Source organism: Heteronotia binoei, chromosome 15 (assembly GCF_032191835.1).
Source record: "Heteronotia binoei isolate CCM8104 ecotype False Entrance Well chromosome 15, APGP_CSIRO_Hbin_v1, whole genome shotgun sequence".
NCBI lineage: Eukaryota > Metazoa > Chordata > Lepidosauria > Squamata > Gekkonidae > Heteronotia > Heteronotia binoei.
In genome coordinates, this window is record NC_083237.1 from 25,812,053 (window position 1) to 25,955,358 (window position 143,306).

Sequence of the window (143,306 nt, forward strand, 5' to 3'; positions counted from 1 at the left end):
TGATTCCTGTAGTATTTCATTGTAGAAGTGGTCCTGTTGGGTTGATGTGAATATAGAATAACAGCTTTGTCCATTACCTCCAAACTGACTAATTTAATGTATTTTGCAGTCTTGTTTTAGAAGCTCCAGGAAGAGGAATCAACAAATTCTTACAGAAAAGAATCCAACCCACAATGTGAAATACCGGCCAGGATCACTCTGAGTTTCCTACACACATAAAGCTTTGGACTCATCATGTCACATTTCAAGCCTATCAGCTTGATTCTTCATGTGCTGCTGACAGTCTCGATGTGGTCCCATTGGGGTGTTGATTCTTTTGGGCTCAGTCACTGTATACTTTCCCCCAACAAACCAGGCCTCGCTGTCTGTACTTCCCAGGCTATTTCCAACCTGAATTATGTCATAGCTCATCTGCCTAACTCCACTCAGTGGCTCAGTGCTTCCCACAACAATGTAAACAACGTGACCTCTAAGGCCTTTTCTCATCTTCCTCACTTGTTGGAACTTCTTCTGGACAATAACCACATATCGAGCATTCAGCCAAATGCCTTTCAAGGTCTGGAGGACTTGGAGTTGCTTGATTTGAGTTGGAACCACTTGGCTTATGTGGGGCCTTCCATGCTGGCTGGTCTGAGGAACCTCCGCCAACTTCACTTGGGTCACAACAAAATAGCCTCATTGCACCCCAGGGCCTTTGTGTTCCAGATGGCCCTCCAAGGGCTTCACCTTTCCAACAACAATTTTTCTGTTTTCCAGGAGGTAGCAACCGCTGTGAAAGGCTTAGCCAACCTTACCTTCCTGAATCTAGATTTCAATCAGATCTCCGCCCCATGTATAGGTCCCATTTGGATTGTTCTGCCTGTCCTGAGAAATCTCAGCTTAAACAGCAATGGTATTTCAAAGCTGGACTTGTCCAATTGCTCCCTGCCTAGCTTGCAGCAACTGAACCTGACCCATAATGATATGCTGGAAGTGAAGTCTGCATCCTTCCATGCCACCCCTGTTTTGCTGGAGTTGTCCTTAGACATGAACCCCTTTTCCATTTCCCATCTTATCAATCTGCCTCTTCCTAACCTTACCATGCTGCACTTGTCCAGTATGAATCAGTCATTAAACCACACCCTGGCTGCAGCCTGTGCTGTCTTCCGGGGCCTCCCATCTCTGACCTTTTTGGACATCAAGCATTCCAAGCTTGCAGCTTCTCATTTGAGCCAGCTGGGTTCCTGCACTAACCTCACTTGGCTGGATCTGTCCACCACAAACTTCAAGCGCTTGCAACGTGGGACCTTTGATACCTTTCCGAACTTGGAGTTCCTCTCCTTGGACAAGTGCAAATTGCTGACCATCCATGCTAGTGCCTGGGGGAAGCAGAGGCGGCTACATACTCTGATCCTGAGAAGAAATTCTATCTCCCAGCTGGAAAATGCTGTCTTCAGCCCTTTGATGAGTTTGAGCTACCTGGATCTGTCCAAGAACCGCTTGACCAATCTTCAGAAGCAGTCTTTTTTTGGAATGGCAGCATTGCGGAAGCTCATCCTTCAGGGCTGCCAGATCACAGCTGTGACCCGTGACACTTTCTTTTATGCTCGCAAAATGGAGTTCTTGGACTTAAGAGATAACAGCATTAAACTGCTCAAGTATTTTGCCTTTGTGTTCCTCAACCACTTGCAGACGCTTCTGCTTTCGGGAAACAGAATCCTCACTATTCAAAGACATGCCTTTAAGGGACTCACCTCTCTCAGGAGTCTCTCTCTGGATCATAATTACCTTTATAAGCTGCCTGTGGCAACTTTTGCTTACCTTAAAAAGCTAGAAATATTGGACCTCAGTTACAACTACCTCTTCACTTACAACAAATATGATTATCCAAGCCCTTTTCTGGGTCTCTATGCCCTTCACACACTGAATCTCAGTTCTCAGATGCCTAGACTGCCCATCTGTCCTCCGGACAAACTCTTCCAAGGTCTTCAGAACCTCCAGCACCTGTCCTTGAGAGACAACCCCAGTGCCTTGTTCCTTAACCTCTCCTTTGTCAACCTGACTAGCCTAGAATCCCTGGATCTCTCTGCCATCTATCCAGGTAGGGATGGCTTTTGGAGACCTCGTCCAAACCTTTTCCAAGGTCTGAAGAATCTGCATCAACTCCAGATAGAAGACAGCTCTATCAGGGACTTGCCTGAACAATTATTTTCTGATTTGGAATCCCTGGAGCAGCTCTCCTTGGACAAAAACGACATGAGGAACATCAGTAAAAAGCTGCTTGGTGGACTCACTTCGCTGAAGTATCTGGATGCTTCTGGAAACCCTCTAATTTGCTCATGTGAGAATGTGTGGTTCCATAACTGGTCTATGTCTGAGCCTAATACTCAGGTGGCCTTACTGGGCTCCTATCATTGCTTCAGTCCTGGCTTGAACAACCGTCTCTTTGTCCAGCAAGACTTGTCCTTCTGCTTTGAGACTTGGGAAATGTATTTCTTTGCTGTGACCACAACAGTCATTCTTTCGCTTCTGCTTAGTACTTTGGTCAATGCTAAGTTTGGTTGGACCCTCAGGCATGCTTATTATTTGCTGATGAGCTGGGGCCACAGGAAGTTCCATCAGAAAGGACAAGACTATCAGTACGACGCCTACATATCCTGTTGTGGGCAGGACTATGAGTGGGTGGTGAAGAACCTTCTAGTAAAGCTGGAAGAGGAGGGGGAGCCTAGCTTCCGGCTGTGTTTTGGGCCTAGAGATTTTGCCCCTGGAGAGTATTTTATGAACAATGTTCAGAATGGGATAAGCCAAAGTCGCAAAACTTTGTGCCTGGTGAGCAAAAGGTACCTGGAAAATGAATGGTGCTCGTTGGAAATCCAGCTCGCTTGTTCTAAGATCTACTACCATGGGCAGGACCCGCTGGTTGTGATCTTTCTTGAGGACATTCCAAACTACAGGTAAATGGGGATTTCTGATCTGTGAGGGGTGAGAATTGAATATGGGATGGGGATGGTTGATGTGGTAGGACATGTAGTAGGAAAGCTGGTGGGAGACTAGAGTGGCCCCTGGAGATCTCTAGCAATTACAATAGATCTTCTGACAACCAAGATCAATTCCTCTGGAGAAAATGGCTGCTTTGGAGGGTGGACTCTATGGCATTATACCCTGTTCACATCCCTCTCCTCCTCAAACCTCACCCTTTCCAGGCTCCACCCGCAAAATCTTCAGGTATTCCCAACCCAGAGTTGGGGGAGAGATCCTGCCTGAACAAGTTCTGCACAGCCTTGTGTGTTTGTATGTGTGTGGTGAGTGTGTGGTAAGTACACTGGAGAGTAAAAAAATCTCTATCCTGTTTGCCTTCCCTTCTAGGCTGACTCCATATCATCGCCTGAGGAAACTAATCAAGCAAAAGAGCTACATCAGTTGGCCTGAAAATCCAGAGGCTGAGAATGTGTTCTGGGTCAAACTCCGAGAGGCCCTGGAGGACCCCAGAGAACAACAACAAGAAGAACTCATGCAATTCAAAGTGATTGAGTAGTGGATGGCATGAAGGGAAACCACCCATACTGATGTTCCTTGACTACAGGCAATGGCCTAATTTAGTATAAAGTAAATACAATGTAAATATGATGAGAGTGTAAATATGGTTAAGAGTGCTGGACTCTAATCTGGAGAAACAGGGTTTGATTCCCTCCTCCTTCACATGAAGCCTGCTGGGTGACCTTGGGCCAGTCACAGTTCTCTTAGAACTCTCAGCCCCACCTGAGAGTTGTGGGGAGAGGAAGTGCAGAGAGAAAAGCGCAGTATAAAAGCCAACTCTTCTTTTAAAGCAGGAGTGGGGAACCTCCATCTTGAGGACCATACATGGCCCTCAAGGCACTTGGTGTGGCCCTCGGAGATTGCTGGGTGGAACTGAGCCATGTAGCAGCCTCTCTGGGGCCTGGCTGGCCAGCGAGGATCGTGGGGCCCAGCCGCGCTGTGCAGCAGCCTCCCCAGGGCCAGGCAGGGATCACAGTGCCCAGATGTACTGTGCAGCAGCTCCCCTGGGGCCTGGCTGGCTGGCCAGAATTGCTGCGGGGCCTGGAAAAGTTACTGTCACAGTTCAGTTTTGCACTTGATTATCCCAGATGGTGTGGCCTAATATGCTAATGACCTAATATGTGACCTAATATGCTAATATTAGGGGGTGTGGTTTAATATGCTACTGAGTTCCTGGACCTATGCATTTGCCTAGGGCGGCAGGCCAGGGGTGTGTGTGTGTGTGCCAGATTAGGCTCTCCCCACATAACTTCAAATAGAAAAACAATTATTTGCATTAATTTTGCTGGCCTGAATCATTCTCCCTCGGTGGAGCACTGTTTTTTAAGTTGATAATTTTTTATGGCCCACGAATGATGCTATAAATATCCATATGGCCCTTGGCAGAAAAAAGGTTCCCCACCCCTGTTCTAAACTATTACTACTTTTAGCCACCACTGGCTTTTCAATTCCAGATGCTGGGATATTATTCAAATGGTGGTTTGTGTAAGGGCTGGACTTTTCCCTCCCCTGGGGGAATGCAGTGGAGCAAAGTTCTGGAATCTCTTCATGGAAACAAAACTCTCCAAAAATGTTTAAAAGTTCATGAGGGGCACCTACGTGTTTCTCCTTCATTCACTTCTTGAGAGTTCCAGCACTTTTTTTCCAGAAAAAAAGCCCTGTGTAAGGGCATATTAGACAGTGACTGGTGGACACATTTTGTACGGTGACAAAAGCAAAAAATAAAAAACTTTGAATTTAGTGACCTGGTTCTGAATCCTATGACCAAAGAATTCACCAAGAACTAAAATGTTATGGTTTTGTTTGTTAAAATGTTACATATACATATACTAAAATGTTATGGTTTTGTGTGTATACACACACAAACACACATATATACATACCAAACCATAACATTTTAGTATATGTAACATTTTAGTATTGGAATACCAAATACTAGTTTTGGAATATATATATTCCAATGATGAATATATTCTTAAAAGGTTTGAAAGTTTATTGGTAAAATCCTGGAACTTGATTGACTTTGTGGAAAAGTTTTATTTTACCTGTTTTACTTACAGTTTTTCAAAAGAAGGAATAACTCTACACTTCGTTACTTCTTGTGTGAATATGATTACAGATCAACTTCAAGTATAGGCTAATGGGATTTGAACATGCTGGGGTCATAGTGGACAGCTCAATGAAAGCATCAACTCGGCATGCTGTAGTGTGTAGAGCCAGTTTGGTGTATTGGTTAGGTGCACGGACTCTGGGAGACCTGGGTTTGATTCCCCACTCCTCCACTTGCACCTGCTGGAATGGCCTTGGGTCAGCCATAGCTATCGCAGGAGTTGTCCTTGAAAGGGCAGCTGCTGTGAGAGCCCTCAGCCCCACCCACCTCACAGGATGTGGGGGGAGAAGATATAGGAGATTGTAAGCCTCTCCGAGACTCTGGGATTTAGAGGATAGGCAGGTTATAAATCTGCAGCCTTCTTCTTCTAGTAGTGAAAATTGGCAAACTCTATGTAAGGGATTATTAGGAGAGGGATATTGTAACGCCCTTGTGTAGATCTATCGTATCATAGATCTATTGGGAGTACTGTGTACATTTGGAGTATGGTCACCATATCTCAAAAAAGCATTGCACTGCAGAGGTGGAAAAAGTACAGAGGAGGGCAACCAGATTAGGGGGAAGGAGCAGCTTCCCTATGAGGAAAGGCTGAAGAGTTGGGGACTTTCCAGTTTAGAAAAAAAATGACTAAGGAGGGCATGATAGAAGTTTGTAAAATTATGCAAGTGGTAGAGAGAGTTGACAATTTTTTGTAGAACTTGAGGGCATCCAATGAAGCTGATGGGCAACAGGTTCAGGACAGACAAAAGGAAATATTATTTTACACTAAGAGTGATTAAAATGTGGAATTTGCTGCCAGAGGATGCAGTAATGGCCACAGGAATAAATGGCTTGAAAAGGGGATTTCCTTCATGGAGGAAAAGTCTATATCAATGGCTGCTAGCCGTGGTGACTGAGGGGAACCTCCACATTCAGAGGCACTAATCCTCTGAATCCCAGAACCAGGAGGCTACATCAGGGGAAAATCTCGGCCTCTCTGCCCTGTTGTTGGCCACCCGGAGGAACCGGCTGGCCACTGTCTGAGACAGGATGCTGGATCAAATGGACCACTGATCTGATCCAGCAGGGCTCTTCTTATGTTCTTATTCGTATACAGTGGTGGGATTCAAATAAATTAACAACAGGTTCTATGTCCTAATGACTATTTTAACTATACCAAAAGATATACTGAAAGGTAGTTTAATAATTCACGCATTAAATACTGCAATAAGAACAGTAAAAGAGGTAAAGACAACTAAACTGTTGTTAATTTATTTGAATCCCACCACTGCATAAGACCACCCACTAAATTCATTTATAGGTGAGATATGAACCTGGAGCTTTGTGGTTTGTGGCTGAGCCACTAAACTATACCAGCACTGCAGGTTAGGGAGCGCTCTGAAGGATTGTGTAGAAGAGCTCTTTAAAAGCTGCACCCTGCCACAAAGATTCCAGTTGTATATCGTTACAGTTGGATCAGTATTTTTCACTCAATGGATTGGAAGCCACATGTGGCTCTTTGGCATGGTTTTCTGAGTACTGTTCCCCAGTGCAGGACCTGGCCCATGTTTCAGGAAAGTAGACCAAAGACTTTGCCTAATGGGGCTTGTGGCTGATAGCTGGTTCTCACTTTGAAATAGCCACCAGTGGAACAGGTAAGCTGCAATCCTCCTTAAAGTGCAGTCCTCCTGCCAGGGATGGAAATAAATATGGCTCTTTTGGTTGATGGCAATCGTAGATGTTGCTCTCCATGAACTACTCAATGAGTAGCCTGGTCTCGCTGCCCTATGGAGCCCGCCGTTTCCTCCAGCCTCACCTTCATCGGGGCGCAGAAAGCAAAGGCGACCCCTTCCTCCTCCTCCTCCTGCTGCTCAGCGGTGAAGGGGGAGGCGGCGGTTAACAGCAGGCGCCCGACCAACAAACGGTTCTATAGAACTGATGGCACATTAGGTAACGGTTCCATAGAACTGGTGCGAACCTGCTGAATCCCACCACTGTTATATATTGTTTTCTAGAAGAGTAGCAAACTTAATCTTTAGCAGCACAATGGCAAAACACGTCCCATTTAGGAAGCTACGTGATTTATTTTGCATGGAAAAATATCCTTCAGATATATAAAGTGGACTAGTACAAGGAATTGTCAGGCCTTTATTGGGGCAGAAATGAATTTGTGGAGATGTTTAAAATAAAAATCTGACCAATTGAATTTGCTCATAAAGCTTCATAAGTCTTCTGGTTAGGTTGGGGTCTGCAGCTCACAATGAAGCACATGCCCAGCATGCAGAAAGCCCCAGATTCCCAGATATCTCCAGGCCTACCTGATAATATCCTAATAATATCACACCAGTATTGTAGGCAGTATTGACTTCTGACTGGGTATTCAAACTAAGTACCAAGCCCCCAATTCCACCTATTTAGGGCTGGCAGTGATGGTATTTCCTTGATCTGGATGGCTGAGGAAAGTTGGATCTTGTCAGACCCTGGAAGCTAAACAGGGTCAGCCCTGGCTAGTACTTGTGGTTAGAGACCACCAAGCAGGGCTTTTTTTGTAGCAGGAACTCCTTTGCACATTAGGTCACACACCCCTGATGTAGCCAATCCTCCTGGAGTTTACAGTAGACCCTGTACTAAGAGCCCTTTAAGCTCTTGGAGGATTGGCTGCATCAGGGGGTGTGGCCTGATATGCAAAGGAGTTCCTGGTACAACAAAAGCCCTGCCACCAAGGAATTCCAAAGTTGCTACAAAGAAGCAGGCAATGGCAAATCAACTCTGTCTCTTGCCTTGAAAACCCACCATAAGACCACTGTGACTTAATGGCATTTTCTACCACTGCTGGTGGTCCTACAGCAGTGCAACCCAATGCTGGTTTAGTAGTGGGCAACACCAACACAAATCTGCTACACTGGTGTATCTTTGTGGTCTATCTGCGGAAGGGGACATAGGAGCAGTCATATCCCTGCCTGATGGATGTACATTGAGGATAAAATTGCTTTCTAATTCAATTGTTTACAACTTTATTAGTCTTAAAGGTCCTACTGGACTTGAATACTGGTCTTTGTAACAGATGTTTTGTGTTCATGGTCATGATAAGCTAGATTTGATGGTTTTGCAGTATTTATTCACTATTTCTGATCATGAGCCAGTTGTGTGAAAAGGTGGGTTTATCTACCTATATGCTCACATATGCCCAATACACATTTCTCTTGTGTTGCCTTAACCCAGCTCCACAGATTCAAACTCTACCTGTGAACAATCCACATCATTCTCATCGGGAGAGAAACTCATGAATTAGTTCAAAGCACATACTTAGCTCCTCTATCTATGACTGGTAATTTAATTCCCCTGAGTGGAGTTTTAAGCTTTTCTAGATTCTTATCTGCCAGGGGCAGCAGCGGGAAGAGGAGTTGTAGGTAGACCAGCTATGGAGTGGGAGGATGGGCAGGGATGAAGGAAGGAGCTTGGCCCTGACACCTTAAGCCCATTAATTTCTTGGTTGCCAGGGGAGACCGATGCTCCTCTCTACATCACCAGCGGATTTGGCAAATTGGACAGGAAGGAGAGGCAGGAAAAGCACAAATCCTATGTGCCCGTAATGCCAAGGCGCATGCTGGCAGCTTGGTTCTGCTGGCAGGTGCCGATAGCAGAGAGAAAGAAAGGCTCCACTTGCTGAGGTAGCATGACAGGCTCTTGGGGGAAGACCAGACATATTTTCTGGCTCTGCTGACTCAATGTGACTTCAGGAGACTGCCCTTCATAAGCTCTAACTGGAGTATCTTCTACCTTCCCATCAAAGGCCACAGGAACTCCTCTCTTATAGAGATCTTTGAACTGGATTTTGGTGGCACATAAGAGATTCTTGGGTTTTTGCTGGTTTCTGAGCGGATCTTTGTGATCAATGCTGCATCTGCATCTGTTTTGCAGAAGGAATCTTACTCTCTAGACAAGTGGAATTGCCCCTGTTCTTCAAGGCCATTATCTGCAGCTCCCTCTCGCCCATCCGTCAGAGACAGCTGTGGAAATGGTCTTGCAGTGGGCATTGCTCTGTCTCCTCTGCTCCCCACTGGTGTTGGCATCTGACTATGGTCTACCTAAATTTATCTGCAGCCCTATGCCGCTGGATATGGAACACGGTTGCCAGTCGGCCAGTCAGCAGCGACAAGGAGCTAACAACGCTGCCAATGGGCACTGGGTGGGGACCCTAGAGGAAGCCAAGGAAACAATCCTACACCTGCGGGAGACGGTGGTGCACCAAAAGGAGATGATCCTGGACCAAAGGGAGATGGTGAGAGAGTTGACAGCCAAACTCAGCCGCTGTGAAGCTCATTCGAGGAGGCACATTGGAGAACACCACGGCCTTCACCATGAAGAGAACCACAGTCATGGCCATCACGAGGGCGGGCACCGAATCCACCATGAGGGCGGGCATCGAACCCATCATGAGAGTGGGCATCCTCATGGTCACAGGGGGCATCACGAGGATGGGCATCCGGGTCATCGTGAGAATCCTCATCAGGGGCATCATGAGGAGGGACATCAGAGTCACCATGAGGATGCTCACAGGTTACACCATGAAGATGTCCACCGAGATCTCCACAAAGGCATCCATTCCCGGGAGAATGACTACCACCATTTTGGACAACATCATGAACACCAGTTAGGACACAACACTCATGATGCCTTTCGTAAGGGGGCTGCAGCTGCCAACACCATGGAGGATCCACCCAAGGAACCTGCTACTGGGGTGCACCAGATGGAAAGGATGCTGGAATCCCTCAAGGAGAGATTGGAGCATTTACAGGTACCAAGCCTTGTGCATCGGTCACCTCCCCCTTGAGAAAAATATCCCTTATATTTCCTGGTGCATTTATTTATTCTCCTTTTATCCACCTATCTATTCCACCTCCAGTGATTTACCCTCTGTCGAGCCTTACACTATTCCCCATACCCATCTTCCATCGCTTCCTTCCTCCTTTCCCATCCCTTCTCTATTCATTTACCTTTCCAAAAACTCATCTGTCTGTCATTCTTTTATTTCCTTATACTTATCACATTATATGTGTTATTCTTCATATAATCTTCCATCTTTCCCCAATGCTTCTTGTCAACTGAAATCATCTCAATCAATGTTATGCATCCTACCATCTACTGACCTATTATCTTACCTATCATACAAAACCAGTATAAACTCTGCTTTCCTAATGTTGCTTGAAACCTGACCTGGATGACCCAGGTTAGCTCCATCTTATCAGTTCTCAGCAGCTAAGCATATTGGCCCTGGTTAGTACTTAGATGGGAGATCACTAAAGAAGACCAGGGTTGCTACACAGAGGCAGGCAATGGCAGACCGCCTCTGTTAATTCTTAGATTGAAAACCTTATGGGGGTTGTCATAGATCTGTGGCAACTTAACACTTTCCACCACCCATGTTGTTCCCCCACCAGCTTCCCTCCACCCCCACAGACCCACCTTCTCTGGCATCAAGTTTATCTTCTACTTCTTCACATCTGCACAAAGATATATTTGCATTCCTAAGTAAACTTTTATCCCAGAATCCCCGAGTAATGATTCTGAGATCACATCTGCAATTTAAAACCTCTCACCATCAAACCACCAGAATGAGAAAAATCATGAGATTGATAACCTCTAGAAATGAAATATCTTAGATCTCATTACTTCATGACCCCTGTTTAGTTAAATTCAGGTGGGTAGCTGTGTTGGTCTGAAGCAACATAAAAATTGAGTACAGTGGCACCTTTAAGACCAACAAAGTTTGTTCAAGGTATAAGCTTTCATGTGCATGCACACTTCTTCAGATACTGTATTCTCATCCAGAAGGGCTATATGTCCTCTTTATTTTATTGTATTTCTTCTTTGGAATAGTAGATTGAATTGCAATGAATAACAGAATGCAATGTAATTTGGAATGGTAGACCAGAATGTATTTGTTTGGTCTGGTGACAGAGGAGATGCAACACTGCACAGCCAGTCACCCCACCTTAAAGAAAAGGATAGTTATCTCCATGCTTGAGAGAAGACGGATGGAGTGTAGCAACAGTGTCTCAGTTAATTACCCTCAGCATTAAGAAGGGTACATTTACACATCAATCTCCAATTCTGATATATCTGCTTCCCTGTGTTTCCCCCCTCTCGGAATTAAATCCAAACAAATGGTGACTATATAAACTAAGCTTGCTAATTCCTGTTTGGTCCTTGCATTTGTTAAACATCATCATTGGGTGCTTTCACAGCAACTGCTTGCAAGTAGATTTGCCATTCTCACACAGTAAAAATCCAGTTGCAAAGCATGTTATCTATTGTGTGTGCACGCACCCATTATGTTGTATGCTAACTTGCTGCCTTTATGTATGGACTGGTATCCTCCATTTCACTGTAACTAAAGAAGTGTGCCTGTACGTGAAAACTTATACCTTGAATAACTTTGTTGGTCTTAAAAGTACCACTGGATTTAAATTTTGTCTTGTTTAAATAAATGCCCACCCATTTGCTCTTCCACCTCTTTTTCTATCTGTCTGTTGTGAGTCCATTCACCCGTCTCCATCTGTCTATCAAACATAAACATGAAATCACAGTTCTAAATCTGTCCTAACTTCAGTTTTTACATTTAGGAAAGACTTCTGAACAGTTCTGTCTTAAACCTTACAGTGTAATTCCTCTGCCCCTTGTACCAGTATTTGAAGTGCTGGGGATGAAACTGCCTGGTGCCTTCTTTGTGTTCTAAATAGGCAAAGATTGCAACTGATCTCATTTTAATCTTCTTTCCTCCAGGCTAAACATACACAGCTTCCTTAACCTTTCCTCATGTGACACACTTTCTAAATCTTTGGGTCATCTCTTATTTACTTGCCATATATTCATCACATACTTCTTTCTTTCTTCCAACTTTATTAATATTATCAAATAGACAATTTTGAGGCAGGTGAAATGGAACAGCCATGGTTGCTCATGGGTGATGCACTAATATCTCTAATAAACAAGTTCTGGATTTCTCCCTCCCCCCAGTGTCTCAAAACCTGCAATACCTGCTTGAGGCAAAACAGGCCCTAAGAAATGAGTGTGAACACCATGGGCAGGTATGACCTCTCTCACTACCTTCCACATCACACCCTTAGAAACCATGGTTTGTCTTCAGCCATACGTTGACACACAGAAGGAGAAAATAAAGAAGAGAGGGAGACAGAAGGAGGAAAATAAAGAGAGGGAGAAGGCATTTGTGAGCAGCTCAGAAAGAAAAGGGAGCAGGTTCTATCTACCAAACTATTACAAAACTCTGACCAACTATTTCACTGCATTTGTACCTGGGATTAGAAGTACATTTCTTGACAAGGAGAGAAGGAAGGTGTTATGTATGTGAAGGTGACTTTCTTAATCATGCTTTCTCTTCTTTCTTGAAAAGGTCATAGTAGTCCTCAAGATGGAGGCTGTTCTGTATTAGGAGTATAAGGGTTTAATGAGGACAGGTTTTTCCTAGGTCCAAAAAATTCTCCTGAGGACCTGGTTGTGTGTAAATAGCATGATCAGTACTACTGATCACTAATGTATTTAATAATCTGAAGGTCGAGAGTTTCTGTTATTGTACTTACTTTCTTTACATAAATTATAGTCTGCCTTTCTCAATAAGACTCAAGGTGGATTATACAGAGTGAGTCAATACAATTGACAGGATGGGATACTCAGGATTAGGATTGTAGAACGGAACCAATCAGAAACCTAAAAACAGAACTGAAGCAAAAAATGATACAAAAACTACATCTTAGGATCCTAGTTTCAGTGAGCTGAACACAGTAGCATAGACCACCATTCCTAATAATTTATCAAAGTAATATTGTGAATAATTTCACACAGGGCAACTCTGTTGCCTTTCACTTGTCTCATTTTTTCTTATGGATCCTCCAGTCTTCCAGCTTTACCATCTCTGTCTTTGTGAGAAGGAGAGAAGGATGGATGAGCTTGCAAAAAGAAATAAATTGACTTACAAATCCATCCATCCATCCATCCAGGTACCCATTTGCAGCATTTCAAGAGATACTGGAAGATGGCCATAGCCAATGCTCCCTCTAAACTGTGGAGTATTGTGAGCAAAAATTCTACTTCCTGAGCTACTGGCATCAAAGTTGTGAGCTGCTGCATAAATTAGCTTGCTCTGGGGCCATTTTTCCTGAGCTAAGACAAAAATGTGTGAGTCAAAGGCTAAAAAACTGTGAGCTAGCTCACACTAACTCAGCTTAGAGGGAACACTGGCCACAGCTAAGGCTGCCAATTCTGGCTTGGGAAATTCCTGAAGATTTAGGGCTAAACATACACAGCTTCCTTAACCTTTCCTCATGTGACACACTTTCTAAAAGAAATAAATTGACTTACAAATCCATCCATCGAGGTACCCATCTCCAGCAGGGAGGGCAGAGGGAGAACAGAGATTAGAAGATGAAGGAACTCAGCAGGGGTGTGACACCATACAGTCCGCCCTCTAAAGCTGTCATTTCCTTCGGGGAAACTGATCTATATTATGTGAACAAAGCAGGAGTCAAGTGACACCTTTAAATTTTATTTAAGACCAACACAGCTACTCGCTTGGATCTATATTATGTGGAAATCAGTTGTAGTTGGGGGAGAATTCCAGGCCTCTGGTGGAAGCTGGCAACACTAGGCCCAGCCCTCTTGTGATGATCTGAAGCCACTTAAGGTGACAGAGCATTGTAGGCTCTTATAATAAAACCATGAAGTGGATCTTACCTTGGCACTGTTTCTGTCACTGTATACTCAAGCTTTTCACCACAAACTATCCTACCTACCTGTTATGACCTGCCCTTCTCTTTCTCCCCCTTTACCTTTGTAGCCTTCCCCCATTCTTCTGTTAATTCCCTGTAGGAATCACCTCCAAGAATTCCCTGTAGAAGACTATCTCCTTTTCAGGCCCCCCCCCCTTTTGTCATATATGTACACTGTGTCCCACATTCTTCTCTCTGGGACCACTTTTGGGAAACATCCCCTACCTTCAACTAGGGTGGCCCAGAATAGCCTCATCTTGTCAGATCTTGAAAGCTAAACAGGGCTGGCCCTGGTTACTCGGATGGGAGACCACCAAGGAACAGTCCACAGAGGCAGGCACTAAATAAGCTGGCTGCAATGTGACAGCACTTTCAGGACACTGGCCAGTCAGTCATAGAGAAACTGAGGCGCTGAACTGAGGTTCCTTGGTTGTCTGTTAGGAGTATGGGTAATGGGTTGCCAAACCTCCAGGTAGGAATTGGAGATCTCCCACTTTTACAACTGATCTCCAGCTGGCAGAGATCAGTTCCCTTGGAGAAAATGGCTGCTTTGAAGGGTGGACACTATGGCATCATACCCTGCTGAATGATCTCCCCTCCCCTCCCCAAACCCCACCCTCTCCTGGATCCACCCCCAAAGTCTCTGGGTATTTTCCAACACAGACCTGGCAACTGACACATGGCAAGACCCATAATGTCATGTGCCCTCCCAATGGGGTTGCCAGCTCCGGGTCTGGAAAAACCTGGAGATTTGGTGTGTGTGTATGGGGGGGGGGAGCCTGAGAACAACAGGGTTTAGGAAGACAGGAATTTCAAAGGATATAATGGCATAGCATCCACTGTCCAAAGTGGCCTTTTTCTCCAGGTGAACTGATCTCTTTTGTCTGGAGATCAGTTGTAATTCCAGGAGCTCTCAGTCACCACTAAGAGGTTGACCTCCCTAGTATGGAGTTTAGTTTGCTAACAGGGCTGACCCAAGATGTTTTCAAGTCCCAGGTTTAGGCCTATAAACAAAGTTTTATGTTGGGAGTGCTGGAGGGCATCTCAGAGTATTCTAAGAGAAGAGGGAGAATCAATACAGGACGGGTTGCTTAATATGCTTAATAGCTTTTAATTGCAGGATCTATTCATCTACATTTTCTTCCTTTCTTTCCTCTAAGGAGTTTAGGGTGGTGTACATATTTCTCCTCCTCTAGTTTAACTTCACAACAATCTTCTGAAGTAGACCTAAGGGAAATGACTGGGCCAAAGCCACCCAGGATAGTTGCCAACTTTCCTGACTCTTTGGGGGTGGAGCCAGGAGCAAGGGTGTGACAAGCATGATTCAACTCCAAAAGGAATTCTGGCAATTACATTTAAAGGGACTGCATGCCTTTCCTTAATTTGAAAATAATGAAGGATAGGGGCACCTTCTTTTGGGTCTCATAGAACTGGACCCCCTAGTCTAATCTTTTTGAAACTTGGGAGGTGTTTTGAGGAGAGGCACCAGATGCTATGCTGAGAATTTGATGCCTCTACCTCTAATAACAGTCCCCCCCAGAGCCCCAGATACCCACAGATCAATTCTCCATATCCTATGGGAATCGGTTTCCATAGGGTATAATGGAGTGCCCAGCAGACATTTCCCTCCCCCACCCCACTTTCTGATAATCCTAAAGCGGGGGAAGGGTCTTCAGACTGGAGGATCCCCTGCCCTCAACTGGGGATTGCCAACTCTACTTTCTGGTGGGGGTTGGAGACCTATCAGAATTATAACTGATCTCCAGACCACAAAGTTCAGTTCTCCAGGAGAAAATGGCAGCTTCAGAGAGTGGACTCTAAGGCATTGCATTTTGCTGAAGTCCCTTCACTCCCCAGATCCTGTCCTCAGCAGGATTCATCCCCAAATATCCAGGAATTTTCTAGCCAGGAGCTGGCATCTCTCATTCTAGGGCATCCCTGTTGAGTTCTTCATCAAACTCCATCCTCCCCACTCCACTCTCAATTTCTCAGTCCTTAATGAGCTTTGTGACTGAGTGGGTTTATTGATAACATGAAATTTGATTTTGTAAAATTTAAACATAATTGCCTAGCAATTGACACTATTTTATATGGTCCACTGTCTCTGTGTACATGGAACAGGCCTGGTTTTCTGGTAACTCTCTGTAGTAAATATCTGCCACTGTTTTTAATTTTTTTGGACACCTCATTAAAAGTCTGGGGGTGCAAATTGCTCTCCTAGTTAAAACTTGCAGTGGAGAGCAGATACTATCAACTGTGTTGTGTGTAGCCTACCATTTCACACCCTGTAACAATTGAAATAAATATCTTGAACAACCGATGACATATTTGTAAGACAATAGCATGTTTCTGGATTTTTACCATGAGGAACCATCATATTTCAGTTTTTACATCAGTGAAATGTGGGTGATTGCAAACAAAATGGATACAGACATGTAGAGGTGGCTTAGAGCCTTCAGACCATCGAAGGTAGTAACAGATCCACAAAGAGACTAGAGATGTCTTTCTTTTTAGGGTTGCCAGCCTCCAGGTGGGGCCTGGAGATCTCCCACCTTTACAATTGATCTCCAGCTGACAGAGATCAGCTTCCCTGGAGAAAATGGCTGCTTTGAAGGGTGGACTGTACCATGCCGAGGCCCCTCCCCTCCCCAACCCTGCCCTCTTCCAGATCCACCCCCCCCCCAAAAAAAAATTCTAAAAGTATTTTCCAACACAGACCTGGCAACCCCATTCTTTTTCTTTTTAAATTAAAGCTGAAAATTCAGGGAAGGGACCTGGAGTTTCTGAGAGGGGGACTGGGCTTGACATACATCAACCCCATTTGCAGCTACAACTTTGCCTTTGTCATGTAGGGCTGGCAACTCCTGAGTTGGGAACTTCCTGGAGATTTGTAGGTGGAGCCTGGGGAAGGTGGGGTTTGGGGAGGAGAGAGGCATCAATGGTGTATCCTGCCATAGAGTCTACCCTTGAAAGCAGCCATTTTCTCTTAGGGAACTGATACCTCTATTCTGGAGATCAGTTGCAATTCTGGGAGATTTCCAGGTTCCAGCTGGACACTGGCAACCCTATTGATTGCACCACACTTTCTGACAGATGTGTCCCAGGATACTCTGTACCATTTCAAGAGGTGGTTGCACCTTTTGGATTCCCTTTAGCATTCATGGTTCCCCTAAAAATACTGATTGGGTTGTTGAGTCAGCCTGGTGAAGCAGACGAAGAATCAGGATGGAATCAAGAGTACTGAGTAGGGTTGCCAGCCTCCAAGTGGAGCCTAGAGATCTCCCACTTTTACAGATCAGCTCCTCTGGAGAAAATGACTGCTTTGAAGGGTGGGCTGAGAACTCTATGACATTGTACCACGCTGAAGCCCCTCCCCTCCCTAAACCCTGCCGTCTCCTGGCTCCACCCCCAAAGTCTCCAGGTATTGTTCAACACAGACCTTTCAACCCTAATACTGTGGGAACTAGACTGGTGGCAGTGCTGAGTGGGGAAGGACTAGGGCTGCCAACTCTGGGTTGGAAATTCTTGGAGATTTGGGGATGCATCCTAAGGAGGGATTTCAGTGGGGCATAATGCCTCAGACTTCACACTCCGAAGCAGCCATTTTCTCCAGGGGAACTGATTTCTATAATCTAGAGATTTCACACCGTGCAGTAGTTGAGATAAATATTTTGAATGACTGATGGAATACTTGTAGGATAATTACATGTTTCTATAATCTCTATAATCTAGAGCAGGGGTGGGGAGCAGTGGCTTTCCAGATGCTTTTTGCCTACAACTCCCATCAGCCCCAGCCAGCATGGCCAATGGCTGGGGCTGATGGGAGTTGTAGGCAAAAAAACATCTGGAGAGCCACTGTTCCCCACCCCTGATCTAGAGATCAGTTATAAACAGTTATAATTTTAAAAGATATCCAGAATGGAGGCTGGCAACCCTAGGAATGAATGAATCTTGCCTGGGTGAAGGGAGAGATATGAAAACATTAGGTTTTAATGGTGGTATATCATGGGGAGTTGTGGATTTGATGATGTTCCCTTATATTACTGGTTGGATTGCCAGTTTCCAATTGGAAAATACCTGGAGATTTGGGATCCTGAAGATGGCAGGGTTTGGGGAGAGGAGAGGAGGGACTTCAGCATGGTGTGGTGGTTAACAGTGACATACTGAGTCCACTGGACTCTAATCTGGAGAACTCGGTTTGATTTCCTCTTCCTCTTGAAACGCTTGGGACTCTTTAGCTTGGAGAAACGTGGACTGCGGGGTGACATGATAGAGGTTTACAAGATAATGCATGGGATGGAGAAAGTAGAGAAAGAAGTACTTTTCTCCCTTTCTCACAATACAAGAACTCGTGGGCATTCGATGAAATTGCTGAGCAGACAGGTTAAAACGGATAAAAGGAAGTACTTCTTCACCCAAAGGGTGATTAACATGTGGAATTCACTGCCACAGGAGGTGGTGGCGGCCACAAGTATAGCCACCTTCAAGAGGGGTTTAGATAAAAATATGGAGCACAGGTCCATCAGTGGCTATTAGCCACAGTGTGTGTGTATATATAAATTTTTTTGCCACTGTGTGATACAGAGTGTTGGACTGGATGGGCCGTTGGCCTGATCCAACATGGCTTCTCTTATGTTCTTATGTTCCACATGAAGTCAGCTTGGGCCAGTTCTCTCAGAGCTCTCTCAGCATCACTTACCTTAAAGGTGCCCATTGTGGAGAGAGGAAGGGAGAGGAAGGTGAGACTCCTTCGAGTAGTGAAAAGCAGGGTATAAAACACTTCTTAAATTTTATATAAACAATACAAACATTGAGATAGGTAAGATAAGATAGAAATACTACAGTTTTTCATTTATACATAAACAGTCATATTTTGGTCAACAAAAGCATAAAATCAATAAGTGAGAGAAACCATCATTTATAATAATCAATATTGTCTAATAAATTGTAACTTTAGCTTTACTTTTGACTTTGTGTGTGTTCCTGTTGGCTGCAGCTCCTTATGGCCGGTCAGAGACCAGATTAGGTCTCTGCTTTTGTTCCAACAAAGTTTTGAACTGTTTTGGATACTGGGGTGCTGTGGAGTTATTACAGGAATAAATATGGAGGGCCCAGGGATTCAAACATCCAGATTTTGTTTTGATTCTGTTGTTCCCCCAAAGAGCTGAGTTTCTCATTTTTCTTCTGTGTGCTCAGTTTTTGTTTTTATTTTTAACAGAACCGGGGACGGGGTAGAGCTGCCGGCATCGGCGTGGGTGGGAATGGAGATTACAAGAGCACCTGAGGTGTTAACTTAAGTGAGGTGGCTAAAAATACGTAGAGTATTCTTTCCCCTGGCTTTCCCCCTTCTTAAGGTGTAATGAAGAATTATACATCCAGGCTAACAGCAAACTGGAGGTGAAGGGTCAGTACAGAAATCAGTTCCAGGAGTGGTGGGAAGGAAGAATAAGGAGAAAATTGGCTACATGAAAATGGCCAGAATGAGGTGGTCTTAACCAATGGGCAACAGGGCCAGCTGCCCTGGGCTCCACACTGGTGGAAGTATGGCCATCCATCTGAGGCTCAGGCTGCAGGCTTCTGGTAGCTGCAGAGACTTCTGCCTGCTTCATACGTGGTGAGGGTCGCCCCTTGTTTGGACGTGTTGACCAAGGGGCAGAAACAACAGGGAGCCTAGTGAAGTAAACAATGATTCCAGGGCCCCACCCTGGATTTTTAGCCCAGGCCCCCAGAATCACTAAGAACAACCCTGAAAAGAGGGCTTGGAAGGAGAGAGTTTGAGGCATAGGACCCCACAAAAAGTAGATGGAAGAGGCATATAAATCACTGCTAACATCACCATTGGTCCTGCCCTCTGCAGCACAATCGGAACAGTTCTCTTTTCTCCACATCCCTACGTGATGCTCTCCAGAAAAAGATAAGCATATTGGAACATCAGATCCACGCCAAATCAAACTCTTCTGATCACCATGAACATGGTGCATCAACAGCAGCAGGACTAAGGCGTGCACTCATCTCCCATGGGACTGGCGCTGAGAAAGGTGAGCTGTCCTCACTGGAAGTTGACGGGGTTGTCATGAGGGAGCTTAGTCATGGGCCAATGAGGTTCAGGGCAAGGGATGGATGGAAGGAGACAAAATTAAGTGTATGTAGATGTAGACAGAGACCTGACCAGAATAGCCTAGGACAACCTGATCTCGGAAGCTGAAGGAATTCACGACACAGGGTTGAGGTCCACGCACCAGTCTCTGTCTGTCTGACCGTGGTTGCTTTATTTTATATGCTATTCTTTACACAATCATTTACTAAAAGCATGCAGAACAAGGAGACAGATGTTTACCTTAGTTCTACCCCAAATGTGGATTCCAGGAAGGAGGTGAAGTCTTGCATAAGGGCAAAGTACACAAAGACTTAAGATTGCCTTCTAAGTCTATAGATGAATTTCAGACCAAGGTCGATGTGCCAAACCTTTGACCTTTCCTTCATCCCACTCTTTTCTGTTTTTTAAAGGGCATTAGCAAATTTGTTAAAACATTCTGACTCCTCACCATCACTCTCTGTAATTTATTGTATTAAAGGGGTATACTGTTCCAGTTGTTTCACTAATACAAATGCATGATTGGCTTGCAAGGTATATTCTTCTCTTGACGGTTTAGATATTCTTGTAAACAAGACACATAAGAAAGGCAAGCATTGTACAAAGCAACACACCGTTACAGCTAATGTTTATGTTTATGTTTATTTATGATTTATATCCCGCCCTTCCCACCAAGGTGGCTCAGGGTGGCTCACAACACATGAAGTCTAACATTACAATATTAAGTTTTAGGCATTTTACACAGTTAAAAACATTAAAACATTAAAAGCATTAAAACATCAGAAGTCTATTAGAACAACACTTAATTTTCTATGCCGGTTAGCTGTAGGCCAGCCGGAAGAGGGTTGTCTTACAGGCCCTGCGGAATTGAACAAGGTCCCACAGGGCCCTCACCTCCTCCGGCAGCTGGTTCCACCAGGAAGTTGCCATTACAGAGAAAGCCCTATCCCTGGTAGATTTCAGGCGGGCTTCCCTTGGCCCAGGGATAACAAGAAGATTTTGGGTTCCTGATCTCAGCATTCTCTGGGGAACATGTGGGGAGAGACGGTCCCTCAGGTAGGCAGGTCCTAATCCTACCATTCCCAAGCCCCACTGACACAAAGTGCCCAACCACCCTGTAGGCAGCCAGGACCATAGTGCTTCCCACCAGGATGGTAGAATGTCCTTATGAATGGAAGCAGCCAACTGCCATAGGTTATTGAGCTGATGGTTTATTCTTTGAGAATTGTCAATGATATTGAAGCAGCACATATTTTACAATGATTCACATCCTTGGTGGTGGAGGAGGAGCAGATAGTCTATGGCTGCGCAGTTGTCTAAAACAGCATGCTGCAACTCCATCTGTTCTGCATTCAAAGCGTCCAAGGCGATGGAGGTAGAATTAATAGTTTTTGCTAAGCTGCAAGCAATTTCACTTAATGTTCTGTGATTAATAACAGCTAAGGCTGGCACCCCAATGAGTGAAGCAGCAAGGGACACATATTCAGCTTGAGATAATAATGCCATATCAGAAGAATCACAGGTAGAGTCTAAGGGAACAGTTTCTCTGCTAATGCGTGAGGCAGAGGGTTCCGTAAGCCAGGATCTTTGAGGCAACACCACAGCAAGGCGACTTAAACAACATACAGAAAGAGATATATTAGCAGGAATATAACTAAAACAGCGATGGCCGCAAGAGGAAAAACCACCCAAACAGCAATTTGGGTGCAATTTACCATCTGTACACAAGTAAGATTTTCATGGTTAGTCACATATGGGGTATATAGAGTTAAGGCATCCGCTGGAAGCTTATAGGTGGGAATGCCAGTTGGGTAAAGTTGCATACGAGATCTGGGATTCATTCAAAAATTTACCAAGAGTTCCTGGAGCCTTGCAAATGGGAATGAGACAGGTCCCTAATAACATACGTAAATCAGTGTGTTGTGTCAAACAAAAATGTGAAACGTTGTTAATGTTAGCTAAGCGTTCCAAAAGGAAGCCCGCCTGAAATCTACCAGGGATAGGGCTTTCTCTGTAACGGCCCCTTTCTGTTGGAACCAGCTGCCTGAAGAGGTGAGGGCCCTGTGGGACCTTGGCCAGTTCCGCAGGGCCTGTAAGACAGCCCTCTTCCGGCTGGCTTATAATTAACTGGTATTGGAAACTGAGTGTAGTTTTAATAGACGACTGTTATATGTTTTATTTTACTGTTTTAATTGTGTAAGATGTTTTAAATTCAATAATTTTATGTTAGATTTTATGTGCTGTGAGCCGCCCTGAGCCACTTCGGTGGGAAGGGCGGAATATAAATTGAAATAAACTTGAAACTTGAAAACTTCCCAAATATTAAAACTGAAGACGATCTCCAAAACCAGTTGCCTTGACAGGAGACAAAATACATAAACACAAACAACAAAGAATAGTCATGGAGTGCACTGTGAGCTGTGCAAATACAGCAGCCACCAAGTTCTCCAGGGATGGCTCACCCAGCTTCTTCCAACATTTATTGAGCTTGATTAGTTAGACGCTTCACATCCCCCCATGTGACATCACAAACCGTCTGGGTGTATGGGCATCGCACCATCTCCCGTGTGAGGCTGAGATTGAAATAGGGAATCAGATTTGGGAGACCCTGATGCAACGCCATCTTTAGCTGGGTGAACCCAACGTGCCAGAACCCACAAAGGACCTGCAAGAGAGAACACAGCAGCATGCCTGCGCCCCCAGGTAATAAGAGGCACAGGTCCCAGCCAAGTGTGATCAGGCAGGGCTCGATAAAACACCAACGGCTGGGGGAGTAATGGTCGAGCACGGAAATGTCGATCATAGGGTGACGCCAAACCTGAAAGAGAAGAAGTTCCCAAGCCTGGGATTGAAGAAAAATTTAATTGATTAAAAGTAAATTTTGTTTTTCCAAAAGCGTTTTAAAAGAGCGATTGGCTCGCTCCACAATTGCTTGACCTGTAGAATTATAAGGAATACCATGACTGAGACTGATGTCCCATTGTATACAAAATTCTTGGAAACCAGCAGAACAGTAGGCAGGACCATTGTCTGTCTTGAGTCTTTGAGGTTTACCCAGGACAGTGATGGCAGCAATTAAATGAGCAATAACATGAGTAGCAGACTCCCCTCTTTGAGGAGTGGCCCATGAGACACCTGAATAGGTGTCTACAGACACATGAACAAACTTCCAAGGGTCCAATGAGGGAACATGTGTGACATCCATTTGCCACAGTTCATTAGGCCCCAAACCCCTAGGGTTCACCCCACCTTCGGAGATGTGGGAAAATCCTGCACAATGTGGGCAAGCAGAAACAATAGCTTGGGCTTGCGAAAGGGGAATGTCAAAGGCTTTAGCATTCTGCCTTTGGCATTCTGATGGAAAAACTGATGACTAGATACTGGGTCAGAAAAAAAGGGAATGCACAGCCTGATCAGCAAGCTGATTATCCTCAGCCAGAACTCCAGGCAGGGAGCTACGGCTGCAGATGTGAGCAATAAAGAACTCATGCGTGCGTTGCTCCAAAAGTATTTGCAATGTGAGAAATAATGCCATCAAATTAGAATCAATGCAAGGGGCAAGATAGGCACCTGGTAAATTATTTACCAGGCGACAAACATAATGTGAGTCAGAGATGAGATTAAGAGGTTGATTAGAGAAGGAATGAAAGGCTAATATTACAGTCAGCAATCTCAGCACGCTGCGAAGCTTTGTGAATCCTTTTGGTAAACAATGGCTCCCCGGGTGCAGCCGCCATCAAAAGACACTGTAACAGCAGATTGCAAGGGGATCAAAGACTGCATTGGCTTGAGAAACATAGGAACATACTGCACTAAAGACAGTCGAGAATCTTTTAGAAGGTGATACCAAATTTCTCCAACAAAATAAGCCAAAGCAATTTGGAAGGGCAGGGACATGTGTATTAATTGGTCAAATTCTGCCTTTGGGAAAGGCATAGTGATTGACAGCAGATCACTGCCAATTCATTCCAAAGATCTTTCTCGGGCTTGGGCACACAGGTCCACAATTGCTTGTGGATACGGGAGGATATTTCTATGAGACCCATGAGAGAGATAAAGCCATTCAAACAAAAACACTTGAGGCGCTTCAAGGGTGGCCAAAACACCAGTAGGGGTCTGAGGCGTCTCTTTTACTCCTGTCTCTTTTAATCCTTTTGTTTATCAAAAGGATTAAAAGAGACAAGCCTTTGATGTTAGAGGGCAAGCAATCCACACACTGCTGCCCTAAGACATGGTTAATGTCTTGTAAGGCCTGATGCCCTGATGGAGGCACCACAACCACATCACTTGGATGTTGAGCGGTGGTTAACAATGAAAATAATGGGCTCAACAGGCTAGTGGGTAACGCATGGCAAGAAATTAAAAACTGCAAGGTTAAAAATAGCAGCCAACAAATTAAGGTCAATTTGAGAAGTGATACATGCACCAGAGGTTGATGAATCAAATTAAATGCATATAACGTGTCAACTATTAAGTTGAAAGGCCTTTGTAAATAGAGCTGAAAGGCCATTGTTATAGCAGCGATTTCAGCCTGCTGTGCTGAGCACTGTTGCAAAGTAAAGTGAGTCTTTTACACTCCCCCCCCCCCAGCAAACTGGGTACTCATTTGACCAACCTAGGAAGGATGGAAGGCTGAATCAACCTTGAGGCAGCTACCTGAATCCAGCTTCCGCAGGGATCAAACTCAGGCCGTGAGCAGAGCTCAAGACTGCAATACTGCAGCTTTAACACTCTGCACCATGGGACTCTCTGAATCCAAATTAGCATTTTCCTTAGCCAATTTCATAATCAATTCTCCTGCTGTGTCAAGATTATCAACCTGTCTTCTGATTGCTGCCTGAAGACAGTTGATAAAGTCTAAATAGGGCTCTTGTGGCTTTTGACAGACAGTCGCAAAACTATGGGCTGGTCTCCCTTCTGTAGGTACTTTGGCAAAGGCCTGTAAAGCACATTTAGATATTATAGCAAGGGCTGCAACAGGGAGCACAGCTTGTGCTTCAATAGTACTGCACTGTCCAGATCCATATAGTTGTTCAGCAGTATAAGCTCCATTGAAACCATGCCCTTGAACATCAGCCAAATTACAATATTCACTGTCCCATACTACATACTGTCCAGGAGTTAACATCATCCTCATATTTTTCCAATCTTGAGGAATCACAGTGTATCTATTAGATTCCTTCTAAAAGACTTTGCACATCGGTTTCCCCTATGCCTGTGTCTCTGATAGCTTTTTGAATTTCACTCAAAACAGAGTGGGGCAATGCAGTATAGTTAACAACCTGTTGCCCATCCTCATTCTGTGCATATGTTACTGGGCATGCCGATAAAAGGTCAGCCAACCCTTCCTCTGTCAAATGTACAGGGCAATTAGACAACATTTCCGCCAATTCTGGAACATCTTCCAATTTAGCCTGACCAAGTTCCTTCTCCAAAACTTCACGGACCATTCGTCCCGGGGCGTTAGATGGTGGGCCCATGGGTGGAGCCGTTGGTGGAGGCGGGAAAAGGAGAGGTAGGAGGCCCAAGTTGGACCCCAGTGTATTTTTGGGGACAATCTTTAGAGAGCTGGCTTGTGTTAGAAACAGGCATAAATTTCTCTACTGTATACCGACATTGACGCCAGGCCTGAAGAAGTTCGACAGAAGCTCGGGGCTCTGTATGAAAGGTCTTCCCTATCTTCTCTCAGTCCCGAAGTTTAAGAGAACCTTCCTCTAGGTAGCAGGGGCACTGATTACTGATCTCTTGTAACAGAGTCTTAAGTTGGCAGCTCTTCCAAATATTTGCTCTGGGTTTGTGAGAGCTGTCTTCCCATACTCACCAATGAAGGGGTAGTTGAGAACGACGGAGTGTACTCAAGGGGCCTATGCCAGGCATTGATGAGAGGGGTCCCTGCTCGGGCTGCCACTTGAAGGAATTCATGACACAGGGTTGAGGTCCACGCACCAGTCTCTGTCTGTCTGACTGTGGTTGCTTTATTTTATATGCTATTCTTTACACAATCATTTACTAAAAGCATGCAGAACAAGGAGACAGATGTTTACCTTAGCTCTACCCCAAATGTGGATTCTGGGAAGGAGGTGAAGTCTTGCATAAGGGCAAAGTACACAAAGACTTAAGATTGCCTTCTAAGTCTATAGATGAATTTCAGACCAAGGTTGGTGTGCCAAACCTTTGACCTTTCCTTCAGGAAGCTAAGCAGGGTTGGCCCTGGCTAGTATTTGGATGGGAGCTCACCAAAGAATACCAGGGTTGTGACACGGAGGCAGGCAATGGCAAACCACCTATGAACTTCTCTTGCCTTGAAAACCCAATAGGATTGCCTTAAGTCAACTGTGACTTGACAGGGGGAAAAAAGATGTAGACAGAGGATTTAAATAGGTAGTCCCAATGGTTGGAAGGGGTGTGAGACAAGAAGTCTAGGTATGGTGTACTCTGATAGAGAAAAGGGCAGCATGTAGACAAAAAAAATGTCATTAAAAGCAAATGAGTGGATGGGTGGGTACGTGTATATTCATAGGTAGATGGAAATGTTAGGGAGATCGTGAGATGACTGAAGAGAAGGTAACTGCATTAGTGAGCGCTTAAGTGGTCTGAATTGTGAAAAGAGATGGACAGAAGAATGGAGGGAAAGAGTGCTAGGTCAGTGGATTACTGGAGAGCTAGGTCAATGGAGGAGAGAGAAATGAGAAACACTGGGGTGGATGGAGGAAAGCTGAGCTGATTGGATAAACAGCAGCACATGACTGCATGGGGGATTGGTAGAAACCTCCACAGTAGTATGAATACAGATGAATGGAGATGGGTAGTTGGATGCCAGGGTCTGTGGGGGTGGATAGATGACTCACAGGTAGTTTGCTTGAGGTGGTTACCCAAATGGGCTGGTGCTTGGAGGGGTTACCCAAATGGGCCGGTTGTCTGGTGTGCCAGCTGGGATTACAGAAGAGTGTCTGCCAGCAAATGGCTGAGCAAACCTCTTTCCACCCCATGTCTCTTTGTTGGCAGTTCAATACCACATCTCTGATCCCTTCCATCCCTCAGGGCACAAAGTGGAGAAACGATCAGAAGATTTCCGTGTGGGTTTTCCTCTTCGCACCAATTATATGTATGCCAAGGTGAAACGCACCCTCCATCATGAGATCTTTGCTTTCTCCATCTGCCTCTGGCTCAAATCCAGCTCAGCGCCAGGGATGGGCACCCCATTCTCATACTCTGTGCCAGGTCAGGCCAATGAAGTGGTGCTAATTGAATGGGGCAATAATCCCATGGAACTGCTCATCAATGACAAGGTACTCGCGGCTGGTGTTGTGTAGCGTTAGAAATAATCCAGAAATGTTTGATCCTGAATGATGGGGAGATATAGGTAAAGAATGACCTTCATGTTCATATTTCTGCACCTTGGGTGACAGTTTTTGATTTGTAACTAGAAGTGTCTAATCCTTATGATCATTTGGGTAAAATCTGAAGTGGGACAGAACTTGCTCTATACATTGTTTTTGGGATATAGCCAGGGGGAACATGGCAGAACAGAGTTCAGGAACCTCTTTGTGGAAACAAAATTCTCAAAAATGTTTAGTAGTTTGTGTGGTTTTTTTCTTCATTTCCCTCTTGAGAGTTCTGGCACCTGTTTTTCCAGAAAAAAAGCCTTGGGTATAGTAATATCAGTCAAGAGGGACATGGGGTCAAAAGATCACAAACAAGGATGCTGTGTAAGAGATCTTTCTCCAAAATCTTTTAGTTCTACAGTAAAAATATTATTGGACATACGTTCTGCCTCACATTCAATTATGGTTTTGGATTAAATTTTTCAGTTTAGGGGAAACAGTTGACTAGAGGAAACATAGCATACAGGGTAGAGGTTAGGAAACCTTTTTCTCTTTCTCCTCCACATATAGTGTTAGAACTTGGGTGCACCTGGTAAAGTTGGTGTGTAGATTCCAGACAACAAAAGAAAGTACCTCTTCACTAAATGAATGATAAAAGTGTGGGATTGACTGCTAGTGAATTTATTGATGGCCACAAGTGAAGATGGCTTTAAAATAAGTGATTGATATGGATGGGTCTATTAAGGGTTACTAGGCATGGTGATTAAAGAGAACCACCACATACAGAAGTTACAAACCTCTGAATACCAGTCCTGGTGGGCAACATCAGCGGAAAGCCTGGGCCTCTATACTTAGCATGATCTCTTCTGTCAGTGGCTTATCAGGGTTCCAGGCTGTTCCATTTGCTACCTGGACAACCAGAGGAAAAGGCACATAGTCTCCAGCAGGTGGCCAAGATCATTGTTTGGGGGGCTACAATGAGAGGGCTTCTAGTGTCCTGGCCCCACTAGTGGACCTCTTGATGGCATCTGGGGTTGTTTGGCCACTGTGTGACAGAGTGTTGGACTGGATGGGCCATTGGCCTGATCCAACATGGCTTCTCTTATGTTCTGTGCTGGAGAAGACCCTCAATGTAGGTATTGGAGCACAAGAGGCAGGGAGCTGCCCAGAACCAGTACAAACTAAGTTAAAGAGCTGCAGGACCAGCAAAAGCTAATAACCAGACTCCTTCCTGTAGCCAGAGTTTGGTCCTGCATCCTGCAAAGACCTTCAGAGTTGCACTGTCTTCCTGCATGAGTCTGGAGTGCAGGCTGCCTTGTGCTTCCAGGCATGGACTCTTTGATCTTGTTTAGGGCAGGAGCCCAGTGGAGGAGCCTCTGCCTTGCATGCTGAAGGTCCCAGGTTCAATCTCTAGCGTCTCCAGTTAAAACAGGGGTGGGGAACCTTTTTTCTGCCAAGGGCCATATGGATATTTATAACATAATTCGTGGGCCATAAAAATTATCAACTTAAAAAACAGTGCTCCACGGAGGGAGAACGATTCAGGCCGGCAAAATTAATGCAAATAATTGTTTTGCTATTTGAAGTCATGTGGGGACTGACACACACACACCCGGCCCACTGCCCTAGGCAACTGCATAGGTCCAGGGCTTTTTTGTAGAAAAAGCCCAGCAGGAACTCAGTAGCATATTAGATCACATCCCCTAATATTAGCATATTAGGTCACACACTCATTAGCATATTAGGCCACACCATCTGGGATAATCAAGTGCAAACTGAACTGTGACAGTAACTTTTCCAGGCCCTGCAGCAATTCTGGCTGGCCGGCCAGGCCCCAGGGAGGCTGCTGCACAGTACATCTGGGCCCTGTGATCCCTGCCTGGCCCTGGGGAGGCTGCTGCACAGCGCGGCTGGGCCCCACGATCCTCGCTGGCCAGCCAGGCCCTAGAGAGGCTGCCACATGGCTCGGTTCGGCCCAGCAATCCTTGAGGGCCACACCAAGTGGCCCACACCTTGGGACAGAGGTCCCCACCCCTGAGTTAAAAGGATAAGTGATGTGAAAGACTTCTGAGATCCTGGAGAACCAGTGCCAGTCTGAGTAGACAAGACTGGCCTTGATGGACCAAGGGTCTGATTCAGGCATGTATATGTTCATGTGCATTTGTAAAGGGGTTCTTGTACCACTGGTACTTGATACAGAAAGCAGGGGGCCCTTTTTCTGGAGGTTGTGGGGCACAAGGGGCCTCAGGAATAGTGGGGACCATCCAAGTTTGGTCAGCTCTTAAGGAACCTCCCCCTTCTTCCAAGGAGTCTTCCTCTCAAATCAAGGCTGAGCCAGGACATACCCTTATGTAGGCAGCAGTCTTTCTCAGCACTCACCTTCAGAGAACTTCAACTGGCGATGTCAAGGACAGCTTGAGACCTTCCATGTGCAAAGTTTGTCATAAATCTGTCAGAATCTACTGAAATCTGTTGGTCACTGGATTACAATGCCTGCTCTAAATAGATTTGAAAGCAACTAACTGTAACATTGGGAAATTTTTCCTGATTCTGACCTCTCTTGTCTTTATTGTGATACCATCCCGGGACACTGTAAACATTTTTTTTTAAAGTCATCTTGTCCTCAAGAGTTATTGATTTCATAGTATTCGGCTTGGTTTTTATTGTGAGTTTCATATGCTGTAACCTGCCCTGAGCCCACTTGTGGGAAGGGGGGAATAGAAATAACAACAATAGTACCACATTCCCCATGGGACAGTCTTTCAAATTTAGCCTGTTGATCCTTGCTGCTTGCTTCACAGGCTGCCACGTTACCCCTGTCCATTAATGATGCCAAGTGGCACCACATTTGTGTGACCTGGTCAACCCGAGATGGCATTTGGGAAACCTACCAAGATGGGGTCCGGAGAGGAAGTGGAGAGAATCTGGCTCCGTGGCATCCTGTGAAGTCTGGAGGTGTTTTTGTACTCGGCCAGGAGCAGGTAAATGCCCCTCCCATACTGAGTTCTCTCGCACCCTGCAGAAGGCCATGAAGTAGGGCTGCCAACCTCCATGTAGGTTCATAGTCTTTTAAAGTGCAAATGTCTTCTCAAACACTCCATAGAGTAGGAAAAAAGTGTTTGTGCCAGTCCTTTTCCTGTTGAAAAAAGTGCTTATAGATTTTTTGTTTCAAGTTGCATTTATGTCAATTTTACCAGAAATCTACAAGCACATTATTTACTAAAAAAGGACTGGCAAATGCACTTTCTTCTTACTCTACAGAGCATTTGAGAAGACATTTGCACTTTGAAAGACTATGAATGTTTTGGGTTTTACATTTTGTACTTAAAATTGGTTATTGAATATTTACTGTGTGAAGTGAACTTGTGACTGAATTTGTAACAATAATGGCCTAGTTCATTCACGGTATTTTTCTTGGCTTCAACCTATTCTGTGAATCTCTCTATTTTTGTAACCTCCATGTAGGGCCTGGAGATAACCTGGAATTACAACTGATCTCCAGATTACAGAGATCAGTTCCCCTGGAGGAAATGACCACTTAGGAGGGTGGCTCTGGGTATACCATAGTTTAGGAGAAACTGAAGTCCTAGAGTGACATCACCTCCCTGTTGAGCTCCCTCCCTTCCATAAATTCCTCCAGCCCGAAATCTCCAAGAATTTTCCAATCTGGAGCTGACAACTCTACTACGAACTGCTTTTCTAAATTCACCCTCTTTCCCTTTCCTTCTTCCCCAGGACACTCTTGGGGGTCGCTTTGATGCCACTCAAGCTTTTATTGGGGAGATCTCCGATTTCAACATGTGGGGCCACATCTTGACAGCAGGCGAGGTTTACAAGATGGCGACCTGCACTAGCGACATTGGTGGCGATCTCATCAATTGGACCGAAGCTTCGGTGGAGCTTCATGGAGGAGTGGTCAAGCTACCTTTCAATGCCTGCCATTGATAAGCCACAACAGAACAGAGACTGCTGGGTTGCTTGGGAAGAGAGAGAAATTTAGTGGTGTAAGGCTAAGGGTGGGGTTGGGAATGAGAAACTCTGGATTTTAGGGGTGGGTGGGGTGGGGTGGGGAGCCATCTGATGGTTTAAACAAGGAGAAAAAACTCAGAACGAAACTTCCTGGGTTTCTTGGGGAAAGAGATAGAGCTGGTTTCAATCCACCTTGGATCTCGAGGAGCAGCACAGGCTAGAATCATGTCTTGCAGCAAAGTCTTAGCATGTAGGAAGGTTTGGATTTACAAGGGGGCCTGCTCAAAAGAACCATTTTCTTAAAAATTAGTAAGGAAACCTCGGGAGCATTGGTGTCACTTCTGTGGAGCTGAGAGATTCCTGCAAGAGGGAAGATCCTCAGATGTTATTTAGGGTGGCTGCGTTTTTGAAATAGGAGCTTTTATTTCAATGTAAGTGGCAATTGGAAATTATGTTCCTTGTAGTGGAGAAGTATGCATCCACCAGGTGGGACTGTTTAGGTCCTGAGACTTGAGAGAATTGTTTCATTGAGGAGATGGTGGGAAGAATGGGATCAGCCAACCTTTGGCAAATCGAGTCGCACAACCGTTGTCCATCTAGGAAGGAGTCGGCCCCTAAATTTGACTAGCAGTCTCCTTTACTTTGCCCTTGTGGAATACGCTGGGCAGGAAGTGGAGGGAGAGTTGGGTATGTCTTTCTGACTATTTCTTTTTGTTTTGACCAATGCTCCTCTGAGGAAATGAATCAACACCTACCTTACTTGAACTATTTGGATACTCCCTCCTCAGTTGACAAGATTTTCTACAAACCTATACAGTTGTTGGTGAACTCATACCTTACACCATCTGCTTCCCTCCCTCTTTCATCCCAAATGCATTGTTTGGTCCCATACATCTTCATCATTGAGGGCAAATTGCAGTTTGGTGTAAAACTCTCAGCCCTTTGAAGGCCTGTCCTCAACATTAGTGGAAGCGGTTTCTGTTGATTTTAATTTCTCCCTTCCACTGATTAGAAATCACTTCTAACTGGGATGTGAGGAGGGATCTAGAGGAGTGTTTTGCTTTCTTCATCATATAATATACACACACATATGTAATATATACACACATACACACATATAACGTGTGCCTCTGCATTGATGCATCTTGCTTGGTAGATTCCCATGGCCACTTTTTCTGGTGTTTCATGCAACCCCTAGTTCCATCTTGTCAGTGGTGAGTTTGTGTGCCCTAGACCTTACTTTCACAGGTACTAGGAAGCCCTAATTTAGCCAACCTGTAGTTGTGAGTGGCTTCCATATATGGATTGGACAATCTGGACAAGATCTGCTTAGATCTTCCTGGATGTGTGCTGAACCCAGAACAATTCATGTAACTGTAGAAGGGTGCTGAAATATGGACTGATAGCACATGGTCAAAGTCTGGAGGCACAACAAAACTGTATGATAACTTCATCTCACAACAAAGACCTGGTTTTTCAATGTATGCGAACATTTTACTGTGCCAATAACTGGTTCTCCGACTCTTGTATGGTGATGTGCTAAATTGTTTGCATCCATTGAAAAAAAGTGGGTGTTGTGTGCATGGTACATACCTCTTCCTTGCAATGTGCCTGCATGTTTCAGGATGGTTATTTTTTTGGTAGGGCAGGGCTGGATTCTGATATGGCACAGCAAAGGGAATGTCTGAATGCTACGGTCCTCAGGCAACCGAGCCCACACTAGCTCAACCCATTGACTGACTGGGCTGACTTTGCATCAGGTGCCCCATAATATAGGATTACAAATCATGATATCTAGGTAGAATCTGGCCACCTATCCCAAGCCAGCCCCACTTCCGTACATGCAAATTCAGCAGAGACAGCATGGGTTGGGAAAATATTTGTGGGGAAATGGCTGATTGAATCTATTCATATTGTCAACATTCATAAATTCAGGGCTTTTTTGTAGCAGGAACTCCTTTGCATATTAGGCCACACACCCCTGATGTAGTCAGTCCTCCTGGAGCTTACAGTAGGCCCTGTACTAAGAAGCCCTGTAAGCTCTTGGAGGATTGGTTACATCAGGAGGTGTGGCCTAAGATGCAAAGGAGTTCCTGCTACAAAAAAAAGCTCTGCATAAATCAGCTAGATTGTCCAGTAGGTCTGATCTTTCTTTTGTAAATAGAAGAGGGAACATGAAGATGTTTGGAGAATGGGAGTCTTTAACTCTGTGAAAAAAATAGTGAGGAGAGCACATTAGATCAGGTGACCCTGAAAGTCAGGAGTCCTGAATCCTTTAGAAGTCAAGTAGTTTGTCTTGTACATTCAGAACTCCTGGATTCTGTGGAAAGGGAGCATGTTGTAGATGGAACATAGAGAACAATGCCTGGGAATGTTGGTTCGAAAGAGCACCAAATGTCTTCTCTTGTGCATATATATACATACATATATATATCACCATAGGATAGGCTTTTCTATTTCTCTCTGTAAATATGGGATCTTTCTGGACTTTGATAGCATTTTATTTGTGCAAGGGGGGGGGATGGGTGGGATACAATGTTATTATCTTGAATTTTCATACTCCAAGTTGGAGGCAATAAATCTGCCAAAGAAACTGCAACCTTTCCTGCGTGCTTTTGGTCTGACGTCATGGGATTTTTGATGACACAAAATTAACACAGAGCTTGTTGCAAAGATGCTTCAACAAGTTGACCAAGCAAAGCAAAAGTTGAGTGGGGAGAAGGAAAAGGAAAGGAAAGGTCCCCTGTGCAAGCACCAGTTGTTTCCAACTCTGGGGTGACGTTGCTTTCACGTTTTCATGGCAGACTTTTTACAGGGTGGCTTGCCATTGCCTTCCCCAGTCATCTACTACACTGAGTGGGGAGAAGACTTCTTTTTAAATACGTTTCTTGAGCTGTTTTTCTCCCTCTGGAAGACAAGGAGCTCTAGTGTCCTTACCCTCGCAGTAGGAGAGCTTGGGCAGTGGGCAATTTTGAGTAGACAAATGGCAGCCAGGAATGGCTATATAGAGCATCTCACTATTTTCCCACACTCAGTTGCAGCCTTATAAGTCCTCTTTTCAACAGTGAAATAAACCACTACTGGAAAGAGACGTATCATCATTTCTACCTCTGCACCTCTGAATGGGGCCTCTGCACCATTGTTTCCTCTGAGTTAGGGTAAGCTAGCTCAGTTTTTAGCCTCCAGCTCACACATTTTTGTCTCAGCTCAGGAAGGATGGCCCCAGAGCAAACTAATTTATGCAGTAGCCAAATTACTTGCTCGCAACTTTAATGCCAGTAGATCAGGAAGTATAATTTTTGTTCACAAGACTCCACAGCTTAGAAGAAGCCTTGCTCTGCACACATGGGTATTAAGTTCCCAGCAGGGAAAATCTAGCCCATGTCAGGTTGAAAGTCCTTTTTGCAGCCCTGCAGACTTTCTAATGTGTAAATCAGCCCTGGGAGTTTGTTTAAGGAGATGCAATGAGATCTAGGCTGGTTAAGCTAAAGTTTGAATGGGAGACTCTTAGGTCCTTAGCCACTGAATATCACTTAAGAAGCCCTAATTTTTATGGTATCTTAGGACATGTGTGAAATGCCTGAAGATACATTAAAGAACACCCAGAATGACTGTATGGGGAAGACCAACGGGGCCCAGGAAACACATCAGTTTTTCTATTTCCTGTGTTTTGGGCTTCAAACAGAAGTGAGTTTTCACAAATTTTCCTAATGTCGCAACCTTTCAAATGCTGCCATGTGAACTTCCCATTCTCAACATGCAATTTTACTGGGGGGGGGGAGAGGGGGAAGACATTGAAAATGGAGCTCTTCAGCATTGCCAGCCACTAGTTGATTCTTTTGTTTTTGGGAAGCACCAAACCTGTCATCTGATGCACTGCCAACTGCTCCTGCATTCCAGCTATAAAATATCACTTCACCTCAATCATCCAACACTGTTATTGTTGTTGTTCTGTTGCAGTCCAGTCTGACTCTTTGCAACCCCATGGACAAAGTCACACCAGGCCCTCCTGTCTTCCACCATCCTCTGAAGTCTGCTCAAATTCGTGTTTGTTACATCAGTAACACTGTCCAGCCATCTCATCTTTTGCCATCCCCTTCTTCTTTTGCCTTCTGTCTTTCCCAGCATCAGAGTCTTCTTCAGTGAGTGCTCCCTTCTAATTTGGTGGCCAAAGTATTTGAGCTTCAGCTTCAGTATCTGACCTTCCAGGGAACAGTCTGGGTTGATTTCCCTTAGGGCCTACCAGAAAATACTGAACGCAAATATGAAACATTCTGTGACTATTTAGCTACGCAATCCTGTTCTAATAGTGAAGCGTAGGTACCGTTTCCCCGAAAATAAGACACTGTCTTATATTTGTTTTTTCTCAAGAAGACACACTAGGGCTTATTTTCAGGGGATGTCTTATTTTGTATTAAGTATGATACAACAATCTACATTTATTCAAATACAGTTAAGTCATCTTCTGGAACATTGTCATAACTCTCCAGGTATTTCAGTCTTCCTTACCACTCCGCGCCAAAATGCATGGCGTGGCTATGCAGATAAGCTGCATAGCCACGCCCATCACTAGGTCTTATTATCGGGGTAGGGCTTATATTTAACAAATGCATAGAAATCCTGCTAGGGCTTATTTTTTGGGTAGGTCTTATTTTCAGGGAAACAGGGTAGTTTCATCCTCGTAACTGGCATCAATGGAAACTCTAGGAAGCCACATGTGTGCTGCTCTGAGCTTGGAGGAAGAGCCTCCATTTATTTACTTCTAATTAAATAATATTCAGAGATCAAAATGCGCAGGGAGGACCATTTCCTTTGGGTGCAAATTGGTTTCAGCTTTTCTGTGGCTCAAGCCCAGGCAGGTTACTCACTTGTTCTCAATCTCATTAGCAATGCCTTAAGCCAGATCTGGCTCTTGGACAATGGGAGGGATAGATAAGGTCTCCAGAACAGGGTATTAATAGCCTCAAGAAGGATGCATTAGTGACCCTGGGGCCAATGGACAGATCCAGCCCAGTTATTGCGATTGGGTGTGTGTGTGTGGAGGTCTCTTGCTTCCTCTACACCAAGGTGGGCTGGCTGGTCTGGAACTCTATTTGTACACAGCAATAGCCCCACTTATGTTTCTACTGTTTCCATTTTGGGGATAGTATGCTAAAAGTCTTGTTGCCCTGACCTGGATAGCCTCTTGTCAAACCTCAGAAACCAAGCAGGGCCGGACCCTGGCAAAAACTTGGGAGACCTCCTTGGAATACCAGGACTGGGAGGCAGAGGCAGGGTGCATCAAGCCACTTCTTTCAATGTCCTCCATGCCCCAATTGGGGTTGCCATGACTTCCAGGCACATGCACAAATAAATTCCCAGGAGTTCATCTGGGGATTCTCTGGAAATTAGATCTTTTAAGTGGGAGATGGATGCATAGGCACTCAACCCCTCCAAATAGCCTATGGTAGGGGACACCTGTGGTTATTTCCAAGTATACCTTAGGGCAGGGGTGTCGAACTCATTTGCTTGAGGGACATATCTTCACCTTGTCGGGCTGGGCCATGTGTGTCATAAAATGTAATGCCAAGTCAGGGAGATATAAACTTTACGAAGGACACAGTCAAACACACACACTCAGCCTAATCCACCTCACTGTCATACTGAGGCTCAGCCAACAGAAGGAAGAAATGCTTGGCTTGGTAGCTCTGCTGTGCAATTGAGAGGAGCTTTGCTTGGTAGCTCCTGTGTGATTGAGCAAGCCTGGAAAAGCAAGCGGTGACGCAGAAGGAAGCAAGAGAGGAAGGAAGCAGATGACAGTGAGTTGCTCAGGGGCCTGATAGGAGCCCCCAGGCCGCATGTTTGACACCCTGCCTTAGGGCTTCCAGAGCACTGGGGAAGAGGCCATTTTAAGATACCGTAAACAAATGCTAAAGTCTGAGTAGCAGCTTTGAGAGGCAGACCGTGACCCATGACACAAGAACTGGGTTGATAGGAGAATGACCCAATTTTTGCTGCTGCAATGCATTTTGATTTCATCAAAGACACAACTTGCTAGTTCCAGTGTCTTCTCCACACTTTTCTCTCTTGGTTTTCTGTAAGTCACAGGCAGGGCCAACTCCAGGGCAGAGTTCCCTCTGAGCTGAATGGCAGATCTGACAGAGAGAGCTTCAAACAAAGCTTCTACCCTGAAAATTCTCCTGGTCTCTGTAGGTGCTTCTGGTTTCGAATTGACTCTACCACAGACTGACAGGACTACCTTCCAGAAACTAAGACTGGCAAGTGGTTGCTCCTGCTATTGAACTCACCCCGTAAGGCCCACAGAGATCACAGAGAGAATTCCATGGTTTCTTTGCCTTTTCTAGACCGACCTTCTTGGAAGCCATGCAGGCTTGTTGCAAATGTCACATACAAGCTGCCTTGAACTCTCCAGAAAGCGATATATAAATCACCCAAGGTAAAGGTAGTCCTCTCTGCAAGCACCAGTCGTTTTCGACTGTGGGGTGACGTTTTCAACACTGGGGTGGTTGCCACTGCCTTCCCCAGTCAACTACACTTTTCCCCCAGCAAGTTGGGTACTCATTTTACCGACCTCGTAAGAATGGAAGGCTGAGTCAACCTGGAGCCGGCTACCTGAACCAGCTTCTGCTGCGATCGAACAGGTCATGAGCAGAGGGCTCCGACTGCAGTACTGCAGCTTTACCGCTCTGTGCCACGGGGCTCTTTCCATTATTATTAGGGAAAGAATAAAGTGTTTTGGGATACATCTGTGCCACTGAGAAAATGGATCTGGGAGGCTTCAGGGAAGATCAGTTCAGCTTCCACTCTTAATACTCCTCCCGAGAACAAAGCCCTTGGGATTTAAACTGATCTACCTAATCCAATGGCTTCCAGAGGAAAAGCTGGGTCAGCTGAAATGGTCACCTGCCACTGCTCAGAAGGAAGTGACTGACCATTGACTGCCCTCTGACTTGTTTGCTAAACCTGGACACCAGAGGGCTGGGGGGGGGGGGGGGCGGTGTGCAGGAAAAAGCCTGAAATCTGGTACTGGAGACAATGAATTCAGAAACTTCAGAATCCTTATTGAGGGGCGGGGAGGTGTCTGTGTGCTTCCCTGTGACTGACAGAACGAACCCTATGCTGCAAGCCATATCCATTTCAGCCTTTTTTGTGTGTGTGGCAAACTTCTGATTTGAGGGGATGGAGCCTTGAGTATGTTTGCTGCCAGCTGCTGATGCCCATGGAAGAATGCGGGTAGGGAAGAGGAGCCGCGTGCGGGGAATGGTTTTGTCTTTAGCACCCCACAGGCTCTTTGCATGGGGGCAAGGCAAAAAACACCCAGCAATGGGATGACCATGTGGGAACATCCCGTGTATCAACCCAAAACAGCCCTCTTTGGCACCCTACTCTCTCTGCAATCACCGTTCTCCCAGCTGGGGTGTGTGACTTTGCAGTGATTCAAATCCTGCCCACCCCCCACAGTCACTATTGCAAATACATTCTCCAATTCCAGAGATGATGATGATATTGGATTTATACCCCGTCCTCCACTCCGAATCTCAGAGCGGCTCACAATCTCCTTTATCTTCCTCCCCCACAACAGAACCCTGTGAGGTGGGTGGGGCTGAAAGGGCTCTCAGCAGCTGCCCTTTCAAGGACAACCTCTGCCAGAGCTATGGCTGACCCAAGGCCATTCCAGCAGCTGCAAGTGGAGGAGTGGGGAATCAAACCTGGTTCTCCCAGATAAGAGACCACACACTTAACCACTACACCAAACACCAAAGAACTCCAGTTTGACCCAGAGAGAACTCCAGTTTTCTGGGTTATACCTCTGAGGATGCCAGTCAGCTGCTGGCGAAACGTCAGGTCTCACAATGCCAAGACCATGGCCAGACAGCTCGGAAAATCTACAACAACTGATGAACTCCGGCCGTGAAAGCCTTCGACAACATATTACCCCAAATCCCCCCTTTTAAAAAGACAATCGCAGCACATAAACAAGTCTGTAGTGTTTACATTTCATCCAGCAATGCATACATTAAATCTTTAAATAATAGTTAACATTTTTTTCTTTTTTTAAAAAGACATTATAATAGGAAATGGGTTTAAAAACCAGAGGAATGCCCCTCTCTCTTTCTCCTTCGGGAGCAGGTGAAGAACTGCCCCAAACAAAGTTACAGAAATTCACGGGGAGGGGGAGGAAATCCGGGATATTGCTGAAAAACTCGGAAGCCACCCTGAAAGGACGACTTCCGCTCTACAAAACCCAGTTTCAGCTGCCTCAGGTCTAGATCTTCAAAAGGAAGCTCTCCGGAGCTACTGGCCTTCTTAGCAAAGGTTATTAAAAGTGAATTAAGATTTTGGTTTTTGGAGAGCAGAAGTGGTTCCCTTGTACTTGCCAAAAAATGCATAAGGAAAATGGACTGATTTGGGGATGATCTGAAATCCAGAAGGGGATTCATAATGGAGACATCCTGGAGTTACAGGGAAGGCTGAGGCCCAGCTGGTGATACGTGGGGGAGGGCGGAAATATGCGCCTGGACAAAGACACGTTCTAGAGGAGACGGGGTCTGAGTACAATAGAAAAGGGGCTTATTAAAATTTGGGACTCTCCAGAAAAAAAAAAGAAGTGCATTAGCTACAAAGGTGGCTGAGAAGCTCAAGGGTTTTTGTTTTGTTTTTTGGCAGTGGGGCAAGGCTGACCATGTGCCTCATTATGTCAGTATAAAAGATGTAGGCCTTCCTTGGGGTTCGGTTCAATGAAATGTCGTATGCCAAGGACAGATGTGCAAAAGTTAGATGGGGAGAGTGTGAAAGACCTGGCTCTCGTCAGCAAGACTTAGTCAGTAGCTTTTCCTAGAAATCTGGAGAGGACAAATACAGGGAACAAGAATGCCTGGTTTTGCTCACAAAAGTCACCTACCCGACTTACTTTCAACACCAGAAACCTGTCTAGGTGTGAGTGCCGATATGCTCTGACTTAGCTTCACCTATCCCGAAACAGTAATGCTGCAACGGGGCAACTGGCCTTCTCTTGCATGCAGGCTCCTGAGCTGAAAATTAATTTATGCCAAACCCATGTCCTTTCCTTATTGTCTCTAGTTGCTCTACATTCCTTCCTTTCATATGGAAACAGGGAAGATTCCCATTTGGCCCGAGATAAAAAAGCTCCAGCCCTTCAAAATTCAGGATTATGTGCAGGACCGAATCAGAGCTGTCCCTCGTGACTGCAGTTCCTCCCTGTGGTGAACAATACCAATTAGACAGAAATCCACACAGACCACAAGTGTAGGACAATCCTGCTCTAGCCGGGGACCTTTGCCCAGCACTGGGCAGCACAGCTCGAGACCTTCGCAAAAACCGGAGCTTTGGAGGCAAAGGGCGCTGCAGGAGCTTCAACAAGCTCAGCTCCAAAACCTTTAAAAGCCTCGCAGAACATGAGATGTAATGTCACAACCTTAAAAAAAGCCTTGCAGAACCTGAGTCGCCATATCAAAGAGATCCCTTAAAGGAAGGCAGAAATGGAAGACTAGACTTGAAGTCTGACTCGTGAAACGGAAGGGACGATGCCTCCAAATCAGAATTCAGAGCAAGTTCCGGCAATGGGATCTCAAGCCTGTTCCGCAAGGCTTAAAATAAAAATTTTAAAAGCCCTGGAACTAACTAATCTGGCACCCCCACCTCTCCATTTCTGTCCTCCTAATTCTAATAGGAAGCCCACCCGTTCACCCTCCTGTCTCGCCACAAGCCTATTCAACAGGAACTCACCAGACTTAAAAACAAAACCACCGTTTGCTTTCAGACAAAAAAACGGCTCAACCTTAAAAGAAAATGCAGGAGATGGGGGTGAGAAGGCGAAAGTGTTTCTAATGTTTAAGTTCCCACTGGGCATCGTTCTGGCATCATCTCCTTCTCTTCTGCAACAGGATCAGGGACAAAGATTCTAGCCACGCTCCTCTCCCGGCATACAGAGTTGTAAATGTATGGGCAAAACAAAAACAAACACCTGAAACAATTTCAGTGGTAGTCCTCTGACTGCAGTCTCTGAGCAGAAGAGAAAAAGATGGTCAGCAGGAAAAAAAAACCAGGATCAGACAGGATGTCCTGCTCAATCCACAGGCATGTGGTAAGGGAATGGTCAGTTTCTCCCCTACAACAGAAAGAGGGAGCAAACGAAGTGGGGACAACACTGCTCCTTGCTGGGGAGAATCAGAACTGTCAGTTGCGCAAACATGATGGGTGCTCCTGATGGTAGAACTGAATAAGTGTACAAAACAGTGTCCGTGTGGGTGTGTGTATAAGTTGTCTGGCTCTCTGCCGCCCCTTGCTGGTTGTCAGTATGTCTGGCTTCTTTTGCAGAATTCAGTGCCCAACGGACGAGGTACATTCAGCCCTTGTTCATATTGGTAGGTCAGAGCCAGGATACTGGTTCCTCGGAAACACAGTGTAGTTGGTTTGGCAACGAACTCTAAGGAGCCGACCTACACGCTTCAAGACAAAGCAGGTGGTACATTCAGTTCTCCTCAGACTTGCCACGTCAGAATGCAGATGAGGGAAATCAGATGATGGCCTTTTCTCCAGCTCTGGAAAGCTAGCTTGGCAGGATTTTTCACCTAGCTTTCTACCAGATGCGATCATTTCAGGCGAGTGAGATTAGTTGCTCTCACAAAGAGGGGAGCCGTTCAAACATTCAGCATCCTGATCCGCGTCCTGAGGTGATACAAGCCCAGCATGACTTTTACCACGTGCTTTTTTTTTGTTGAACGTGTAAACTAGCTCAAAGGTGGGGGGAGGAATGGACAGGTTCAGTCTGGAGGGAAATATAATCTCGAACAAGATCCGGGTTTGTAGTGCTCAGGGCTCAAGGTGGAGCGAGGTGCCGGACAGCCTTCCAAGGAGCCATCTGCCTGTGTCCGCCAACAGCTGAAGCAGCCCCCAAATGGGGAACGACTCCTCCTCTCTCTACATGAGCCCACGGCTCCCGAGGCCACAGCAGAGGCAAATCCCCAAAGGCCAAGAGGAGGCTCTGGAGGCCAGAAGGTGGGGGCAGCAAGGGTGTGGGCAGGCCATCGGAATGGCCAAGCTGCTCTGCAGTCCAAGAATCCGGGGGGGGGGGGGCAAGGAAGGTGGTTGGGTCTCATGGAGCTCCAGACAGGTGGGCTTGGCAGTAGGTCCAGGGAGGGGAGAAGTGCAGGGAGGTAACACTTGTGGGGAGGGAGTGGGGAGAATGCTGGAGCAGCCCCAGCCTCACGCCTGCTCCTGTTTCTGCTTCACAGAAATCCGTTTCTTCCGGGCGGCCAGCATCTCGTAGAAAGGGTCCACGCTCACAGCAGCTCTGGGAGAAAGAAAGAAAGAAAGAAAGAAAGAAAGAAAGAAAGAAAGAAAGAAAGAAAGAAAGAAAGAAAGAAAGAAAGAAAGAAAGAAAGAAAGAAAGAAAGAAAGAAAGAAAGAAAGAAAGAAAGAAAGAAAGAAAGAAAGAAAGAAAGAAAGAAAGAAAGAAGTGAGTCAAGCCACCCACGAGGAAATGGTGAGGTGTGGGAAAGAAGATGATGATGATGGATTTATACCTCACCCTATACTCTGAATCTCAGAGCAGCTCACAATCTCATTTACCTTTCCCCCCAACCCCACAACCGACACCCTATGAGGTGGGTGGGGCTGAGAGAGCTCTCTCAGAAGCTGCCTGCCCTTTCAAGGCCATTCCAGCAGCTGCAATCGGAGAACTGGGGAATCAAACCTGGTTCTCCCAGATAAGAGTCTGCATGCTTAACCACTACACCAAACTGGCTCGAAGCAGCAGGGTCTCTTAAGTCCTCTCCTGTTTTAGGGTGGGGGCTGATGGTAGCGGCGTAGGAGACAAGAGTGCTGGGAAGTCCAGGGAAAACAGGATGAGTGCCCTGGCTCAGCCACGGAAGCTTGCTGAAGAAGCCTCAGGGATCCTTTCTCTCAGGCTAACCAATTCCACAAAGGCTTGAGGGTTTTCTGGGTGTGTGTTGAGGATAAACTCATATATGTCCCAGATGGCCCTGGTTAGTCTGAGCTCAGAAGATAAGCAGGGTCAGTCCTGGTTAGTCCTTGGATGGGAGCCCACCGAGGAAGGAAGCCCAGGCTTGCTAAGCAAAGGCCGGCAATGGCAGAACACCTCTAAACGCCTCTTGCCTTGAAAACCCAGGAGAGGTCACCGTAAGGTAGCTGGGACTTGACACCACCAAATTCACATATGTTATACCGCGTAAGATGTAAAATGTGGTGGTAAAAGGAAATGGCCCATGAAAGAACAAAGCAGAGCCAGATAGGCCATGAAAGGTGAGCTTTGTGGCAGCAAGCCAGTGGTGTAATATAATGCACAGGCTTCGTGCTAACAGCCATTGGCTCTTCCTGTTCTGTAACCCTCTGACTATACAGCTCTATCCCCACGGCCAGCCCTAGATTGTCTGGCACCCCAGGCAAGGCTAACATCTGCCACTGCCCCCACCCCCCCGCACTGATAACATCACCAAGTCACACTGGGCAACCAATTTGGCTCCTCCAGAAGGCTGGTGCCCTAGACAATCACTAGTTTGCCTAGTGGCAGGGCCGGCCCTGTCCATCCCTTCAGGGGGAGAACAGAATGTAATGCCTTTGGTTTCTGGGAGGGATGAGTAGATGACAGGTTAAGGCTATGGGTGAACAGACTGACATAAAAGCAGCAGGAAGACTTCTGCTGAGGCATGCTTGCTACAGTTTGGAGAGAAATGCAGCCCTTCTCTCCTGGATCAAACTCAAGGAAAACTTCCTGTCTGGAGCCGGAGGGCTGAGTAGAGGGCTGACCGGTTATCCCTTGTGAGCACTGGACGTGCTTAATTATCTGGAACGGGGTGGGATTTAAGGAGTCTCTTCTCCTTAAGAGAAGTTCTCTTTTCAGTGGTCAGAGGGGTGATCCTGCCCCCCCAAAAGGACCTGGGCCTCGAACTCACTTTATGGATTTGATCCATTCATCCTTCTCTTCCTGGGTGGGTGCGGAGATGCGGTAGACCATGTGGTTTCCCTCGACCACGCGCCCATCCGCTTCTGTCTTGCAGGCTTTGATGAGCTGGCCTTTGTTGTTTGGAATGTAGAGCTCAAAACAATTCTGCAAAAGACCAATTAAGATCTTCGTCAGAGGGCCTGCTCTATTAGGCAAGAGAGCACTAACTTTTCTGTAGCAGATCCCCAATCTCTGGAACTCCCTCTACTGAGAAACTTGCATGGTGCCAGATTTACAAGCTTTTAGGAACTTGGTAAAATATGCCTTTTATCCCCCAAGACCTTCTAGATCTTCCTCCCCACTTTGGTGTTTTATTTGTTATTTTATATGCTTGCCTTGCTTTTATGCCATGGTTCTTTTAACAAGACGTTTTCTGGCTTTACCTTGGCAGCTTAGGATTTTAAGATCTGAAAGCTGCACTGCTCTAAACTGTCTTATTGCATTTTTTGGGGCTTTTGCTTTATGGTATTTGTAAATAAATGCAATCAGGAGTTCTCTAGTTCTTTCACAGTGGACCTCCTCCAACAGACTCAAGAGAAGATGCGGACAGCTGATGGGAAAAAATTGACAGCACCAAGGCTACAATCCTGTGCATGGTTACCTGGAACTACGTTTTCCTGAATGCAGTGGAACTTACTTCTGAGTAAATGGCACTGGGCTGTAAATCACACAACCGACAGTATGTGGCACTTCCCTCCTCCCATAAAAAATCCTTTAAGAAAAGGTTATTTTTTAACATTTTAATTTTTGTGTTAGGCTCTCCTGCATCAGTATAGTAAAAAAAAAAAATCTGTGCCACCTGATTGCAATGTAAATTCCACTGCTATAGCAAGATAAGAACATAAGAGAAGCCATGTTGGATCAGGCCAATGGCCCATCCAGTCCAACACTCTGTGTCACACAGTGGCCATATATATATATGTGTGTGTGTGTAGACACACACACACACAGAGCACACACTGTGGCTAATAGCCACTGATGGACCTCTGCTCCATATTTTTATCCAATCCCCTCTTGAAGCTGTCTATGCTTGTAGCCGCTTCCACCTCCTGTGGCAGTGAATTCCACATGTTAATCACCCTTTGGGTGAAGAAGTACTTCCATCTGTTTTAACCTGTCTGCTCAGCAATTTCATCGAATGCCCACGAGTTCTTGTATTGTGAGAAAGGGAGAAAAGTACTTTCTCTACTTTCTCCATCCCATGCATAATCTTGTAAACCTCTATCATGTCACCCCGCAGTCGACGTTTCTCCACGCTAGTAGTAGTTCTTTATTCACGGTCATCCGACCAGCTTAATACAAACAAAAACTGTCAAGTCTGCTGTATTGTTGTTAACATGTTATCTAACTCTGGTTCAGAAGCAAAGGATTCTGGACTCTTACTGAACACCGAATGCTGCTAGCTACCTCTGCTCCCCCCTCCCCTCTTAGCTATGTCTTTGTTGTGTAGCCTGCTTTGAAATGCTGATATGGTAACAAGATTTCGGAGCCTTCTCAAGCTGGGTGTCTGTGGGAGTGTTAAGCGCCAAGGCCTTTTGCTTGGGAACGAAAGAGTAACATCCTAGTGTGAAACTATACTGCATAGAGTGCCCCTCCCGTGGGAATCCTTTGATCTTTACCTTAAAATGCTTGGTTAATTTCTGTGTACCCCAGTCCTTCAATCTCTATCATGGTCTTCAGCTCTGTTTTCAATAAACTAGTAAACTTTGATACCAAAGACTCGTTATTGAATCCAGCCGACTTGACATTTTGAAGGACTCCCTATCTTGGAGTTCAACCTTTCCGGCAACTGAAAAGGCAATGTCCGACCAGACGCCGGATGACGGAGAACTCCCAACAAGAGCGGAGGGGGCCGAGACACCCTGGCACATCCACACTGCCAGAAGGACCGCGGCTTCCCCTCCCCAGTTTCAGCTGGTGGTCACTTCCCGGCAATACCAGCCGAGGACATCGACCACACTTATGGACCAGGCCCCGATCCGCCGGGAGGCGATCATGACCCGCCACACCAAGCGGGTGCAACTGGCTGAAGCCGCGGCTACCAACCCGGGCGAGCCGGAGGAAGGAGCCGAGGCGCCCGTGACCCAAGCCCCAGGCAGCGGGAGCGAAGGCGCGGAGTGTGAAGAGGAGGGTGGGGGGCCGAGACCCAAGGACCCACACGACGAAGACTACCAGATGTTCCGGTCGATGGTCCGCCGCGAGGTCGACGGGGCAGTGAGGGACCTCAAGGACCAACTGCAGACCCTAACCGCCCAGCTGGGGAGAGCGTTGGGGGTAACCGGGACCCGCCAGCAACAACCGGTGCCGGCGGGGCCGCGAGGGCGGCCGAGCCAACCTCCAGCCGCCGCCCCAGCGGCCCCCGCCCCGGCAGCGAGACCTAGGGGGGGGGGTCGAGAGCTGGATGCAACTTTTGACGGGGATCCGGAAGAAGTGAACTATTTTGCAATCCAAGCGAATAGCTACATGTACTACTGGGGAGACCTATTCCCTGATGAGGTGAGCCGAGTGGACTACTTGGGGTCGAAGCTGCAGGGTCCTGCTAAGAAGTGGTATGTGAGCCTGTGTGAAACCAACAGCCCGCTCCTGCACTTCGTGAACACATTCGTGCAAGCCCTACTGACCCAATACGAGGACCCCCTGCAAGAGGCCAGAGCGCTTTCAGCACTGCGGAACATGAAGCAGGGGGCCCGATCCATCCGAGAATATGCGGCAGACTTCCAGGCGAACGCCACCCGAGCCCGGAACTGGAACGAAGTGATGAAAATCAAGCACTTCACTAATGGGCTGAACCCCAGCATTCTGGATCGGGCTCTCACCCAAGCCCAACCAGACACGCTCATGGGGTGGATCCAGCTCGCGGGAGAGGTGGAACCAATCTGAAGAGAGTGGCCATGCTGCGCCAGGCGCTGGCGGCGGGCAAGGGGGGACCCAAAGCCACCCCGGGGAAGATCGAGCCCCCTAAAGCCAAGAAACCACCGGCAGTCGCTCTGGGGGGACCCCGCCGTTGCTTCCGGTGCGGCGACCCAAATCACCTCGCTTCCAACTGCCCTCAGCCTCCCTCTGGGACCGCCCCGGCACCGGGGTCGATCCGGCAGAGCACCCCGGGCCCCAAGAAAGCACCTGGCCGCCCTAAGGATGCGGTGAAAAGCAGCGCGTTGATAGTGCAGGAGGAACTGCAGGAAGAAGAGGTCCGCCTGTCCGCGGAACTGGCCGACCTCGCGTGGGAAGAGGAGCCGGCGGGAAACGACACCGACCTGCTTTGAACGGTGCCAACCAGCAGGTCGATCGGGAAAAGGCACCACTAACGGTAAAAACCACGGGAAAGCTGTACTTTGTGATGGTAAAGCTGTTGAACCCAAAATTGAAAAGATTCCTGCAGATTCGAGCCCTCATAGACTCAGGGTGCAACCGGGAACTAATCTCCCCCAAGGTGGTGGAGGCCCTGGGGCTAGAGCGCGCACAACTGCCCCACCCCATGCTGTTTGAGCAGATGGACGAGTCAGTGATGGGGGGGGGGGCCGTGCACGCAGGAAACAGAGCCATGCCCCTTGGGGATTGAGGGGCATTGGGACCTGGAGACGTTTGTCATTGCTCAAGCGTGCGGCTATCCAGTGGTGTTGGGAGTGGGGTGGCTGGAGAAACACGAGCCCCTTATCCGCTGGAAGGCACAAACCATCAGGTTCCCCGACCCAGACTGTAGCGAGCACCTATGGGACCCAGCATGGGGGCCGCGAGCGCCCGCTGCCCGAGAAAGGGCGTGCGTCCTAGTAGAGGAGGTGCCCCAGGTCCCGAGCGCCTACCGCGACCTGATGGAGGTTTTCAGCGAGCGGGAGGCCAATCAATTACCCCCCCCCATCGGAACACAGACTGTGCCACAGAGCCAATCCCCGGGGAAAGTCTACCCCGGGCCAAACTCTACCAGATGGGGTGGGCTGAGAAAAAGGAACTGCGCAAGTTCTTAGACTTGAACTTGAAGAGAGGCTTCATCAGACCCGCAACCGCCCCCCACGCGGCCCCAGTGTTGTTTAGAAAGAAGGATAATACGCTTAGACCTTGCACTGACTTTCGTGGGATAAACGCGATATCAATGTCAAATGCCTACCCCATCCCCCTCATCAGAGACTTATTGAACACGGTGGTGGTGGGGAAAATCTTCACAAAGCTCGACTTGAGAGACGCGTACTTCCGAGTGCGCATCAAGGAGGGGGATGAGTGGAAGACAGCGTTCAACACCCCAATGGGACAATTTGAGTATCTTGTTATGCCGTTTGGGTTGCAGGGGGCGCCGGGGGTATTCATGAACTTTATAAATGATGTGTTGAGAAAATTTCTGTACAAGGGGGTGGTGGTGTACCTGGATGACATCATTATTTACTCGCAGGACGAACAGTCCCATGTAAAATTGGTGAGGGAGGTGCTGACCACCCTGCTAGAGCACCAGCTGTATGCCAAACTGTCTAAATGTGAGTTTCACCGCACTGAACTGGACTACCTAGGATTCCGAGTGTCTAGGGACGGGCTAGCCATGGACCCTGCGAAAGTCCAGGCAGTCTTAGAATGGGCTCCCCCGAGGACACGTAGACAGCTCCAATCATTTCTCGGATTCTCCAATTTTTATAGAGGATTCATTGAGGGGTTCGCCCAGATCGCCCTACCCCTGACTGACCTCCTCAAGACAAAGGGGAAGGGGAGGACGCGAAACACCCCGGGGCCAAGCTAAACTGGACGCCCGCTTGCCAGGCGGCTTTCGACAGGCTCAAGCAACTGTTCACTAGTGAGCCAGTCCTGAGCCACCCGGATGAGCAAAAGGGCTTCGTGGTTCAATGCGACGCCTCCGATGTCGCAGTAGGAGCCATTCTCATGCAGAGGGATGGGGAGGGGAAGCTACGGCCCTGTGCCTACATCTCGCGGAAGTTCTCTGACGAGCAGAGAAATTGGTCAGTGTGGGACAAGGAGGCTTTCGCAGTCATGTTTGCACTAAAAACCTGGAGATCGTGGTTGGAGGGAGCTAAAGTGCCGTTCGAGATCTGGACTGATCACAAAAATCTCGAGGCCCTCACCGGAAAGAGGAAATTAAGTGAAAAGCAAATCCGGTGGGCAGGATTCTTTTCCAAATTCGATTTCACCCTAAAACACATCCCGGGGACCCGGAATTTCTTGGCCGACGCCCTGTCCAGGCTCCCGCAACACGAAAGTCAGAGGGAAGAGGTGGTTGACTCACTAATTTCCCCCACGCAAGTGGCGGCCATGGTCACCACCCGCTCACAGAAACGGAGGGAGCTAGACGGGCTCAGCCGCGAGTGCATCGCCTTGGAGACCGAAAGGGAGGGAGGTGGGCGGCCCGAGGGGGTGCAGAAGGGAAAGGACGGGTTGTGGTACAAGGGGGAGAAGCTCTACATACCGATGTCACTGAGAAAAGAAATTTTGCAACTGTGCCATTCGTCCAAGCTGGCCGGTCACTTTGGCTATGTTAAAACCTTGCACTTAGTGAACCGACAGTTTTGGTGGCCGTCCCTGAGAAAGGACGTGTCAGAATTTGTGACCGGTTGCCCGGTGTGCATAATGGCTAAGAAGAGGGGAGGGAAGCCCCCGGGTCTGTTGCTGCCACTAGAAACAGCCAAATGCCCCTGGTCCATTGTGTCCATGGATTTTATAGTAGAACTCCCTTCGTCGAGGGGAAAAACAGTCATTTTGGTGGTGGTGGAGACGTTTTCCAAACAAGCACATTTCATCCCCTGTGCCCAGCTACCCACAGCCAAGAAACTGGCAACCTTATTTTTTGACCACGTGGCAAAACACCACTCAATCCCCGACAAAGTCATTAGTGACCGTGGACCTCAGTTCGTTGCCACCTTCTGACAGGAGTTCTGCAAGTTGTTAGGGATGGAGCAGGGACTGAGCTCAGCGTACCACCCCCAGACGGACGGACAGACAGAGAGAGTGAATGGGGTGCTGGAACAATATTTGCGGTGCTTTGTGAGCCAACGCCAGTCCGACTGGGTAGACCTCCTCCCTTTTGCAGAGTATGCCTATAACAACAGTGCCCACAGCTCCACCAAGGCTTCCCCCTTTTCCACAGTGTTTGGGTATGAGGGAAAACCGATCCCGATGCTGCCAGGGGGGGGGAGATCCGGGCACAGACTCTGCCTTCGAGCAATGGTGGCAGGGACCCAGCCAATGCTGGCCGTCCATCCAGGAAAACTTAAAAACAGCCAAAGAGGCTTATAAGAGGCAATATGACAAGTCTCATGTGCCGGTCTGGGAACTAAAAGTGGGGGACTCAGTATACCTGTCAACGAAAAATCTACCCCTCTCCCAACCATCCAGGAAACTAGCTTTTAAGTTCGTGGGGCCCTTTAAGATCAAACGGGTAATTAATCCAGTAACGGTGGAATTAGATTTGCCTCCGGCACTTGGTAAAATCCACCCTGTATTTCATTGCAGCTTGCTTCGTCGGAGCCCGCACCCGACCGACTGGCACCAATCAGAGTCAACGAAACACAGTTCTGAAACGCAAAGCCATAATCGGGAGCCACTTCGAGCCCACGCTGCAGGGGGGGCTTAGGGGGGGCAGTATGTCAAGTCTGCTGTATTGTTGTTAACATGTTATCCAACTCTGGTTCAGAAGCAAAGGATTCTGGACTCTTACTGAACACCGAATGCTGCTAGCTACCTCTCCTCCCCCCTCCCCTCTTAGCTATGTCTTTGTTGTGTAGCCTGCTTTGAAATGCTGATATGGTAACAAGATTTCGGAGCCTTCTCAAGCTGGGTGTCTGTGGGAGTGTTAAGCGCCAAGGCCTTTTGCTTGGGAGCGAAAGAGTAACATCCTAGTGTGAAACTATACTGCATAGAGTGCCCCTCCCGTAGGAATCCTTTGATCTTTACCTTAAAATGCTTGGTTAATTTCTGTGTACCCCAGTCCTTCAATCTCTATCATGGTCTTCAGCTCTGTTTTCAATAAACTAGTAAACTTTGATACCAAAGACTCGTTATTGAATCCAGCCGACTTGACAAAAACAAAATCATAAAAACAAACCCATCACCTCTTACACAAAATTCCTGACTTCTACTATTACACATATTGTTAAAACTCATAACCAAGATTTACACTCTCAATTTCCCTCCTTTCCAACTGAGCAGCATAACAGAAACGGGCAATCTTAGATGAAACATCAGAATGAGCGTCAGACAGGAGGAAGGCAATTTGCTCATCCTCCTGCCTGCCCGCCAAGGACCCAAGAATCGGAGAGATTAATCTTGCCCTCAAATCATTGTAATTAGGGCAGTGCAAAATGATGTGGAGAGTTGTTTCAACCTCATTGCAATTGCAGGGGCACAATCTTTCCAGATATGGGTACCCAGCGTAACGTCCCAAAAGCACCAAAGAGAAAAGTGCGTTGAGTCGTGCTTTTGAGAAAGCTATCCGATATTTTGGGATAGTGATGTTGAAAAGATACCTGGCTGGGGACAGTACTTCGGCTTGCTTCCCTAAGAAAATGTGTGCAGAAAGACTAGTTCAAGCTCCACCAACCTCAGGCGCAGAAGTTCTTTCGCATCCCTCAGTTCCATCATTGCTAGGGACTCAGGGGAGAGATCACAGAGTCTAAAATGATCTAGACACCTTTTCTCCCAAGTTCCCACAAAAGAGTCGAAAAAAATCAGATGGGGAAGGCCACCTGGCTTTGAGAGAACCTTCAAGAAGTAACAAAGGGTGTTTAACCACATAGACGTCTCGATGCTTGGGATGCCAGATTCCAACCTGATGGCAGTGTTTGGCACACAACTGGGAACAAACAGAAGCTTGCGCAGGAGTTTAGTTTGTACTATCTCCAACGGCTTGGTGGTTAAATAAGGGGCGATTTCAGCGCCATAGAGCAACTGGACCCTGGTCTTTGCAGTATGCAACCTTAATGCTGCAGGCAAGAATTTGGCCCCTTTGAAGGTATAAAAACGGTACATGGCATTAGCTGTTCTTTGCGCAGATTGTGCAACATAGTTCTTATGTGCCAAACGCTTACCCTGATAATGAAAAATCACCCCCAGGTATTTAATAATTTTTACTTGCTCAATGGGTTTACCATTTAGAAACCAACAATGAGCCTTGAAACGTTTGGCGAAAACTAAAACCTTGGTTTTATCTAGATTAATTTCCAACTTTTCCTGCAGACTGGTCTGGGTTAGATGGCGAAGGGCCCTTCACATACCAATCTGTGTCCTGGATAGCATAAGCACGTTGTCAGCATACGCCAGAACTGGAATATGCCGATTGGCGAGCTTGGGAGGATGTAAAGCCAAATCATTAAAGGAGGTTAGAAGTAAATTTATGTACAAATTGAAAAGCAAGGGGGCGAGCACACAACCCTGTCTGACACCCTTGTTCACTAAAATTGGTTGGGTTAAATGGCCTTGAGATGAGCATCTTATCCTGATGCCCGAGTTACTGTAAAGGCTAACCATTAGCAACAACAGCCGTCTGTCGATAGACAAAGCTGCAAGCTTGTCCCATAACCTGGATCTGGGTATCAGATCAAAGGCAGCCTTAAAGTCGACAAAAGCTGTAAAGAGTCTGGAGCCCTTTGTGGCCAAATATTTATCAACCAGAAATTGCAGCACCAAAGTCTGATCAAGGTGGGATCTTCCAGGGCAGAAGGCAGCCTGAACATTGGCAATAATGCCTTGAGAATCCATCCAGGCCGTAAGTTTGTCCCTCAGATGTAAGGCATACAGTTTGCTAATAGCACTTAGCAAACTAATTGGCCTATAGTTCAAGGGGAGATCATGACCCCCTCTTTTGTAAATGGGCACAATAATCGCTCAGCCCCAATCGGCTGGCATGTTTGCTGTCTCGTCTATATATGAGAAAAGGGAAGCCAATGTTGGAGCCCACCAATCCTGATGCTCTTTGAGTAGGTCAGACCTAATGTAATCCCCCCCAGGGGCTTTCCCGCTTTTCACCCTCCCTAAAAGGGAGTTCACTTCCTCGCAGGTGACAGGATCCCAGGACGGAATGTCCTCTGTTAGCAACTTCGCTCGTAGGGTGGGGCAAGAGGGCTCTTCAGAGGCATATATCCTCTGAAAGTGTTCCACCCACTCTGCAGCAGTAATATGATTTGAAGCTCCGGAGGGGAAAACTTTCAATAGTGGGTTAATTGTATGCCAAAAAAGCGATGAATTGTTTGATTTTGCTGCATTAATCAGGGCCTCCCAGTTTCTCTTAATAAAAGTTTCTTTCTTATGTTGGTAAGTTCCTTGAATTGTTTTTTTAGGACTTTTAACTGCATATAGTGAGCGTCAATTGAGATTCCCTTGCCAGAATCAGGCCAGCTGTAACCTGCCTCTTTAAGGACCTGCATTCTGAATCGTACCACTCGTAAGATCGTCTTTTCAGAACTGTGTTATTATGCGTATAATAGGAGAGGGTAGGTTTTAGGGCAGCAGTTATATCATTATAATGCGAAACAATGTCACCCTCCTTCTCCATTATCATTCTCCTGAGGCCCATCACCTGTTCACACCCCAAGAGACTCTTGATCTTAGTACTGACTCTGGGGGGAGTGGCTCTGACCAATATCCGGTCAGGAGCTTTTGCCTAACGCTCTCCCAGCTGTCTCCAAAGTTATATCTTTTTTCACCCCTTTAACTATATTTTTTGAACTTTTGAAAGATGCCTCCGAAAGGGGGGAAAAAAACCAAGCAGAAGGAAAAAAGCTTTCAGCCTTTAACTAACTTCTTGGAACAGCCGTCCACCTCCCACGCAAGGTTGGGGAGAGATGAGGAACCAGAAACTGAAGATAGCCCTCTCACTGTGAATTTATTGTCTCAAGCTATGTCTAAATTAAGACAAGAATTACGAGAGGACATAACTTCTATGCTTCGACCAATGTGTCAGCGTCTGGATGAATTAGAGAATTCTTGTAAACTGGCAACCCAGACCGCACAAGAAGCCTTAAAAAAAGCTCAAGAGATGACTTGAGATGCATGGACGAGGGAACGAGTTTTAACAATGGACTTTCGTAGTCGGGAGCTGTGCTTAAAATTTAGAGGTTTTAAATCGGATGTGGAAGCTGAAATGGACTTATATATATTCATGGCAAATTGGCTTGCTGAAGTAACCCACCTGGAAGTCGAAATTCTCCCACTCATTCAGAAAGCATATCGTGTTGGCAAGGTATGTGAAGACAATTCGTCTTATACCAGAGATATTGTGTTGCAGTTCAAGGATTATAGAATGAGGCAAAGAGTCTTTGCAGAGGCTAGGGAGAGGGGAGGCTTCGACTACCAGGGGTTAAAGATTCAGGTCTTTCCGGATCTTCCTCCTGAATTTTTAAGAATCAGAAGAGACCTTAAGGACACAACTGCCAAATTGCGGGACTTAAAAATTAAATATAAATGGCTACAATCAGGCAAACTATGTGTCCAAAAAGGCTCCACTTCGTTTACAGCTTATGACGCAGCCTCGGGTGAGATACTACTCTCTAAATTAATTCCCTCCTCCCTTACATCAAGAGTTAATAAGAGAAAGGAATCCTCTCCACTTGTTCCTCCAAGGACAACCCGTGCGTGTACTGAGGAAGTTCATGTCAATCTGGAAGAAAATATGGACTCTATTTAAAAGACACTGAAGCAACAAGAAAAGGGAAAAGCTGAAGAAACTTATAATTTATATTTATTGTTTTTTCTTTCAGAATTAAAGGCTGGGTGGGGTCAGCTGGTGAGAGCACCTGGGTAACATCCCTCGTTTAATTCAGCCCAGGTGAAGAAAGAAGGACTTTCTTTTTTTTTTTCTTGACCTTAATTTTAAGGTCTCCAGGGACTGAGATATATAGTTAGAATTTATTCTTTATGGATTTTTTTTTGAGAGTAGAAGGAATAATCAAGATATAGAAGAAGAAGGAAAATAAGAAGTTATATTGAATGCTTGTGGTATTAAGTTTTAAAAAATCTGTTAGGGAAAGCAGCATTGCTAAGCTTAATTATTCCTCTGCTATAAAAAAATAGAAAATATAAATAGACACATATATATATTAAGTGGTGTGGAATGGTAACATATGAGATATTTTTAAGTTGCATTGTTTTTGATTTGTTATTATGGTACACCTACCTGTTGGAACAGGTAGTAATTGTAATGAGTCTATAATAAAAAATTTGAGTATGAGTACTGACTCTGCTGGACCATTTTACACAGCCAGTCACAGGGCTTAAGTGGTCAGAAGGGTGATGGATCTCTCTAGACTTAAACGGCAAGGCAATTGAGACTTTGAGTGACAGCGGGAGGTGGTCACTCTCAGATCTACTAATAACCCTAAAATCCAGCACTTCTGTAAGCATAGCTCTGGAGGTAGCAACATAGTCTAGTAAAGAGGGCTTGATTCCCTTCCAGTAGGAGCAGGCAGCAGGGTGATCCTCCAGCCAGGAGCCATTTAAAATTAACAAATCATACTTAATACAACATTTAGCCAATAAGAAGCCCTGCTGATTACATCTGTGATCGTTGGAAAGCCGCTTACACAGGGGGAAGGATCAGAGAAAGGGGGGGGAAACGAACCACGCTAAAGAGCCCCAAGCGTTTTAACCTTTCTTCAAAGGGAAAGTGTCCCAAACCTTTAATCATTCTAGTTGCCTTTTTCTGCACTTTTTCCAATGCTATAATATCCTTTTTGAGGTGCGGTGACCAGAATTGTATACAGTATTCCAAGATCCCTTCCCTGACCTGGATAGCTCAGGCTAGCCCCAATCGCTTTAGATCTTGGAAGCTAAGTAGGGTCAACCCTGGCTAGTATTTGGATGGGAGACCTCCAAGGAATACTAACGTCATGACACAGAAGCAGGCAAATGCTTTGCAAACCCCACAGAGTCGCCATAGGCTGGCTGTGACCTGATGGCACTTTCTGCCACCAATAAGATTTCTCAACCTCTTCTGTCCCCCCCCCAGTAACATTGTCTGGTAGTTTATTTAAGTTTGGCCTTCTCAAGAACTTTGGACAGAGCATTTCATTACTACAGGACTTGGAAGGCAATTCAAGTATTTTGCTAAAAACAATCATACCATGATGCAGAAGGGTTTTTTCCTCCAAAAAATCCCAAGATGTGCCCATGAATGTCCTATTCAGCAGCTTGGGAGGCCTCAGTTGCATTTATATGTTTTCAGACTCCAACTAGTTTCTTTAGACCTGGTATGAACCTGTAACAAGATGACTGCCCTCTGCCCCACAACATTCCCATCCCAGCAGAGCCCAAATGTGATTACCCCTCACTGGGACCCAGGCTGAAAACTAGTGAACATGACTTGGCTTATTTATGCTGCTGCGAGAATCATGTGTATGCAAGCGAGACTTATGTTACACTTTTGTACTGGGTCACGGAAATGATAAACAGATTCATGGAGGAGAGGTCTAACAGGGGCTACTTGCCACGGTGACTAAAGGGAACCTCCACATTCAGAGGCAAAAACTTCCACTGAACCCTGGTACCAGGAGGCAACATCAGGGGAAGGCCTCAGCCTCTATGCCCTGTTGTTGGCCCTCCAGAGGTATTGGCTGGCCACTCTGTGGCAGAGGATGCTGGACTAGATGTGCCCCCGGACTGATCCAGCAGGGCTCTTCGTATGTTTTTATGCTTGAGACCTGCATCCCATATACCATCTCATGAGTCATAAAAGAAAAACATTTTTTATTTCTGAAAAGATATGTGGAGACTTGTTTCACAGAAATGAGCTTGCAGTCTGGGCCAGAAATCCCTAAACCCCCAACAGTACATCTATAGCCCCCCACTCATGGGTAATGAGTGCTGCTCTCTGCTGTGATACTGGTTCCTGCTTTATCTTACTGGTTATTTTGCTAATCTGCCTTCTATTGAGGTTTAGAGCGGATTGTTTTGCTCTTAAATATTTTGAAGTTGTGATCTGCTTTAATTTGGCCACTGTAAGGCAACTAACTGCAGCTGCGGTGTGAACCTGAATATACTGAAAGGCACAAACATTCTAATCAATAATCTAAATAGTTTAAAATCAATCTTCCCGCATCAAATTTCCATCCTCTCCCTGTCATTTGACGCATAATGTTCAGCCACGTGAGTACAACACATCTGTATCAAACAGTATCTCCAGCAATGCTCCCTCTAAGCTGTGGAGTCTTGTGAGAAAAAAATTCTACTTCATGAGATACTGGCATTAAAGTTGTGAGCCACTGCACAAATTAGTTTTACTCTGGAGCCATTTTTCTTGAGCTAAGACAAAAATGCGTGAGCCAGAGGCTAAAAAACTGTGAACTAGCTCACACTAACTCAGCTTAGAGGGAACACTGATCTCCGGCATACCTGATGAAAGGTCCTCATAGCCTTCATTTTACCCCCACCTATTAAGCAAGGAGTCAAGCCACATCTAAAGTGTAGCCTAACAACTGTTTCAAAGAGGTGCTTTTTTTTCTTGGCGGGGGGGGGGGGGGGCTGAACCAAACTTGAGGTGTGAATCTGAACTGTGTTGGTTTACAACAAACAAACAAACAAACCCCTATCTGAACCACTTTTGGGGCTCAGCTTCAAGTCTGGTTCAATATCCTGCTAAAAACAATCTGTTCCAAAAAATGCATTTGCTCTTGCGGATGTCACACACCAGCTAATAAAGCATCCTGGTACCGGATTTCTGCCAGAGCTTAACACAATAAAAACTGCTTAAAGAGTGCTTTGAAAAGGCCAAGATGTGTTATAAGCCCTGGACCTGCCCTGCAACACTGTACCGATGAGGCAAGGGATTTATCCCAGCTTCCTTTACAATCCATCAGGCAGACAGATCCAGTTAATGCTGAAACAAACAATGTCACTCACTGGTTTCCGTGGGTCTTCTACTTCCCGGATGCTCAGATTCTCCAGTGGAATGATTCCCCTTGGCTCCTTGTCCTATGAATAATTAATATATATATATATATAACTGGAATAGGAGAGATGTGATAATCTGGGGGCCCAAGGAAATCACAGATATGGGATCAAGCTAGAAAGGTCTGGGAGCTGATAGAAGGCTGCAGCTTAAACCAATGGATGCTGATTTGCACTGGAGCAAATGAGCAGGAATCCTTTATCTTGTGGGCTGTTGGGCAAAAAATTCTTATTGCTCGGCTTAGACGATTTGTGACAACTTTGGACCAACGTTAAAGGGGAAGAGAGGGGACTGTGCATTGGCCCTGCTGACTGAAACAAAACTGGATGTAGTGTTGCCTCACCCCCAAACTCACATCTGTCTCGCAGCAAGACCTTACATAGCACAACTTCTGCTGTTAATATCATTGTTTCCAGCTTCACACTTTCCTCACTGGGACTCAAGGCAGATTGCAATTATGGATAAGAACTATTCAGCCAATCACTGGGTAAATGACACAGTACAATAAAGCGTGGATGCCAGGGCCCCTCCCCTCCTCTCCTGTCCATGTGATCTCCCTGCATCGCAGACGACTGGACAGCCCTATTGGATTCCATGCTGCCAGGAAGAGAGAGTGGTGTGCCAAGAGGAGGGTCAAGAGAGAAATGGTACTAACGGTAGTGTACTCAAAGTAATACAGGCAGTTGTCGGTCAAGATGAACCAGCGTCTCTTCCAGGTCTTTACTCGCCCTCCTGAAAGTGAATAGTGGCGTTTAGGTTTCTTGTGTATTTTCTTTAGGCCATTAAGGCTTCCCCAGCCTTTGCATAGATGTTCAATGCAAAAAGAAAACCCGCACAAGAAGGAGAAAGTTTTCCCCTTCCCTTTTTTTTTTGCTTCTTGAGCTGGCCTTCTGGTTTTGCAGGGAGCTTTGTAAATATAACATTGTGATCATCCCAAATCCCCAACCCTCACTCCATGCGCCATCTTGGATGGTGCAGGCCACTTGCCTGCCCCACAATAAAGAGGCTAGCCTTTCAACTGCCACAAGAGTCTGGGGGTGGGGGGACATTTTAAAAAATAACTGGCCCTAGCAGCCAAGCAAGGAGTTCCAGGGGAAGGAATCTGCAGGGTATCTTTTACAACTGTGGATTTATTTTGCAAGCACCGGCCAGCTACTATTTCTTCTGGATAGGTTAGCTTAAGAAGGCAGCGAGTGGTGTAGGACTTTGTCCCCCTGACCTTTAAAGGGTTTCTTGGCAAACTCTAAGCACAAATGCAGCATTCATACATCCTTTTTTTGCTCTTGGATTGACGGCGCATAGGGTAGGATGAGATTTGGCCCAAAGGTCGCTCAGCTGCTGACCTTCCAGAACAAAACTGGATATTACTGGGACACAATCCAGCGATATTGATATTTATCATTGATATTTTGAGCTTTGAAGGCTATGCTGAAGTATTGCAGCATAGATTTTGATTGATGTTTGATGTCCTAGTTCAAATTTAAGCAGTGGTAATGTATGCAATGAGTGCAGCAGATGGTACTAATGGATTTATTCTAAATTTCCCTGAAGGGCTACTCCATAAAGTCAGAAAAAATCACATTGTCAGAGACTACTGGGAGGCTGTTCCTCATGCTGCAATGCAAAGCCACTCTACAAGGCAAAGCTATATTTGCCAGTCTGAGGGCCAACCTCTTTTGTAAAGCCCAGACTCATTCCCAGACACTCCTACAAAGCAATTTGCCATTTCTGGCTTCAGGAATGGGTCATCTGGAGGTGGGTTATATCTACTATAGCAGCCCAGTGGCACAGAGTGGTAAGATGCAGTACTGCAGTCCAAACTCTGCTCATGACCTGAGTTCGAACCCGGCGGAAGCCAGATTCAGAGAGCCGGCTCAAGGTTGACTCAGCCTTCCAAGGTTGGTGAAATGAGTACTCAGCTTGCTGGGGATAAAGTGTAGATCACTGGGGAAGGCAATGGCAAACCACCCCATAAAAGTCTGCCAAGAAAACGTCATGATGTGAGGGGTCAATAACGACCCGGTGCTTGCACAGGAGACTACCTTTACCTCCCCCCCACCTCCATCTTATAATGTGTCACTTTGGACAAACTGCTGGAACCCTGGGAAAGGCCAATCAGGGAGAACCTGAGTTTTACGCTCCCTCCTACCCATGTAATTTCTCAATTTTGAAAAATCAGCCCCAGCACAAACACTTCCAGCTCCCCACCCTTTTCTTCCAACAAGACATACACCTACTCACAGGAAAAAAAAGGATTCTAATCAGTATTCCCTCTAAGCTGAGTTAGAGTGAGCTGGCTCACAGTTTTTTAGACTCCGGATCACACATTTTTGTCTTAGCTCAGAAAGGATGGCCCTGGAGCAAACTAATTGATACAACAGCCAATCAAATTACAGGAACTGCACCTAAAAGTTCTTAAATTTGAATTTTTGCTATTGTATTTTATGCCTGACTGAATTGAAGGTTGGTCTAAAGACCATAATAAGTACCTACTACTACTACTATGCAGTAGCCAAATCGCTTGCTCACAGCTTTAATGCAGTAAGAACATCAGAGAAGCCATGTTGGATCAGGCCAATGGCCTATCCAGTCCAACACTTCATGGCACACAGTGGCCAAAAAACCCAGGCACCATCAGGAGGTCCATCAGTGGGGCCAGGACACTAGAAGCCCTCCCACTGTCGCCCCTCCCAAGCACCAAAAATAAAGAGCATCACTGCCTCAGACAGAGAGTTCCAACAATACGCTATGGCTTACAGCCAGTGATGGACCTCTGCTCCATATGTAGCTCACCAAGTAGAATTTTTGCTCACAAGACTCCGCAGCTTAGAGGGAACATTGGTCATAATCCATAACTCAGTCCACCATCCATCTCTAACTCACTGGGCCACGTTCTGGATAATCCAGCACAATTCATTCCCAGCCCTTCTAAACCCCAACTGTCAGCTCCCCACTGCCCCCCCACAAGCTCTCAGCTCCAAAGTGTATGCCCCTCTTCTCACCTACCTCCTGGGTTGGGGGCAGTATTCAGACAGTGGAACAAATGTAGTCCGCGCCGTGGGACGGTAGAGGAGAGAGGGGGGCAGGGCAGCAGTGGTGGGGGAAGAGGGGGCAAAGAGAGGCGGGGACAGGGGAGCCAGGAGAGAGAGAATGGGGGTGAGAAAGAGAAGAGAGAAAGAGCAGGAGCGAGAGAGAGAGAGAGAGAGAAAGGAGAACAAGTTACATCAACATAAGGTAGAAGTACATGGTCAAATCAAAAATCCTCCGACACAGACACAGGCATTTGGGGGCACTGGGATGGGGTAGGGAGGGATGGGAAAGAAGGGTTTAATTTTATTGGGGGTGGGAATAAAGAGACAAAAGTCCACATGGCCAGGCTCCCTAAATGTCACATGGCAACCTATCGCCAAACCGTAGACAGTGGGGTTGAAAGCGATTGGCTCTTAAGCAGTGCAGGAGCCAATCACTTCTGCTGCCATTGTCTATAGGCTGGCGACTGGTTTCTCTAGAGAGGCACAGACAGAGGCTAAAGGAGAAACAGTTCATCCCTAACTTGTCCCCAGTTGGGGTCTTAACCAGGACAGGAACTGGAGTTCCAGAAGAGGGGTATGTTTTACACTTCCTTTTGTGTGAGCAGCCATGGGGGGGGGGGGGGGGTAAGCGGCCATTTTGCTCAAATAACTGTCTCTTTCCTTGGCTCCTGTCTTAAAACTGTGGGGTCACATGACCCTCCTCCTTTCCCTTAACTTCTGATCCACTTCGCTCTAAGCCACGGCCAGCCACTTGGTGGCCCATGATACAATCTGGCTGCTCCTCTGCAACCAATAGCCCCATTCAGGTCAGAGAGGATGAAGTGACCAGCTACAGTTTAACATTACTCATATTCCACTTCTGCAAGAGCAGAACTGCCTCGTTTCCAGTTCTTGACTCACGGCCTTCTCTACCCTGAGGGTTCCCAAGCGCAACCACACTCTGAATGGAAGGAGACAACCAAGGGGGAACTTCTGCTTTCGATGAAATTGAGGGTACAAGACCTTCACTTCAAGCCTGACAATGACAATGAGGATTAGGGCAGCCCATCTGCAAGAATTTTATTCGGGGTGGGGTGGGGGGAACCAGCCCATTCTCCAGGCTTAGGCAATTGGACCATTGTCATTTTAAGATGATGAGAAGGCTAAGTACCAATCAAGTCATCTGTATGTCTTTGGCAGAAATGACACTACAACTAAAACAGTTATCCCTACTTGAGAATCTGTAAGACTGTCGCCCAAACTGAGCGTTAGGCATTGGATGCAGTACCAGATACAGGGTCCGGCAGCCCAAGAATTTCATCTTTTTTTAGAAGAATCAGGATTCTGGTACTTCTGACAGCATAAACGTAGGCCAGAAAACATGTCAACAATGCCTGGTGGAAGAGAGTAGATAGGGGGTTTGATAGGCCTTTTGACAGTGAGGGGGCGGGGTTTTAACAGCCCACATCAACGACTTTGAACGGATCTGTACTTTCGAGGGGGAATCTGAAAATCCCAGCAGACCCCTCTCATCATCCATCAGAGGAGATCCACCTCAATGAGGCGTGGCAGGGAGGCGGGAAGGGAGGAGGAGGGTGGGTGGAGAGGGAGGATGGATCCTGGTTTTCACCGGATCCTTGCGATGGGATGAGAAGTGGATTTCCAGCAGGTCCTGTATGTGGTTGGGGAGGGGAGGGGGATGAGATTGGGCTTCAGGAGGATCCCTTTGATCTGATGAAGAGAGAGGTCATGCTTTAAATGACACAACAGGTGTGGGGGGAAAACAGAGGAGAGCGCAGAGACGTGCAAAGAATCGCTGGGTGGGGTGGGAGGGGAGTGGTGGTGAGGGAGGGAAAGGGTAAGGGAAGCAGGGAACGGAAGGGAAAAGGCCATAGTGTTTAAAAGAGGGAGGGGCGACTCTCACCCAGTTTGAGGAGCCAGCCCTCGCGGTCAGGGTTAAAGAAAGTGTGTGTCAGGTCGTTCCCATCGTCCTCGGGGATCTTGAAGGGCTCGTTACGGATGCTGTCGTAGAGGTTCTAAGGGGAGGGGAGCAAGGGGAGGAGGAGTTACAGGCAGACCACGCCCCTTCCTGAGGCAAGCAGAAAGGGGTTGCGTGCTCTCGTGCGCACGTACGTGTCTTTGGCACTGCAACCGAGACCGTGTTGACAGTGGAGGAAGTAAAAATAATTAAACAAGAAGAGCGAGTGAGAGTGGAAAGATTCAGGACAGTAATTAGCCCCCTAACAGCAACAAATTTAAAATTCATAGATGCGCAACTGCCAGATTGCAGAACAAGCATTATATGCAAAAAAAAGGATGTAAAAGTTCCTCACAAGAGGATTGTGGAGGTTTTGAGAAGGTGGAAACATGCATGAAAAGGCCTCCTCATCCCGCAGCACACTGCCCCAGGTCAGATCACTGGGTCCATCTAGCCTGGCCTCGGGCCTTGCATTTTGTTTTCCAGGCTCTCACCCGCAACAGCTCCTCAGGCAAGTCCCCCCCATCGTTGATGCCACGGTTCATGGTGATGAACCTCTCGACGGTGGGCTTGTCGCGGACGTTGGGATTGTGGAGGCTGGTGTTGAGCATGATCACCGCGAAGGAGAGGACGTAGCAGGTATCTAGGTGGATGGGGGAAAAAGAATGCAAATAGAAATCTTGCTTTGTTCCCTCATTGTTTTTAGGAGGGAGGCAAAATATTTGTTTTGGACGGCACTAGGGCTCAAGTGATTCAATACTGATTTTTTTTTTTTTTAGTTTAACACTGTCGGGGTTTTGATTCCCCCCCTCCCCCTGCTCTCTGCCATGGTCTCTTCTTAAGTTTAATTATATTTTGGCTGTTGGTTGAATTGACTGGAGATGTTCTTATAGAACTGTAACTGATGTTTTATTACTAAGTCACTCATTTTATCCAAAAAGCTAAGCAAAGATTTTACTATTTATTTTCTATCAAGTAATTTCAGTTTCCAAAGCACTTATCACCAATTGCATCATCAATGGTTACCCCAGCCCTCTAAGGTAGGCCAGTGAAGATCGCAATTGCAGTCTGGAGGCTGGGAGATGGGGGCTTGGTTCTGGCCAGCTAGTAAATTACGTTTCTAGACAGGAAGGGCTGTCTCCCCTGCTGTTGGATGCTGAAAACGTTTGCCTACACATCTTTTTTCAGTGCAGGAAGCCCAAGAAAACAAAGTGCATCTCTTCAACCTGCTACAAACCAATCACATGGGATACAATACAAGGATCTCAGACCACAGACTAGACGAGTTTCTCAGTGCCTTCCCTATTTGGGATTCCTGTGTGACGGACAGGAACACAAAAGGTGCAGCTTTCCCCCCATCCCTGCAGCTCCATGTGAGGGGAAAAAAAATCACCGTCCCCCCAATTTGTTAAAGATATAGGGTTGGCCAACAGGAAAGATGAGCAATGTGTTGCAAACGCTTGGTGTTCGTGCTGATCTAGAATTGGCAGCTTGCGCAGATGAATTTATGGCTGATCTAACTTGGATCAGCAGTGGCTTCATTCCCCTTCATTCAAGGGGAGGCCTGCCTCCCACCAGCATCTCGTTTGCAACCAAACATCCCCACCCACCCCTCGTGCAGAACCCAGTACCTGTGGACTGGAAGACCCCTGGGTTGCACAGGCAATACCGCTGGGCGAATGCCTCCATCATCCGGTCAATCTTCTGGGCCTCTCCTGGCAATCGGAAGCTCCACAGGAACTGTCTGGATTGGGGGACAGAGATGTGGGGGGGGGGGACCACAAACAGGCAGATAGGTTGGGACATCTGCTGTGCAACTCCCAGATTTACTCCCTACAAGCAATATTCTGTATTGATTCTCTGAAGAAAAGCACAGCACACCAAGGTTGATGGCTAAAAATGCTCCCCCACCTCCAGCTATTTAGCAAGGAAGGTAGTTTCCCTCTTAAACTCCACTGGCCTAGCCATGTTGATGTGAATTGCAGTAACCTCAAGACTGGGCTATGGAAAAATCACAGAATGCCCTCACCAGGGAGATTCGTTTGTTTCCTTCTGTCACTTGCCTTCTGCAAGCAGATGAAGACATTTTTTTGTCTGACATTCCCTGACTCTCACTGATCCTCTTGCCCATTCACATGTCTATGTGTTTTGTTTAGTTGTTCTGTTCTATGTGTTTTTCAGTTCATTCTGATTTTGTTTTATTTCTGGCCTTGAGACCCTAAGGTGGGGAAAAAAGGCAGCTCAAAACTGTTTTAAATAAATAACTGTAACACAATGTACATGGGATAGCCTTTTCAGACAACATAACCTATGATCCATACCCTTAAAGGACCATCTCTTCCAGTATAAAACAGGCTACTCTGATGGCCCAGTCACCCACATTTTTATCTCCATCCCCTCTTGCAGAGCTTTAAAAATTGCTACCATTCAATCTCAGGGCCTTTACAGTGTTGGCACCAACATTATAAAAATGGGCTTCCTGAAAACAGCAGAGCGATGCCTTCCCCTTCTTTCTTTCAGGATTTACGAGGCCAAATTGTTTAGGAAGATTCTGAAGATGGTCAACAGAACTAACACAGTTCTTTCTTTCTTTCTTTCTTTGGGATTTGTGGGTGTTGGAAAAAAACATTTTTTTTTAAATCAAAGTTTATTAGCTGTTAAGCAGTGGACTGTGATATGCAAAAGCATAAGTGAACGGCAAATCTATTTACAGTGTAAAGTCCACCTGGATATTTGGAAATTCAAAAGGACCCTTGTTCTCACTTTGTTTACACAGTAGAAAAATTGTTTCATGATGGCCCAACAGTGGCCTGTCACTCATTGGAAATTAACCAAACGTTATATAAAAGAGTTTAGGGATACTGCAATTTTTTTAAAAAGGTAGTTAACTGCTGATTTTTACCACATGGACTGCAAAAGAGCCCAACATTCTTGGAGAATGGATACCAAAAACAGCTGAGGCGCAAACAAAAACTTTCCCTTTGTACTAGAAAATTTCCTGTTGGATTGTGCAGTCATAATATTTTTTTTTCTTTTAAACTAACTCAAACAAAACCAGGACTTGATTTGGGTTTGCTGGGGGGGCCACAAGGCTGGTTTATGCACGGCAGAGGAAACTGCAGGACTCTTCCAAGATAAGCAAATGGCTGATTCAGGTCAGGGATCTGGCAAGACCAGTTCTGTCAGCGGCCTGAATGCAAACAATAAGCCCGAACTGAGGGCTGAGGGTCTGGAGACTCACCGAAGGGCCTGCACGAGGTTAAGGTCAGTGAACTCATGCAAGTCAACGAAGGCATGGAGTACGGCAATGTTGAACTCCTCCCTGATGAAAAGGGGGGGGGGGGAGAAGGTTAAAGAAAAGCTCCTCCCCTTGTCATCCCACATGATGACTAGGGTTGCCACCCTCCAGGTACCACCCGGAAATCTCCCACTATGACCATGGATCTCCAGACTACAGAGATCAGTTCCTCTGGAGAAAATGGCTGCTTTAGAGAGTGGACTCTGTTGAGGTCCCTGTCCTCCTCAGGCTCCATATCTCCAGGGACTTTCCAACACAGGGCAGGAAACCCTAATCCATACATGTCTAAGAAAGAGCCCACCCAATGCCCTTTCCTCAGTGACTTTACTCTTTAAATCTACCTTATTCAGGTCTGATTCATGCATGAGTTAGACTGAAACACTTTAGGAAGTGAAGCTGCATTTTAAATACATTTCTGAGTTATGTTTTGAAATGTCAAATTCCTCCCCCCCCCCCGCTGCCACAAATGGAAACAACCAGAATACAAGATTCTAGCACAGCTTTTTTACACCATTATTTCCTACTAGTGGCCCAAGGCTTGCTCCTCTCTCGCTTATTATATCTCAGTCAAGGCTGGAACCTGCCTGCCGACTCTTCCCAGCAGGCTCCAAGCCAACCCCTGATTTCCTGCTCCTTCCTCCCACTGCCTTGTCCCCCTCTCACCGCTCGCCCAGATAGTCGCCGATGGCTGTCTTGTTGAGCCCTTCCCCTTTGTAGAGGAAGCGGGCAATGTCCTCCGGGGTGGAACGCAGCAGCTCATTCTCCACGAGGAACTGGATGCCCTGAGAAAACAGAGATGCTAAGACCCACCAGGCACCTGGGCTTGAAGAGGCCCACCATCCACAGCAGGGGGGGCCACACCATGGTTCAAGATCCACATGTGGTTCTTTTATAATATTGTGTGGTTCTCAAAGCCCCCACTGCCATATCAGCTGGCTTGGAGAAGGCATTTAAAGTTAAAGTTGCTGTCTTTCTACCTCTCCCTCCCTTCCCCATTTATTTTCTTCCTTCCTGTCTTGTAGCTCTCAAACATCTGACAATCATGTCTTGTGGCTCTCTCAGACATCTGATGTTCCTGTCTTGTGGCTCTCAAACATCTGACATTTATTCTGTGTGGCTCTTATGTTAAACAGTTTGACCACCCCTAATTCACAGTGGCCGTTCTCAGAGACCTCAGAAACACTGGCTTTCTTTCTCTAAACTTTAATTCCAATGTGACCTCACTTTGTGGAAATGCAGGTTAGTCCCAGCATCTCCATCCAGAAAAATGTCCAGGGACCCCAGAAATCCCCAACATTGAACCCCAACACCTGCTTACTTTTTTAGGATCCATGTTGAATTTCTTACGGCCCATCCCCATCTTCCGGTTCCTCTGAAGAGTTTTACTGCACGAGATAATGAACCTGTCAGTCCTCTGACTTTTCAAGCAAGTAAATGCAAACTTCTGAAGTTCAATCAGACTTCTAGAAAACACTCATGGGCCAGTCCACCTGAGGCTGCACAACCTCAGAGTGCAGGGAAACGGCTAAGCCAGAAATCTTCTCCATCCTAGGTGTCCACATAAAGGTGTTTTGTCTGGCTGAACTCAGCTGGTACGGGATCAGGAGATGAGTGTAACATGCTTCCCCTGAGAATCTCAACTCGCACGAAATAATGGATAGATATGAGAGACAAAAAGAGGGCAAATGTACATTTGGTACACAGATGAAACGAGGAATTCAGAACTCCCTTGCTGGAGGAGGAAATACTGAATTCAGACATAAGAAACTCTAATTAAACAGACTGGGGGGGCGGGGAGGCACTGGGCATGGTCACAACTGGTGTGCCAGAGCATTCCCTCCTTCTATGGCAGCTATTTTTGTGACTGGTCCATCCACCATGGGCAGGCATTGTTGACAAACCCACTGCTCCTTCTCAAAATTCCAACAGGGCCCCAAACTCTGAGATATGGCCTCTTTCCTGATATTCGATACTATCTGGAAGAATCCACAGTGTGTCTCTTAGATCCTTAAGAGGTCCATGGTATGCAGCCAGGATGCTCTGCTGTAAAGTTCATTCCCCAACAATCACACACCTTACATACAAAAAGGTGGGTGTTGTGAGAGTTTCAGTATGATTTGTCAGTGGTCTCTAGCAGCCCCTGCAGGCAAGAACTGAAAATGCAGGCAAGCTTCATAGTTCTGCTCAAACCAGGAACATCCCAGAATGTTAAGGCATGGTCAAGCGAGAAAGCATAAGGATTAATAAGCTCCTAGTTTTAGCAAAGCTGTCCCAGAGACTGGAGTTAGCAGCTATTTAAAAATATTTCTTTTTGCAGCAAGAAATCAGTCTCCAGGAGCAAAGATGGAGCCATTTCTAGGTACACGCTGTTGCACTCAAAGGGAATCTCCTCTCACCTTCCTTCATTGGCTTCTAGCCCCTCCACCTCGTTCATGGCTTCACTGAGCTCATCTCGCAACCGCTGAATTTCCACCAGGAGCTCCTGCTTCCGTCGGCGAATGTTCTCCAACTCCAGCCTTTCCTCAGGAGTCAGGTCTGCAGGCACTGTTTTGGAAAGACAAAGGGAGAGGGGAGGGCAGAAGAGGATTGACAGACATAAACTTTGACAGCCTCTCTTTGTGGTGGTAAATGGAAACAGTTGCCAGGGGTGAGGTTTTGAATCCAGAGGCTGTCCAGGCTTTGCTTGAACAATCACATGCCAGCACAGCAAGTGGTGATTGGAGCAAAGGAGCATGGGAGCGCCCAAATCTTTAAAACCCACGCATGAGCTATCATCATCTCTCTGTACAAGAAGCTGTTCCTGTCAAAATTCCCTGGAGTTCTGTCCTCCTCTGCACCAGCCACTGTAACTCCCAAAGCAACTTCCATTTATTATTGTGCACAACCTGACCCACTGCAGAGACTGGTCCCTTGTTAGCCAGGAATTCCTTAGATCCCTGGGCCTTCTGCTGGAGAGTCTCCACTCACAGCTGGGTTGTGATAACCTGACCTGAAGCGGGAGTACCAGCATCACAATTTTATGCGAGGAGGAGGAGGAGGAGAGAAAAGGGGAAACCAGCAAGGAGGAAGGCAGCCCTGTATGGACAAAAAAAGAAAAGAAAAGGCAATGGAGGGTCCTGTTTCTAGAAGACTGGAAACAGGCAGGGCCGGATCTAGGGGGGAGGGGGGTGCTTGCCCCGGGCGCCACCGGAGGGGTATGTGCCAAATTGGGTATGGAGTCCATTCTATTCTATTGGCCCATAAGGTAGAATGGGCCCATGAGGGGGCACCATTTTTAAATTTTGCCCCCCCCCCTAAAAAACATGTAGATCCATTCCTGGAAACAGGTGATGGCAAATGGAAAAATATTATCACTATAATGGTGCTTTATATTTTGTTAGAATTATTATGTGGATAAAGTACTGTAAGTTTCCCCACACACCCTTTTATGGATACAGGAATATCTACCAGATGAGGGAAAAGGGAGACTATACTACTGCAATGCACTCTACATAGGTCTCCCCTTGAAGTCAACTCATGAGTCTCCAGCATGGTGCAGAATGCCGTGGTTTGGTTGTTATCCAAAGCTAGGCAGAATATGCATATTACTCTATTCTGCAGTCATTCCATTGGCTGTCCATCAGATACAGGGCTTGACTCAAGATACTGGTCATTACATACAAAGCCCTTCATGGCCTGGGTCCATCATATCTGCAGGACCACCTCTGCCCCATCAGGTCAATTTTGTTCATTAGAGCAGGGTCTTCTGCAGGGACCACCCATCAAATAGGCAAAATCAACAACTGCCCATAAACACACATTCTCTGTTGCAGCCCCCACCTTGTGGAACCACTTGCTTGAGGCCAGAAAGGCTCCCGGCATGCTGCAAACTATGGAAAATGGAACTACTCAGGAGATCTTTCTCATTCTGGTAACAAGGATGTACTGTAATGTAACGCTTCAGAAAGATGCTTTGGTAAAGGGACATGGCCTACAGCAGGATACTGTGTACAGTACATACTGCCTGCAGTTATAAGAATGATCTTCCTATTAATTTCTGCATCATTCAGCCTGTCATATACTTACGCTTGGTCTCAGTTCTGCTTTCAGACTCTGGCAACTGAAACCTAATTGCATTGTTTATTAAATGTCCCTTTCCTGTTGGTTTCATTGTCTTGCATTGCATGATCTGGCAGGGAGTCTTAGAAAAGCAGATGATAACTATGTAAGTAAAGAAAGAAATACATTTCCAGAGGGGAAAAGCTGCACTAGGTGGATTGTCTACCTTTTGTGGAACTTGGGTAGTGCGAGCTGACTAGAGGCTTCTTCTGAGGCCAAATGCACTAAGCTGAGCAGTGCTTCAGCTCAGACACTGAGGTAAGAAAGAGGAGCCCCTCCTCAGGGTCTCAAGCCCGGCATTTCCCTAGGAGTTCCTTCTAGACCAGGTGTGGCCAAACAGTAGCTCAGGAGCCACATGTGGCTCTTTCACCCATATTGTGCCGCTCTTAAGCTCCCACCCCCCCTGTCAGCCAGCTTGGAGAAGACATTTCTCTCTTTAAATCACTTATCCAAGCCAAGTCAGCTGGCAGCTTGGAGAATGCCTTTAAAGTTAGTTGCTTTCTTTCTCTCTCCCCCCCTATTTGCCTTCCTTCCTCCTTGCAAACATCTGACGTTCATGTCTTGCTGTTCACAAACACCTGATGTTTATTCTATGTGGCTGTTACGTTAAGAAAGTTTGGCCACCCCTGTTCTAAGTCCCGCTTTAACTGCCCCAATGCACTCATGAGAGAGAGAAAACACGCCCTCAAGGATCATGGAGAGGGGGTGGAAGGGAGGGTTAGGAGAGAAACCCTTCCCCCAGGTTGCAATGCCTGCACAAAGCTGAGGTCCAGAATCACCTGCTCTCAAGGGAGGGGGAATCTGAGGATGCCCCTTGCTCTTTTGTTCTTATTTGGAGGTCCACTCGAGTCAGACTGACAACAGGCGAAAAGCCTCTTTCAAAGGCCACCCGGTGGGAGAGCGTCCATATGGGTGCGCCAGCAAGGGAGATGCGCCAAGACATGGCTTTAATTGGCTTAGCCGGATCTATACAGTCAGAAGCCTCATTCCCTATGACTGCGGTGGTATAGCCCAAGCTTCCCCCTCACGCCTATGGTACAGCCTAAAAAAAAATCCCTCCTAGAACAGAACGGTCTAAATTGACAGGGGTCACGTATATGCTCGTTACTGCACAGATCTAGTCTTCATGCCCCCCTCCGTCTCTGCGAAATGAGATAGGCCACCCACATCCCCCTCCTTTTCATTCCTCTGGTTCATTCCAACCCCACCCCTCTTTGTAAGGGAGCGGCCCCGCCTCCCCATGGCAAAGAATGGCTCACTTCATCCGCCCGCTTTCCCAAATGGAGTTACTGTTCTCACAATAGTACCTTCCATCTCCCTCCCCCTTTAAAAAAAGTATTCCAATGGAAGCGTCTCAGGGGGGCCCTACCATAGATTCCGTCCTCCATGGTGAGCAGAGCGCCCCACCGGAGGGGAAAGCGGGACTCCCCCGTCCCTTCGTCTCCTTTCTTCGGGGATCCTAGTGGCGGCTGCGATTTCCTCCCGCACCAGCCTGGCCGTACGCTGAAAAGAGCGTTCCGCCCACGCAAAGAGAACAACCAATAGGGAACAGGGAATCCTCTTGGCCGCTTTCCGCCCACGCAAAAAGAACAACCAATAGAAAAAAGTTCTTTCCTACTCGTTAGAATGTGCGTCTGCCACAGCCAATCGGCACCTTAGATTTGATATTGACAGGGAACTCATTCAGTGAAACCTCGGATTTGTCTTATCCAAAGTTCCTGCACATAAGCTTTACTCATGCGCTTGAACGGAAACTCTTCCACTAAAAGGGCCTTTAAAGCAAACGAGGCTCTATCTGCTCTGCCCCTTAGTTGCAATGGGAAGGCCGACCTTTAACAAGGAAGCAGCAAGGGGCGTTCCCCCAATACATTCCATTGATAATAACGGATTTTATGCTATGGCTGGGGCAGGATTTCAACATTTGGCAACAGTGGGAAGCTGCCCTCTAAGCCCTATGCTCTTCTCCTGTCGCTCTCCATAAAAAAAAAAAAGTTGGGAAACAGTTTACCCTGTCCTTACCACTGGCAGTCATTCAGGAGCTTTTCAAGTATAGGTGCTTCTATGCACCTATATGCTTCTATGCAGAGGGTTGGGAAGAAGGACTGCAAAGCACAGCTGCCTCTGAGCAGTGTTCCCTCTAAGCTGAGTGTGAGCTAGCTCACAGTTATTTAGCCTCCGGCTCACACATTTTTGTCCTAGCTCAGGAAGGATGGCCCTAGAGCAAACTGGTTTATGCAGTAGCTCACAAAGTAGAATTTTTGCTCAGAAGACTCCACAGGGGTGTTGAACTTACTTGCTATGAGGGCCAAATCTTGACCTTGTTGGGCCAGGCCACGCGTTTCATAAAATGTAATGCCAGGTAGGGAAGATAGAAACTTTATAAATGACACAAACACACACACTCAGCCTAATCCACCTCACTGGCTTGCTGAGCCTCAACCAACAGGCGGTAGAGAGGCTTGGTTCAGTAGCTCTGCTGTACAATTGAGAGAGCCTGGAAAAGCTAGCTTTCTACCCCCCCCCCCGCCACTTCCTCCCCACGGGAGGAGCTTTGCTCTGTAGCTCCTGTGTGATTGAACAAGCCTGAAAAAGCAAGCAGTGATGCAGAAGGAAGCAAGAGCGGGAGAAGGAAACAGATGACAGTGAGTTGCTCAGGGGTCTGATAGGAGCCCTCTAGGGGCCTGATTTGCCCCCTGAACCACATGTTTGACACCCCTGACTTAGAGGAAGTATTTCCTCTGAGCAAGTAAGGAAGATCCAAAGAGAAGACTGAGAGATCATTTCCAGCAAGCACAGCAATAGTGTAGCACAGTGAGGAGAGTGCTAGATTGGCATCAGGGAGCTAAAATGCTGGCCAAGGAGGTCACTGTTTCTCATTCTCATCTGCTTTACAGGACTGTTGTTAAGACAGAGGGTGGTGCCTTGAACTCCTTGAAGGAAGGGTGTGATTTTGAAAATCTGACCCATTCTGACTAATAATAAATGATAGGCTGATAAACCTAAACAGTCAAGAGTATTTATAACCTACCCAGTCATTACATTTTTATCACACTTTTCCTCCAAGGAGCTCAGCTACATAGTATAGGCAATTCTTCATCTTCACAACAATCATGTAAGGTAGGCTACAGAATTAGCAGGGACTTATACCCAGGTCCTGACTGAAGGACAATTTCTGAGCTCTTTTTACACATGGATAATGGAGGGGCCTCTGTGTGTGTTGGGTGTACAGGGTAGTTTCCCATTATTAGAACTTGACAGACTTTGAGCTCCTACCTGATAAATAGCAGAAAATATTTTTTGTGTGTGCCTGTGTTTGGGAGAGATCTTGGGGAGGGAAGGAGGCAGGGTATAGCCTGATCTCATCAGATCTCCTAAGCTAAGCAGTACTTAGAAGAAAGACCACCAAGGAGGGCTCTGCAGAGGAAAGCCATGGCCAGCAACCTCTGCTTCTCAGTTGCCTTGAAAGCCCCATGCTGGGGTGCCATACATTGGCTGTGAACTGATTATTGTGCCTGGGGGGATTTGGGGAATATTTGTTGAACATATGAAGCTGCCTTATACTGAATCAGACCTTTGGTCCATCAAAGTCCTTATTGTCTTCTCAGACTGGCAGTGGCTCTCCAGGGTCTCAAGCTGAGGTTTTTCACACCTATTTGCCTGGACCCTTTTTTTGGAGATGCCAGGGATTGAACCTGGGACCTTCTGCTTCCCAAGCAGATGCTCTACCACTGAGCCACCATCCCTCCCCAATGTTGCTCATTATTTTGGATGCGAAATGTCTAATGAAATCAGATTCCCCCCCCCAACCCCCCCCCAACTTGTGGGAGGCAGAGCCTCATTCAAAGGACTGCTAATGGAAGAGCACTCATGCAGGTGCACTAGAAAGAGGCTTGGCATTCAGTAGCTCATTTGTTTTACTGCAAAGGTACAGTCCAAGCTCCCCCTCCACTGGAATGGTACTGGCTAAAAAACAAACCTCAAATAAGGGAATGGTATGGATTGGCACAAGACACATCACACCTCTTCTTTACATCTAGTCCTTATCCCTTCCCCCTTCTCTGTGCAATGAGATCGCCCACCCACACCCCCTTCCTTCTCATTACTCTGGTTCATTCCAGCCCCACCCCTCTTTGTAAGAGAGCAGCCCCGCCTCCCCAGTTGCACAGAATAGCTCATTTAACCCACCACTTTCCTAAATGCAGTTACTGGGCGCATCTCACAATGGTACCTTCCATCCTCCCCCCCCCCCCCGGGTTTTCCAATATAAGCGTCTCAGGAGGGCCCTACCATAGATTCCGTCCTCCATGGTGACCAGAGCGCCCCACCAGGGGGGAAAGCAGGACTCCCTGCTGCCCCCTTTCTTCGGGGCTCTCAACCCTGGTATGTCTTCCTCCTGGCAGCCGCTTGGTCCTACGTTGAAAGGAGAGTTCCGCCCACGCAAACAGAAAAGCCTATAGGAAAAAGATATTCCTCTTGGCAGCTTGTACCAAGAACCAATAGGAAACAAACCCCATCTTGTCATTGTAATCAATGTCCGCCACAGCCAATAGGAACCTTCGGGTTGATATTGACAGGGGATTCATTCAATAAAAATTCAGATTTCTTCTATGAGCCCACCCTCTTAGGACCAAGCTTCCACCCATACGAAGCTTTCTCGTCCATCATGGGGTTGCCAGCCGCCAGGTCGGACCTGGAGATCCCCGGGTTTTACAACTGATCTCCATCTGGCTGCTTTGAAGGGTGGACTCTGTGGCACTGTATCATGCTAAGGTTCCTCCTCTCCCCAAACCCCGCCAAAGTCGCCAGGTATTTTCCAACCCAGATCTGGCAACCCTACACCCAAATGAAAAATCTTCCGCGGGGATGGGGGAGGGGGCAGATTCAGGTCCAATGTGCCTCGCTTGCCGATTGTTTCAATAGGGAGTCCGACCCGGTTGATTTTGGACCCCATGAACGAGCAAACAAAGAAATTAGGTGATTGTGTGCGTGCCACAATCAGGGGAAGGTATTCAGCCTTTGCCATTGTCAAGCTCTAACAGTGGACAAGCTGCTCGCTAAACTCTCCTTTACCCACGAGCAAAAAGAGCTGCGATAGAAACCAGCCACTCCAACGGATCTCAGTTTAAGTCCTCGCTTAGCTAGACGCTAAAAAAGGTAAAGGTGCAAGCACCAGTCGTTTCCGACTCTGGGGTGACATTGCTTTCGCCTTTCCCAGACATTTACACTTTACCCCCAGCAAGCTGGATACTCATGCTACCTCTCCCCTAAACCTCCCTCACAGAATTATGAGTTTAAACGTGAAGAAGAGAGAGAACCACATGCAGTGTGCTCTTTGGTAAGGATGGAATTACAATGAATTAAAACAACCTTGAGTATTCGTGTTCATCGAGCTGTGTTTTATCAGTGTCTGTTCCATTTTATCCGATTCCTCCCAGCTCTCGGTGGTGTGCCTGGGTCCACTTTTATTCTCACGGTAGGTAGGTTAGGCTAGTGGCAGCGACTGGCTGCGCAGGATTTAAACACAGGTCTGGAGTTTTGGCAGGGATTCCCAGCGTTATTTGCCCTGGGCTAACGGCCCGCGCGCGCGCGTGTGGTGTTTACGTCCAACTGCCCTGCGCTATTAAAACTTGCGGAAGGTTGAAATGTGCCTCCAGCTGTAGCAGAAAACCGGAAGAGTCGGATCTACACGGATCTTCATGAATTCATATGATTTTTATATTGAAATGAAATCAAACCACTGTAATTCTATAGATCCTGTCTTAGCCTATAGGCAGGACCACAAAAATCATGCCTCCACGAATTCGTGGCGCCTCAGCAGTGCAAAAACTGGGGTCCAAAGCACGGAACCTCATGAATTTTTATGGTGAAATGAAATCAAACCACCATCATGTTGTAGATGCTCTCTTAGACTATAGGCAGCACCAGAAAAATCATGCCTCCACGAATTTGTGGCACCACAGCACTGAAAAAAACATGTTTCCAAACCACGGATCCTCATGGATCCTCATGATTTTTGCTTTGGCCCACCCCAAGATAACCAGCCAATCACATATCATGTCCATGGGCAGATGTTGCACCACAGAAATCGTGGATCCACGGCTTCGTGGCAGCGCCAGGGACCAAAAACTTGCTTTTGGACCACGGATCCTCATGGATCCACATGATTTTTGCTTCGGATCTCCCCAAGCCCACCATCCAGTCACATATCATGTCCATGGGCAGAGTTTGCACCACAGAAATCGTGGATCCACGGCTTCGTGGCAGCGCCAGGGACCAAAAACTTGCTTTTGGACCACGGATCTTCATGGATCCACATGATTTTTGCTTCGGATCTCCCCAAGCCTGCCATCCAGTCACATATCATGTCCATGGGCAGATGTTGCACCACAGAAATCGTGGATCCACGGCTTCGTGGCAGCGCCAGGGACCAAATACTTGCTTTTGGACCACGGATCCTCATGGATCCACATGATTTTTGCTTCGGATCTCCCCAAGCCCGCCATCCAGTCACATATCATGTCCATGGGCAGAGTTTGCACCACAGAAATCGTGGATCCACGGCTTCGTGGCAGCGCCAGGGACCAAAAACTTGCTTTTGGACCACGGATCTTCATGGATCCACGTGATTTTTAGTTTGGGCCACCCCAAACTCACTATCCAATCACATATCATGTCCATGGGTAGAGCTTGCACCACAGAAATCATAGATTCACAGCTTCGTGGCAGTGCCAGAGACCAAAAACTTGGTACTGGACCACGGATCCTCATGAATCCTCATGAATTTTGCCTCAGATCCCCCCAACCTCACCATCCAATTGCATATCATGTCCATGGGCAGAGCTTCCACCACAAAAATCATGGATCCACGGCTTCGTGGCAGCACCATGGAAGAAGAACTTGGTTTTGCACCATGGATCCTCATGAGTTTACACCCCGGAAATCATGGATCCTTGGCATCGTGGCAACATCATGGAGCGAAAACATGGCTTTGAAGCTCATATCCTCATGGATCCTCATGATATCTGCATTGGCTCATCCCAAGTTCACCATCCAATCTCATGTTGCGTCCATGGAAAGAGCTTGCTCCACAGATATAATGGATCCATGGTTTCGTGGCAGCACCATGGATCCAGAACATGATTTTGAGGCACGGATCCTCATGGGTCCTCTTATGAGAAGATAGGAGTCTTGGAAAACAATTTCACAGTAGACCTTTATTCCTGGTTTAGCAGTATCCCCAAATGGACATTCTACACCAGGGGTGGCCAACGACAGCTCTCCAGAAGTTTTTTGCCTACAACTCCCATCAGCCCCAGCCATCAGCCATGCTTGCTGGGCTAATGGGAGTTGTAGGCAAAAAAAATTCTGGAGAGCTACTGTTGGCCACCCCTGTTCTACACTAAAATCATAGAATTGTATAGAATCATAGAGTTGGAAGGGACCTCCAGGGTCATCTAGTCCAACTCCCTGCACAATGCAGGAAACTCACAAACACCTTCCCCAAAATTCACAGGATCTTCATTGCTGTCAGATGCCCATCTAGCCTCTGTTGAAAAACCTCCAGGGAAGGAGAGCCCACCACCTCCCGAGGAAGCCTGTTCCATTGAGGAACCACTCTAAAGGTCAGGAAGTTCTTCCTAATGTTGAGCTGGAAACTCTTTTCATTTAATTTCAACCCATGGTCCAAAAATCATGGATCCACGGCTTTTGGATCCGTGGTCCAAAAGCAAGTTTTTGGTCCCTGGCGCTGCCATGAAGCCGTGGATCCACGATTTCTGTGGTGCAAACTCTGCCCATGGACATGATATGTGATTGGATGTAGGACTTGGGGGGATCCGAAGCAGAAATCACATGGATCTATGAGGATCCGTGGTTCATAACCAATTTTTTTATTTCTGGCGCTGCCACGAAACCGTGGATCCACGATTTCTGTGGTGCAAACTCTGCCCATGGACATGATATGTGACTGGATGGCGGGCTTGGGGAGATCCGAAGCAAAAATCATGTGGATCCATGAGGATCCGTGGTCCAAAAGCAAGTTTTTGGTCCCTGGCGCTGCCACGAAGCCGTGGATCCATGATTTCTGTGGTGCAGCATCTGCCCATGGACATGATATGTGATTGGCTGGTTATCTTGGGGTGGGCCAAAGCAAAAATCATGAGGATCCATGAGGATCCGTGGTTTGGAAACATGTTTTTTCAGTGCTGTGGCGCCACAAATTCGTGGAGGCATGATTTTTCTGGTGCTGCCTATAGTCTAAGAGAGCATCTACAACATGATGGTGGTTTGATTTCATTTCACCATAAAAATTCATGAGGTTCCGTGCTTTGGAACCCAGTTTTTGCACTGCTGAGGCGCCACGAATTCGTGGAGGCATGATTTTTGTGGTTCTGCCTATAGGCTAAGACAGGATCTATAGAATTACAGTGGTTTGATTTCATTTCAATATAAAAATCATATGAATTCATGAAGATCCGTGTAGATCCGACTTTTACCCAGACCCTGGTTGTAAACTAGTGAAAGGTAGAACCTCTTTTGTCCTGAAGATTCCTCAGTGGAAAAAGTTCAGTTCTCCCTAGGAGGCGGAGGACATCTTGGGTGTTTTCCCACCGTCCAATCAGGGAGGCAGGATTCAAAATTCTTCCTCTTCCTGTGGCTGTGGGAACCACCCCTCTCCAGTTCCTTTCCTGCCTCGACAGGGAGAGCAAGTGCTAGGATAGGTTCCTATCCCTTTTCTTATCTTTTCTTATCTTTTTTATGGCAAAAAGTTTAAATTCTTCCCTTTTTTCCACTTTTACCTTCCTTCACCCTTAACTGTGCCACTTTTTACCTCAGCTGAAGTCTCTTGACTTCCAGCCTCTCTGCCTCTTTAATTCTCCCCCCCTCCTCTGGTTCCTTCTTCCACATCAAAGAGGAGCGGCGTGCCGGCGGCCGGGCCATGATTCAAGCCGCGGCATGAGGAGCGTGATGGCGCGAAGAGCGAGGGACAACTTCCTAGAAGACGACTCGGCTTCCAGCGCACCACGCGGAGCCGAAAGGCCGCCTTCCGGAGCTGGCATGACCGCGGGGCTTGCCACGGCTGCCGGCAACGTGCCCTGTAGGGGCAGAACGACACGAAGCGAGCGCAGGCGGCGCTGGTCCTCATCGGCTGCAGAGGAGGCTTCCTCCTCAGAGCGCTGTCCCGGGCCCGATGGACATTTTGAAAAGTGCAAAAGAGCGCGAAAAGAGGGCGATCAGCAACCTAGCGGCTCCCAGAGGCAGGGACCCCTACGAAGTTCAACCGCGACAGGAAGCTGCACAGACCAGCCAGCCCCAGGCGGGCTTGGGTAACGTACCCATGATGGGACCCTCTTTATTTACTGAATTTTTGGAGTCTATTAGACAGACTGTGGGGGCTGCAGTCAAAGCAGCCACCCATAAGAGACCAAGGCCCTCTAGCCCATGCCCCTCCTCCAGGTCACCATCACCCAAAAGACCCAGGGTCCAGGGCCACTACTCTAGGGCCACAAGGGGTTGTTTAACCAACGATTTCCTGGAGGGTGAGAGGTCTCACTACGGGGACCAGTCGGAGGAGTCAGAGGAGGGAGAAAGGGAGGAGGGCGAATTCTTGTCAGATGAGGAGTTAGAGGGTACGTCCGTACCAGAACCCTCCTCACGTTTCTTCAAGACAGAGGAATTTCAGCCCCTCCTGTCCAAGGTGCTGGCGGCTCTGGATCTCCAAGTGTCTCCTGAGGAGCAGGAGGTCCCCAATCCCCTGGCTAACCCCAAGAACAAGCCCAAGGGAAACTCGGAGTTCTTCCCAAGGTACCGATCCTCTGATAAGGTCTTCCCCTTCCCAGAATTCTTTGAGCGCCAGCTAAAATCGGAGTGGGCCAAACCAAGTGTCAACAGACAAGTTCCCAACTCCATTAAGAAGCTGTATGAACTCCCTACCTTCGCTAATGATATGCTACAGGTTCCCCTGGTGGATGCTCCGGTGGCAGCTTTACAGTCCCATGGGCTGCTAGCGGAGGACGGCCAAGGGACGGTCCGGGACAACTGGGACAGGAAGATCGACCTGGCCTTGAAGAGGAGCCATGAAGCTACGGCCCTGGCCATCAAGGCTGCTGCCGCTAATTCCATAGTCTCCAGGGCGGCGATTGTATGGATAAGGCGCTTGACACAGCTTTTACCTGATGTGGACAGAAGGATCCTGGAGGGCACCAGCAGACTCCTGCGGGCGGCCGAATTCTCAGCAGACGCCTCCTTGGACGCTCTGACCTTCTCCGCCAGAGCAATGGCATCCAACACCGTGGCTAGAAGGGGCCTATGGCTTAGGGCCTGGCCGGCCGACGTGCATTCTAAGTCGATCGTTTCAGGCTACCCCTTTCAAGGAGAGAAGCTGTTCGGAGACTCCCTGGAAAAGATCCTAGTGGAGACGTGGGACAAGAAGAAGGCCATGCCCAAGTTCCTGAGACGCCCAGACAGACGAGGGTTTGGGTCTAATTCCTTTCGGACCTCCACCAGCGCTCCCAAACCCAAGCAAGAGTTTAGGAAACCAGCCTGGGGTCAATCCAAGCAAAACTTCCGTAAAAGCTTCTCCAACCCCCGATTCCAGAGGAACCAGCCCGAGAGATCGGACAGGTTCGAGAAGGGCCCCAAGTCCTATAAGGCATGACTGGGAGCATATCCCGGTAGGGGGTCGCCTGTTGCACTTCCATCAAGCTTGGGCAGAGTCACAGGCGGACTCTTGGACTCTAGAGGTCGTATCTCGGGGTTACCCGATAGAGTTCAGGCGTACCCCCCCGGATCATTTCATTGTTTCTCCCCTCCGTCTGAACCCGGAGCGGAGGGATATCACCCTCAAGGCGATACACCATCTCCTAGATATTGCTGCAATAGAACAAGTCCCTCCGAAGCAGAGATATCTAGGTGTTTATTCTATCTTTTTTACAGTTCCCAAAAGGAACGGGGACTGGAGGGCAATCTTGGACTTAAAATTTCTGAACAGAAATAACAAGCTGCGCCACTTCAGAATGGAGTCCATCAAGTCAACAACAGAGGCCCTGAACCCTTTGGATTACATGGCTTCGTTGGACCTAACAGAGGTTACATATACCGATTCTACCCGCGCATCGCAAATTCCTGCGCTTCTATGTGAACGGATGCTATTACCAGTTCAGAGCCCTACCATTTGGGCTTGCAACAGCTCCACGGGTGTTCACCAAGGTCCTGGTGAATCTGATTGCTCACCTCAGACAGAGAGGTATACACGTTCACCCGTATCTCGACGACCTGTTGATAAGATCGCCGTCGAGGAGGTCTGCAGAGCAGGACGTCCGGAGCACCATCAGCTGCCTCCAACAGCATGGCTTCATTATCAATCCGGTCAAGAGCCACCTGCAACCAACACAGAGACTGGAACACCTGGGCATGATAATCGACACGAACCTGAGATCCATCTTTCTTCCAGAAGAAAAGATTTTGAAGACTGTGTCACTAGTACAGCAGGTGATTCAGGGGTCGTCGTCGATGCTCCAGACACCAGCAAAGCTCATGGGCCTCCTGATTTCAAACCTAGAAACGTTGCAGTGGGGCTGATATCACACCAGGCAATTACAGATGTTCCTACGTCCTTACCAACTCCACATCATGGAGAGACGCTCCATATCACTGACGTTGCCCGTGAGGGTAAAGGAGAGCCTTGTGTGGTGGACCAAGACCAGCAACCTGCGTCAAGGAAGATTCTTCCTCGAGGAGGGAGAGTTACAGCTGTTTTCGGATGCCAGCCTCTCGGGTTGGGGGGCAACCCTCAACAAGATTCCCACACAGGGGCAGTGGACGACCAAGGAGTCGAGCCTGCCAATCAACCTCCTGGAGCTTCAGGCAATTCGTCTAGCCTTGCTTCACTTCCAGGACTGAGTATCGGGGCAACACATCCTGGTACGAACGGACAACATAGCAGCGAAGGCTGATTGGCTCAGCCGGGAGAACATCCAGCCGGGGGAATGGTCTCTCAACAAGTCTCTGTTCCTGAAGATAGTGGAGCATTTCGGAGCTCCAGTGCTGGACCTATTCGCGTCTCATCGAAACCATCAACTCCCCCGATTCTTCACAAGATACTTCCACATTCAGGCAGAAGCCATAGATGCACTAACATCCCTGTGGCCACAGGGCCTTCTGTATGCCTTCCCTCCAATTCCAGTCATCCCGAGATTACTCAGAAAGATCAGAACGCTGGGGGCCGAGGTCATTTTAGTTGCACCCTGGTGGCCTTGATGTCCCTGGCTCTCTACAATCCAGCAGATGTCCGTGGAGGAACCACTCCACCTACCAGCCTGGCCGGACATGCTTCTACAGGGTCCGGTGTGGCACCCTCACCCAGAATGGCTGAGATTGACCACGTGGAGGTTGAGAGGAGATCGCTGTTAGACCTAGGGTATACTAGCGAGGTGGCTAACACCATCCTAGCATCCAGAAAAGAATCCACCACGCGGATCTATAACATGTCTTGGAAGGCCTTTCACAGGTGGTGCCGGAGGAAGAAGGTGGATCCATTACGTCCTACATTTCCCAGAGTTCTTCAATTCCTTCAGGACGGTCTGCAGTCAGGCCTGAAGCCAGCTACCCTCAGGCGTCAGGTCGTGGCACTGTCCTCAGTACTCCAACAAATAGACGGCGTAAACCTATTGTCACACCCGCACATCCGCCGGTTTCTTAGAGGGGCTTCCTTGAGTTCCCCACCGCAAACTCATCGTTTCCCAACTTGGAGACTGAACCCAGTGCTCTCAGCTCTAACAGGCCCGCCCTTCGAGCCTCTCATGTCCGTACCTCTGAAGATGATGCGCATGAAGACGATATTCCTAGTGGCAATAACGTCAGCCAGAAGGGTTTCCGAAATCGGAGCTCTGTCGGCTAGAAAGGAGCTATGCGTGTTCCACAAGGACAAGGTGGTCCTCTATCTGGACCCTACCTTCCAGCCAAAGGTAGCATCTAGATTCCACCAGAGTCAAGAAATCAACCTACCATCCTTTTGTCCAGACCCCAAGCACACAAAGGAGTGCACATGGCACACCCTGGACGTCCGCAGAGCGATCAAGATCTACCTAATTAGGACGGAACCTCTACGTAACTCAGATTCCATGTTCATCAACGTGACAGCACCCAGAATGGGTCTGAAGATGTCCAAGTCTGCCATTAGTTATGCCATTAAGCAGTGCATAACAGAGGCATACAAGGCATTACATCTCAAAGTTCCACCAGGGATCACGGCACACTCGACCAGGAGTGCAGCCACCAATGCAGCCTTCAACAGGAACGCCTCTGTCGAGGAGGTGTGCAAGGCAGCTACATGGTCATCAATTTCCACCTTCGTTCGACACTACAAGCTGAATTCATACGCGTCGGTGGACGCAGCCTTCGGTAGACGAATCCTGCAACACGTTCTACCTGAGTAGGGCGACCCCACCCTAAAGAACTTACTGCTCTGGGAGCACCCAAGATGTCCTCCGCCTCCTAGGGAGAACGACCCTTGGCACTTACCGTGAGGGGTCCTTCTCCTAGGAGGACAGGAGGACATCTTGTCCGCCCATCTATCGCCCTACCTTGGGATAACCTATGCTTACTTTCCTTTCTACCAACTTTCAACCAAAGCCTTTCATACTACTGTTCGTTGCCCGTTGGCATGTTCCTTGTTTCCGTCTTTTCTAGGGTTTACTTCCCTTCGGTCGGTTTACCAGGCCTGACACTATGGTTGCCGACAGACGGTTAGTCCTGTATATTAGAAGTTTTGTTTTTCTAGATACGATTATCTTCATACTGCTGCTCAGAGTCACCTGAACTGGAGAGGGGTGGTTCCCACAGCCACAGGAAGAGGAAGAATTTTGAATCCTGCCTCCCTGATTGGACAGTGGGAAAACACCCAAGATGTCCTCCTGTCCTCCTAGGAGAAGGACCCCTCACGGTATGTGCCAAGGGTCGTTCTGGTGCCCTATCTGAATGGCAGTTAGATTTCTCTTCAGCATGTGTAACCTCAGTGTGTGGGTTCCAGGGGGGCACAACTTGGAATGAATCTTGCAATAATTCAAAGAGAGTAAAACATGTTTACTTTTTGCTGAACATAAAAAACGTAGATCTTAGTAACACAACAGAACAGTGATCTTTTAAAGGCCAAACAATTAACTTTACCTTCTGTGGAGAAACGCCATCTTAGTTGGGAGGGAACATGAAACTGCTAAGCAGGCTTTGGGGCCTAGCCCTCCTTTCATTCCCCCCTCCCTTCCAGAGCCAAACCAACAACTCTAGGGGGAAAGCCTCCTAGAGCGGCAGGAAGTTCTTTTGTTCTTGGTATGTGAGTTAGGCAGGAAGAGAAGCAGTTCTCAACTGGCGCTCAAAGGAAGAGGTTGCCAGTGTGGGGGCTCCTGCCAGTGGAAGAGGCCTATTCAAGAGGAAAAGGCCCCCAGGTAGTCAGACCAAGTAAGTCATCCACAAGACAGGGCAAGTTTAGACCAGGGACAGTAGGATGCGTTTATAACCACCTTTTCTTTGTCATGCTGTTTGCTGTGCGGGTGCTGTGCTAGCCTTTTACATGCAACTGTTTTTGTTTTGTTCTTCTTTTCTTTTCTTTTTCTCTCTTAATTAAATATTTTTACTGTTTTGAATGCTGGCAGTCAAACTCTGTACCACATAGATCCCCAACCGCCTTAGACCATGCTGCTTTAAGAAGGGGGCCCCGGGGAAGGGGGGAAGGCATGCAGTTGGATAAGGTGCCAATCCTCCAGGGGTTCCCCGAAGAAGTGCTGTGGTCTCTGTGATACCCAAGTACTGGGTGGCAGAGGGCCTTGAGGCCTGGCCTCATAGCTGGAGAGGGGGATTGGGAGTCCTGTTCCTCTCAATCTGAACCCCTAGACTGAGCAGGTGGTGGCAGCGAGCCCAAGTGGCAGGAGGAGAAATAGCTCCCTCCAGGAGTTGGCGACTCAATAGGGAGTTGACGGGACCGGGTCTGAAGGCAGAATCGGGCCGGTTCCGCCACACCTTCTTTCATAGCTCACTACCCCCAAAGTCCATCTCTTTCCTCTTGTTGGTGGTCCAAGAGGTCTCCAGCTGAACCCCCTGTGAGTCAGCTTTCAAGATGGAAGGTCCCAGACCAGCTCCACATTAGATAACACAACTCCCCAGCAGGGCACTCTTGCTTCCTTCCTCTGTTCTCCCACAGGCATTGCACCCTTGGGTCCCACCCTTCTTGGCTCATTCAATCTCTAGCGAGGGATTACACGTGTCTACATTTTTCCTGTGTCCTACTCTACTATATCTTCAAACATTAAATGCCATTCTTCTGAGTGCCACCTGGAATATGTCATTTTCAGCCATATCCCTCGAAAGCATCCATTTTATCCAGGGAAAGTGATCTCTGTGGTCTGGACATGAGTTGTATTTATAGGGATCCCTAGGTCCCGCCTGGAGGCTGGCATCCCTACTCTGCAGACACTGCCACAGATCTCTAGGAATTTCCCAAGCCATAGTGGCAGTCCTAGTCACATATGAAAAATAGACCTGGCTGCAGTGCTATTTTCATAAGAAGCATCACTGAGCATCCATTGGTGAAGGCTTTTCCTGTAGTATGTTACATTTTTGTACTTTGCAACAGTATATTCTTTACTGATTTAAAAGCCAGGACAAAACTGAATTTTGTTTTTATCCTACAACAAGCTATCAAAAAGTCAAACTATACTTCCATAGCTTCAGTGCACAAAATGTGCACTGTTCTGTGTGCTTCATGGGCCCTAAGTGCATATATTCATATATTTATACACAAGTGCCACTACAGGACAGGTGCCTCCTCCTCCACTCATAGATTTAATGTACAGAAAATCTAGGGAGGAAGCAGAACCCCCAAAGAATGACGCTTTGAGCAACTCACATTAACACAGTTTCTGGAGTCTCCTTGAAAGGCAAAAATTTTCCTTGTGGGTACATAATTCCATGTGGAAGGAACTCTGAGGTTTCCAGTGAGATGTGATGCCTGCTTGAGATGAGCAGGCATCTTTGAATAAGCAGAACACAATCATGAATAAAATGTCATAAAAATAAGTACAATGAGAACATTAATCTTTTTATAACATGAAGTGACACTTTATGAACAAATGGGGACCTTTACTGTGAACTGGAGTTCTCTGTTCTGTGATTCCCATCTGAAATATTTTTATTATTGTGAAACAAGTATTTTATAGGGTTTATTTGCGATAATAGTGCACTTCCAATAAAAGAAGGGAAAACTTGAGATATCTTTAGATGTTTGTGTTTCAGTTTGTTCTGAGCATCATGGGACTGCAAATGATGAGAATCAAGGACTTCTTAAATGTAACAAGGGATTGGGAAATCACTGAAAATAAGACACAGGTCAAGGATATCCTGAAATGGGGACATGACAATTTTCTTTCTTTCTTTACAACATTTGTATCCCACCTTTCTGCCCATTCAAGGCCCCCACAGTGGAATTGTACATGGTATTTTCAGTAGTTTTGCCCAAGACACCTCAAATGCCTTCAATCCTCTTGGTTACTGTGCATGTGTGAGTGTAATTAAGACACTTAAGATTCAAGGCCTGCAAAAAGTGAGTTTGTTATCACCTGTGATAACACCTTAAGCAAATGGGAAATGCAGATATTGCAGTTCCAGATGAGGACACTAGAGAGTGCACTAATGTCATCTAAGCCCCAGATTTCTTGCACAAAGGTGCACCCCAAACTGATGGACAGGAACTGAATGTGGGTGATGACAGACCACTTTGGCAGGTCTGAGGGATAACCAGATAACTAGTGAGGGGTGTTGGCTCATGGGGACTGAGGTTTCACTGGCATAGGGGTTGCTTGCAGGTCAGGGCGACGGCCATTTGGGAACCATCTGTTTCTACTAGTTTGCTCCGTGGATGCTGATTACTTGGGTAGGGGCCAGGCAACTCTGTACATGATGGATTTATTGCTAGCAGAGGATGGAGATGGGAGCAAATCCTTTTTCCTGGGTCTTAATTCCCTTCCTTACTGCAAACATTGTTAAGAACTCATCCTTTTGGGTGAGAAGATACAGTTTGCTCAGTTCCTTTTTTTAAAAAAAATCATGAGTTTGGGATCAGTTGAGGCAGTTTGGTATAGTGGTTAAGTGTGTGGACTCTTATCTGGGAGAACCGGGTTTGATTCCCCACTCCTCCACTTACAGTTGCTGGGATGGCCTTGGGTTATGCCAAAAGTTAAACAAGAAAGAATGCCACATCTTCTATTCATTTATTGTAGCAATTACATTTAGGAAGCGGCTGAGCAGGTTCTAGGTCCAAAAGACTTCATGCCCTTATGTTTTCTTTATATTCATCTTTTTGCCTTGACCTGTATGGTCCAGACTAGCCTGGTCTCTCCAGATCTTGGAAGCTAAGCCATGGTCAGCCCTGGTTAATACTCAGTGGGAGATCTCCAAGGGAGTCCATAGGGGCTACACAGAGGCAGGCAATGGCAAACTGCCTCTGAATGTCTCTTGCTCTGAAAACCCTATGGGGTCACCATAAACTGGTCACCTTGCTTCCCCACTGAGGAGAAAGAAGGGGTATAAATGAAGTAAATAAATCCTGAACTTGAATATAAGTAAACAGCTTGCCACTTGCTTCCCTTCAGTTTTCAGAGAAAACTGGGAAAGACAATTAAGGTGTCTTGTCTCCCCTCATCCCCTCCAGATGTGTAAGGGATCTCCAAGATCTGGTGTGAAGCCTGAGAGAGGCTTGAAAACCAATAAGTGCTCCTTGTTTTGCAAGTTTTCCTCAGGCTCAGAGTGAGGGTTGGGAGATTCCATGTCTGTCAGGAGAAACACAAAGGAATTTTCCTCCTTTTCCAGGCTGGGGACGCCTAGCACCATTTTGCTGCGTTTTCTCCTCCGTGATGTCAGATAGAACTGGCTCAAGGCATTTTGGTACCTGAGGCAGAAAATTCAAACAGCACTCCAGTGTTTCCAGCATGATGGTGATAACAAGAGTTATAAATAAAAGTTATAAATAATTGGTTATTTGTTGCCCTTCAGTGGTACTTCCCCCCAGTTTCCATTATGAGGCAGGTGAAATTACCCTGTCTAAGGCAGGTCGGTTGGCCTTGGTGTTCTTAGTACAAGAAACATGGAAGTTATGATGGCCATACGTCAAGAAGAGTGAAGTGGAGGGAGAAGTCATAGCACAAGCTGGGTTCGTCAAAACGAAGGTTTTCAGCAATGCTGAGTCATTCACAGGTACGTGTAAAGTAACCCACTGGCTGCCATGAGGTGAGATCCAATATCTGACCATTGCCCTATACTCTGGTGACCTTCACAGCCCACATGCCTGGAGATTATGGATTCATGAGGGTTTTATTTTAGACTCAAGGAGAATATGTCCCCACTTGATTGTGTCACCTGCTTAGGGGTGAATGCTGAGGAGTTCCTGACATCCTGTCACCTCAGCCATGCCAGGGGGCACTGGGATGCCAACAGTTTAAGGTGTAAGGGCGATAGCTCTGGGAAAGGAGCAGAGAGGAAGGGCGTGCAGCCCACACTGTGCCCCCCTCCAGTGTCTCTGGTACAGAGCAGTTGGGATTAGTGATGAAACTGTGGCCGTATTAATCTGAGCTCCCAGCTGTGAATCCAATCTGAGCTCTCACCGCTCTGACCTTCAGCCTATGCTGCTCTCACCCGACCAGCTTGAGTAGCAGCTGTTTATAGTGGGATCGTCGTCCAGGACTACGAGGCATCCTAAGCATCTGTTTAGATAGGGATATTTTTATGGTGCTAAAATAATCTCTCTCTCTCCCCCCTCCCTCCTCCCCCCCCTTCCTTGAGAAAAATTGGGTGTCAGTAAAGTAGGCAGTGTGGGAAGCATATCTGGCCCCGTTCCCTTGCACCCCAAATAGTCCCCCTTTCCCCACATTCATTCAGATCTTCTTAGCATTGCTATTGTGAACAACAACAGGCAACAGACCTGGACTGAAATGTCAGCTATTCTTCTCCCCATTCACCTTTTCTTCTCTTTATGCATTGTTTGCTTACTTTAGTGTTCATGACTTAAAGAATTCATATATTTGATTGTGTGTGTGTGTGTGTGTGAGAGAGAGGTAAGTAGATTTCATACACTACCTCTGTCTCTGATCAGGATTGCCAACTCCAGCATAGGAAATTCCTGGAGATTTGGGGGCAGATCCTGGGGTGGCCAGAATTTGAAGAGTTGAGGGAATTCAGCAGTTCTGTGATGCTATAGAGTCCACCCTCAAAAGTTGTCATTTTCTCTGGGGAACTGGTCTCTGTAGTCTGAAGACTTCTGTTGCAATCCCAGAAGAACTCCAGCCTCTACTGTGAGACTGACAACACTAGTTCTTGTTTACCAGGGGCATTCCCTGTTTCCTGCCTCTTGGCATCCTGCAAATCCCTATTTTGCTCATATATGTTTGGCTTTTGTAGTTGTTGTGTTCGAATTGTGTTAGTGTGAGTTGCTAGTTCAGAAAACAGTGAGGTAAAAAGTTCCAGTCTAGTGTCCTGCCTGGGATCAACTGCTGTTTTGGCTCCTCTTCTCCTTCCAAAGGGTTTCCATGGGGCCATTTTCTGAGTTTTGATGGAATGATTAAATAGAGTTGCCAACCTCCAAGTAAGAACATAAGAGAAGCCATGTTGGATCAGGCCAATGGCCCATCTAGTCCAACACTCTGTGTCACACAGTGGCCAAATATATATATTCTCTACTTTTCTCTACTTTCTCCATTCCATGCATTATCTTGTAAACCTCTATCATGTCATCCCGCAGTTGACGTTTCTCCAAGCTAAAGAGCCCCAAGTGGGCCTGGGGTCCCCCAAAATGACAATGGATCCGCAGTAGGGCTGCCAATCCCCAGGCGGGGGCAGTGAATCCCCCCCGGTTTGGAGGCCCTCCTCCTGCTTCAGGGTCATTAGAAAGCGGGGGTGGGGGGAGGAGGGAAATGTCTGCTGGGAACTCCATGCTCCCTATGGAGACCGATTCCTATAGGGTATAATGGAGAATTGATCTGTGGGTATCTGGGGCTCTGGAGGAGCTGTGTTTTGAGGTAGAAGCACCAAATTTGTAGCATAGCATCCTGTGCCTCTCCTCAAAACACCCTCCAAGTTTTAAGAAGATTGGACCAGGGGATCCAATTCTATGAGCCCCAAAAGAAGGTGTCCCGATCCTTCATTATTTCCAGTGGAGGGAAGGCATTTAAAAGGTGTGCTGTCCCTTTAAATATGATTGCCAGAACTTACTTTGGAGTTCAATTATGCTTGTCACAACTTGCTTCTGGCTCCACCCCAATGTTTCTTGGCTCAACCCACAAACTCTCCTGGCTCCACCCCCAAAGTTCCCAGATATTTCTTGAATTGGACTTGGCAACCCTAATCTTCAGGTAGGTTGCCAAATCCCCCACAGCCTCTGGTGGAGGACTTTTTTCATGTGCACTATGCATGCGCAGCACAATGACATCACTCATAAGTGACATCATCGCACTGGCAATGCCGCATGCTGGCCACCCTAGGAGCTTCCAGGAAAACCATAGTTTCCCCGGAAGCTCCTAGAGTGGCTGGTGATGACGTCACTTGCAAGGCCAGTGGGTTGGGGACCTCCAAAGCTGGAGATCCCCCACCCCACCTGGGAGCTTGGTAGCCCTATCTCCAGGCAACAGAGAGATCAGTTCCCCTGGAGAAAACGAATGCTTTGAAGGGTGGTAATCTCTATGACATAATACATTGATGAGGTTCCCCCCCTCCTAATCTCCAGGAATTTCACAACCAAGAGCTGGAACCCTAAGAGGTGTTATAAGAATTAGTATTCTTCTTCCTTTCCTCAACGACAGGGCCAGATTAACAATTAGGCCAGGTAGTAGGCACTGGCCTATGGGCCCCCATGCTTTTAGGGGCCCCAGACTGGCTTCCCCCCCACAGCTTTCCAACTGAGCCACTCTTTGTCCGACTTGCCTGGTGCGACTGCTGCTGGTATCATCACCAAGTTTGCTGCTCTCTGCCTCTCCCCCACAGCTTCATCAAAGGGGCTTTTGAGAAGGTGTCTGCAGGCTGCAGCAGGGGGCCACGGGCAGTGGGATGGGCACTCCAACTCAGAGATAATTTGCAAGCCCCCCCCCCCCAGGATTTTGACTGCCTAGGGGTCTCCACAGGTTTAATCCAGTACTGCTCAACAACGTTGCTTTGAAATGTGAACCTTGAATGCAATGGTACAAAAGGTGATATATAGAAGAATACAATATATAGATAAAATTCCTCAGGGTTCAGCTCCAGAGCCCCACTTGGGGCTCTTTAGCTTGGAGAAACGTCAACTGCGGGGTGACATGATAGAGGTTTACAGTTTGGTGTAGTGGTTAAGTGTGCAGACTCTTATTTGGAAGAACCGGGTTTGGTTCCCCACTCCTCCACTTGCAGCTGCTGGAATGGCTTTGGGTTAGCCATGGCTATCGCAGGAGTTGTCCTTGAAAGGACAGCAGCTGTGAGAGCTCTCTCAGCCCCACCCACCTCACAGGGTGTCTGTTGTGGGGGAAGGAGATAAAGGAGATTGCAAGCTGCTATGAGACTCTCATGCAGAGAGAAGAGCGGGGTATAAATCTGCGGTCTTCTTTTTCTCCTGCCAGGGCCCTAAAGGTAACAATGCCATCCTAAGCAGGTCTACTTAGAATACTACTCAAATCCTATTCAGCAGGGCTTTTAGGATAGTGCTGTGAAGGTTTGTTTGTGTTATGGAGAGCCAGTTTGGTGTAGTGGTTAAGTGTGCGGACTCTTATCTGGGAGAGCCAGGTTTGATTCCCCACTCCTCCACTTGCAGCTGCTGGAATGGCCTTGGGTCAGCCTTATCTCTGGTAGGAGTTGTCCTTGCAAAGGCAGTTGCTGTGAGAGCCCTCTCCAGCCCCACCCACCTCACAGGGTGTCTGTTGTGGGGGAGGAAGGTAAAGGAGATTGTGAGCCGCTCTGAGACTCTTTGGAGTGGAGGGCGGGATATAAATCCAGTATCTTCTTCATTTTCTTCTTCTTATGTTTGCCAACCTCCATGTTAGGGCTTGGAGGTCTCCCAGAATTACAACTGATCTCCAAACCCCATTTCCACTGGAGAAAATGGCTGCTTTGGAGGATGGACTTTATGTTATTATGCTCCACAGAGGTCTCTCCATTACCCAGACCCCTCACTTCCAACTGGCTCTACCCCCAAATCTCCAAGAATTTCTCAATCCAGAGCTGCCAACCCTATTGTAGTCCATATGTAGGTAAACTCATATGTGAAGACCCCATGCAGTGTATATAGGGTTGCCAGGTCTGTGTTGGAAAATGGGGATGGATCCAGGAGAGGGCGGTGTTTGGGGAGGGGACAGGGTTGCCAGGTCCAATTAAAGAAATATTTGGGGACTTTGGGGGTGGAGCCAGGAGACTTTGGGGCAGAGCCAGAAGATGTGAGAGTGGTGGAGCCAGAAGCAAGGTTGTGACAAGCATAATTGAAGGGAGTTTGGGCCACCACATTTAAAGGGACCATCCACCTTTTAAATGCCTTCCCTCTCTGGAAATAATGAAGGATAGGGACACCTTCTTTGGGGGGTCATAGAACTGGACCCCCTAGCTCAATCTTTTTGAAACTTGGAGGGTACTTTGAGGAGAGGTACAGGATGCTATGCTGAAAATTTGGTGTCTCTACCTCAGAAAACAACCCCCCAGAGTCCCAGATACCCACAAATCAACAGCATGGTACAATGCCACAGCATGGTACAATGCCATAGCGTCCACCTGTGTGACGTAGCCATTTTCTCCAGGGGAGCTGATTTCTGCCAGCTGGAGATCAGTTATAAAAGTGGGAGATCTCCAGGTCTCACCTGGAGGCTGGCAACCCTCCTCACACTACAGCATCTGAGGCCTTTTTTTAGACTACTGGTATTGCAAGATAATTATATTTTTCAGTTCATTTTACAGAACAAATGATTACAATCCTGGCTTTTAATCCAATGGAAGCTAAACAATTTCAGTCAAAGGCTACAGCATGCGGTGTATACAGAATACAACCTTCACTAATCTGTATGAGGGAGGTGGCACTTGGGTAGTGGTCCTCATTATGATAATAGGGATATTCTTTAACATCTTTATATTCAGTTATGAAATGCTGGAGGGTGTGAGACTTGTATATGTTTCTGAGTTTTGCAACACACAGGACTGTAATGGATTACATTGTTCTCTTTTTTTAATTAGAACATTTATTTCATGGCAGATTACATTTTACACAATTTGTTCACCGCCTTCATCAAACACGTGCCTTATTGCCAGCATTATTGGCCCGTGATAAATCTGTCGGTTGCTTCTGCTGGAATAGAAGACTCTGAGACAGTTTTCTCCATCTGGACTTGATAAACAAGTTTCAAGAGCGTCAAGATAATTTTTCATTTCATGCATGGTAGGCTTGAACACACACACACACACACACACTTAGCCTTCAGGTGGCAAAAACCCCTCTGAATCCTATACGGCAAGCCACCCCTGCAGTTTCATAGACCCTACAAACCATTCACTTCCATACCATCCACCGAACAGAATTTATAGAAACCTTCTTCCCTCTATATATTAAAGTGCCACAGAGATCTGCAGCTCACATTTCCCAGGACAAACATCTTCAGCAGAGTTCCATTAAGTTTGGCCCTTTGTCTCATAAAATAAACATTTATGATTCCATTAAGCCTCACCTGAGCAATTAAAACCATAATTCCTACCCACCCTCCCCCCACGATCAGAACTAGACAGCACTTTCCACCACCAAATATTGAGCAATGCCAAGGTTTGTTAGAGGCTTACATAACAGGATTCCACCCCCCACCCCCCACTCCTTCAAGTTTCAGATTTTGAAATTTGTTTTGGGTCACCATTGTACCTTCTGTAGCACCATTCTGTCTCTTCCCCTCCTCCCCCAATCCTCTGAGTGGCTTGCTTGAAGGATCATGGGGAATACCTCAGTTCATACCAGCTTGCCATTCTGGCCAACATGCTAAAGAATGACTTCTTCCTCCCATCTGTGAGACACTCTAGCTTGCTCCAGACCATTGAGACTTGGCCTGTCAAGTTTTGGAGGGAGAGGGTGAATTATGTGTGAAAGTGTTAAGCGTTGGCCAGTGACCTCGGCTGCCCACCTGTGCCAAGTGCTACATTAGCTGCTTCCTCCCACTTGACCCAACCCCTCCTCAGTCAAAGGACATTGGTGGTGTCATGTGGTTGTGGCTGTTTCGAACTCCAGGCTCACCCGCCTGCTTGCCTGCTGCTTCTCTTCCTCCTCCTCTTCTTCGCGGCAGCATCTGAGTGCCACTTCATTCTCATAGCAAAAGGAGGCACGGGCAGTGGTGACCCCTGCAGGAGGCGCCCTGTATTTGCGTTGACTTAGCTCCTTAGCACTGCAAGTTGGGGTTCCCGGCACCTCGTATGTGCGGTGAAAGTGCTGGTAGTCAATCTCATAGTGACCACGCCGTTCAAAGAGCACAGGCTCAAAACGGTGCCCCCAGGAGATCTCCCCTGGTATGTAAGAGCTACGGCATTGTGTGGTCATTGCTGTCGCCTCCACCATGCCTTCCAAAATTACCACCAGTTCAAAGTCACCCTTGGCCATCTCAGAAGGGCCGTATTCATAGAAGGGACTGTCACCGTCAATCTCATGGATGATGGTCACCGGTGACACCAAGAAGATGCGGTCAGTGCCACTGTCGAAACCCACGTCGACGTCAATGTGGTCCAGAGGAATGTATTCCCCCTCAGGGGTCACTCGAGGCTGTGGGAAAGAAGAAGAAAAAGGGACTGTGTTTTGTAATGACCTACATGTAATGAATTGGTATATACAAAATACAGTTTGCAGTGACCAGCAGATGTTTTCATGATCAGGCTTGGAAACACTACTATTGCAATGGCCAAAATGTCTTCTGGCCTCTGCAGAATTTATACAGTCCAGTTCACCTTGAATCTTTTGCATACACAGTATAGATAAAAATAGGCATCTTGTTTGCCAGCATGACTCTTTAGCTTTCAAAATAATGACTCTCTTCCTTTCCAGACCCTTTGTAGTTTTCCCACTAACTCTTCCATCCATTTATTTCCTCCTGCCTTTCATCTATTCTGCCCTACTAGCTACTTGTACACTTTCCAAAATATATTTTCCATATCTATTAATGACAATTAGCATAGATGGCTTTAAAAAGGGATCACAGAGGGCAGGCCTACTAGTGTCTATGAGCTATGATTGCTAAGGGGCATCTCTTGTGTTCAGAGGTATTGTGCCAGTACATCCCAGTTGCTGCAAGGCAATAGGAGGGGTATTCTATGTAGGGTTGCCAATTCCCAGGTGGGGGCAGGGGATCCTTTAGTTTGGAGGCCCTCCAAGTCTGCTGGGCAATGGGCATTCCAATATTCCCTGTGGAGACCAATTCCCAGAGGGTATAATGGAGAATTAACCCACGAGTATCTGAGGGGGGGCCTGTTTTTTGAAGTAGAGGCACCAAATTTGCAGCATAGCATCCAATACCTCTCCTCAAAAGACCCCCAAAGTTTCAAAAAGATTGGACCAGGAGGTCCAATTCTATGAACCCCTAATGAAGGGAAGGCATTTTAAAAGTGTGCGGTCCTTTTAAATGTGATGGCCAGAACTCCCTTTGGAGTTCAGTTATGCTTGTCACAACCTTGCTCCTGGCTCCACCACCAAAGCCTCCTGGCTCCACCTCCAAAGTCCCCAGATTTTTTGAATTGAATTTGGTAACCCTAATCCTATGCCCTTCTTGTGGACTTCACTGGAAGTCTGATTGGCCACTGTGGAAAACAGGATGTGAGGCTGTGGCTCAGTGGTAGAGCATCTGCTTGGTATGCAGAAGGTCCCAAGTCCAATCCCCGCCTCCAGTTAAAGAATCTGGCAGGAGGTGATGTGAAAGGCCTCTTCCAGAGCCCTGGAAGAACTGCTGCCAGTCTGAGTAGACAATAGTGACTTTGACAGACCAAGGGTCTATAAGGCAGCTTCATGTGTGTTCAAACCATATGGACCCCCTGGTCTGATCCAGAAGGACCTTTTTTATGCCCATCCCCCTCCTCACAAACTTTCCTGACCTTTCCTACCTACTCCAACTGATTAACCTTGACCCAGCCAAGAAACAGGATGAAGGATTGGTGCCCTAGGCAGCCTAGTCTGTGTTGTGTAGACAAACTGTTAGTAGGAAGGTTATTGCAGGTGAATACACAAGGCATCCATCTCCCTTGCTCTTCCCTTGTCTATCCTCATCCATTCATCTATCTGTCAACCTCGTTTTTAGTTTATACTTATTGATTTAGTAATCCTAGAGGAGTCAGGTGTACGTTCAAAGGATTCTAAGACTCACTTAATGATTGACACCTCTTGTAGACATCTAACTCCTGCCCTTGTGTACACGAACTTCCCCTTAACACCATCCTCACCCGCAGTAGCTGTGCCCGGACATGGGCTTCCACCAGATGGCTCTTGCGTAGGTTGGCCACACGCCACATCAGGCAGAGTTTGCCATCACGCATGGCCACCACAGCAGTCTCGCTAAAGACCAAGGTGCCATTGCGCTTCTTAGGCTTGGCGATCTTGGCCATGATGGCCCCAACGATGAAGGCGTCAAGGATGCATCCTGCTATGCACTGCATAACGACAGCCACCACGGCAGATGGACACTCCTCTGTCACGCTGCGGAAGCCATACCCAATGGACGTCTGGGTCTCCAGAGAGAAGAGGAAGGCAGCCATGAAACTAGAGACCTCAGAGAAGCAGGGTTTGGAGGCCTGTGGGAACTCAAGACCAAGATCCCCATGTAGAGCAGCTATGAGCCAGAAGGTGAAGCCAAAGAGGAGCCAGGAAAGCACGAAAGAGAGACAGAAAAGGACGAACATCCATCGCCAACGGATGTCCACACAAGTGGTGAAGATGTCAATGAGGTACCGCTGGCCCTTCTCGCTCATATTAATAAACTGCACATTGCAGTGACCATCCTTCTTCACAAAACGGCTGCGCGGCTGGGCAGGAACGGGCTTTCCATTTGGGCAGCTGATGGGGGTTGCTGCCGCCTCTTCTTCTTGCAGCTCTCCAGTCCTGCCACCACTGCTAAGACGGCGGATGGCTTGGGCCACCCCCATCTCTGAGGGGCTGGCCTTTGTCCCGGCCAAGGCCAGGCCAGGCTTGGGTGACTGGTGGCCCAGCCTGTGTGCTGTGCAGGACAAGATGATGACTGAGGAGGTTTTAGCAGGTGACGCTGTGTCACATTTGAAACATGTGGCTCCTGGGTAACCTGGAAAAGGAAAAGGGAGAGTGCTCACCAAGACAGTAATGCTTTAGACTGCTGCCTTAAAGGGCCAGGCTGCAAGTGGGGCCTGGGGATCTCCTGGAATGACAACTGACCTCCAGACAGGGCCGGATTAAACCCCGTGGAGGCCCCTAGGCAGTCAAAATCTCAGGGGCCCCCTCACAGATTATTTCAGAGTTGGAGTAGCTGCCCTGCTGCCTGTGGCCCCCGCTGCAGCCTGCAGGCACCTTCTCAAAAGCCCCTTTGACAAAGCTACAGGGAAGGGGCAGAGAGAGGCAAACTTGGCAATGATGCCAGCAGCAGCCACGCCAGGCAAGTCGGGCAAAGAGTGGCTCAGCTGCTGGCTGCGCATGCAGGCTGGGAGGGCTGCAAGCAGAGGGAAAACCGAGCAGGGGGGAGGAAGCTGCCCGGGGCCCCTAAAGGCGGGGGGCTCATAGGCCTAACTGTTCATCCGGTCCTGCCTCCAGACTGCTGAGATCACTTCGCCTGGAGAAAATGGCTGCTTTGGAGGGCAGACCCTATGGCATCACATTGCTGCTGAGCTCCCCCCTCCCCAGGTCCTACCGTCCAATTCCTAGGAGTTTCCCAGCCCTATTCTTTTTGTGAGCAGCTCCTGACCTCACACTCCCTGAACTCATTTAAGTCTCTGATTTGTCAAGGGGATGATTAGAAGCAGAAGAAAACCAAAAATGATGAAAATTCCTGGGACTGCAGTCTCTCCTCTGTTTCATCCTTAGGAGAACCCATTTCCTACTTTCAGCCACCGTAATGGAAAGAGACATGTGTGCAAACCAGACAACCTGCTAACTTGCCATCCTGTGGCAAGCTCAAAGCAACACTTGAGCTCCTTTCTCCTTGCAGGGAGCTCAGCTTCCATCACGTATCTGTTTTTCTTTTGAATCCCACATTGTACAAAATATATTAAGAACATTAGAACAGTCCTGCTGGATCAGAGACACTGTGGTTTTGGTCTGAAATGAGCGGTGATTACCTTCCCAGATCAAAACTCCCATGATGTGGTCATTTGGTACTGAAAGTAATGCTCAGCGGACATATTCCAGGGACAAATTATGATACTGAAAAGAGGTTTGGGGGAAACAAAACGAAACACCCTTGCTGCTTATGGAGACAGAGAGACAGACAGACGATAGACAGACAGACAGACAGACAGACAGACAGTCAGGCAGCCAGGCAGCCAGGCAGGCAAACTGAGCCACAGGGAACAGACATTAAAACACAGCTATGAAATTTTCCTTCAAAATGATAACTTGGATATGAAGTTAACTGTAAAATGCAGCCTAAAATAAACAGCCTCACATTTCTTATGGTAAGCAGATAGCAGGAGACCCCTCTGTGCCTTCTCTTTTTTAAAATTCTGTTTTTAATTTTGCAACATTCTCATCATATTAAAGCAGTAAAGCACATATATCAAACAACAATTAATTTCACATTAGGGCATTTTATAATGATAGACCTCCCTGTGGCTCAAAAGATGGCTCAAAATGGATAGCCCAGCCAGAAGGAAGTCTGGGGAGGATCTGAGGCTCAGAAAAAAGAAGTGAAAAACTAGGCTCCAGGCTTCAGGCAAGGCACCTTTATTTATAGAGGTATATTTATGATATATTCCTTGAACATACAGACCCTGGGCATACCTGTTGTTATACCTGAGAGCCATTAACCAACTCTGATAATCTCAGCCCTGAAATTTCACCCTCGGCATGGGGTGAGTCTCGGGCTGCTTACAGCAATGTGCAGTCAGGAGCTATTGCAAGCAGAGTAATAAAGGGGCTGCCCCAAACCCTGAATACTTCCCCAAGGATGTTTAGGCTCCCTAATTAAGAACCACTGGACTAAGCCGCAGTTCAACTGAGAGTTGTCAGGTCCTCCCTGGCCTCTGGAGGGGGATGGGAGTCAGGGTTGGCAGATCCAGCTTGGGAAACTCCTGGAGATTTGGGGATGGAGTGTGGAGAGGGCAGGGACCTCAGTGGTGCACAATGCCACAGAGTCCACCTTGCAAAGCAGCTATTTTCTTCAAGAGGGTAGTCTGGAGAGGAGGTGGTCCCCAAATGCTCCCTGGGGCTGGCATCCCTGTTAACAAAACAGAAACAAAAGCTGGCTCCTCTAAATGCTTTTACAATTCTGGTGGCTGCCAAGCCTCTTCCTCATTCCCCCATACTTTGATCCAGCAAATCTCCCTTCCTAGACAGACCTTTGTACAGGAGCACCCTTACCTGGCTTCTGTGATACGCTAAATGGACAGCAAGTACAAGCCCGTCTTGCTCTGCCTTCATCTACGGCAGTTAATATATCCTCCCGGAGCAAAAGGGAGTGACAGGGAAGTAGCTTCCGCTTGTTCCTCAAGAGTGAGACCCTCAGGCTTTTCTGCACAAATTACTTACGAAATAGATTTCCAGTTGCCCAAGGCAAAGGAACCAGTCAAAGCCACATTAAGTGCCTCAAGCGGATAAAAAATGCTCATGGAAGAAGGAAGGCTGAAAGAATCCACTTAAAGAAATGGGGAGGCAGTGCCTGGGTGTGAGAGAAGGTACTGGGCTACTTTGAGGCCACTCTCTACACCACTACATCCCACTCACTCCAGCAGTAAGTACGTCAATACTCAAATTTATTCAGTTTGTTATTGGCTTAGCATAGCCCACCCTTTGTTGGACTCACATCCAAGACTGGTAGAAGGGCAGCTTTGTTCTTCAGCATTCAGTGCCTGCTTGCAGCAGATTCTAAACGTTGTCAGTGATTTCTTGGGTTTGAACAAGGGGCTGGTAGTTACTCTGGATTGATAAAAGAATAAAAAAAAGGCGGAAGGCTTTTCTACATGCATTCCTAGAAACATCAGGAACCTTGATTTTTGTAAAGCCTCCCTTCTTTAACTGCTAATCTCCTCTCCTCTTGCTGTTTCTCCTACTTCACTGCCTTCAGCCATCTGCCTTCAGGCTTCCCGGAACATCTTTGCCTTTTCTTTCTTGCTAACTTACATCTGGAATCCCTTTCCCAGAACACGTGATGCATGAACATATGAAGCTGCCTTATATTGAATCACACCCTCGGTCCATCAAAGTCAGTATTGTCTACTCAGACTGGCAGCGGCTCGCCAGGGTCTCAAGCGGAGGTTTTTCATGCCTATTTGCCTGGACCCTTTTTATTTTGGAGATGCCAGGGATTGAACCTGGGACCTTCTGCTTACCAAGCAGATGCTCTACCACTGAGCCACTGTCCCTCCCCGTGATGCCACCAACCCTCTCCCCAGTAATCCACCTTGTTTCCAAGCCACTGTACTTATCCCTCAGTAGATCTCAGCTTCACCTCCCCCTATAACCTCCGCCTTCCTCTGTTGCTTCTCCTGCATGGAATTTTAGATTGTAAACTCCTTGGGGCAGCATCTTCTTTTCCCTGTAAAACACCGTGCATATCTCTTTTCTCAAACCAATGGTGAACCATCCCCCTCACCCAGCTTTGGGCACTTAGGAACTCTGGTGCTCACATGCTTTAGACTTGCATCCAGGGCTTTTTTGTATCAGGAACTTCTTTGCATATTAGGCTACACCCGCCTGATGTAGCCAATCCTTCAAGAGCCTACAGTAGGTCCTGTAAGAAGAGCCCTGTAAACTCTTGAAGGATTGGCTACATCAGGTGGGTGTGGCCTAATATGCAAATGAGTTTCTGATACAAAAAAAAGCCCTGCTTGCATGCATCCATTAGATTCCACATGTCCAAGGCAGTCCCTGGAAGATTCCATCCCTCTAAAATGCTCCTGTTTATGTCCTGACATGGGTGGCCCAGGCAAGCTAAGATCTCAGAAGCTAAGCAGGGCTGACTCTGGCAAATGCTTGGATGGGAATCCTCCTTGAAATACCAGCAGCCAGGAGGACAGGGGCAGGCTTTATTTAGCCACCTCTCTGAATATCCTCCAGGTCCCCAGTTGGGGTCAGAGATTGCCATGAGTTTCAGTTGCTCACATACACACACACAAACACACACACAATACAATAAATAAATAAAATGCTCCTGTTTACTGTGGAGCTAGATCTGACTCCACTAGCACTGTAGAGACTAACAAGGTTCTCAGAGTATAAATTCCCTTTGTCAAACATCATTTATAGGGTTGCCAGTCTGCAGTTGGGGGCAGGGGATCCCCTGGTTTGGAGGCCCTCCCTCCACTTCAGGGTTATCAGAAAGTGGGAGGGGTAGAGGAAATGTCCACTGAGCACTCCATTATACCCTCTCAAGACTGGTCCCCATAGGATATAATGGAGAATCAATCCCTGGATATCTGGGGCTCAGGGGGAGGACTTTTTTTGAGGTAGAGGTACCAATTTTTCAGCATAGTATCTGGTGTCTCGCCTCAATCCCCCCTCCCAAGTTTCAAAAGGATTGGACTAAGGGGTCCAATTCTATGAGCCCCCCAAAAGGTGCCCCCATCCTCCATTATTTCCAATGAAGGGCAGGCATTTAAAAGGAGCATGGTCCCTTTTAACATGATGGCCAGAACTCCCGTTGGAGCTCAATTGTGCTCCTGGCTCCACACCTGGCTCCACATTTTTGCTCCTGGCTCCACCCCCAAAGCCCCCAGATATTTCCTGAATCAGACCTGGCAATCCTAAACTTATACCCTGAAAAATCTCATTATTGTCTAAGGTGCTTCTGGATTCAAATCTAGCTCTTCTACTGTAGGCTGACATGGCTACCCTCTGAAACCTGCTTATTGTACATGACTGAGGTGGATGGGAATGGAGCAGAGCAGAAACGGCTAACTGGTGTCTCACGGGTCAGCCCTTCACTGCAATTTTATGCGGCCTCTGCTGGCCTTGCCAAATGTTTAATCAAGACATGGTGAGCGGTTTGGCCACAATTTCATTTGTGTGGTAAAGACCCCCCTCCCCTTTCATGCTGTGACCAAGAGAAATATTCATAATTGTTACTCTTCCCTGAGCAGTGTAAAAACTTCCAGGAGTGATTCTATTGCATTTTGTTTCCTTTGAATCATCAGAGGCACTGCAATAAGTACAATGATACAGACACAACACAAGTGGAACTCCCCCATTTTTTTAACATTGTCAATTTTTTAACAATTACAAACCTTGAGCAGAAACAAATATACAAAATATAACAATGCTGCAAGTCTACTCAATAAGCAGCTATTAAAGGTTTCCAAATATGTCCATATGCATTTGTTGTCTATATGCCATATGTTCAAATGTTGATAAGATTGTAAAGTCCTGGATCCAATGGATTACGGGAGGTGGGCATTTATCTCTCCAGAGTTGTAATTGAAGTCTTTTAGCAACAGAAAGGGCAATGAGGGTCCATATTCATTGATGATTAGTTAGCTGCCAGGAGACAAGCAAATAGTTTAGAAGCACAGAAGAATGCTTTTCTAACTTTTGAAGACAGGAAGGATTCTTTGGCCATGGCACAATAAAGTTGTCATTTTTCACTGTCTCAGTATGACTACTGAATCAACAACCCCTCATTCAGGAACCAAATATTTCGCCGCCAGCATTTTCAAAGATCAGTGAATATTTGAAAGAGCTGAAATATTCCCCCCAAGGGGCAAGGCTGCATCAGTTTTAGGGAATTCCAACTAGAAAATCTCACTCTGAGTCAGCTCCTATTTCTGACATTTACACACATGTATCTGCTGCTCCTTGTCTGCTGGAGAGTGTTACGGTATTCAAATACTGATGTGTATCTTATTCAAAAAACTAGAGAAATTCCTCCACCTGTTTAGGGACCAATAGCTTCCACTGACAAAACATCAACTGATCTTCCGTGACAAGCTATTAACGTTTACACTTCTCATGTATGTATGTATTTAGATAGGTATCTCCCTACTGTTCTCCTTAACAGGGGCTCAACATGGCCATAACTCATCATTCTCCACTCCTTCATTTTATCCTCCCAACATAAGAGAAGCCATGTTGGATCAGGCCAATGGCCCATCCAGTCCAACACATTGGTCATTTTCGCACTCACCTCCAGTCGGCGCGACCCCCCTCTTCACCGCGCAGGATCTGCGCGGATTTCACACTAAATGCCGCGGAGCAGCCTTTTGCGCCGGAAACTCCCGTTGCAAAAGCCGCGCAAACGCCAAACTGCTTTTTGGCGATTTACGTTTGAGCGGCTTTTGCGACGGGAGTTTCAGGCGCAAAAGGCTGCTCCGCGGCATTTAGTGCGAAATCCGCGCAGATCCTGCGCGGTGAAGAGGGGGGTCGCGCCGGCTGGAGGTGAGTGCGAAAACGACCTCTGTGTCACACAGTGGCCAAAAAACCCAGGTGTCATCAGGAGGACCATCAGTGGGGCCAGGACACTAGAAGCCCTCCCACTTTTGCAACCACTCCCCCAAGCACCACGAATACAAAGCATCATTGCCCCAGACATAGAGTTCCAGCTATACCTCATGGCTAATAGCTAGGTCTTTTTTTTTTTAGCAGGAACACACAGGAACGCAGTTCCAGCTGGCTTGGCAGTGAATTCCATGTGTTAATCACCCTTTGGGTGAAGAAGGACTTCCTTTTATCCATTCTAACCTGACTGCTCTGCGATTTCATTGAGTGACCACATTGAGGAAAGATTAGGCTCAGAGAAAGTGACTGGTCCAAGAACTTCCTTGCCTTGGTAGAATGGGACTTGAACCTGTCTCCCAGATCATGGTCTATTGTTGCCAGGTCTGACTCAAGAAATATCTGGGGACTTTGGGGTGGAGCTAGGACCAATCTTTTTGAAATTTGGCAGGGTGTGTGTGTTGAGAAGAGGCACAAGATGCTATGCTGAAAATGTGGTGCCTCTACCTCAGAAAAATAGCCCTCTAGAGCCCCAGATACCCACAGATCAATTCTCCATTATACCCTATGGGGACCAGTCTCCATAGGATATAATGGAGTGCCCAGTGGACATTTCTCCCCCAGTCTGCTTTCTGATAAATCTGAAGCAGGAGGAGGGCCTCCCCTTGCCCCCAACTAGGGATTGACAACCCTATCATGGTCCGACATCTAACCTGGGGCCCCCACAGGCTGCCTGTTACCATCTTTCCTCGTGCCAATCAAGTATTTTTAGAAAGTGGGTGGGCCATGTGGAGCTCTTGTCCAGCATGCCTTCTGATTGGTCACTGGATATCTGATCAACTAGACAGATTAAAATAATGCTATTTTAGCTGCAGCTGCCACCACAGTGTTGGTTTTATTCTCTCACTCCTCTTTCCAAGTATATTTTAAAAATTACCCTGCTTTTGCCCTACACTTGGGTTTCCTTTGTGTGTATGGCTCCACCTCTTGTGGTGGTAGTTTTGTGGTTGGCTTCACCTCCTGTGGCAGCCATTTTGTAGTTGCATCCACTGCCCTGTGTCAGAATTACAAAGGTGTTCAAAGGCTCAAAAAGGTTGGGGATCCCTGCTCTAACCATTGTAGCTCGCAGTGTATTTTGTTTGTTTGTGTGCACTAGGGTTGCCAGGTCCCCCCTGGCCACCAGTGGGGTTAGGGTTGCCAAGTCCAGTTTGGGAAACTCCTGGATATTTGGGGATGGAGCCTCAGGAGGACAGGGACCTCAGTGGGGCACAATGCCTTAGAGTCTACCCTCCAAAGCATCCATTTTCTCCAGGAGAACTGATCTCTGTAGTCTGGAGATGAGCTGTAATTCCAAGGGTTCCACAGGTCCCAACTGGAGGTTGGCATTGCTAGTGTGAACAAAGGCAAAGTTCATACTTGTACACAATGCTGCCTCTGACCATATGAACTCCATAGTATACAAGCAGAGACAACTTCAAGAGGGGATTGGACGAACATATGGTGCAGAGGTTTATCATCAGTAGCTTTTAGCTACAAGGTATAGATGGAACACTATGTCTTGGGGGACTACAGTGAGAGGGATTCTGGAGTTCTGGCCCTGCTGGTGGACCTCCTGATAGCATCTGTGTTTTGGCTACTGTGTGGCAGAATGTTGAACTGGATGGGCCATCAATCCAGTTTGGTGTAGTGGATGTGTGCGGACTCTTATCTGGGAGAACGGGGTTTGATTCCCCACTCCTCCGCTAAGCTGGGCTTAGTGCTTGGATAAGTGGAATTTCAAGACAAAGTCAATATGTAATCTCAGAAAAGATTTCTGGCCCAGAAGATTTCTTTCTTTTTTGGTAATTAACATTTTATTGGAGTTTTCCAATACAAAAAACAAACACGATTGCAAAGGAACAAGGATGTAAATAACATTGTAAATAACATTGCAGTGCAGTAAATAATATTGACTATAGCTAAGTAAGAAGTATGTATAAACAAGCTGTAAACCGTATTGGACAAGAACATAACAGCCACATTATGTATAAAAAAGAAATTAAAAGATAGGAAACCTAGCAAGTAGATTAACATAAAGTTATGTAAGATGCCATAATCAAACAATTATGGAATTTAAAACCTGAAACCTAAACTTAATTTAAAGAATATCAGTGCAAAGAGTAACATATGCCAGGGGTGGCAAATGGTAGCTCTCCAGATGTTTTCCCCCCTACAACTCCCATTAGCCCCAGCCAGCATGGCCAATGGCTGGGGCTGATGGGATTTGTAGGCAAAAAAACATCTGGAGAGCTACCGTTGGCCACCCCTGATGTATACTATACTATACTATACTATACTATACTATACTATACTATACTATACTATACTATACTATACTATAAAGTATATCTTCTGCAACAGTTGTATGCCCCTTGTGCAAGATGTAAACCACGACTAGCACAAACAGAGGAAGAAAGAAGATATTCCAAAGGGGGAAAAGAGTAAATTGAGATATTCTGAATTGTATGGTTGGAGATCATGAATTGCTACATAATCTACAAATGAAGACCATTTTTCCATGAAATGTGAGTTTTTAGGGCAAACTTCAGTGCTGTATGTGAGCAGTGATTTTTTCCATGATAAGGATGCCCCAGATTTTGGCAAACCAGCTTGAGAGAGAAGGAGCTTGAGGAGATTTCCATGATGAGGCGATTGCAGTTCTGGCTGCTACTAGGAGACTCAAAATTAGATCTTGTTTATGACGAGGAATTTGTATTCCAGTCCAGAGGTTTAAGAAAAGTAATTGAGGTGAAAATGGAATTGCAAAGCCTGTAATTAGATGAATATGAGTAAGGACTTCTTGCCAAAAAGTTTTAATGATTGGACAGTGCCACCAGCAGTGGGCGAAAGTACCTACTTCTCCATATTTCCTCCAGCATAATGGTGAATGATTAAATGACATTGCAGATAATTTCTTGGGCGTGAGGTACCATCGTGTCAGAAGCTTATAGAATTGTAGTTTTGTGTGTATTAGAGGACTCCTCAATAGTTTAGAGGACCATATTTCAGTACGTGTTACTCCACAATCCTGACTCCATTTGCATTGGTAGGGGAAAGGCTGTGAAGACTGAATACGGATCAGAATGTTATAGATTTTGGAGATTAAACCCTTATTGGTAGATTCTGAGCATTTAAGGACACATTCAAAATCAGAAAGTTGGGCCGTCATGATTTTAGTTAGTTTGAAAGATGAGACCACATGCTGAAGTTGCAAGTACAAAAACCACGAAATGGGACTATGAAGAGCTTGTTCAAGTTTCTGTTTTGATAAAAGGCCCTCAGCAGATGCAATGTCTTTCAATCGTGTTAAGTTAGCAGCTCTCCAGCACTGTGCTATTTTAAGGTCATTACCAGGTGGAAACCAGTGTTGGAAATGGAATGTGGAGGCCCAGAAGATTTCTGTTCAGCCATAGCTCTTACAAGAGTTGTCCTTGAAAGGACAGCTTCTGTGAGAGCTCTCTCAGCCCCACCTACCTTACAGGGTGTCTGTTGTGGAGGAAGAAGATAAAGGAGAGCAGTAAGATGCTCTGAGACTCTGATTCAGAGAGAAGGGTGGGGTATAAATCTGCGGTCTTCTTCTATAATTTTTTTGGCTGTGGAGACCATTCCTGCTACGTGGTGGTCAATTTAGTTGTTCCATTTGTGTGGGCAAAATGTACCTCTAGCCTGCAGACCATGATCAGAGGAATGGAATGGCCCTGAGCATACAGGTGTTGGGGCTTGTAAAAAGAACCAGCCTTTGGGATTCTTGCCCAGCTGTTGTTGTCCTTCAGGATTTTTGTCCTGCTTGACAAAGCTCTTAGCCATTCTGCTTCTCCCTTTCTTTGTAGCTGCATACGCAGGGGAAGCTTATGCTTCCAAATAAAGCGGATGCTGGGCTTAGCGCTTGGATAAGTGGAATTTCATGACAAAGTCAATATCTAATCTCTGACAAGATTTCTGGCCCCGTACATACTTCTGCCTCCCTCCCTCACTATGTCATTTACTGTTCCTGCTGGTGAACAATAAATGCTCTCTGTGCAGAGCTGCATGAATTTCATGCAAGAATAGGACAAAAACAGAATTTGGAAATAAGAATGGGATCCACCTCTTGTGGCCAGTGTTCCCTCTAAGCTGAGTTAGTGTGAACTAGCTCACAGTTTTTTAGCCTCTGGCTCACACATTTTTATCTTAACTCAGGAAAAATGGCCCCAGAACAAACTAATTTATGCAGTACACAACTTTAATGCCTGTAACTCACGACGTAGAATTTTTGCTCACAAGACTCCACAGCTTAGAGGGAATATTGCTAGTGGCAGCCATTTTGCAGTTGCGCACACCACATTATGTCAGAATTTCAAAGGTTCCCGAAGGCTTATAAAGGTTGGGGATCCCATATTATGAACAAAAGCCTTAACAGATACAAGATAGAAAATGTCAAGTAAAATTATTTCATAAGAATGGGAGAAGCTGTCTAGTAATTTTTACTTATGGTACCTATGACATATGATCTGAAGGGAGACTTTTATGGTTATGTAATTGAGGTCATATTGCACTGCTGTCCTTGAGGACCAGTTTGACCTGGGGAATATTTTACTAATAGCAGAACTATACTGACCTTCTCTCTGCTGAAAAATCCAAACATTTGAATAGCATCACAAGAATAAATTTCGCAAATTGCTAAATCATCCAGATGAAATGAAACAGTCCAGTTAAAAGATAGCAGACAATAGACACCTGTTTTCTTCTTGATCTTTCGAAAAGAGAAGCAGTGTGCTGTTAGAGTATCAGGCTGGGATCTGAAAGACCCACATTTGAATCCCCAGTTGGCTGTGGAAGCTTGGGCCAGTTACATACTTTAATCCTAATTTAGCTCACAGAGTTGTGAGGATAAAATGGAGGGGAGAAAGATGTAAGCTGTTTTGGGTCTCCACTGCAGAGAAAAGCAGGATAAAAATAACTAAAATATATATATAATATGTTTTCTTTGAAATAGGTTAATAACAGGAACTGAATCATTTGTATTTTATTTTAAATGTCTTAAAATTTAAATCAAGCATACACAAAGTTAATGAGCTCACACATCTGGAAATAGTGCACTGGAATCAGAGATGATCGCATTCATGGTGGAATCTTAAGCAAATCTAATTTGAATTGGCAGGCACTAATTCAAATCTGTATTCTCCTCGTCCAAACTAGGACCTCAGGTGGTGGCTGGAGATCGCCTGGGATTACACCTGATCTTCAGACTACAGAGTTCAGTTCACCTGGAGAAAATGGTCGCTTTATAAGGTGGACTCTGTGGCATTATACCTCATTGAAGTCCTTCCCCTTCTCAACCCCACCCCCTGCTCCTTAGGCTCTACCCCCAAAAATCTCCAGGTATTTCCTAACTCAGAGCTGGCAACCCTACAACTGCCTAATGCCCTCATGTGCTTTTGCTTGGAGAAAACATTCACTATAAACTTTTCCTCAAAGGAAAGATAAGTCTGGGATGCAGAGCTTTTTTAAAAGAAAAAGCCCAGCAGGAACTCATTTGCACATTATGCCACACTCCCTGACATCACCATTGTTCCACACAGGGCTTTTTTGTAGAAAAAGCCCAGCAGGAACTCATTTGCATATTAGGCCACACCCTGACACCAAGTCAGCCAGAACTATGTTCCTGTGCATTCCTGCGCAAAAAACACCCTACTGGTATGTATAAGATCTAGGAAACAATTTTTGGAAGGCATTCCCTATTTCTGGAACCGTGGGACAGAGTATTCAAGAAGGAGCCATTAAAAATATGGGGAAATTGACTACAAGTCAGTGCCTTCCTTCTCCTGTTTAGAAAAGGATTCCCCAAGGGCTAAAATTAGATCCCCCTCCAGGTTTTGTGTGTGTATGTGTGGTACCTGCCTCTTTCTCTGAATCCTGGCTTGCCTCTCTCCAGTTTCACAAATTAGACTCACCTGTCATCTTGAGATAGGCCAATATTCAGTGCTCTAGGGAAAAGTGTAAATTCTACATTTTTGTTCATTGTTCACTCCCGAGGAGATAAGGGGCAAATCCATTTCTGACAGGCTTCTGACTCAGGTCTGAGCTGGCTGGTTTTCTGCCTCAGGGGAGTGTACGTGCAAAAGTGAGAGAGAGTAAAGCAGAGGCAGGCCCTAATCTCAGTTCCCGCAGCTACAGATGGCAAGAGGTCTCTAACAGATATGTTGGGTATTTCAGCCTGGCCCTGTCTGAAGTAATTTTTGTAGCATTAACATCTCCTCAGATGAGAAATGAAGCCAGCCTTTCCTTTAGTGTTTTAAAGCGCTCGGTTTGTGCAATTTGTGTGCAGGAAATGAATGTGGCATGTGTATGGACTGTGCTCATCCTCTACTCCCACTCTTAATTTCCATATGTTCATCCAGATAGGGGCTCTATGCACTGAGGGCATTTTGTGGTGAAATCCTATCTGCGTACAACTTGTACCCATCAGTGTTCCCTTTAAACTGAGTTAGTGTGAGCCAGCTCAGTTTTTTAGCCTATAGCTCACACATTTTTGTCAGCTCGGGAAAAATGTTTCTGCTCACAAGACTCCACAGCTTAGAGGAAATGTTGTTATGCTCTGTTCAGATGTCCAGATGAATGCCTGGCAGTTGAGGGGTGGGGCAAAGAAGCACAATCTCATACCATCTCCCTTTCACACATTCATTCTGCCCACAACTGTTGGGATAAATAGGGCTACAGCAGCAACTCTCCTTCACTGATTCCAGGATTGCCTTTTTAAAATAATATATTTTAAAGAAAATCCTTTCCCTATCAAACAATTTATTCAACAGAAGATTTTATAAGTTAAACTTGCTAATGGGACTGTATTTTAGCTCATAATTCTGTAAGACAAACGTATTATAAACACGATATCACTTAAACACTGCCATCAAACATGTCACGTAAACCAGAATTTGATTCACCATTTGTCTCCAAATGCTGGTATTATTTTTAAAATAAGCCATCAGTTAAATCACACAGAATGTATCATTTAAGGTCACTATTTTTTGTACTTGGAAGAGAATTTTTCTTCTGTATAGGATGGCTAGCCTAGAGATCTTCTGCGATTAGGGATGTCATTCTCTAGAATTCCAGCGCATGTCCAGATTGCAGACATCAGTTTTCGTGGAGAAAATGGCTGCTGTGGAGGGTGGACTCTATGGCATTGCACCCCTCTGAGGTTCCTCCCCTCCCCAGGCTCTATCCCCACATCTTCAGGAGTTTCTCAATTTGGATCTGGCATCTCCTATCCCCCCTCCCCTACTGGTGGTCACAAGGGATTTGGCAAGCCTACCTGGAATTACAACTGATCCCCAGATTACAGAGATCAGTTCCCTTGGAGAAAATGGACACTCTGGAGGGTGGACTCTATGGCATTATACTCTGCTAAGATGGCATTATACTCTGCCCCTCCCCAACCCTGTGGTCCCTAGGCTCCAGCTACACATTTCCTTTACCAATCTCCAGGTGGGGGCAGGGGATCCCTCGGTTTGGAGGCCCTCCCCCTGCTTCAGAGTCATCAGAAAGAGGGGGAGGAGGATGTCTGCTGAGCACTCCATTATTCCCTATGGAGATCGATTCCCATAGGGTATAATGGAGAATTGATCCATGGGTATCTGGGGCTCTGGGGTGGGTGTTTTGAGGTAGAAGCATCACATTTTCAGCATAGCCTTTGGTGCCTCTCCTCAAAACACCCTTGGGCAGGGGGTTCAGTGTTCTGAGCCCCAAAAGAAGGTGCTTCTATCCTTCATTATTTCCAGTGAAGGGAAGGCATTTAAAATGTGTGCGGTCCCTTTAAATGTGATGGATGGCCAGAACTCCCTTTGGAGTTCAATGATGCTTGTCACAAACTTGCTCCTGGCTCCCCACCCCCCAAGTCCCCAGAATACTTCTTGACTTGGACTTGGCAACCCTATACCTGAAGTTAGCAGCCTTAACAGGTTGGATTCTACCAGATGGTTCCTACCTGCACCATTAAATGTATCTGAAAAGTTTTGGATTGTGGTGATTCCTATGCAAGTAACTGTGACAACTTCGAACAAGTAGCACCCTGGAAAGATGTATACATGAACGTGAGACGTTTGCTCACATTCTTCTGGGTGAAATAAGGGCAACAATGCACTGCAAAAACCTGAGCAGTGTCATGGAGACAAATTATTCCGGGATCTGGCTTCCGTTCTTGATCTTACTGGCCTAATCTAGACTGTGTCTTCAGTATGCAATGCACCCAGGTTCTCCACCCTTCTAGCTCTTCTCCATTCCTATCTCATGCTGTGGAGGAAAGTTATAAGCAAAACAGGTTGCTGCCAGTCCCTAAACCTGCAGATGGACAGCAGAAACAGAAAAAAGAGGAAGTCAGTTTCTTACATCTAAGCCCTGCTCAGAAGATCTCAACCTGGGTCTTAGGATCTTCTAGGGAGGCTCTCTGCCTCATATCCTTGGGAGAACATAAGAGAAACCATGTTGGATCAGGCCAATGGCCCAACCAGTCCAACACTCTATGTCACACAGTGGCCAAAACAAACAAACAAACAAACAAACAAACAAACAAACAAACAAACAAACAGATGCCATCACTCAGGAGGTCCATCAGTGGGGTCAGGACACTAGAAGCTCTCCCACTGTTGCCCCTCCCTCCGCAAGCACCAAGAATACAGAGCATCACTGCCCCAGACAAAGAGTTCCAATAATACACTGTGGCTAATAGCCACTGATGAACCTCTGTTCCATATGTTTATCCAATCCCCTCTTGAAGCTGTCTATGCTGGTAGGCACCATCACCTCCTGTGGCAGTGAATTCCATGTGTTCAGGGCGTTTTTTGAGCAGGATCACACAGGAACGCAGTTCCAGCTGGCTTGGAATCAGGAGGTGTGGCCTAACATGCAAATCAGTTCCTGCTGGGCTTTTTTGTAGAAAAAGCGGTGTGAAACAATGGTGACATCAGGGTGTGTGACTAAATATGCAAATGAGTTCCTGCTGGGTTTTTTTCTACAAAAAAAGGTCCTGCATGTGTTAATCCCCCTTTGGGTGAAGAAGTACTTTCTGAAAACTTCAGCGGTGAGGAACAGAGTTCTCTTTATGGAGCCACCACAACTGTGGAATAGCCTTCTCCAAGGGGATTTACCTGATGTCACTTTATAAGTTCTAACATCAAGTCAAATTTTTTTTTTCCTCTGTTGCTCCTGATTTTTGGCTTCTAGTTTTTAAATACTCTAGGCCAATAATTGCTATAGCATTTTGCCTCTTTGGAATCATGGCTTGCTTTGGACCCTGGATATAAAGGGATTTTAAACTTCCTTCTGCGTTTGTTTTGCTATTATTTCATTTTAAGTTTACCGCTTTTGTTTGGGATATATATTTAGTAGAAGATCCCGCCAAATGTAAGTACATTTAAGTTGCTTTTAACAGCACATCCTTAAATCGCTCTTGTTGAGATCAATGAGACTTCAGTGCCCTTAAAACTGGCTGAATCTTACCTTCTCTTTCTTTGATTTAGCTTTTTATTATTTTTAGTTTCCAATTCCCCTTGTGTACAGAAGGCACTATGTTGATTTTAAAATGCAAATGAATCTATCCCTATTGGTCTATATGCAAACTGGTCTGATATCACCTCTTAAAATTTCACAGATGTAAACAGGGGCATGATTACAACACCCCAGTTCTCATAGAAAGGCTGACTGCAAATGCTCCAATCCCCCCCAATCCCTCTCCAATCCCCCTTAGGGTTGCCAGTCTCTAGGTGGCAGCTGGAGGTCTCTTGCTATTACAACTGATCTCCAGGTGACAGAGATCAGCTCACCTGGAAAAACTGGCCACTTTGGAAGGTAGACTATGGCAGGGGTGTCCAACGGTAGCTCTCTAGATGTTTTTTTGCCTACAACTCCCATCAGCCCCAGCCATTGATGGGAGTTGTAGGCAAAAAACATCTGGAGAGCTACCGTTGGCCATCCCTGGACTATGGTATTACACCCCATGGAAATCCCTCCAAACCCCACCCTTCTCAAGCTCCACCCCCCAAAAACGACAGATATTTCCCAAAATGGAGCTGGCAACTGTGTTACACGAAGTGGAAGGCTATATTTGACTCCAATTGTTCAGGTGTTACAGCTATATCTTTGGTGGATTTAAAAGCCAAGCAGGTGCTTGTCATTTTGGTATAGTTGAAAAGCCCTTCCAGAGGCCTGTACTAGCTATATTAGGCCATCCCCGTGACCATCAAAAGAGGCTATGCTGGGGATTATGGGACCTGCACTGACAAAAGCCATGTGGGATGGGGGCTGTAGATTGAGTAAGATTTACTGTGAAAACTGGATAGATCCAACCCATTATCTTCTTGGAGATGGTAACTTTTATACACAGTGCGGGGGGAGATGAACCCTGAGGAATAACTCATACTATTTCAACCAGGTATATTCCCAGAGCCATAAATAGGGGCAGAATAGGGACTGTCCCTGGTAAAGAGAGATATTTGGAGGTCTGATTTCTATCTGGGGATTGTGGTTGCAGAATCCAGGAGTGGCCAGAATCCCTGCTGCACTGCCTCCGGGGGACCTCCTTTTAACAGCAGTGTGGTTTATGGCACTTAGCAGGTGAGCCACAAACCATTAAAAAAGCCTTACTGATTTCTAAAGATTAAACCCTGTTCAAGGTGTAAAGGCAGGCCAGGCTGGTTTCTTTTTTGCTGGTTGGCAAACCTCAGGGCAAGGGAGGTGTCACGAAATATGAGATTTGTGTGTGTGGAGGGTTCTGACTTCCCCCAGCTTTGGCATGCCAGCAAACTGAACACATCTGTCCTGCTCAAGTCAGCGTCCAAGAGAGACTGTTTGCCCATCTCCTAAAGACATGCTCCTGGTCTGATTAATTGTCAGAGCTGGAAAGCCAGCATAAAGTCCTCCCCCAGTGCCAGAGGCCTCCTACCCTTGATCGGCTGCCCAGAGGACACCGCGTTTGTCCCTGCCAAAGCTAAGAAGCAGGGCAGGGCACAGCAGGGGGTGGGGGGTGGGCAGGTGGGCTGAAAGAGAGGCCATATTAAGCACAGCAAGGCTGGGAGAGGGGCATGGTCAGTCCTGAGAGGGCTTCAGTGGGAACATTGGGAATGGGAATACTGGGACTCTGGGGATCTTCACAGGTTAGAAAAAGGAATAGCTCCCCTTCCCCATATCTCTCAGCCAAGCCACTATACGCATCCCATAATTGCCTATCCTGATATAATTTCCATTTAAGAAACAATTCAGTGGTAGTCATAGGTTAGATCAGTGAAGGGGAGTCTGGACTCCAAATAGGGTTGCCAACCTCCAGGTGGTGGCTGGCAATCTTCCGGAATACAGCTGGTTTCCAGATGACAGATGTCATTTCCCCTGCAGAAAATGGCTACTTTGGAAGGGGGAAACACTATGGCATTATACACTGCTGAGGCCCCTCCCCTGCCCAAACCAAGCTCTCCCCAGGCTCTACCCCTAAACCTCCAGTCCAAGTATTTCCCAACCCAGAGCTGGCAACCCTAACAATGGTTGTCTGCCTAGTAGATTTTAAGTGTGTGTGTGTTGTTTTCAGATAATAAACATATTCATTTTTAACTCACACCAATGCTTGCAGCAGAAAATAACATGACCAGCTTGATCACAGGGACTCAGAACTTTAATGATCATTAGTGGGCATCAAAGAAAAGAAAAAGATGGCAATTGAAGCAGCTGTTAAACATGTGCTGTGTCAGAAAAAAACTGGGCTCGAGAGGAGATGTGGAGTGGCAACAAAGCTGTGGTGTTTTCATCGCTGCCAGCGTTCACTCGCAGTCATCTAAGAGAACAAAAATGCTATTGCTAGGGTTGTCTGCTTATTAAAGATACCTTGAATTCATCCAATACACTTTAGTAGATTACACTACTAAATCTACACTTTAGAAGATTATGCTACTAAAATTACACTACTAAACACTTTAGTAAATAGACCAGGGGTTCACAGCCTTTTTGATCTTGCGGGGCACCTTTGGAATTCTGACACAGTATGGTGGGCACAGCCACGAAATGGCTGCTGCTAAAGGTGGACCCAGCCCCCAAATGGCTACTACAACTTACCCTTAGTCATAGAGTGAAGATCCTTGTGCTGTGATAGCAGCTGCTTCCAAAGCAACATTTTTTGAAAAACCTACACAGCCAAACAGATCTCCAATTAGGGCTGCCAAGCTCCCACCAGGGGTGGGGGATCCCCCAGTTTGGGTGCCCTCAACCCACAGGCACAGAGCAGGTTGCCGGGATGATCCCCACCCCCAAAGAACTCTGTTGTCATGTGACATGCCCTGTATGATGACATCACCGGGAAGTGACATCATTAGGGTTGCCAAGTCCAATTCAAGAAATATCTGGGGACTTTGGGGGTGGAGCCAGGAGACTTTGGAGTGGAGCCAGGAGACATTGGGTCAGAGCCAGGAACAAGGGTGTGACAAGGATAATTGAACTTCAAGAGAGTTCTGGCCATCACATTTTTAAATGTCTTCCTTCCATAGGAAATAATGAAGGATAGGGGCACCTTCTTTTGGGGCTCATAGAATTGGACCCCCTGGTCCAATTGTTTTGAAATTTGGGGGGTACTTTGGGGAGAGGCACTAGATACTGTACTGAAAATTTGGTGCCTCTACCTCAAAAAACAGCTCCCCCAGAGCCCCCAAAACCTCCAGATCAATTCCCCATTATACCCTACGAGAATCGATCTCCACATAGGGAATAATGAAGTGCTCAGCAGACGTTTCCCTCCCCCGCCCCTGTTTCTGGCGATTCTGAAGTGACGGATTGGCATCTCTACTCATGAGTTGCTGCAAACTTCTTCCAAGTAACACAGACACACCATCCCAAGAGGAAGCCTTTCAATCGGAAACTGAAGCCTCCAAAGGCACATGGTCCTTTGGGGGCGGGGCTTCCCCCTGCCGGCCAGCTGACTGGGGGCAGGAAGGAGCCTGGGAAAGCGGAAGAACCCCTGCTGGGACTTGGGGATTGGCAAGCCTAGACATCATTGTGCTGGGCACATCACATCAGAGACGTTCTAGGATTCATGGTAAATCAGAATTCACGGCAAATCGGAAGACTTACTGGACAAAAGCCCCACCTGGCCTCTCCCACATTCCAAATGCAAGGGCACCAATTGGAGGACCCCTGCTATAGACATTGGAATCCTGTACTGATTGACACCCTTCTAAGCCAACTGTCCACATTTGTACTGTAAACATACATAGATTTATATATAAAGAAAAGCAATATATAGGAGAGGGGGGAAAGGCATCCTTTCCTTGTTTTCAAATGATGCATCATAACAGGTATCATCTCAGAAAAGGCACTCCCTTCTGCAGGTGCACGTGTCAAAGAAAAGGGAGTGCTAAGGATCAAAATATCTGTTTCGTGCAGGAGGGATGTTATAATTTTGTAATACAAATCTCTCTCTCCACAAATCTCTTCTATTATTCAGAAGAAGCAGAAGAAATTGGATTTATATCACGCCCTATACTCTGAATCTCAGAGTTTCAGAGCAGTCACAATCTTCTTTACCTCCTCCCTCCCCCAACAGACACCCTGTGAGGTAGGTGGGGTTGAGAGAGCTCTTACAGCAGCTGCCCTTTCAAGTCAACTCCTACGAAAACTATGGCTTACCCAAGGCCATTCCAGCAGTTGCAAGTGGAGGAGTGGGGAATCAAACCCGGTTCTCCTAGATCAGAGTCCGCACACTGGCTTTCAACATAGATACAACATAGATGTCTACCTTTATGCCCCAGCTAGGGATGCCAACTCTGTGGAGGAAGGAAAATTCTTCTCTCTTTAGAAGAGGCCAGATGCAATTTTATTTATCAGGTAATACTGTTTACCAAGAAAATTTCAACTGCCCATTTCCACGCATGTAGTCTCGCCTAAAGCAACAGGACATTTTTCTTAGAGTTGCCAAGTCCAATTCAAGAAATATCTGGGGACTTTGGGGGTGGAGCCAGGAGACTTTGGGGGTGGAGCCAGGAACAAGGGTGTGACAAGCATGATTGAACTCCAAGGGAGTTCTGGCCATCACATTTAAAGGGACAGCACACCTTTTAAAATGTCTTCCTTCCATAGGAAATAATGGATAGGGGCACCTTTTTGGGGGGCTCGAAGAATAGGACCCCCTGGTCCAATCGTTTTGCAACATGGGGGGGTACTTTGGGGAGAGGCACTAGATACTATACTGAAACTTTGGTGCTTCTACCACAAAAAACAGCTCCCCCAGAGCCCCCGAAACCTCCAGATCAATTTCCCATTATACCCTATGAGAATCGATCCCCACATAGGGAATAATGAAGTCCTCAGCAGACTTCCTCCTCGCCCCCCCGCCCCCGGTTTTCTGGCAACTCTGAAGTGAGGGATTGGCCTCTCTACTCATGAGTTGCAGCCAACTTCTTCCAAGTAACACAGACACCCCATTTCAAGAGGAAGCCTTTCCAATTGGAGACTGGAGCCTCCGGAGGGGAAAAAATCACATGGTGGTTTTGGGGGTGGGGCTTTCCCCCACCGGCCAGCTGACTGGGGGCAGGAAGGAGACTGGGAAAGCGGAAGAATCCCCGCTGGGACCTGGGGGTTGGCAAGCCTAATTTTTCTCCAGGCCTACTAGCAATCTTATGACTGGGAGTTGGGCTCTTTTTGTAGCAGGAACTTCTTTGCATATTAGGCCACACTCCCATGATGTAGCCAATCCTTCAAGAGCTTACAGTGCTCTTATTACAGGGCCTACTGTAACCTACCTGAAGGACCATCTCTCCCCACATGTTCCCCAGAGAGTACTGAGATCGGGAACCCAAAATCTTCTCGTTATCCCTGGGCAAAAAGAAGCCCGCTTAAAATCTACCAGGGACAGGGCCTTCTCTGTTATGGCCCCTACATGGTGGAACCAGCTGCCGGAGGAGGTGAGGGCCCTGCGGGACCTTATTCAGTTCCGCAGGGCCTGTAAGACAACCCTCTTCTGGCTAGCTTACACCTAACTGACATAGGAAATTAAATGTAGCTCTACCAGATTCTTGCTATACATACTGCTGTAATGCTTAATATTTTTAAGGTTTTAAATGTTTTGAATGTTTTAAATGTTTATATATTTAAATACCAATTTAATATTTTATGTTTGACTTATCTGTTGTAAGCCGCCCTGAGCCACCTTGGTAGGAAGGGTGGGATATAAATCATAAATAAATAAATAAATCTTGGGGGATTGGCTACATCAGGGGTGTGTGGCCTAATATGCAAAGGAATTCCTGCTACAAGAAAATCCTTGACTGGGACTAAGAGCAGCTCAGCCTCCTTCTGCTTTCTAAATAAGAGAAATAGTGTGTAGGGGGGAAGGATTAAATGCTCATGTCCTTAATGCCACAGACCCAGGAAGTCCCTCTCCTCCCCAAACCCCGTTCTCCTTAGGATCCACCTCCCAAATTTCCAGATACTTCCCAACCAGGAGGTTACAACCCAACACCTATTTATTTATTTAAAACTTTTTAAATACTGCTTTCCCACCTAATCAGGGTGCATCATGTGGTAGATATAAAAACATTTAAAGGATTAAGGTAGAGTTAAAATATAAAATTCAATTAAAAACACATGAACAAACAACACTAGAAGGAAGGCCAATAACCGTTATTGGGGCCATGCCAGGCAAAACAAAAAAAAGTATACACCTGCTGGTAGGGTTGCCAATTCCCAGGTGGGGGCAGGGAATCCCCCGGTTTGGAGGCCCTCACTCCACTTCAGGGTCATCAGATTTTGGGGGTGCATATTAAACAAAAGGATTATAATTTTTTATGGAACAAACAACTGGGAGTGGAATTTTTTTCATTGGCTGAAGAGAAGAAAAGGGGAGTGGTTTTTTATATTAAACAAGAATTGGAGCCAAAATTAGTGTTTAAAGATAAAGATGGAAGATTTGTAGCAGTAGAGACAATATTGAATGGAAAAAAAACGTTGTTATTGGGATTGTATGCGCCTAATGGCGCAAAGGATGCTTTTTAAAAAGACATTATACAACAGCTTGATGAACTGACTTATGACCAAGTTTTGATAATGGGAGATTTTAATGGAACAGTTAAGAACTCATTGGACAGGTCTGGAGGGAAAAAAAATAACAGCAAAGAAGAAAAATTGCCAAAGTCTTTTTTTGAATTGGTCAAACAAGAAAATTTGGAAGATATATGGAGGGAATTTAACCCTGAAGTTCAGGACTATACTTTTTTTTCAGCAAGACACAAAACTTTTTCCAGAATTGACATGCTGTGGGGCACTAAAGATTTAAGTCTTATAACAAGGAAAATAGAGATTTTACCCAAAATGGGGGCTGATCATAACCCAATAATGTGGATTACAAAATTGTCTAAGAAGTTGAGAAGATGGAGATTGAATGAGGATTTGCTACAGAATAAAGAAATAGTGACATCCCTAGAAAATGAAACTAAAGCTTTCTTTCAAATGAATGACAAAGAGGATATAGAATTTCAGATGGTCTGTGATGCCTATAAAGCAGTAATGAGAGGAATATTGATTGCTCTGAATAATAAAGATAAGAGAGCAAAAGAAAAACAGTTGTTGGACATTCAAAATGAAATAAAGAAAAAAGAAGGGGAGCTGAGAAAAAGGTCAGGGGGAAAAGAAACTTATAAGGGAAATTACAATATTACAAATGCAAATGAGACATTTGTTAAATAAAGAATTGGAATGGAATTTGAAAAGACTGCAGCAGAAATCTTTTGAGGGAGCAAATAAACCTGGAAAGTATTTGGCTTGGCAACTGAAGAAAAAAAGAGAAAATAAAATTATTAATAAAATTGTGGTAGATGGAAGAGAGGTGGTTACCCAAGAGGGAATAAAAAGAGAATTTTTAAGTACTATGCCAAATTGTTTAAAGGTGTTAAAATACAGAAAGAAAAGATGGATGAGTATTTACAAAAGATAAAAATAGAACCCTTAACTGAAAATATGCGAAAAGTTTTGAATGATCCAATTGAAAAAAATGGAGGTTGAAGCAGCAATTAATGCAATGGAAAAGCACCTGGACCAGATGGATATACAGCTAAATATTTTAAAACCTTTAAAGATGAGTTAACACCGAAATTGCAGAAGTTGATGAACATGATAAGAACAAAAGGGAAAATACCAAGCACATGGAAGGAAGCTGTTATTTCGTTGATACCTAAGGAAGATAGAGATGTCACAAACGTAAAAAATTACAGACCAATTTCGCTATTAAATAATGACTATAAAATATATACAAGAATCTTGGCAGAACGGTTTAAATAACATTTGATAAATTTTATAAAGGAAGATCAAGCAGGGTTTCTTCCCAAAAGGCAAATAAGAGACAATATTAAAACTGTTGTAAATATTGTAGAATATTATGAAAGACATCCAGAAAAGGAGGTAGCATTATCCTTTGCGTATGCAGAGAAAGCATTTGACAATTTAAACTGGGACTTTATGTTTGCAGTAATGGAGCAAATGGAGCTGGGAGAAAGCTTTATAAGAATGATAAAAGCAATATACACTGTACAATGTGCAAGGCTATGTATAAATGCAGATCTTACAGAAGATATGATAATCAGCATTGTTGTTTATAATAACTCTTGAAATATTACTGATGCAGATCCAAGAAGATAAAGAAATAGAAGGATTAAAAATAAAAGGATTTACTTATAAATATAGAACATTTGCAGATGATATAATGTTTATAAATGAAAACCCCATACAAGTTACACCTTTGTTGTTAGCCAAAATACAAGAATATGGGGAGTTGGCGGGACTTTGTATTAATAAAGAAAAATCAAAACTTCTATGCAAAAATATGCAAATAAATAAGCAACAAGAATTGCAGAGACTAACGGGCGGTGAAGTCACCTCCAAGGTAAAATATTTAGGTGTGGAGATAACAATGAAGAATGTTTAAAAATAATTATGAGAAGTTATGGCGTAAAATGGATGAAGATATGTTAAAATGGAATAAACTTAATTTGTCACTGCTGGGTAGAATAGCTGCAATTAAAGTGAATATTCTACCAAGAATAATGTATTTGTTTCAAACTATTCCCATTGTGAAAGATAGTAAAAAATTTGATAAATGGCGAAGGAAAATTTCAGAATTTGTGTGGGCTGGGAAGAAACCAAGGATCAAAATGAAAATTTTGTCAAATGCAAAAGAGAGAGGTGGATTTCAACTACCGAATTAAAAGTTATATCAGGAAGCAGTTTGTTTAGTGTGGATAAAAGAATGGATAACGCTGTTAAACAAAAAACTCTTAGTGTTGGAAGGTCACGGAAATAAATTTGGCTGGCATGCGTATTTGTATTATGGAAAAAAGAAGATGGACGTTTTTTTCTCTCACCATTACATAAGAAATAATTTGCTAAATACATGGATGAAATATAAGAAATATGGAGATGAGAGAAGACTGTTATGGATAGTGCCAGCTGAGGTAATAAAAATAACAGCTGAGATAGGTGAAGAAAAGTGGTTGTCATATAATCAATTATTAAAAATACAAAGTGGCAAAATAGAATTGAAAATTGCTGAAGAGTTGAATAATAAATATAATTGGTTCCAAATGCAACAAATAAAGAGCTTGGTGGGTAATGATATCAAAACTGAAGGAATAAGAAAAGAACAAACAGAAATGGAAAAAGTTCTGCTTGGAGATAATGAAAAATTAATTTCAAAAATATATAAATTACTTTTAAAATGGTCTACGGAGGATGAAGTAGTGAAATCTCAAATGATTAAATGGGCAATTAATGTAAATGAAGAAATACAGATGGAAACTTGGGAATACTTGTGGAAGAATTCTATGAAGCTTTCGACGTGTCATAGTATTAAAGGGAACTGTTTTAAAATGATGTATAGATGGTATATGACTCAAAGATGAACAAGATGCCAGATAGATGTTGGAAATGTAAAAAACATGAAGGTTCTTTCTACCATATGTGGTGGACTTGTAAAAGAGCAAAAAAGTATTGGCAGATGATTCAACAAGAAATTTTTAAGATCTTGGGATATGAATTCAAGAAAGTTGCAGAGACTTTTCTGTTGGGATTACAAATGGAAAAATTTCCAAAAGAAGATAGAACTGTAATTTGGTACTTGCTTTCAGCTGCTAGGACATTATATGCGCAGTTGTGGAAGCAAGAAAAAATACCAGAGAAATGGGATTGGATTATAAAAGTTATGACATGGAGTGAAATGGACAAATTAACAAGAACATTAAGAGACTATGATTTAGAAGTTTTTAAGACGGAGTGGAAAAAGTTTAGAAGATATGTAGAAAAAGAGTGGAAAATAAAAGGACATTGGACAATTTTTGATAATGATTAAGTTTAAAAAAAAAAGAATATAAATTTTTGTTTTAATAGTTAAGGGTACCTTTAAATATTTGCATTTTAAGTAAATAACGCCGGCGGGGGTCAAGTAACGGGGGGAGGGGTGGGTAGAAAGTAATATATGGGGTCGATAAAAGAAGTTTTTAAAGATGTAAGAAGATGTAAAGATGTCTTGATTTGGACTTGGCAACCCTACCAGTTGTAAAGTGCATTAAAAGTGGATTGAAAGTGCTTTATTTAGTATTTTTGTAAAAGACTTTTTAAAAAATACCCTCATCCCCATGCATGATCCATTGCGACATCTTTTTAGCTACAGTTTTACAAAACCAGCTATTCTAATATTTCGGACACTCCAGCCCTAATGTCACAAATAGGAGTTTTGTATGACAGGATTCATTAATGCATTCAGTGGGGCCATGTCACATGTCCTCTCGCAAACAAATGGAGAAGTGACCAGGTGTAGAGTTAAATGCAGGTGTTATGTGTGAACCTGGATAGGCTCTGAAGATGTTAAAGGCTTAACTGAGAGACACTGTTTGCACAATCTGCATTCATCAGTTAGTGATATGGTTCTGGGATCAAAAGAGTCTGATTGTGTTTGGGGGCTCAGTCATAATTTCTTTGTCAATGCAGGGTTTAGCCCCTGTAGCAAAATCCTCACCCAAGTTAATACAGATTAAGCTCACTTCTCCATGTAGACAAACCCTGAATTGAACTTTAAAGCCACTTTTTAATCTGTAATTAATCCAGGGGAGCAGGAAGCAAATACACAGCCCTGTTTTGCGAGAAGTTTAAGTTGCCACTGGAGGCATTAATACTGCTCAGGGGAGCCATGTAGTTCAAGGTCAGACAGCAAGGGAGGAACCATCTTCTCGCAATAGGAAAAAGTTACAGAGGAGGGAAACGCAAAGGGTAGCAAACCCCCATGCTACCCAGTATTGGGTGAAAGGACTGGGATATGGGAATTATTCCCCCTCCGGTGCACAAACCACTGATATTTCTGATGGGAATAGTCTCAAACAGCCCTCTGAAGATGGAGCTTGTTTAAAGGTTACTCTGAAAGCATTACTCTTGTGCTGATGCTCCATGCTTGTTGGAGGAAGACAATCATTTGAAAAATCCTTACCACGTAAGCAGCTCCCAGTTTGTGATTATTGTGTGCTCTGGGTGGCAGAGATAGAGGTGGGGGTCACTCTGTAGTCAGAAAGGATCATTTAAACCAGGGGAATTAGGGTTGCCAACCAGTGTTCCCTCTAAGCTGAGTTAGTATGAGCTAGCTCACAGCTTTTTAGCCTCTGGTTTAGCCAAGGAAGGGTGACCCCAGAGCAAACTAATTTATGCAATAGCTCACAACTTTAATGCCAGTAGCTCACAAAGCAGAATTTTTGCTCACAAGACTCCACAGTTTAGAGGGAGTGTTGTTGCCAACGGAGATTTTCATTTATTACAACTGGCCTCCAGGTGATAGAGATCAGTTCACCTGGAGAAAATGGCTGCTTTTGGAAGGTGGACTCTATGGCATTATACCCCACTCGGACTAAGAGCAGCTTGGCCTCCTTCCAGTTTCTAAATAAGAGAAATAGTGTGTGTGGGAAGGATTAAACACACATGTCCTTAATGCCACAGACCCAGGAAATCCCCAAGCCCCGCCCTCCTCAGGGTCTACTCTCCAAATCTCCTGGTATTTCCCAACCCAGAGTTGGCAACCCTAAGGGGAAGTAGGGTTCCACCTCCTGGTTCAGAAATTCCCATAGATTTTGGGGTGTCTGGGGAGGGTGGGGTTTGGGGGGAGGAACCTCAGCAGGGTATAATGCCATTGGGTCTGCCCTCCAAAGCAGCCATTTTCTCCAGGGGAACTGATGTCTGTCAGTTTTAATTCCAGGAAATCTCCAAGCCCCATCTGGAGATTGGAAATTGTACCAGCTGATACAGAAGCCTTGCTTCTAAATTGTGTGCAGAGGCTTCGTGGCTGGATTGGGGAACATGGGCACACATCCTGTTGGCAATAATAATAATAATAATAATAATAATAATAATAATAATAATAATAATAATAATAATAATAATAATAATAATAATTTTTATTTGTATCCCGCCCTCCCTGCCGAAGCAGGCTCATATTATTTTAATAAGAAATCAATGGTGAAATCTACAATATGCATGTTCCATTTGGCTTATAAACAGAACAGCTGGAGCTGAAGTTGCATACATTTCTTGTGCTGTCAGGGAATTGTTAATGCAGTATGGACATATGTGCCCCCCAATTTAGGCTTAAGAAGGCATAGAGCTCTTCAGAGGCAGATCTGCCCTTAGGCTTGCCAACTCTGGGTTGGAATATACCTGGAGATTTTGGGGGTGGAGCCTGGGGAGAGAAGGACCTCAGCAGAGTATAATGCCATAGAGCAGGGGCGTCAAACATGCGGCCCAGGGGGTTGAATCAGGCTCCTGCAGAACTCCTATCAGGCCCCTGAGGAACTGGCTGTCATCTGCTTCCTTCTCCCTCTCTCTTGCTTCCTTCAGCTTCACAGCTTGCTTTGCCAGGCTTACTCAATTGCATAGAACAAAGCCCCTATTTTCTCCATTGGCTGAGATACAAAGAAAGTACCTTTAAGATCAATGAGTTGATAATGTTTTCAATATATTTTATTTTAAGTTTTTTAAAAATCTCTGTGTTTGTCTGTGTCCTTTATAAAGTTTATATCTCTGCTACCTGGCATTACATTTTATGACACACATGGCCCGGCCCTACAAAGTCTCATTTATGTTGGATCCGGCCCTCATAACAAATAAGTTTGACACCCCTGCCATAGAGGCTACCCTCCCAAGCAACCATATTCTCCAGGGAAACTGATCTTAGTTGTCTGGAATTCAATCATAATAGTGAGAGATCTCTAGGTCCTACCTGGAAGTTGGCAACCATATCTGCACCACTAAGTGGGAAGAGGAGACAGCCACACCCTCAGTCTCAGTGGAGGAGCATAGGTGGAAAAAGTAGCATCTAGACTTCCATCATACTTCATAATAGTAAAGAGTCCAGAAGCACCTTTAAGACTAACAAATTCTGTTGTAGCATTAGCTTTCAAGAAACACAGCTCTCTTCATCAGATGTGACAAAGAGAGCCTTGTTTCTTTGAAAGCTTAAGCTACAACAAAATCTGTTAGTCTTAAAGGTGCTACTGAATTCTTTACTATTTTGCAGCAACAGACTAACATAGCTAATTCCTCTGGATTATAGGTCATATGATACAAATTAGGAACACTTGAAATGGAGTTTTACAAAAAGCCTAATATTGTTACATCTGTGAGCAAGGCACCATGCAAGGCACCATGCACATAGGTGGTCACCAGTGTCCCCTCTAAGCTGAATTAGTGTGAGCTCACAGTTTTTTAGCCTCCGGCTCACATATTTTTGTCTTGGCTCAGGGAAAATGGCCACAGAGCAAACAAATGTATGCAGTAGCTCACAACTAGGCTTCCCAACCCTCCCGCCCTGGCGGGAGACCCCAGGATTTCCACCCTCTTTCCCCGCTCCCCCAAAAAATGGAAGCGGGGGGGGAGAGGGGGGAAACGGCACCGAGCCGCCCGATCCTGGAGCCGGCGAGGCCGCCGCACCGCTGCCGCCCCCTCCCCGCCCACTGCAGTTGCTCCTCCGAGATGGGCCCAGGCTGAGCCCATCTTGGAGGAGCAGCCAAGAGGCGGCAGCAGTGCAGAGGAGGGCGAGGCAGGCCAGGAGCATGGCGAGCCGCAAATCCGGGCCCTTCTAGGACCCGGACTTGCGGCTCACCACGCTCCTGGCCCGCCTCCACCCCCCCCCGCTTCCATCCCAGAGGCGGAGCGGGCGAGGCCGCCGCGCCGCTGCTGCCTCTTCTCTGCTCGCCGTGGCTTGTCCTCCAAGATGGGCTCAGGCTGAGCCCATCTCGGAGGAGCAGCCACGGCGAGCGGAGAAGAGGCGGCAGCTGCGGGGCGACTCACCACGCTCCCCAGCGCCGTTTCCTCCCTCCCCCTAGCTCCACCCCAGTGTCTCCTGGCTCCACCCCCAAAGTCTCCTGGCTCCACCCCCAAAGTCCCCAGATATTTCTGGGGTTGGACTTGGCAACCCTACTCACAACCTTAATACTAGTAGCTCAGGAAGTAGAATTTTTGCTCACAAGACTCCACAGCTTAGAGGGAGTATTGGTAGTCACTTCACACACTGGAGCTACTGAGACATATTTGAAATTTTGGCAAATGTATTGACCCCATGAAACATAGCATTCCAAATGAAAATGGCACAGTTATAGAGGTGATGATGCACCCATCTCCAGCATGCATGTATGGAGGCTCATTTTGCAGGATGACCAGCTCTGGGAAGGAAAATTCCTGGAGATTTGGGGGTGGGGACCTGTGGAGAGCAGGGTTTGGAGCGGGGACAGACCTTAGAAGAGTATATTACCAATAGAGTCCACCCTCCAAAGCAGCCATTTTCTCCAGGGGAACTGATCTCTTTGATCTGGAGATCAGTTGTAAATTCCAGGGATCATAATCTGGTTTGATGTGTACTCTGAACATGGCCTCCTGTGGCCTTGGAAGTCTCAATGGCCTAAAAAGATCACCCCCCTGCCCCCAAGAGCAGGGTTGCCAAGTCCAATTCAAGAAATATCTGGGGACTTTGAGGGTGGAGCCAGGAGACTTTGGGGGTGGAGCCAGGAGCAAGGTTGTGACAATTGAACTCCAAAAGGAGTACTGGCCATCACATTTAAAGGGTCCGCACATCTTTTAAATGCCTTCCCTCCAGTGGAAATAATGAAGAAGAGGGGAACCTCCTTTTGGGGCTCACAGAAGTGGACCCCCTGGTCCAATCCTTTTGAAACTTGGAGAGTGTTTTGGGGAGAGGCATCGAATGCTATGCTGCAAATCTGATGCCTCTATCTCAAAAAACAGCCCCCCCAGAGCCCCAGATACCCACAGATCAATTATCCATTATACCCTGTGAGAATCGGTCTCCTTAGGGAATAATGGAATGCCATTTCCCTCCCCCCCCTGCTTTCTGATGACCCTGAAGTGGGGGGAGGACCTCCAAACCAGGGGATTCCTTGTCCCATCCTAGGGATTGGCACCTCTAACTGCCACTAAACCGAGTCTCCCCTTGGTTATCTATGCTAACAGCTAATAAACAATACATTTTCCTAAGTGCCCTTTAAACCTATGTAAGCCATGAGTTATCATCCTATTAGAAGTGCCATATTGTCTTTCAGGAAACCAGACCGCCAAAAAACATGGTGGCTAGACACCATAAAAGGCAACAGCAGAACAACAGAACAACTCAAAGAAACAGTACAAGATCAGAAAATACAGAGAGAGCTGGCTCATAGAATCGCCAAGAGTCGGACACGAGTCATGACTGAATTGTTAACAGCAACAATTGTCATTCAGCGATGGTATTCTGATGTTCCCATCAGATGCAGTTAGGCCTGAATATTGCATACTAAGTGCATAGAAGGATTGCTATACACGGACACAAAGTTTAGGAGTTCATTTTGTTGGGCCCTGTTATTGAACAGTGGGCCACTCCTACATAATTTAAAATTGTATTTTTATTATGGCATTGTTTTTAGTGGCCATGTTCTTTTAATTGGCTCATAAACTGTCTCAAGTGGCAGGAGAACTGGGAATAGGAATGTTTTCAATCAATAAATGAAATGTTTTTGCTCTCTCTGATTCTATGGAAGTCTTCCCAACCATCTCCTGGCACATGATAATGAGAACAGATGTAATGCATGAGTCAAGACATCCCAAATGCAGCTAGCAACTATTTCTTAGTATCTTCACCAGGGCTCAGATTCAGTGGGAGCTCACAGGAGCGCAGCTCCTGAACCTTTCGGAGAGTTCCACCCCTCCTTCTGAGAGTTCCACCTCCTGGTCCATTGAATAATATGTGCAGCTGCATAACAATCCCTGGATGAGCTCCATCACCTATTTTTCTGCAAAATGACCCCTGAACTTCCCGATTGTGGCATGGTTCTTCCGATATTTGCGAATGGTGGAGTTCATGCCAATACAAGATCTTGCTGACACAAGATCTCGTCACTAATGTGGGAGTCAGTGGGGTGCAATGGTTAGGGTGCTGGCATAGAACAGGGGTGAACCAAATTCAAATCCTCACTCACTCACAAAGCTCACTTGGGGTGCGGTCAAACGTCACATTAAAAGCGGGTGTGTAGCGCTCAAATTTGAACCGCTGAATATTGATTCGATGCAGGGTTGTTCAGACGAGCATCCAAGAATGCAACTCATTCTGTTATTGAGCGATCAGACATCCAATACTATCACGCTCTTTACTTGGAGCATGTGTGAACAGATGGTGATTTCTGGGAGGGGGGGTCCTTTGAACATGCACCCAACTGTTTGGAGGTGGGAAATCAAACGTTGCTTCAGAGGCAGGGGGGAAGGGGGAAAGTTTCTGGAATTAACATTGCCGATTCAAACCAAGGAACTGCCAGGAATTACTTTCCTAGAAATTGGCAGTGACAATGATATCTGGAAATCCTCCACATTGAAAAAAAAAAAGATTTTTTTTCCTGTTCTGAATAGTGGGATAACGTTCCCCCTCCCCCCCCCCCTCCGATCCTGTGTTGATTGGAGAAGCAGAAGTGTCACCTCAGATTCCCAGATGATCTGGCAATGCGCATGTCTGCTGGGGCTTTAAAAAAAAAAAAAAAGATGGGAGGGGCAGTAAACATTCCAAGGGGCAGTATCGTGCGTGAGCTGTCCAAACAGGAAAAAGCCAAACTTGTGCTGCTTATTTGAAAAAGGGCCAGACTTTCTGTGCTGTCAAATTAATGCGGCACTGATCCGCAGCAAGTCGGAATGACCCTGGATGACGCTCGATTGCCAGATGTGGATGTCTGGACGAACATATTTAATCGGTCAGCGAGATGGAGCTGTGTCACCACTAATGGTGCGTGTGACCGCACCCATGGTGACCTGATGAAGAGAACTTTTTGAAAAATTAAATTTTATTAAATTAAATTTCGACTCTCAAAAGCTTTACCTTCCGTCTCATTGATCTTTAAGGTGCTACTGGATTCAAATCTTGGACGAGCCAGTCTCTCTCAGCCTATTCCACCTCACTGTCAGCTATGTGCATTGAAGCTTGTCTTTATTACCTTAAATGTTTATTTGAATGCTAACTAACACCCTCGCACCCCGCCTCACTAACCCTGAAACTGTAACGAAATGTGAAGAATAGCTGGGAGAGATAGTCCAGGTGCCAGAGAGCGTTCCAGAGAGCTTTGAAGTGTTAAACATCTAGCTAGTTCTCAGGCCGGCCTAGCAAGGCCACAGCGGGGAGGAGAGACAGGCCATGCCGGGGAGATAACAGATAAGAGAAATGCTCACTGTCAACGAGACAGCCCAGGTTTTATTATGGGAAGCAACTTAAGGCTCCTTGCTTTGATGTGTATCCATAAATGCTTATGCTTGAACCCCTTTCGTCATTAGTATCAATGACTCTGCACTGTGCAACATTGTTGTAATCAATAAATGGAAACTTATTTTTAAAACGAAAATAAGTCTATTCATTCTTGGAACTTCAATGCCCCTACACTGACATTTTGATACTAATCCTCACAAGGGGCTTATCGGACGTGAGTTACTTATTAGCAAATGGCTGAAGAAGTCCTCGACAACTGAGAGCCTTTTACACTCAAACAGACGCCATAGACCCCGCCGTGCTACATCACAGAGTGGAAAGCGAAGAAAGTGATCAGCCACGCGCTGTTCATCACCCTGAAGGCCTCCTGGAAACCCTGGACTTCTACTACCCTGATGGACAAGGCAGTGGCGAGGCATGCCAACCTCCTCCGCACCCCCGGCGAGACGGAGGACCGCAGGAGCCCGAATCGGCGGAGTGGCACGGCTGGAGAGGGGGGAGCCTGAGAGCATACGCCGCTGGGCGACCGCTGACTCGATTCGGAGGGCGAGGATGGGTGCGAGAGAGATGGGTGCGGAGAGAGATGGAAATCCTGGGGTGCGACCTGAGGCAAGAAATGAAGGCAAACTTTACTGTGATGCTGCGAGAGGTACAGAAGCAAATTGAACGGGCCCTGCCCCGAGCCCCAGGAGCAACTGGTGGACTGCCACTGCCCATCCTCGCGCAACCGGTGCAACCGGGGGTGCGGGAGCAGCCGCGACCCCGGCTGGGCCGGCCGCCCCAAAAGTGAAGACCCGGGAGCTGGACATCACTTTCGATGGCACCCCCGACAAAGTGGAGGACTTTGTCCTCCAAGCCACCAGCTACATGCACTACTGGGGGAACACTTTCCCAGATGAGCACAGCCGAGTGGCCTACCTGGGGTCGAGGATGATGGGGGATGCCCAACTGTGGTACGTGAGCCTCCACGAGATCCGTGGGCCAGCCATGGCCACGGTTGCGGGTTTCCTGCAGGCCCTTCTATCCCAATTCGAGGACCCGCTGCGGGAGACCCGAGCAATCACCATGAAAGACGAGATCCGGCAAGGGAGCAGGTCGATCCGGGAGTACGCCCTGGAGTTTCACAACCACTGCCGAAAAATCCAAGGCTGGAGCGAGGCCATGAAGATTAGGGCCTTCAAGAAAGGGCTGAACGCCGGGATCCTGGATCGGGTCCTCCAGCAGGCGAGACCGGCCGACCTAGTTGGGTGGATACAACTAGCCGGAGAAGTCGAAACAAACATGAAGGAGGTGGCCATCCAATGCCAGGGGCACCAAGGCAAGCCCAGCCGGGAGAGCCGACCAACCCCAAAGGTGGAGGCTAAGAAGACACCCTGGGGGGGGGGGGACCACCAAACCCTTCCCTGGGCCCCGCAAGTGCTACCAGTGTGGAGACTCGAACCATTTGGCTGCCAACTGCCCGGAGCGCGCCCGACCTACCACCCCAGCCGCTAAGGGTCCCACGGGGGGACTCAAGAAGCCGACCAAACCGAAGGAGTCCAGCCGCAGCAGCACCGCTTTGTCGATGGTGCTTGACGAGGATTCTATAATGTTGGAGGAGGTGGGGGAAGACCCATGGGAGCCGGAGGGAAACGGGACTGACCTGCACTAGAGGGTGCCCAGTGGCAGGTCCCGGAGAAAGCCGCACCACTACGGGTGAGAATTTCTGGAGAACTTATGTTTGTCCCCTTGACTTTGCTAAATGTAAAACTGAAGAGATTCGTGCACGCTCGAGCCCTCATCGACTCGGGATGCACCAGGGAAATTATAACCCCCCGATTTGTAGAAATGCTGGAGCTCACAACGGAGCTCCTACCACGGCCCCTAGAGTTTGAACAGATGGATGGGACTAGAATGAGGGGGAAACCCTGTACTGAGCAGACACAAGAGATCCCAATGGGCATAATCGACCATTGGGACCTGGAAGCATTTGTTATTGCCCCGTCGTGCTCCTTTGATATAGTGTTAGGGGTGGGGTGGCTAGCTCGGCACCAGCCAAAAATAGATTGGGCGGAACACATGATAGACTTTATTGACCGATGGTGCACCTCACACCTGTGGAGAGAGACGTGGGGCCCCAAACCGCCCCCCAAGAACGAGAGACTATGTGTAACCATAGAGGAGTTAATGTCTATCCCTCGGGAATACCGGAACCTGAAGGGAGCTTTCAGCGAGATCGAAGCGGACGAATTACCGCCGCACAGGAGCACGGACTGTGCCATAGAATTTTTCCCAGGCCAGGTGCTGCCCAAAGCCAAACTCTACTCCATGGGGTGGGCCGAAAAGGAGGAGCTGCGTAAATTTCTAGACAAAAACCTCCGGCGGGGTTTCATCCGGCCGGCCACGGCCCCCCATGCGGCGCCGGTTCTTTTCCGAAAGAAGAAGGATGGGAGTCTGAGACTTTGTACTGATTTTCGCGGGATTAACGGGATTTCCATGTCCAACGCATACCCCCTCCCACTTATCAAGGACCTCCTGAGTGAGGTCTCGAAGGGATCCATTTTCACCAAACTACATCTTCGAGACACTTACTTCAGAGTAAGGATTAAGGAGGGGGACGAGTAGAAAACCGCGTTTAACACTCCGATGGGACAGTTTGAGTACTTAGTAATGCCGTTCGGACTTCAGGGGGCCCCGGGAGTGTTCATGAACTTTATCAATGACCTGCTAAGAAAGTTTTTGTACCAGGGGGTGGTGGTGTACCTGGATGACATCATTATTTATTCAAAAGACCTCCCCTCGCATGTAAAGTTGGTTCGAGAAGTCTTAGAAACTCTGTATAAAAACAAACTGTATGCCAAACTCTCGAAATTCGAGTTCCACCAAAAGGAGTTGGACTACTTGGGGTTCAGGGTGTCCGGTCAGGGATTAGCCATGGACCCGGCAAAGATACAAGCTGTGCTGGAGTGGGAACCCCCGAGGACACGTAGACAGCTCCAATCGTTCCTCGGCTTCGCAAATTTTTACAGGGGGTTCATTCGGGGGTTCATTCAGGGGTTCACTAAGGTCGCCCTCCCCCTGACTGACCTCCTGCAGACCAAAGGGAAGGGGCCCGAAGCACAGAAACCCAGGGCCAAGCTAAACTGGACCAGTCAATGCCAACAGGCGTTCGATACCCTTAAAGTCTGTTCACCAGCGAGCTGGTGCTAGTGCACCCGAACGAGCTTGAACCCTTCGTGGTCCAGCGCGACGCTTCCGACATGGCCATGGGAGCGATATTGATACAGAAAGATAGGGAAGGGCACTTGCGGCCGTGCGCCTACATCTCCCGCAAGTTCTCAAACGAGCAGCGGAATTGGTCAGTGTGGGACAAGGAGGCCTATGCAGTCACATTCACATTAAAAACCTGGCGATCGTGGGTAGAAGGCACCCGGGTCCCTTTTGAGATCTGGACAGACCACAAAAACTTAGAGGCTCTCATGGGGCGCCGAAAACTAATGGGGAAGCAGATCCGCTGGGCGGGCTTTTTTGCCAAATTCGACTTTACGCACATCCCGGGATCGAAAAACTTCTTAGCCGGCGCCCTCTCGTGGCTTCCCCAACATGAAAGCGAGCGCGAAGAGGTCATAGACTCGCTAATTCCCCCCGAAGCCGTAGCGGGTGCAGTGCAAACCAGATCAAAAAAGACCAACCAAGACACAAGTCCGTGGGGGAGGAACAAGCTCAAAACCGAAGCGGAGGCTGAGGGGGAAAACCGCTCTGTGGGAATAGAGAAGGGGGAAGGAGGGTTCTGGTACCACGAAGGGAAACTTTACGTCCCGAAATCCCTGCGGGTAGAGGTCCTACAACACTGCCACACCAACAAACTAGCAGGGCACTTTGGATACGTGAAAACCCTCCACCTAGTCCACCGGCAGTTCTGGTGGCCCCAAATGAAAAAAGACATTTCGGAATTTATCCAGACTTGCCCAACTTGCTTAATGGCAAAATGGCAGGGGGGCAAAGTGCCGGGGTTACTACAGCCCCTCCCCTCGGCGGAGCGGCCGTGGTCAGTAGTGTCAATGGACTTTATAGTAGAGCTACCGCCATCTCGTGGCCGGATGGTAATACTAGTGGTGGTAGATACCTTCTCGAAACAAGCACATTTTATTCCTTGCCGCAAACTCCCTACTGCAAAAGAACTGGCTCAATTGTTGTTCCTCCACTTGGTCCGGGTTCACTCATTCCCCGATAAGGTCATTAGCGACCGCGGGCCACAGTTCATTGCCAACTTCTGGCGGGAGTTTTGCAAGTTAACGGGCATGGAACAAGGGCTCAGCTCAGCCTACCACCCGCAAACGGACGGCCAGAGTGAGAGGGTTAATGGACTTCTGGAGCAGTATTTACGCTGCTATATAAACTTCCAACAGTCAAATTGGGTAGACTTATTGCCCTTTGCAGAATATAGCTACAACAATAGCTTGCATAGCTCCATCAAGGTCTCCCCCTTTCAAGCAGTAAATGGCTACGAGGGCAAACCGTTCCCTTCTCTCCCAGGAGGGACGGGCCTGCCATTATCTCCTGAATGCCAACAATGGTGGGGGAACCTTGAGAAATCCTGGAAAGTGATACAAGACAACCTGGAGGAAGCAAAAAGGGATTACAAGGCTCAGTTCTACAAAAAACACAGCCCAGGGTGGGATTTCAAAGTAGGGGAGACTGTATTCTTATCCACCAAGAACCTTCCGCTACCTCAGACCTCCAGGAAACTAGCTTATCGTTTCTTGGGACTGTTCCGAATAAAGAAGGTGATTAACAAGGTGACAGTCGAACTAGACCTGCCCAAACTGTTCAGTAAAATACACCCTGTTTTCCATTGCATTCTGATCCGTCGCGATCCGGGTGGGTCGAAGTGGCATCCTCGGAGCCCCGAACCGGAACCCATTCTGGTGAGGGGCCAGAAACATCATGAGGTGAAGGAGATCTTAGATTCTAGGCTGCAGCGGGGTGTTCTACAGTATTTGATCCGCTGGTGCCACTTCCCGCCTAGCTGTGATGAGTGGGTGAAATCCTCTGACCTAAACGCCCCTCAACTGTTAAAGCAATTTTACCTACTGCACCCAGACAAACCCCGAGCAAGAGCTTAGGGGGCGCAGTATGTCAGCTATGTGCACTGAAGCTTGTCTTTATTACCTTAAATGTTTATTTGAATGCTAACTAACACCCTCGCACCCCGCCTCACTAACCCTGAAACTGTAACGAAATGTGAAGAATAGCTGGGAGAGATAGTCCAGGTGCCAGAGGGCGTTCCAGAGAGCTTTGAAGTGTTAAACATCTAGCTAGTTCTCAGGCCGGCCTAGTAAGGCCACAGCGGGGAGGAGAGACAGGCCATGCCGGGGAGATAACAGATAAGAGAAATGCTCACTGTCAATGAGACAGCCCAGGTTTTATTATGGGAAGCAACTTAAGGCTCCTTGCTTTGATGTGTATCCATAAATGCTTATGCTTGAACCCCTTTCGTCATTAGTATCAATGACTCTGCGCTGTGCAACATTGTTGTAATCAATAAATGGAAACTTATTTTTAAAACTAAAATAAGTCTATTCATTCTTGGAACTTCAATGCCCCTACGCTGACACTCACAAGATTGTTGTGTATGTGTCTGTACCTGGAAATCATGTCAACCTCTGGTAACTGACCCCTACTGAGGGTGTGGAGGATTTTCAGAGAGATGGATGAGTAAAGCCAGGGCTGGCCCTAGACTGTCAGGCACCCTAGGCAAGGTTTTCTGGTGCCCCCCCCCCCCGGCATTGATAGCATTACTGAGTCACATGGGGGGCATCCAATTTGGTGTCCTCAGAAGACCAGCGCCCTAGGCAATTACCTAGTTTGCCTAGTTGCAGGGTCGGCCCTGAGTAAAGCCTGCCCCAGCCTCCTGGTTTTGGTATTCCAAGGAGGTCTCCCACCCAAGTATTTGCAAGAGTCAACCTTGCTTAGCTTCCGAGATCTGGTGAGATTGGGCTTGCCTGGCTATCCACATCAGGGCTACAAATTCAGCACCCTTGAGCTTCATTGAATAACCTATCCATGTATATCTCTATGGCAGATTTCTGCAGAAACACAATGGGATATTGTGAATTCTAACTGAATCTATTGTGTGCAGGCAAACTGCAACCATCAAAGCTATCCTCTGAGTTGGACTTTTTTTGGGGGGGGGGGGAATGTGCTGGGTAGGACAGTTGCTATGGGAAATTGGATTGATCTATCAAAAAAACCCCACAAAGCATGCAGAATTCTCTTGGGTGTAGGATTCCATGGCAACATTCCATGAAAAGCAATGGACTACAGTCCAATCCTGTGCCTATCATCTACCCACCATTCCTGCGAAGACTGACCTTCACGATCAAGTGTCTGAAAAGTAGCAAGCAAGTACACTGAGCAAGATGTCTACAGAGAAAATAAAACCTGCAAACTCCAGCAGATGAGCAAAACCACATTGTATAGGAAGACTGCCTTCCCCCATCATCATGCCTAGCCCTCCACGACCATTACCTTATGTGGTCCTGGAAAAAATTCTTTCCTGACCCAGATGCGGCAATCCCAGTTCATGGTCCAGTTCTGTTCTCCTAGTAATCTAAGACAAAATTGGGGTAATTCCACCGTGTCCAGTATCCTGCCCTTAAGTGAGTGATGGACCTAACCATTACTGATTCCAGACAAGTAGGAACCACAAAGTACCAACTCGAAAGAGAACCCCCAAGGTACCTTCCTCTAGTGACTTCCTCTAGCCAGCATTAAACTCAGCACCATGGCCCCTGAAGGGGAGGCAGAGATCACCAACTCTTCTCCTTCTGTTTGTGTATAGAGGTTGGCAGAAGGTCATGGATTTGGAATCAAATCAGGGAGTGGTAAGTAAGGGTATAAGATGCTGGCCTGACCAAGTATCTTCTGTCATGTTAAATAAGGTTCTATAGGCTACATCTTAAATTAGCTTCAGAGCAGCCCAGAAAGTGAACTAACTATTGTTTCCATTTCACTGAAAGGAAAAACTGAGGTGGGATGGCCATTTGCTTTTCCAATGGGGGCATAGCTGAGCTGGTATTGGAAACCTAGATCTAAATGGACACTTGATCTTTCAAACTACCCTGTCTATATCCAGCCATGTTTCTTGCCTCCTTTTCAATCTGCCTCTGATCATCACTGTTGATCCATCCCTCCATGCTCATTTATCTGTTCACCTTTTATCTGTGCACTGCTCGATGTGCTTCCGTCCTTCCCTTTGCACCCGTCTGCCCTCCTACCCTTTCCTAGCAGGCTGCTACTTTTCTTAGAACTTTCAGTGCATTATGCCAATACTTAAAGCTTAGACCCTGTTATAACGCATAAGCTCCTGTCTCTTCTATCCACTTGGACTGCTGCTGTCTGATCACTTCTCTTATATCACCCATTCAGACTCACTTAGATTCTCATTTTCACCTTGGGATGCCATGGCATCCAGATGGTCAATGTCCATGTTGGCCCAAGAGGACAAGTGTCAAGAGTGTCAAGTGTCACTCTTGCTCTGTGACATGCTGTTTCCCCTCCTTTTGCAATCATGCACTGCCCTTGACTTTTTCTCTCTGGATGCCCCTTTGCAATGAAGCCACTTACCCCATGGTTGCTGGGCACCGCTCCATCTTTTGAAGCTTGTTGCGTCCTTGCCTTCCTTTGCTTGCCCCGTGTACCTTTCTGCGCTCCTCCTCTTCCCCTTCTCTTCCTCCTCAGCTCTTTGTCCCTGGATGCTGAGGACGATGCCTCTCTCTTCTGGCTTTCACACTCACTTGTTTCCCCAGACCAACTGTTGGGGACTGTAGATCCCAGCTAATCCCTGGAGAATCTGCAATTTGCCATGAGTTGAGAAGGAGGTGAGGACATGTCCCTCCCCTGGCCTTCGGGGATTGGCTGCTGCTGGTGTCTCTCTCCAGCTGTTTAGGGAGAGAGAGAGCATTTTTAAAAAAAGGGAAATCAAAAGTGAGTAAGAGGAGGAGTGGAGTGGAGCTCTAGCTTTCTTTTTCGTGCAGGATTTTCTTCCCCTGCATTACCAGGTCATTAGGGTTTTTTTTCATTCTCTCTCTCTAATGCCCTCAGATCCCCCTATTTCCTCTCTCTGCACTAAGCGATAAAGTGTTCTGGCTGGTAGATCAATGCATGGAAAATGCTCCCAGGGGATCAGAAACATCCTGGTGGAATCCACTAATGGTTCAAGCTTTGGATGGGTGGGGCTCATAAACTACAGACCAACCCCATCTGTGTCGTATTTACCCCACATGGCTAGTTCTACGTGTAAACATTAATTTAAGTGCAGGGAGGGACAAGGAAAAATGCTTCCTCTGTGGCTCACTTCATCACAGTGTGCTATTATAGCCATCATTTACCACTGCATGTTGGTGGCCTGCTGACACAACTGTTTCTGAGATTTTCTGATACATCTCAAGAACCCCCCCCCGGTCTGCTTCCAGCCATCAAAATTCCATCTTTTGGCTGCTGGTGGCGAGTGCGAAACGTCCAGGATGCTGAAAGGGTGAAGACTGAGATCCAGCCATATGCTCTTTGCCATATGTGTGCACAGGGCTTTTTTTGTAGCAGGAACTTCTTTGCATATTAGGCCACACACCCCTGATGTAGCCAATTCTCAAAAAGGGCTCTTCTTATAGGGGCCTAGGAATGAATGATCTCTCAAATGGCCTATCATTGACTGCGAGGGCCATGGCTTCCTTGACAGTGGCTGCAATCATATATGCTAAATCATGCTGTTTCAATCCACTTTCAATGCACTTTCCAACTGGATTTTACTGTGGCGAAATCCAGTTGGAAAGTGGACTGACAGCACAATCCTAAGGATATTTTCCTGGGAGTAAGTCCTATTGAATAAACCATAGTAGAATTTAGAGTAGACCTGTTTAGGGTTACTCTCTGAAAGTGGATTGAAGCAGCATGATTTAGCATGTGTGACTGCAGCCTGGGTGAATCCATCTCATGTTGGGTCTTCCTCTTTTCCTGCTGTCCTTGGTAGCATTATTGTCTTTTCCAGCGATTCTTGTCTTCTCATAACAGTAGCCTCAGTTTAGTCATTGTTGTTAGTTTAAAAAGGTAAAGGTAGTCCCCTGTGCAAGCACCAGTTGTTTCTGACTCTGGGGTGATGTTTTCACGGCAGACTTTTTACAGAGTGGTTTGCCATTGCCTTCCCCAGTCATCTACACTTCCCCCCCAGCAAGCTGGATACTCATTTTACCAACCTCAGAAGGATGGAAGGCTGAGTCAACCTGAGCCAGCTACCTGAAAACCCAGCTTCTGCCGGGGATCGAACTCAGGTCGTGAGCAGGGAGTTCAGACTGCAGTACTGCTTTACCACTCTGTGCCACGGGGCTGTTGTTGTTAGTTTAGCCATATGCTTTTAACCATGTTCAAATTCTAGGCTTTAGATATATGCTTTGATAATTTATTGATACATGACAAAAATATGGATGGCATTTTATTATTAAAGGCACTTGGTAGTTTTTGAGATTTCCTGAATGTCATATTGTTGGGAATGCTTCCAATGGACCTTCTTAAACATTTAAATCTGTACCAAATGTCAGCAATAAAGCCCTTTGTTGTTTATTTTGTCAAGACTAAAGTGAAAGCATTCATTATTTTGGGGGCAACTTTTTGGCACTACTACCCCCTCCTTTTTCTTTTTTTGCAATGTCTGTCTTGGACAGTTTACTTATTCCACTTTCACTTGCCCTCACTTGTCCCAGTGATGAAGCAGGGTTGCCAATCCCCAGGTGGGGGCAGGGGATCCTCCAGTTTGGAGGCCCTCCCCCTGCTTCAGGGTTAGCAGAAAGTGTGGTGGGGAGGGGAGGAGGGAAATGTCTGCTGGGTGCTCCATTATACTCCGTGGAGATTGGTTCCCTTAGGTAAAATGCGAAATTAATCTGGGGCTTGGGGGGGGCTGTTTTTTGAGGGAGAGACACCAAATTTTAGCCCAGCATCTCGTGCCTCTCCTCAAATTTCTCTCCCCCCCCCCGAGTTTTAAAAGATTGGACTAGGCGGTCCAATTCTGTGAGCCCCAAAAGAAGGTGTCCCTATCCTTCATTATTTCCAATAGAAGGAAGGTATTTAAAGATGTGTGGTCCCTTTAAATGTGAGGGCCAGAACTCCCTTTGGGAGTTCAATCATGCTTATCACACCCTTGCTCCTGGCTCCACCCCCAAAGTCCCCAGATATTTCTTGAGTCAGACCTGGCAACCCTATGATGAAGCTTAACTTGCAGTCAAATAGCATAGTTTCTCCTTTTCTCTATGGAATGCCCAGTTGGGTGTGGTCTGATTCAGGAAGGAAGATGGTAGAATAGCACCCAGACCCAGCAGCTATTGGGAACCATGGCAGTGGATATTCACACAGTGCTTTTTAGAGGTAGAAAATGACAAACCACTTCTGAAGCTGTCTTGGCTTCAAAACTCTTCTGGGTTGCCATAAATCAGCTGTTAACTTGATGGCATTTTCCATCATCGTGTTTTTTAGGGATTTTTTTTGTCCTATCTGAACAGAATACTATTTGGTGCAGCACTAGCTATAATTAATATTCAAGTAGCACTTATTCACATGAGGTTAAGCTACCAAGGGTATTTCCACATGAGATGTGATAAAGGGGCTTTGAATATCTCTGGTGCTATTTCTGCCCCTGCTAAAGAGTATCAACACTGGACAGAACAAGGGAGAGAAAGGGTCATTCTGCACTGGGACCATTCTTTGCAAACAAGTCATTGCTGTTTTGGCGTAAGTGGCCTATGAAATTAAAAAGGGTGGGGCTGTGGCTCAGTGGGAGAATGTCTGCTTTGTATGCAGAAGGTCACAGGTTCAATCCCTTGCATTTCCAGTTAAAAGATTCAGGAAGTAGGTGATAGGGTTGCCAATCCCCAGGTGGGGGCAGGGGATCCCCCAGTTTGGAGACCCTCCCCCTGCTTCAGGGTCATCAGAAAGCGGGGGGAGGGGAGGGAAATGTCTGCTGGGAACTCTATTATTCCCTATGGAGATTTATTCCCATAGAAAATCATGGAGACTTGATCTGCAGGTATCTGGGGCTCTGGGGGGGCTGTTTTTTGGGGTAGAGGCACCAAATTTTCAGTATAGCATCTAATGCCTCTCCCCAAAATAACCCCCAAGTTTCAAAAAGATTGGACCAGGGGGTCCAATTCTATGAGCCCCAAAAGAAGGTGCCCCTATCCTTCATTATTTCCTATGGAAGGAAGGAATTGAAAAGGTGTGCCGTCCCTTTAAATGTGATGGCCAGCACTCCCTTTGGAGTTCAATTATGCTTGTCACAGCCTTGATCTTGGCTCCACCCCCAAAGTCCCCAGATATTTCTTGAATTGGACTTGGCAACCCTAGTAGGTGATGTGGAAGAGCTTTGGAATCAGCTCCCAGAGGAGGTGCGGGCCCTGCGGAACCTCGATCAGTTCCGCAGGGCCTGCAAGACCACCCTCTTTAAACTGGCGTTTCCGAATAGCTGAATCACAAGTGCACAACAAGGAAATTTGCCATTGATACCAACTGACAGATAGCGTCAACGAAAATAATATGGTTAGATTTAATTAATGTAACTTAGTTTAATGTAATCAGATTAATAATGTTTTTTAATTAATGTATTAACTGGTTTTTAAGATTAATTTAATGTGTATTAATGTAATGGTTTACTAATGTATTGTTTTTTGTTGTTGTTAGCCGCCCTGAGCCTGCTTGGCGGGGGAGGGCAGGATACAAATAAAATTTTACTTTACTTTACTTTACTTTACCTCTGCCTGGCACCCTGGAGAGCTTCTCCCAGTTAGAGTAGGCAAGACGATAGACCAATGAGCTGCTTCATGTGCTGTATATGCAAAGTGGAGGAGTTGGTGGATATTCCAGTTTTGAAAACTTTCGTCTTCTGGATTTCCCAGTCTGCACTGGGGTTTCCCTTTGATGAGGAGCATCAATCTGCTGCTCTCTGCGTTCACTGACATTGATGGAGGAATACCTCCATCGTTTCTTTTTAAAGTTTGAATCAATTAGTGCTATTACATCAAGACCAATGTTCCCTCTAAGCCATGGAGTCGTGAGCAAAAATTCTACTTTGTGAGCTAGTGGTCTGTAAGTTGTGATCTACTGCATAAATTAGTTTGCTCTAGGGCCATTTTTCCTGAACTGAGACAAAAATGTGTGAGCTGGAGGCTAAAAAATTGTGAGCTAGCTCACACTAACTCAGCTTAGAACACTGATCAAGACACTAGGAATAGCACTTCATGACAGTGATAGATATGGCACCAATTTTTACTGGTGTAATAAGGCCAATCTCCCATATCATTGCTTAATAGGCAACTTCTGCAAGCAGATGGGAGGTTAATGGCTGCAACAATGCTTTTCTGTCAC

The 143,306-nt window shown here is 46.5% G+C and overlaps 4 protein-coding genes across 6 annotated transcripts; 2 read left to right on the forward strand and 2 right to left on the reverse strand.

Moving 5' to 3' along the window:
* Positions 1-218: 218 nt before the first annotated feature.
* Positions 219-3,606, forward strand: LOC132584499 (toll-like receptor 13). The gene is made up of 2 exons (XM_060256390.1): positions 219-2,933; positions 3,346-3,606. The coding sequence occupies exons 1-2, from the start codon at positions 235-237 to the stop codon at positions 3,512-3,514; spliced, it is 2,868 nt and encodes a 955-aa protein (XP_060112373.1). The 5' UTR covers positions 219-234; the 3' UTR covers positions 3,515-3,606.
* A 3,236-nt stretch (positions 3,607-6,842) lies between these two features.
* LOC132583324 (neuronal pentraxin-1-like) lies at positions 6,843-31,332 on the forward strand. The gene is made up of 7 exons (XM_060254986.1): positions 6,843-6,981; positions 8,605-8,693; positions 9,045-9,902; positions 19,748-19,928; positions 27,026-27,273; positions 30,111-30,290; positions 31,045-31,332. Exons 1-7 carry the CDS (start codon positions 6,843-6,845, stop codon positions 31,252-31,254), a joined length of 1,905 nt encoding a protein of 634 aa, XP_060110969.1. The 3' UTR covers positions 31,255-31,332.
* A 7,921-nt stretch (positions 31,333-39,253) lies between these two features.
* On the reverse strand, positions 39,254-74,924 carry CYTH2 (cytohesin 2). 3 transcript variants are annotated; one of them, XM_060255987.1, is made up of 12 exons: positions 74,806-74,924; positions 68,817-68,964; positions 67,739-67,805; positions 67,084-67,202; positions 66,364-66,444; positions 64,754-64,866; positions 63,617-63,765; positions 63,063-63,180; positions 58,789-58,862; positions 58,085-58,156; positions 44,214-44,368; positions 39,254-42,592 (listed from the first exon to the last, which is right to left on the reverse strand). In XM_060255987.1, the coding sequence occupies exons 1-12, from the start codon at positions 74,822-74,824 to the stop codon at positions 42,505-42,507; spliced, it is 1,203 nt and encodes a 400-aa protein (XP_060111970.1). In that variant the 5' UTR covers positions 74,825-74,924; the 3' UTR covers positions 39,254-42,504. The 3 variants fall into 3 exon arrangements, with proteins under 3 accessions (XP_060111970.1, XP_060111969.1, XP_060111971.1); XM_060255986.1 differs by lacking the exon at positions 74,806-74,924 and adding an exon at positions 71,888-72,011; XM_060255988.1 differs by lacking the exon at positions 74,806-74,924 and adding an exon at positions 71,888-72,010 and having other exon boundaries at positions 58,789-58,865; positions 63,069-63,180.
* A 19,538-nt stretch (positions 74,925-94,462) lies between these two features.
* On the reverse strand, positions 94,463-138,556 carry KCNJ14 (potassium inwardly rectifying channel subfamily J member 14). Its single transcript, XM_060256402.1, has 3 exons — positions 138,528-138,556; positions 96,958-97,808; positions 94,463-95,293 (listed from the first exon to the last, which is right to left on the reverse strand). Exons 2-3 carry the CDS (start codon positions 97,654-97,656, stop codon positions 94,739-94,741), a joined length of 1,254 nt encoding a protein of 417 aa, XP_060112385.1. The 5' UTR covers positions 97,657-97,808; positions 138,528-138,556; the 3' UTR covers positions 94,463-94,738.
* Between the last annotated feature and the right edge of the window lie 4,750 nt (positions 138,557-143,306).

What these genes read in the sequence shown, in the direction of transcription:
- LOC132583324 (XM_060254986.1), top strand. Translation starts at nt 6,843, where the DNA reads ATGTTGCTCTCCATGAACTACTCAATGAGTAGCCTGGTCTCGCTGCCC. An exon ending in CCTCCTCCTGCTGCTCAGCG is followed by an intron (nt 6,982 to 8,604) that starts GTGAAGGGGGAG and finishes CTTGGTTGCCAG; the next exon opens with GGGAGACCGATGCTCCTCTC. An exon ending in TGGGACTGGCGCTGAGAAAG is followed by an intron (nt 19,929 to 27,025) that starts GTGAGCTGTCCT and finishes TCCATCCCTCAG; the next exon opens with GGCACAAAGTGGAGAAACGA.
- KCNJ14 (XM_060256402.1), bottom strand. Translation starts at nt 97,656, where the DNA reads ATGGGGGTGGCCCAAGCCATCCGCCGTCTTAGCAGTGGTGGCAGGACT. An exon ending in TCCGGGCACAGCTACTGCGG is followed by an intron (nt 95,294 to 96,957) that starts GTGAGGATGGTG and finishes TCTTTCCCACAG; the next exon opens with CCTCGAGTGACCCCTGAGGG.
- CYTH2 (XM_060255987.1), bottom strand. An exon ending in AGGGGTCTTCCAGTCCACAG is followed by an intron (nt 63,766 to 64,753) that starts GTACTGGGTTCT and finishes CCATCCACCTAG; the next exon opens with ATACCTGCTACGTCCTCTCC. An exon ending in GAATGGATCAAATCCATAAA is followed by an intron (nt 42,593 to 44,213) that starts GTGAGTTCGAGG and finishes TCTTTCTCCCAG; the next exon opens with AGCTGCTGTGAGCGTGGACC.
- LOC132584499 (XM_060256390.1), top strand. Translation starts at nt 235, where the DNA reads ATGTCACATTTCAAGCCTATCAGCTTGATTCTTCATGTGCTGCTGACA. An exon ending in GAGGACATTCCAAACTACAG is followed by an intron (nt 2,934 to 3,345) that starts GTAAATGGGGAT and finishes CTTCCCTTCTAG; the next exon opens with GCTGACTCCATATCATCGCC.